General features: G+C 39.5%; 2 protein-coding genes across 2 annotated transcripts; both read left to right on the plus strand.

The window, feature by feature from the left end:
- The first annotated feature begins 4,633 nt into the window (after positions 1-4,633).
- TMEFF1 (transmembrane protein with EGF like and two follistatin like domains 1) lies at positions 4,634-84,384 on the plus strand. Its single transcript, XM_047067033.1, has 10 exons — positions 4,634-4,829; positions 26,424-26,533; positions 33,627-33,756; positions 38,255-38,281; positions 40,547-40,643; positions 56,620-56,768; positions 59,105-59,170; positions 71,165-71,288; positions 80,600-80,758; positions 84,300-84,384. Exons 1-10 carry the CDS (start codon positions 4,634-4,636, stop codon positions 84,382-84,384), a joined length of 1,143 nt encoding a protein of 380 aa, XP_046922989.1.
- A 1,546-nt stretch (positions 84,385-85,930) lies between these two features.
- On the plus strand, positions 85,931-94,566 carry CAVIN4 (caveolae associated protein 4). The gene is made up of 2 exons (XM_047100298.1): positions 85,931-86,338; positions 93,889-94,566. Exons 1-2 carry the CDS (start codon positions 85,931-85,933, stop codon positions 94,564-94,566), a joined length of 1,086 nt encoding a protein of 361 aa, XP_046956254.1.
- Positions 94,567-144,179: the final 49,613 nt, after the last annotated feature.

Raw genomic sequence — 144,179 nt, forward strand, 5'->3', positions numbered from 1 at the left:
TTTTAAATGTTTTATTTATTTTTGAGACAGAGAGAGACAGAGCATGAGCAGGGGAGGGGCAGAAAGAGAAGGAAACACAGAATCTGAAGCAGGCTCTAGGCTCTGAGCTGTCAGCACAGAGCCCGACGCGGGGCTCGAACTCACAAACCACAAGATCATGACCTGAGCCAAAGTCGGATGCTTAACCGACTGAGCCACCCAGGCACCCCTACTTTTTTTTTTTAAAAAGGGTTGCTTTCTCTAGGAAGGGGAGTCCAATTTCTCAAGAAGGCCAGAGGTCAGCCCCAGGCTTGTGTCAGTGCTGTACCATAAATCATTTCAGTGTTTCTGGACTGAGCTCAAGTGCTGGGACTCTCTCCTACTAGGGCCAATTTGTCAGTCCCAAATTGTCTCATTACCATTTATCAGGCCTTCATTATGCAGCTAGACCCTGCAGCGGGAGGTCCAGAAAAGCCCAAATTTTGGCCAGGCTGGGAGTGTGGAGTAGGATTTGCCATTTACTCCTACCCCCGCCCTCATGCTCCATTTCAATCTAGTGTTTATCACACTGAGTTGTAATTGCTAATTTTCAGATGTCCTCCCCTCCTCCTCCTGAGACAGTGAGGCAGAATTATCTCTCACCCCTCAAGGCTACTGTGGTGCCTAGCACACAGCAGATGCTCACAAAGAATTCTTGAAGGAATGCGATGTTTTCCATGAGTGAAGCCTTATTGAGGACAAAGCCAACTCATAGGAGAGGGCACTACTTTTTGCCTTTTTTTTTTTTTTTTAATTTGAGCCCATAAATCCTTTTTTAAGTTAATTTGGGTTGGTTTTTCTGTTACTGGGAGCTGAAAATATTCTGACAGATCATAAATAATGACATTCAAGTACAGGATTTCTGATAGATTTTTTTTCAAAAATATTCACCCCGTATTCACTCCCTCTCACTCACCTCCACAGAGTAGAGTTCCTTACTTGTTGTCTTTGGGTTCAGCTAGGAGACTCAACTGAGCCAGTGGAATTTTAATAGACAAGTGTAAGCAGGGGTGTGAAAAAAGCTTGCACAGTTGGGCTTCCCCTCCTGCACCACTGCCAACTCCATAAGAGTTCCTCCGGGTAGCTGCTTGCTGCTCCTTCAGCTGGGACCCCCAAAAGAGTAATATTGGAGAAGATCAGAGTCAAGTTCAGCTAGACCTGCAGCTTGAAGCAGAGCCATTCAGCCAAGCCCAGTCTAGATTAATCAACCCCCAGATTTATGAGAAATGAATGTTTATTGTGGCACACTGCTAAGGTTTTATGGTTGTTTGTTTTGGAGCCATAACTGATCAAGGTTAGATCAGGGGTTTCCAAACTGGCAGTGCATGTGAGGTTCTAGAGAACTTTAATATAAATAAGGGATACTTGAATACCCCCCCACCCCCTGACTCCCAGCATGTCTGGAGTGGTGTTCAGAAATCTACTTTCTTTTAAAACTCTCTGGGTGGTTTTCATGTAGTGAGTCCCATACTCTTTTGTTACCTGACATTTTGGGGTCACCAATACTAAAGCACGTGACGTTTGTATTAGATGACCACTAAGATCTTTTTTTCCTGAGATTGGATAATTAAGGTCAGAGAAATCCTATTTCTGAAGTAGAGTCCTTTTCAATTTGACAACTTTTGAGAAATCTATGCTTAATTTTTCCTACCTAATTTGGAGGAAGGTGCAGATGTAAATTAATTTGTGATTTATGGCCACAGTGTTTTTGCTTTTTATTTAAGGGTTGTCTCCTCTTAGTTTTTATGCCTGAGCTATGGTTAGCAGTCAAATGAAAATTAAAGGCAGAATACAGGGGGTGAAAGAGCCAAGACAGAGGGCAAAAAAGAAGCATAGAAGAGGTCAAGATTAGCAGAGAAGCTATTGAGGGAATGGTCTGAGAAGGAGCCTTTAGCTAGCTGTGGCTTAGCAGTCAGGAACCTGGGATCATACCTGAACTGGAAGCCAGAAGCTGAATTTTCATTGTAACAATTGCTATGCCACTGCTAACAGTTCAGAGGTTTGAGGCAAGTCTTAACAAAATGTTAACAATATGAATTTATATAAAAAGTATGTTGAAAATACAATTTGAAAGAAAAGAGAGTTTTAAATTATAACAAAAATTTTCATTGAAAAAAAATTCAGACAAAACAGAAAAATATAAAAGACAAGGGCCACTCATAAGCCCAATAGTCACAGTTAATATATAGCTGTATATTCTTCTTGACTTCTTTCTTATGGATATGCGCACACACACGTATATTTTAGAAATACAGGATTTTATTATACTCATCAGTAGCCTGCTGTTTTCCATGTCAGTAAACTATGATGTCAGTTAATCATCATAGTTAAAACTGCAAAATACTCCTGTGTACAAAGAGGCAGGATACTTTGTTTTCCAGATGGACATTTAGATTATATTTACTATTATAAAAAAGCTCTGATGAACATCCATATGCACATTTTTGGGTGCTTGTACAATTATTTCTTTAAAAAAATGTTTATTTTGAGAGAGAGAACATGTGTGTGCGAGTGGGGGAGGGGCAGAGGGAGAGGAGAGAGAGAATTCCAAGCAGGGTTCATTCACACTGTCAGTGCAGAGCCCCGCTCGGGCTTGATGTCATGAACCATGAGATCATGACCTGAGTGGAAATCAAGAGTGGGGTGCTTAACCTACTGAGCCACCTAGGTGCCCCATGTACAATTATTTCTTTTGGATAAATTCCAATACACAGAATTCCTAGGTTTAAAGGGTACACATATTTTAAAGGTTTTTGATATATATAGTCTAATTGTCCTCCCCAAATGTATAAATTAATAATGCTAGGTTTTGTCAATTTTTTTTTAATATTTTCTATTTTTTTTTCCAACGTTTATTTATTTTTGGGACAGAGAGAGACAGAGCATGAACGGGGGAGGGGCAGAGAGAGAGGGAGACACAGAATCGGAAACAGGCTCCAGGCTCTGAGCCATCAGCCCAGAGCCTGACGCGGGGCTCCAACTCCCGGACCGCGAGATCGTGACCTGGCTGAAGTCGGACGCTTAACCGACTGCGCCACCCAGGCGCCCCTGTCAATTCTTTTAACTATTGTTAATCATCTTCAGGAAAAAAATCTTGTGGTTTTAATCTGCCTTTCATTACTAGTGGGTTTAAATATCTTTTCATATATTTACTGTATTTTATGTGAATAAGACAAGTCAGCTCCTCTTCTCATTTTTCTGTTGTGTCAACTGTTTCTTCTTGATTTATGTTCTTTCTATTAAGTACATTGTCTCCTATTCACATTGAAAACATTTCCCCTGATGTGTTTTTGCTTGTGGTGGCTTGTCCCACACGCTAAAATTTTTGAGTCATATTTATCAGTTTTTCAGTGAGACTAAGAAATTTCTTCTTAGGGGAGAAGCAGCATAGTCTATGAAAAAAGTCAGACACCTTCGAACAATTCACTCCATAATCTTACTACCTGAGGCTAAATCTCATCTATCATGATGTGATAGGGAGAGCACTGGATTGGGAGTCAGATCACTTTACCTCTCTGGGTCCCAACTTCCTCATCTGTGGAATGGGGATGAGAATGAAAACTCCCTTGTAGGGCTGTAAAAAAGAATTGGAGAGAATGCTCTGCTCGTAAAGGGCTTCGTCCAGGTCTTGAATATGGCATATCTGCTCTCTACGTTGGCTACTATGAGTGGGAGAGGGCAAAACAGATTTTTAAATTCAGTTGGTGTCTGTGGGAAAGGGTGGGGGTGAGGAGCCTAGAAATTTAGCCCATCTCTAGGAACTGCAGAGTTGGGGGTCGGAACTTGGGTTCCAATTCGCGTCCTGGCCATTTCTTGGTTTGTGACCTTGGACAAGTCACCTTCACCTCCCTGTGGCTCAGTTGCTTCACCTAGAAAATAGATGTATAATAGACCACCTGCCCTTCTTTCCCAGCCTGGCTGCTGAGCGAAGGAAATGCTTCAAAACCACTTGCAAAGGGCGGCAAAAATGTCTGTCAGGGTAATGCCTACGGAGCATCCCCGCGCCCGCCAGCTCCCCGCGGCCGGGCGGAGGAGCGCCTACGACCCCCGCCCTCGGCGCTCCCGCCCCGCCGCAGGAACAATAGCTCCCCCGGAGGCGGCGCCGGCCGCGGGCGGGGGCGGAGCTGCCGACGCGAGCGCTGGGGGTGTGCGCGGGGCGGGGTCGCAGCCACCCCTCCCGCCCGCGGCTCTGTCACGCGCCCCTCACCGGGCGGGCCGGGGTCTTTGTGACGCGGTGGCGACGGCCGCGGACACAAAGGGAAGGCGAGCGGCGAGTGAGGGGCTGGGTCTGCCCCCGCCCCGCGACCCCCGCCCGCCGCGCGCGCGCCCGTTCACGCCCCCAGCCTCGGTCTCCCCAACGCGGGCTCGCACCCTCGCGCGCACCCTCGCGCGCCCGCGACCCTCGCACGCGCCCGGACCCTCTGACTCCGTCCCGAGCGCGGCGGGCCGGGGCCTGGCGGGCGCTGCGGGTGGGACCGGGATGCTGAGGGGCTGCTCCCAGGCGCAGCGGCGCGGCTGCTAGGAGGCGCCGAGGCAGCGGCGGGGCTCCCGGTGCGCGGCTGGATGCCCCGGGCCTGCGGCTCCCTGCGCTTCCCGCCGTCCAGGGGCGCCAGTCATGGGCGCCGCGGCCGCTGAGGCGCCGCTCCGGCTGCCTGCCGCGCCCCCGCTCGCCTTCTGCTGCTACACGTCGGTGCTTCTGCTCTTCGCCTTCTCTCTGCCCGGGAGCCGCGCGTCCAACCAGCCCCCGGGTGGCGGCAGCGGCGGCGGCGGGGACTGTCCCGGCGGCAAAGGCAAGAGCATCAACTGCTCAGGTAGGAGCGGCCGGAGCCCGCCTCTGCGGCCCCTCCCTCCCTCGCCGCCGCTGCTGCCCTCCCCGTCCCGGCGGCCGCGCTGGGAAAGGCCCGGGCCCGGGCTTCCCGGAGAGTGTGGCCGGAGGGTGAGCGAGGGCGGAGGGCAGGGCGCGAGCGTGAGGCGCGGGCTCGGGGCCCGGCGTTGGGCATGGGGAGTGGCCGTGAGTGCGACCATGTGTGTCGAGTGTCTGGGAGAGAGCGGCCCGGCCCGGCGTGCTCTGAGGTGGTGGGGACGGGACCCGGCGAGGCGGGGGAAGCCGGCCGCGGTTCCTGGTGTGACTGTAGGTGTGCACGCGGGAGCGCGTGTCTGTGTTGTGAAGGCACAGGGGAGGCAACGAGCGTGTGTGTGTGTGTGTGTGTGTGTGTGTGTGTGTGTGTGTGTGAGAGAGAGAGAGAGAGACAGAGACAGAGACAGTGAAGGACTGGGGGTGCCGAGCCTGAGGGCCAGGGGAGTGACCATGTGCTTTGGAGGTTCTTAGGACACTGGGGAGTGGTCGTGTGGGTAAAGGTAACGGGTGTCCCAGAGGACGTGGTTTGTAGAAGTGACTGTGTGTGTGTGTGTATGTGTGTGTGTGTGCGCGCGCGCGCGCGTATGTCCTTTGGGTTTAGAGGTGGGCTCTGGGGGCCAGGAGTGACGGCGGGTCTGTGGATGTGAGCAGGGAAAAGTCCTGGGGCCCAGGAAGTGACCCTATGTTTTTATGCGTCTTGCGTGGGGCTCAGGGGTATACCCTGGGGTATGCATTGAGGAGAAAGGATGGGAGTCCCGGATTGAACCCCGTTAGTATCCTTCCAGAGGGAGGGAGCTAGGGAGTCATCCTGTGCAGGGTTTGGGTATTGAAAGAGGTAATTAGATCTCAGGAAGTGCCTCTGTGTGACCCTGGGTTTTTAAGGTGGTGTGGAAAGAGGGAACCGGCATGGTCCTGTGCGAGTGTTTGTGTTCTGCTGGAGGGCCTGGAGATTGGCAGCTACGGGAGCAAGGGAGTGACCTCTCCCCTTCTCCAAGGCCGCCTGTCCCGACCCTCCCCCCCTCCCCCCCCCAGCTCTTGGAAACAAAGAGCTTGCTGGGGCTCTAATGGATAAGAATGGGGAGGAGGTATCTGAGCAGTAAAGTTCCTTCTTCCTTTCAAAAGGGGTCCCAGAGGAGCCCTGGGGCAAGGAGAAGCTTCCAGGTCTCATTTAGGAGTGGGTGGGTCTTCCTGGAGCTGGGCTAGCAGATGGTAGTGGTCCTCAGCCATGCCTTTCTAACTTACCCTTTTATCAATTCTCAATTCTCCACTTGTCTTCTTTAAACCACGGGGGCGGAAGAGGAGGCGTGGTGGGGGTGGGGAAGGGGGAGGAGGGGAAAGGAGGAAGGACTTCAGGCCACCTGGGATCTACTGGTCTGTCTGCCTGACAACCTTTGTACCTTTGGGCAATGGAAGGGGCATTGTTTCTGGGGGAGTGAGGAGGGAGTAAGAGGGCCTCAGCACAGATGCTGCCCTCGATGAAGAAAACCTTTGGCTTGCTGTTTAGATTTCAGGGTCTAAAATCTTTCAGTAATTTTCATAATGGTGTGTTTTATGTTGGGGATGGGATTTTGAGCACAGTAAACAATGGCATGTCCGTTAAAAGCCTTTCCATCGTGTAATAACTTTAACTTTATTCTTCTAATGTTAAGTGGGATATGGGATAATGTTTAATAAATAATCACGCATTCATGGTTAAGAATAAAAACCATTTGTATATTAGAGTGCCTTTTTGTAGTAAATATTTGTTATCAAACTTGTAAGTGATCACACCATGTCAAAATATTTCACTGGCTAATGTGCAGTGATTATTTGTTCTTGCTAAGCTAATTTGTCCTTAGCAAAATAGTGTGTTGACGGATGTTTTTGTGTATGTATGTTTTCTAACTCTTTAGTGCAAAGTACAACTTTTAAGAAAGGAAGCAGAGGGCTGAAAACCCACATGGTGTAGGAAAAGGAGACAGATTTGGAGATCCTGACCCTTGCTAAGCAGCTGTGCTATTTGGAGCCAAGTTACTTAATTTTTAAAAATTTCCTCTTCTATTAAAAGACGGACTTGGATTTAATATCTAGCCTTCTTTCAAGGATTTATTGATATGTCAATAAATTAGGCTTATCAAATGAAATGTTTTCTAATGCTAAGATGCATTTGAATGACTCTGGGTCTAAAGCTAGAGTTTTAACTAAGTGATATTTGTAGATTCTTGTTATAACTATTTCTAGGATGAAAATCTGGGAGTGATTCATATGGAAAAAGATAATTTTTTTAAGGAGTATAGAAATCCAGTGTGGTTTTCTGCATCTATTAATGAATGAATGCATCTTGAGATTTTACATAGTTTTTTTTCCTAGTTGCTTTTGTTACCCAGGTATTTCCCCACATAAACCGAAGTTTAGTCCTTCATAGATTTGAGTTTCAAAATCTAAATGCTGGTCTTGACTCCCTGTTAATTTTCATTTTGAATTTTGGATCATTTCAGCCTACTCTGACCTTTTGGAGCCTGATTCTGTCAGGTTGTTTGTCTTTTGGGTCACTCAGCATCGTGGCCCTTGCACGTCTGAAGACCAGGTCTGTGCTTTATTAAATTAATAGAAGATGTCTAGATCATGGGAAAAGATACCACTCTGCGATTTTTTACTCGAGACTTCCTTTCAAATGGGTTGATGTTGATACATTAATCAACCAGATGTTCAATCGGCTATGCACGCTCCTGGTAGGGTTGAACAGATTTTTGAACTTCTGCTGTTCAACATTTTCTCATTTTGTTCACTAGCCTATTATTTAAAGATTCTGTCAGATCATCTTGTTAGAATCAGTTATGTATATGTATCATCCTCTGTTTTTCCCATTTTAGTGATCCTATCAAAAAGCAAATGTTGTATAGCCTGCCTTAATAAAGAGCCCATAGTGGCTTTTTACTTTTTATTGTGTTCAAAAACTTACCTACACATTCTAGACTTTTTCAGGGGATACATGGCAAGTTTACCCACTGATGTTTTCCTAGATCGGCATTTCTCTTTTTTTGAAAACTGAGAGTTTTCTTCGTTTCTGGTCTTCTGGCATCTTGTCATCTAAAAGTTTTTCAGTGTCGTAGAGTGTAATTTGTTTATGTCAGGATGCAAATTCTTTTGAACTAGCTCCATATTCTGTTACTGTCCTTTCTTCATTGCACTTACCTGAGATGTTAGCTTCCTTTTATCAGAGTTCTGCCCTTCCCAGTTTGAAGATCATGGTCCTTGATGAAGATTACCAAAGCAAAGAAGAAACTGAATGGGTCTGTATTTGTCCTTGTCATCTCTTGACTATTACAACATCTTTCCAAAGCAGTGGGCCTTTTGTTTATTTCTTCTTGTTCTAAACACACCTTTTTTTATTGTTCTCATGCCTCGAGTCTTCAATCATTCTGGACTTTATAATTGTTGCTTTGGTCTTCTATTTTTTTATTTGTACTTATTCTTTGAAAATTTAACTTAATCAGAAATTTCCCTGTTCATCCAAAGAGAAGAAAGTTGGGAAATACATGATTTATGTGAAGAAAGATGAATTTTGAACTTGAGAGACCAGGTGACCTTAGACATGGCATTCTTTTCTTATTTGCAACATGAAGATAATGATGGTTCTTTTTGACTCTAGGGTGTTTGAGAAGAACAGATGAGGCTAAATATGAGCATTTTTGTCTTAAGGAACGTGGTTAAAGGAGTGGAAAAACATACTGAGAGACCAATAAGTGGCATTTGGTGATAGATATAAGGTAGAGAATTTGGATTGGATTTAAAAAATGTCACAGAAGTTAGAAGTGGGTCCTCTGGATTGTGATATGGTGGTAAGGATGGTATGAATGGATGGTGTAAACTTCATATTAAGAGACATGCCTTGTTAGTGGCAATTCAGGATTTTGGGGCCAAAAAGTGAGTTTTTTCAATCTGTTTGGAATCTTCTAGATCTCTGGTATGTAATATGTGGGTATTTAATAATTTATTTATTGAACTTGATTGAATACCAGCTTAAGGTACTCTACTATGCTAGATGTTAAGGGAAATAAATGAGAGGCCATCTCTGCCTTCAGGGGCTTTATATTCTAACAGAGGTAGTTAGTTAGCCTCTTATAAATCTATGTGAAGAAATTTCTATTTAATACATCCGGGCTTTCTCTCCTACCCCAGTTAATCAGCTGTTTATTGAACACTGACAGCAATGGGATTTTTTAAAAGATACACAATTAAATATATTCACAAAGTTGTACAACCATCATGATTATCTAATGACAGAACATATTCATCACCTCAAAAAGAAAACCTTTACTCCATGTTCCTTTCTTTCCACAACCCCTGACGAATGCTAATTTACTCCGTCTCTATGGATTTGCCTGTTTTGGACATTGCATTTAAATGGAATTATATAATATATGGCCTTTTGTGATTGTCTTCTTTCACTTAGGATAATATTTTCAAGGTTCATCCGTGTTGTAGCATGTATCAGAACTTCAGTGCTTTTTTTTTCTTTTTTTTACAAAATCTTTGAGTCTTTCATAGCATTTTTTTTTTTTTAATTTACATCCTAGTTAGTTAGCATATAGTGCAACAATTATTTCAGGAGTAGATTCCTTAATGCCCCTTACCCGTTGAGCCCATTCCCTCCCTGACAACCCCTCCAGTAACCCTCTGTTTGTTCTCTGTACTTAAGAGTCTTTTATGTTTTGTCCCCTTCTGTGTTTTTTTTTTTTTTTAATTTTTTTTTTCAACGTTTATTTATTTTTGGGACAGAGAGAGACAGAGCATGAACGGGGGAGGGGCAGAGAGAGAGGGAGACACAGAATCGGAAACAGGCTCCAGGCTCCGAGCCATCAGCCCAGAGCCTGACGCGGGGCTCGAACTCACGGACCGCGAGATCGTGACCTGGCTGAAGTCGGACGCTTAACCGACTGCGCCACCCAGGCGCCCCCCCTTCTGTGTTTTTATATTATTTTTGCTTCCCTTCCCATGTGTTCATCTGTTTTGTATCTTAAAGTCCTCACATGAGTGAAGTCATATGATATTTGTCTTTCGGAACTTAAATGCTTTTTATGGTTGAGTAATATTCCATTGTATGGATACATACCACATTTTGTTTATCCGTTCATCAGTTGAGGGACACTTGAGCTGTTACCACTTTTCATCAATTATGGACAATGCTGCTATGAACATTCATGTAGAAGTTTTTGTGTGGACATATGTTTTCAACTCTCTTGAGTGTATACTTAGAAATAGAATTTCTGAATCACCTGATAACTCCATGTTTAACATTTTGAGGAACTCCCAACCTGTTTTCTAAAGCAGCTGTACCATTTTACATTTTCACCAGCAATGTGTGAATGTACCAGTTTGCCCATATCCTGGCCAACATTTGTTACTGTCTTTTTGATTATAGTCAACCTTGTGGGTGTGAAGTTGTATATCAACGTGGTTTTGATTTACATTTCCCTAACAACTAATGACGTTGAGCACATTTTCATGTACTTATTGGCTATTTATATATCTTGTTTGGAGAAATGTCTATTCAGATACTTTGCCGGTCTTGATTTTAACTTTCTGGATTAGACATTCCCTTAGTAAACCATTCTAATCGATTCCCACAGCACACAGATGCTCAGGCTGGTAGATTAACTCTAGTTTGCCCATGTATCATTTATTTCTTTGCTTACCAAGAAAGAGTCAGTTGTGTTTGTTTTCAAATTTATTTATACCAGTGGTCCTTTGAGTATAAATTAATAAAAATCGCTCAGATTGGTGCAATATAAATGTAAAATGTTGTTTTTTATGAAATACTTCAGAAAGAGTTGATAAAGGTGAGAGGCTGAGAGAATTGCCTTTCAGTGAATTTGACTGTGGTCAAGACAACTGAAACAGATTGGGGAAATCTTACAAATCTCTGGAAGGATTCTGCTCCTACAAAATTTTGCAGGTATTTTTAAGTCTCCCTTTTACTTTAAAGGAAGGGAAAGTGGACATTGTAGATAGTAGATTATGGGTGTGGCTTATCCAAGAAAGGAGGGAACAGCATTTTGTAGACCCAAAGGTTTTGGTGCTACATAGGAAAATGAATATATGTTTATATGTGTGAAGTTAAAAACAGTTAAAATGTTTAATTTTTAACAAAGTATGTCTTATTTTTAAATGATTTTCTCCTTTACAAGACTTTTGATTAATTGATCAGCAACCACTCATATATGTTTGAAAGGAGTTTTCACTGTACAAGTGTTCTAAGAAAGATAGTAGTACAGTGTTGAGGGCGTGAATAATTCTGATTTGAAGGAATCAAAAAACAGTCTTCCCAAGTACATGGCACGCAGTTGGGCCCTATAGTCCCAAGCTGAGTAGAATGTCAGCTTGAAACACTAGGCACCCTTTTGCCTGAGGCCTTTGCTGTTGATATTCTTTGCTTGGAAACTTCTTGTCCCAATTATTTATCCCCTCAGCTCCTTCAGGTTTTTAATGTCACTTTCAAAATGATGCGTTAAAATTGAATCTTTTTCCACCTTCCCTCCCCTCTGCCCCTTTCCCACCTTAATCTTTCTTAATGTTTTTTTCTTGTGCCAAGGCACCCTTTCCTGTGTGACTTAACTATACATGTTATTATCTGTCTGCTCTGTGTAGCTCCATGAGGGCAGGGGTTTTTCTTTGTTTTGTTCACTGTTATATTGACCGTACCTAGTTAAGGGCCCCTTATATATTTACTTGTAGAATGAATTAATAACTGAATAACACAGAAACTGAGGAAATCTGGGAAGGGTAGGTGTTCTAGGCCGTGGGAATGGTGATAGAAAAGATGGGGAAGCAAAGGGAATATTTTGAGATACTGAAGTGTGGGGATTAAGGCAGGAGATGAGTTGCACATTGCCACATTAGTGGAAGGCCTTGAAGGCTGAGCTGAAGGTTTGGCACTTGCCTTGAAGACAGAGGGAAACTTACAGGATTTGAGCGACATCGTGGTTTTACTTTATTTATTTTTTAAAGTTTATTTATTTATTTTGAGAGAGCGTGAGCACGTGTGAGTGGGGGAGGGGCTGAGAGAGAGGGAGAGAGAGAGAGAATCCATGCAGGCTTCAAGCTATCAGTGTAGAGCCCGACTCCGGGCTGGAACTCACAAACCTTAAGATCATGTCCTTAGCTGAAACCAAGAGTCTGAAGCTTAATCAACTGAACCACCGAGGTGCCCCTGGACTATTTGTTTTTATAAATATTCACCCACTTAAATGGGTGTAATTAAATGAAGTAATTATGATATTTGTGTTACCCTCCATCATCATCATATAGCCTTCTTTTTGGCTATTATGAATACTGTGAACATTCATATACAGATTTATGTGTGGACATATGTTTTCAGTTCTCTTGGGTTTATAACTAGGAGTAGAATTGCTGAGTCATTTGGTAAACCCTATGTTGAACATTTGAGGACCTGACAAATTGTTTTCCAAAGTGGCTGTGCCGTTTTACATTTTCTCCAGCAATGTGTGAGGGTTCCAGTTTCTCCATATCCTGCTCAACACTTGTTACTGTCTGTTTTTATTATACCCTACCATTTTCTTTTTAGTTCATTTCTTTAATCCCTCATTTCCCCTGTATATGTAGTTTCTTTAATGGAATTTTAAATTCTCAGTTTCTTTTAAGCTGGATTGGGAGATAATGTCAACCCATTTATCCTCTTCCTCCCCCTCCTCCCCCTCCTCCCCCTTTTTTTCCTTGTTGGAAACATTGTTTTAACAGAGCTATTTTCGTTATTCCTACAATTAGTTCCATTATTAGCTTCTCTCATGGGATAAATGAGGCATTTAGGAGTTGGCATACATTCTCTTCTCATGCACTTTGAAATTCTGTTTGAATCTTAAAATTCCCTCAGTATTTGCTTTTAGTTTATTAGATGCTTTACTGTTAATCCTTTGTTACTATTTGAATATATTTCTTTTTTACAGGTGTCATGTATTTTTCATGGCTCAGCTGTTTCATCATTTTTTGAAAAGTCATTTCAGGTTCTGAAGTTCTTAATACATTCTTCTGCCTTCAGAAACTTTGACAGGTATTATGTTTTCAACCATAGCTCCATTTCTCTTATTTTTGTGCAGATATTCTGAGTTTTCTTTTCCATGGTTAAAAAGAAAGAAAAACCCATCTTTTTGTTGCTGTTGTTGTTACAAAGGCAGCATTTATTGGATGTTAAACACATGAGGAATACGGAAAGATATAAAGGAGAAATCTGTGATGATTGCCATTCTCCTGTATAATATTTTAATGTTTATACTGAAATTGTTTCATTTTATACCAGAAAAAATTTGAACTTTCATCTTGATTTCCCCTATTTGCTTTGCCATTTTTATGTTAACCTGGAGATCTTGTTCACAGGTCGGATCACCTTTTCGAATTTTTAAGTTCAGTTTATTTTGCATGGTCAGCTTTCATCTAATACTGCTTTGCAAGTATTATCTAAATAGATATCTATCCATGTCTAAACTGCTGATATTTCTTTATCAGTTCGGTTTATAGCCTAAATGATACGTTTAGATTCCCCATTGTTCACAAGACACTTTAGTCTGTGTTTAGTGTCCTGTGTTTGGTTTTTCATACTTTTTTTCTTTGAAGTGGTTTAAGGTATTTTTTTAGGTGGTGCTGTTGTTTACCATTATTGTTCCCTTCTTCAGGTTCAGATCATAAGCATTTCCTAATTACAATTAGACCTAGTTGTGTGTGTGTGTTTTTTAATTTTGTAAATTATTTATTTATTTTTTAAATTGTTATCATTTTTTTTTAAAATATATTTATTTTTAATTTACTTTTGAAAGAGAGAGTGCAGGGATAGGGGGACAGAGGATCCAAAGCGGGCTCTGTGCTGACCACCCAATGCAGGGCTCAAACTCATGAACTCGTGAGATCATGATTTGAGCCGAAGTTGGACACTTAACCGACTGAGCCTCCCACGTGCCCCTGTGTGTGTGTGTGTGTGTGTGTGTGTGTGTTTAATTCTTCACTATTTTACAACAGTTTTTTGAATTTTAAGGTTGTGATTGTGTCGTTTTAAAGTTTTGGTTCAGCACTTGGGTATCTCAGTCTGTTGAGCATCTGACTCGTGATTTTGACTCAGGTCGTGATCCCAGGGTGATGCTGAGCGCAGAGCCTGCTTAAGATTCTTTCCCTCTGCCCCTCTCCCCCCCGCCCCCCCCACTCTCTTTCTCTAAAATAAAAGCTAAAAAAATGTTTAAAAAAAAAAGTTTTGGTTTTGGTTGTTTCACCTAAAGAGGAAAAGTATCCTGTATAGTTTCCATTTCTCTTTTGTAAAGATCTCATTTACTCCTTGCAATCCAATGAGGGATTGTTAATACCCATTTTTACTTAAGGGAACCGAGATTTGTGAGCGAGATTTATTTAGTGCTAGGCCAATATCATACAGTTATTTTATCAAATAATTGGAACTCCAAGTCTGGAACTCTTCTTAATGCAGCAGAGTTTTGTGAAGTCTTTTTTAAATGCACTTTTAAAATAATGTCAGATTCCCAAGTGCCAACTTTTAGCTTGTTTTATAGATTTTTGTCTTTGTGGGTGACTTCCCTGGATTCTGGCTACTGCCTATTCCACTTAGTGTTGTAGACACTAAGGAATAGTGGTTGAAAATTGAGCCAGAGGGGGATATTGTTGTGTTTAGATTTATTTATTGATATTTATTGGTAAAAAAACTTTGATGCAGGAAATGTGTTAATTGTACCTACAAAAATCTTAAAATACATATGTAAACATGTACATGTTGTAAAATCTAAATTGGATTATAGCTCTGTATAGTTTTACAACCTGCTTTTCTTCACTTCACAGTGGATCTTGGTCTTTGGATATCAGTGTATATGTTTCTAGTATCTACCTTAATGGCCACGTAGTATTTCATTAATAGTTTATTTAACTAATTTCCAACAGATGGATGCTTAGGCGGTTTTCTACTTTGCTGTTATAAAAAATGCTGCTGTTAACAATCACCTATGCGTTCATTTTTGTATGTTTTTCTTCTATCCCTGTTATAATTTCCTAGAAATAGAATTGTTTAGTTAAAGGGTAAAGATTATTAAAACTTCATTGTTTATTGCCGCATTATTCTGTGAGAGGTTCTACCAATTCACACTTAAAAAAAATTTTTTTTTTAACGTTTACCTTTGAGAGAGAGAGAGAGAGAGAGAGCGCACACAAGCAGGGCAGGGGGAGAGAGAGGGAGACACAGAATCTGTAGCAGGCTCCAGGCTCTGAGCTGTCAGCACAGAGCCCCACGCGGGCCTCGAACCCATGAACCATGAGATCATGACCTGAGCCAAAGTCGGACGCTCAACCAACTGAGCCACCCAGGTGCCCCCAATTTATACTCTTATAGTTGGTTTGAGCGCTCATTTTCCATACCTTCTCCAGCAATGGTGTAAAAAATTAAAAAACAAACAAAAAAAAGCTAACAGTATAGCACTTATGATGTGTCATGCACTGCTTTGGGTGCTTTCCATATCTTTATTTAATTCTTTGCCAACATTATGAGATAGGTACTTTTATTATCCCCATTTTACAGATGAGAGAATAGAGGTAGAGAGTGGTAAATTACTAAGGTTACAGAGCTGATAAGTGTAGAGCCAGGGTACTGATCTTGGCGGTGGGTCCTAGGGTCCGTTTCTTAAACATCAAATTATAATCCCTGTTCATTTCTGTTTGTTTCATTTTTTTTTCACAATTTAATAAGATTGTTTCATCTGATTATAAAAATTATTTTTGTTTTTTATTGAAATATAGTTCACAAAACTTAAAGTTTTGAAGTATACAATTCAGTGGTTTTTTTTTTTTTTTTTTTTTTTGAGAGAGAGAGAGAGACAGATTGAATGAGGGAGAGGTGGAGAGAGAGGGAGACACAGAATCCGAAGCAGGCTCCAGGTTCCATGCCGTCAGCACAGAGCCCGACATGGGGCTTGAACCCATGAACCGTGGGATCATGACCTGAGCCGAAGTCGGAGGCTTAACTGACTGAGCCACCCAGGTGCCCCAATTCAGTGGTTTTTAACATATTTAATATGTTGTGTAACCATCACTACTATCTACTCTGTAATTATAGAACATTTCCATCACCCCAAAAAGAATTTCCATGCCTATTAACAGTCAACCCTAACACCTCTCTGCCCCCATCCTCTGCAACCATGTAGAGACTTCGTGTCTGTATGGATTTACTTATTCTGGACATTTCATATAAATGGAATCATACAACATGTGGCCCTATGTGCCTGGCTTTGTTCACTTAACATAATTTTTCAAGAGTCTTACATGCACATATTTGTTTTATCTGATTAATTTTTTTAAAGTTTATTTTGAGAGAGAGAGAGTGAGCGCTCAAGCACACATGAGTACGAGTGGGGGAGGGGCAGAGAGAAAGGAGACAGAGAATCCTAAGCAGGCTCCACACTGTCGCTCCATGCTGTCAGCGCAGAGCCCGATGTGAGGCTCAAACTCACCAACAGTGAGATCATGACCTGAGCCGACGTCAAGAGTGGGACGCTTAACCAACTGTGCCACCCAGATGCCCCTCTTTTGTCTGATTTAAAAAGTAATACAAGTTCATTCTGAAACTCAGACAATTCAGAAAAATACAGAATAAAGAAGAAAGTTCAAATTCCACCAAGTGATAACTGTGGCTTGTATTTACATGTATATACCTTTAGATTTTTGTATGTAGGCATTATAAATTAGTTTGTGACATACATTTAAAAAAGTCTGCCTTTAAGAAAAATTTACTGTGTTATGTCAGGAAATAGGGAGATTCTTCATCATTCTTTTTAATAACTACAATGTAATAGTTTTTAGATCCACAAGAGGGAAAACTCACACAAGTTTGCCAAGCTAGTCAGAAAAAGGAATAGGGGAGAGTATTGCAGTTTGGGATCTGTGGTTAGTACTGGGTAGGGCTGGGAAGACCCTGAGTATCTAATACCCAGCTTGAGATCTGGATTTTTTGTTCTTTCTGATCCTGCAATAGACAGTCCTTCCCATCATTGCCAGAAGCAGAGGCATTTAGAATTGAGGCAGCAGGGAATGATTTTAGGTGTTGGGTGGAGGATTGACACTTTCAAAGTGGTGCTTAACAAAGGGTAGTTTGGCAGTAGTATGTAGAACGGGATGAAAAATATCAGAGTCAATTAATTGGGTGGCATATGTAAAATTTTTTTTGTTAAATATAGCTTAGAAAAGTTTTAGTCATCTCTACCGTTAGTGCTTTTTAATATTAATGTAAACTACTTTTGGATTTGTATCATGAAATACTAAGTTTATTTTCCCTCTTATATCTTTATCATAGGGGATAACTAATATAATATGGTTAATTTAATAAACAAATTGAAGAGAGTTTAATTCCTAGTTCATCTTATTTGCTTGGACAAAAGCCATCATTTACTAAACTTACTGTTTGATTTTCACCCTGAAATGTATTTTCAGTGATTTGTGTCATTAAAGGTGTTCCTTAGATTGGTCTGGAGAAAGAAAGACACAACATTTTTTGTTGTTTACCTACTTGTTCTAGGCATTGTTGCTTTTTAGTACATATCTATCATTATAATATCTAGGAAAGAGAAGGTGTTATTATTCTAAGAGGTGAAGAGCTAGCATGTGAACCTGGCCCTTGTTGACATATAAACTAGTGCTTTGTCCATTATATAGGCAACCTCTCTTTGGGGCTGTGTTTGGAATCACATTGAGTTTTTTCCCCTATTAAGTATAACCAATATAGAAACTTAAAAAGAAGGGAAAATAATCTATTGCTCAACTGGTATAAAGACAGTACCTTTACCATTTTGTTTTTTTCTGGCTGGGTTTTCCTATATGTGTTTTTTACACAATTATGGTCCACGTGTTGTCTTCTGCTTTTTCACTTGACATTTATAAGCATATTTCCATAGTGCCACATAATATATGCAGCCTTTTAAATAGCTCTATAATATTCCATGGCTGTACCACACCACTTCCTGGTGTAGGGTGTTTTAAATATTTAAATATTTCAAATATTTCTGCTGTTTTCAGTGTGGATATTGTGGACTTTGTCAGAGACTTTCTCATCAACAGTTGGGTACAGGGTCAGGAACATGCCTGCCTTGTTTTGGGAGTGAAACCATCCAGCAGGATGTCTAGTCAGATTGGATTGGTGTGTTTTTCTAAAAAAAAAAAAAAGGGGGGGGAAGGTTTTCTCGAACACTGTTAACATATAGACATGTGTATAAACCCCTTGAAATGAGGTTATTCTTAAGAAGAACAAGGTAAAGGGGCGCCTGGGTGGCGCAGTCGGTTAAGCGTCCGACTTCAGCCAGGTCACGATCTCGCGGTCCGTGAGTTCGAGCCCCGCGTCAGGCTCTGGGCTGATGGCTCAGAGCCTGGAGCCTGTTTCCGATTCTGTGTCTCCCTCTCTCTCTGCCCCTCCCCCGTTCATGCTCTGTCTCTCTCTGTCCCAAAAATAAGTAAAAAAAAAACGTTGAAAAAAAAATTAAAAAAAAAAGAAGAACAAGGTAAAGAGTTTCAGCATGTCCTGTAGGGAGTCAATAAGAAATTAACTGGAGATGAACTAAAGATTCCCACATGTTGATGAGTACTTTGCATTCATTATAGGACGTTCCCCCTGCAGTGCTCTGAGGACTGGCAGTGACAGGTGAGATGACTTTAATAAGGTTGGGGAAAAGCAGGTTTGAAGACTTGAAGTGGTGTAAGTGAGATGAGAATGCTCAGAGAAAAGAAGCAAGACAGGACACAGTGGGATGGCTAAGGGCAGGACATTTTTATACATAGTAGGAATCCTCTTGTCCTGGTGCCTTAAGATTCTTGTAAGTTAGTTGGTTAATCAAGAAAGTCATTTAAGGGGCGCCTGGGTGGCCCAGTTGGTTAAGTGTCCGACTTCAGCTCAGGTCATGATCTCACAGTTCGTGGGTTCGAGCCCTGCGTTGGGCTGTGTGCTGACAGCTCAGAGCCTGGAGCCTGCTTCAGATTCTGTGTCTCCCTCTCTCTCTGCCCCTCCCATGCTCATGCTCATGCTCTGTCTCTCAATAATAAATCAAAGTTAAAAAAAAAAAAAAAGAAAGTCATTTAAGATGGGAGTCACAAAAATGATTTATAAATGTGTGTAGCATTTTATGTGAACCTAAAAATATACATACATTTATCACTTTTTAAATTTTAATTTTATTAATGTTTTATTTATTTTTGAGAGAGTGTATGCAGCAGGGGAGGGGCCAAGGGAGAGTGGGATAAGAGGATCTGAAGCGGGCTTTGCATTGACAGCATAGAGCTGGATGCGGGGCTTGAATCCACGAATCATGATATCATGACCTGAGCCAAAGTTGGACGCTAAACTGACTGAGCCACCCGGTGTCCCTGGAGGCAATATATTTAGGTCCCTCTATTGAAATGAAAAATAGCCATGGTCAATGAGAAAGAATGAAATCTGACCATTTGCAGCAGCGTGGATGGAACTGGAGGGTATTCAGCTAAGTGAAATAAGTCAGGCAGAGAAAGACAGATAACCATATGTTTTCACTCATATGTAGATCCTGAGAAATATAACAGAAGACTATGGGGGGAGGGGAAGGGGGAAAAAGTTACAGAGAGGGAGGGAGGCAAACCATAAGAGACTGTTAAGTACTGAGAACAAACTGAGGGTTGGTGGGAGTGGGGGAGAGCGGAAAGTGGGTGATAGGCACTGAGGAGGACACTTGTTGGGATGAGCACTGAATGTTGTATGGAAACCAATTTGACAATATATTTAATATAAAAAAAATACCCATGGTAATGTGCAGAGGTCTTGGAGATTGCTGCTTATTTGACTTAATTTTCTTTATAGTGAAGAGAATGAAACATAAAGCCTTTAATCAAGGCTTTGGTCATCTTTGATAGTGGTTCTCAGTGGATGGTAATTTTCTCCCCAGTGGACATTTGATAATGTCTGAAGACATTTTTGGTTGTTACAGCTGGGATAGTCCTGCTGGTATCTAGTGGGTAGAGGGCAGAAATGTTGCTAAACATCCTCCAGTGAACAGGATAGCCCCATGCATCAAAGAATTATCTTCCCCAAGATGTCAGTAGTGCTGAGGTTGAGAAGCCCTGAATTCTATTGTAACATCTTGCAAGGTTTGTTCACTTTTGGCTCTCCATTGGTGTTAGCTATCTTATAAGATTCCCTTCTGTTTAATGGAGTGGTGGTAGAAAAGTCCTATCATTCTGGAGGGCTAAGGGGGTCCATTTTTTAATTAAAAAAATTTTTTTTACATTTATTTATTTTTGAGAGACAGAGAGAGATAGAGCATGAGTAGGGGAGGGGCAGAGAGAGGGGGAGACACAGAATCTGAAGCAGGCTCCAGGCTCTGAGCTGTCAGCACAGAGCCTGACAGGGAGCCCACGAGCTGTGAGATCATGACCTGAGCTGAAGTTGGATGCTCAACCAACTGAGCTACCCAGGTGCCCTCTAAGGGGTCCATTTTGAACTGTAACCTGAACCTAGTTAGCGCTGCCAAAAGTTGGGGATTTGGGCTGCTCAGGTTCAGAGTGAGTAGGGTTCCTTTTTCTAGTGTTTATGGTTTCCCAGCTTTGAGATCTTAATGAAAATTGAGACAGACTTTTTGTTTCTTTCTTTGTTTTTCTGAGAGAAGTTTTACATTTAGAGAATTGTGTGATGGGCACATTTGCAACCAGAGCAAAATATTTTTGTTTTGAGCCACTTTTCTGAGTGCTTCTTTGTGTAAAATATTTCTGTTTGGAGAATTGATTTTTGAGGGCCTTAGTAATGGCTCATCTATTTTGCTGAATTTCCATTTTGGGTTCAGGAAGGCAGCTATGTAATCATCATCATCATTGACAGGTAGTAGAGTGCCCTCTTGATGCCTGGTATTGTACAGAATACTTGAAAAGAAGTAACATTCAGAAGATGATCCCAAAATAGAATTCCTTCTGTACTGAGTTTGAGCTAAGGCATTGGTTCTCAAATTTGTGATAGAAATTGGAATAGCAGGAAGTCATGTTCATGATAAATTAATTTTATCATGTGGACTGGAATGTACCACCAAATTATTTAAGGTTTTGGCTTAGAAATATCTATCTTAATTAAATTTATATGCAGTCATTATGTCAGGATTATGTTTTACTACATGTATCAGTGACCTGACCAATGGTGGCTTAAATGATAAGGGCTTTATTTATTTATGTGTTTATTTCCTATGACAGTAAGTCTGGATGGGTGAAATCCAGGGGAGGTGTGGTGATTTTATAATTCTCTCTTTCCACACTCTTGCTCCTGTCCTTCTGGTCTACCATCTTTAGCTTGTAGCTTTCATCATCATATATGTAAGATGGCTGCTACAATCTTAGGCAAGGGTTTTACTCTCCAGGCAGGACAAAGAATGGAAGAATGAAGGAGGAAGGGACAGTGCTTACATATGGAACTATGGTACATTGCAAGGGGGTCTGGGATATACAGATTATTTAGCTGAGCATCTTGCTTCCTTGAACAAAGGAAGCTTCCTTGGGGTTCTTTTACAAAGTAAGTGTAGATCCAGGGTAGGCAATTAGCTGTGACTGCCACAATAACAAAACAACTTAAAATGTACATTCATGAGCTTGTGTTCTCATAAAACACTGTTGGAGTTTTGTTTATTAATATTCTTTATTTGAGGAACATTGGTTTTGTTGACAAGTATCAAGGAAGTAATCTCAGATATTGAAGGTTTAAGAAATATGTGAAAAACTTAAAATGAGAAAATTCTTTCCATTGACTTTTTTCCCCTTGCAAATGAGAAAATGAAACTCTTACTTGATTTTAATGTACATTAAATGTATATTTAAGGTACAATGTAATCTAAGAGAGCAGTTTTCATAAGGACCATGGTTTGGGAACCACTGGTATTCATATTTATGTGTACGGTTTATTTATTTGTGTCTCTACTTTCACTTATATTGTTTTCCTAGATAAGAACATTCTCTTTCAGTATTGTATGGTGTGGGCAATTAAGACATTATTTATTAAAAACATTTTTTTTTAAATGTTTATTTTTGAGATGGAGAGAGACACACACAGAGTGCAAGTGGGGGAAGGGCAGAGAGAGAGAGGGAGACACAGAATCCACAGGAGGCTCCAGGCTCCGAGCTGTCAGCACAGAGCCTGACATGGGGCTCGAACTCACAAACTGCAAGATCATGACCTGAGCCTAAGTCAGATGCTCAATCAGATGCTCAAATTGACTGAGCCACCTAGGCGCCCCGAAAACATTCTTTATTTTTAAATGTTGTTTCTAAATTCTGTGTAATGATCCTGTATTTTTTTTTTTTAAGTTTATTTATTTATCTTGAGAGAGAGAGTGCACACACTAGTGGGGGAGGGACAGAAAGAAAGGGGGGGGGAGAGAGAGAGAGAGAGAGAGAGAGAAAGAAAGACAGAGAGAATATCCCAAGCAGGCTCTGCACTGTCAGCACAGAGCCCAATGCGGGGCTCAAACTCATGAACCACAAGCTCATGACCTGAACTGAAATCAGATGCTTAACTGACTGAGCCACGCAGGTACCCCTGTTTTTTTTTTTTTTTAAATCCTGTGGTTTTTTTTTTTTTTTAATTTTTTTTTTAACGTTTATTTATTTTTGAGACAGAGAGAGACAGAGCATGAATGGGGGAGGGTCAGAGAGAAAGGGAGACACAGAATCTGAAACAGGCTCCAGGCTCTGAGCAGTCAGCACAGAGCCCGACGTGGGGCTCGAACTCACGGACCGCGAGATTGTGACCTGAGCCGAAGTCGGACGCCTAACCAACTGAGCCACCCAGGCGCCCCTAAATCCTGTGTTTTATAATCAGCAAAAAAGTCTTACTAATTTTTCAAAGTCAGTGCAAGTCTTGACATCTTTGACCCTGCATCCTCTGCCTCAAATCCATTTTTATCCACTTCTTTTTGTAGAAGTTTATTTTTTATATTTTTATTTAAGTGATCTCTATACCCCATGTGAAGCTTGAACTCAAAACCCCGATATCAAGAGTTAGATGCTCTTCTGACTGAGCCAGTCAGGCAGCCCTTTATCTCCTATTTCTTGAAACTCCTAGAGCAATTATAGCTTGTACAACAGCATTTTCTCCTTATAGACTATATTGAATGCATTAGTAATTGTTCCATATGTTAGCAAGATCACAGGCTCCCTGTTAATATTTTTCTGTGTGCCCCAATTTCTTAGCATAGTAATAGATATATAGTAGATACTTGTTTCCTGGATCAACTAAATAATCACATTTAACGCATTAATACACACAAAAATATCATGAATTTAATAACAGGGTAGGCATAAAATGAAACATGACTAATAGCCAGTGTAATCAGAATTTCATGACTTTTGCCCTCACCTATTAATGTGGAACCTCTAGCTTCCCCAGATTGCTCTCCCTCCAGGTTTATTCTTGGAATCACCAAAGGGTGTTTCATGTGGGCTCACTAATGTATTCTGGCCACTGCCACATGGCACATCTTTTTCCTCCTGCCATGTTTGCTGCCCCTAGATATCAGAGGTGTATCTGTACGCCTGATTATCTCCTTGGCTTTGTGCCATTCTGCCAGGTGTGGTGCTGATGCTGGGGCTTTTGAGGTGTCCCAGCCTTTTTTCTCCCCCGCTATTCTGTCTTGTTGTGTGGACATCAAAGCAGAACTCTTTATACCTTGTTGTTTCAGAGCTTTTAGCGAAAGCTGCTATTTAGTTTCTCACTGTAGCTCCTCTGTTATGTTGAGTTCTTGGGGCTGGGCTGGGGGAGTAGTCCAAGTGATAGACACCATCTTGTGCACAGGACCACTCCTCCTGTTCAAGCTCTGTTTATTGAACCAAGCTTTTCTGCCTGTCTTTAGTAAGGATGATTATTGTCCTAAAATGTTTCTTAGTCCTTCATGCAAATAGATGCTTTGAAAAAAAATTTTTTTAATGTTTATTTATTTTTTTTGAGAGAAAGAGACAGAGCATGAGAGGGGGAGGAGCAGAAAGAGAGGAAGACACAGAATCTGAAGCAGGCTCCAGGCTCCAGCTGTCTGCACAGAGCCGGTCGTGGGGCTCAAACTCACTAACTGTGAGAGCATGACCTGAGTCGAAGTCGGGCACTAAACCGACTGAGCCACCCAGGTGCCCAAACAAATATATGCTTTGAACAATCCTCAGTCTCCAGAGATGTGTGAATCTTAGTATCAGGGATTGTTTAGGTTCTAGATTTCAAGGCCATTGTATAATTTTATTTATTTATTTGTGGGGTGGGTGGGGAGAGGGGCAGAGTAAAAGAGAAAGAGAATCTCACGCAGGCTCCATGCTCAGTGTAGAACCTGGTGCGGGGCTGCATCCCACAACCCTGGGATCATGACCTGAGCTGAAATCAAGAGGTGGATGCTCAACTGACTGAGCCACCCAGGCACCCCACTGCCATTGTACTTTTAAAATACAATAAGTAAAACATACCTCAAAGATTCTCAAGCCCAAGTAGCAAGTCAGAGCTACTCAACCATGATCTTGATCCCCCCCCCCCCCAAAAAAAAATTTATCCCTGTTTTATATGTCTGATTGTATTGGAACCCAGTGTGAACTTTAAGGCTACAAAGAAAAGGAGGAGAAATGCACTCAATTTTATTTCTCAAATTGTACAATTCTTTTTATTTCTATGGCCCGTAAAATTGACTAAGCATGTAGTTGAACAAAAATATTATGCATTGTTATCCTCTTCTCCAAAGCGGTTCTTTATTAATATTTAGTTAATCTTCCTTGGGTTTCAAGATGTACATTAGAGTGTATTTGGAGCGGCACCTTGTGCAAATTCCCAGTAGGAATGAGGGTATATAGAAAAAAAGCAAGCCCCACACTTAGGATTGAGTCTCAAGTACTAATGCAAGTCATCAAGGAGGAGAAGGATGAGTAAGCAAAAATTGGGAGATGAGGGGAACCAAGAACATAGAGCCTCCATAGCCAGATAGCCAAGGTGAAAGGAGTTAAAAGATGATCATCTGTGCCTGAAATAGTTTGTGAAACAGTGAGAACAACAAAATAGCTCTAGTAGTTTCCTGTTGTTTTAAGTTTCAGCTCATGTCTTTTTTAAAATGTGAGTTTCATTTAAGGAAAAGAAAAAAGTTTTGTAACCTATAGTTACATAGATGTATAGTTAACCTAGTGTGCAGTGCTTGGTTGAGAGTGGTTATTCAGATAAGTACTGTGGACTCCTTGGGTATTTAGGTACTTGACTGCCAGTTCCTTGGAGGGTCAGTTCTGAGGAGTAGGACGCCCAAGACACCATTGCAGAGCAGTGAGAACAAACGGGGCAGAGAGATCCAATGAAATGTCACCAGGACAGATGCCATTAGATACAGAGACACTGGACTCTGTGTCTCTGAGTCCACTGAGTCCTGCTTTGAAATCTAGAATAGAAAACAATGGAGGAAGGGGGAATGCTGAAGAAATGCTCCCTGCGATCTGTTTGCCAAGACTTCATCATGATCTAGAGGTTCAGGAGACCTTGTGCCCTTCCCAGGGTCCCTCAGTTACTGAGTGACAGAGTCAGAAGCTACTTTAGGCCATCCTGCTCCCAGACTTCTTTCTTTACCTGTACAATGGAATGGGTTTTCAAAATAATCATTTATTTATTATTTGTTATTGTTGCTGTAATTTTATTGTTTGTTGTTTGTTGTTGTATGTCTCATTCCTAATAGAATATAAAAATTGCATTATAATGGTTTTTACTTACTTCCATATGATTCTAGGTAGCTTAATTTGATAGTTCCAGAGCAAGACCGATGGTCTTGGAGCAGGAGCAAAATGGCCACAGAATGCTAGTATTGTTGATTGGAGCTACTTCCTGTGGTAGAGTGAAATTAAGTCATTAAAAAATTTTAAGAGTGAGATTTTTAGTCTTTTTAATTCTGTGCACATAAATGCTCCATATATATCAATTGTATGATATTCAGGTTTACTTTAGAATTCTTTTCTAATTAAATTAGTTGGTCTAGAATGAATTATGTTCACCTGAAATTTATTTAGGTACCAAAAGAATTAAGATTTCTTCTAATTATTCTTATTCTCCTTAAAAGTAACTTAATCACTAGAAAAATGATCTAAGGGAGTGCCTGGCTGGCTTAGCCGTTAGGGCATGCTACTCTTGATCTGGGGGTCATGAGTTTAAGCCCCACATTGGGTGTAGAGATTAGTTTTTAAAAACCTATTAAAAAATAATCTAAGATATTAAGACAGTGGTAAGAAAACTGTCTTAAGCTGTTGGTAGCCAACTAGAAAAATTCTGAGATTTACCTTTGGGAATTCTGTGAAATCCTGAAATTTTGAGTTTTATTTTGGTTTGGGTTGCTTATTAGGCATATTATTATGCAAGGTTCTCTTTGGGGAATTTTGAACATTTTGTGTCCTTGCTTTTCGTATGTTATATCTTGTTACACTGTGAATGAGAAGATGAACACATTTTAAGGTTTTTTTTTTCTTTTATATATGGACATTTGGATACAAAAAGACATATGAAACATTTTTTTCTCTTTTTCAGAATTAAATGTGAGGGAGTCTGATGTAAGAGTTTGTGATGAATCGTCATGTAAATATGGAGGAGTCTGTAAAGAAGATGGAGATGGTTTGAAATGTGCATGTCAGTTTCAGGTGAGGAAACCAATCCTATTTTGAAGAATTTTACATTTTTAACATTTTATCATTCTACATTTTTCAAATTAAAAAGCTTAAAGCACCTTGAATCCCATAAAGAAGTTGGACTTCCCAGCCCACTGATTTTTTTTGTCAGATGAAATACTATTATTTGTACATTCTTTGCTTCTTTCTTTGAGTTAAGAGGGCAGACTGGCAATAATAGATGTGAAGATGCTTTGAAAAAATATTAAAAGTTCTATTCAAATGTAAGTTCTACTTGTCACTGAAAAGAAATGAGTTTCTTATTTAAAACGTTGGCAATTTTCCCCCTTTCCTTCTCTTTCTAGTTTTTTTGCTTTCCATTAATTTTTTTTTTTAATTTGAGTGTAGTTGACCCACAGTGTTAACGTTAGTTTCAGGTGTACAACATAGTGATTCAGCTTCTTTATATGGTATGCTCTTCCCTTCCATTTTTATTTGCTACTGTCTCATCTCTTTATGCCAAAGAACATGGCTGACTCAGTGCCTCAGGGTAGGTCAGGGTTAGAGGTAAACTAGACAGAGGAACCTCAGACTAACATCTTTGCTTTTCAGATGCTCTTTTAGGTTGTGATTGTGTTGTCTAAAAAAAAGCTAAAAAGAAGGAATGCAAAGGCTGTTACATTCAATTCTTTTTATTTGCTGGGATTAAATTATAATCTGGCTTCAAAAAGTTGCTCAGAAGATGGTCCCTGATTTAGGATTTGAGATGAAACAAAGACAAAACTGGAATTTTTTTCACTTATCATTTTATTCTAATTGGACCCATCATTTTGGATTTTAAAGGAAGGAAAGGGTACAGAGATTAGAGACAAAAGCATAGGACAGTCAGTATTTCCAGTAACCCTATAACCTCAACAAGTTCCTATATGTTCCATCTGAAAAGAGATGTTTTCTACCTTTTTTTCTACCCTTTTTTATGTTTTCTACCCTTTTTTATGATACTGTAATGAGAATCAAAATCAGAGAGGCTGCATATGAAATCTCTGAAAACTTTAAACTATTGGAGGAAGAGTAGGGAGGGAGATATACTATTGTCCAGCTACACAGACCCTTCATAGTCAAAAGGGACTTTATAATGCACTATTTATTCACAGTAGCTATCTTTTTTTTTTTTTTTTTTTTAATTTTTTTTTTCAACGTTTATTTATTTTTGGGACAGAGAGAGACAGAGCATGAACGGGGGAGGGGCAGAGAGAGAGGGAGACACAGAATCGGAAACAGGCTCCAGGCTCCGAGCCATCAGCCCAGAGCCTGACGCGGGGCTCGAACTCACGGACCGCGAGATCGTGACCTGGCTGAAGTCGGACGCTTAACCGACTGCGCCACCCAGGCGCCCCACAGTAGCTATCTTTGATGTGGTTTAGCTGACCTTGTGCCCGCACCTACCTGGTTACTTATGCAATGAATGTTCTCTTCAATGTGTTATGTTTGGCTTCCCTGCCTGCTCCCTAAACACTCTTGAAAGGGATAGCAACTAAAGTGGGCTTCTTTCCTTAAAAGAAGGTATTGGTGTATATAGTGTTACTAAGCCCTCATGAACTTTTACCTCTTTCTGTTCTTCACCTTAGATAGTTTTTTATGATCTGCCTTCAGATTCCCTAATCTTTTCTTCTCTTCTCCATTCATTACATCCAGTGAGTTTTTATTTTCAGATATTTTATTTCTAGAATTTATAGTTTTGATTTCTTGACTGAGATTTCCTGTCTTTTCATTCATCACAAGCATATTTTCCTCTAGCTTAGATCCTATTGCTGCTTCAAAGTCTTTGCTAATTTCAGCATCTGGGACATCTCAGGGATCATCTCTGTTGATTGTCTTTTTATTTGAAAATGGATTGTGTTTTCCTTTTTCTTTGTATTAGAGTAATTTTGAATTTATTGTACACAGTGTGAATGATATGTTTTAGAGTGTTTGAATTTTGTTATGTTCCTCTGAAGAGTACTGTCACTTGGAAGCAATTAAGTTGGCTGAACTCAAACTGCACATTCTCTTCCCTGTTGTGGGAAGCAACACAAATATCAGTTCATTTCTTTTAGTCTTTGCCTGGGCTACTTAGAATCTGCCTCATGAGTGGTTTGGGAATCAGCCAGAAATTTGATCTGAGTTTATATACAGAATCTGGAAGGCCCTTCTGACTCTTTCCTTTCTGAGTTTCTCTCTTTTTAGTGGCTCTGATTGCCCTGAACGCTATTCTTTGGTTCATTGAGCCAGAAAGATTGGAGGTTTCTTACTGGTGTTTTAGCCACTCCTGTATTGGGAAGACTGAAGCTGTTCCCTCTTCCAGCTGTCTTATATTTCTTTAGGTTACATTCCTTGATGTGGAAATGTTGAGCCAGTGGATGCTTATGTACAGATAACATTCTCATCAATAACAGTACATTTGAGTGCTGATTTCCTCTTAGCCTCTTGGTAATGGGTTTTGTCAATCCTTTAAAAATTTTTTTTATTTTACTGTTTACTTATTTTGAGAGAGAGTGATCATGAGAGGAGAAGTAGAGAGAAAGGGAGAGAGGGAATTCCAAGCAGGTTCTGCGCTGAAAGTACAGATCTCATGAACTGCAAGATCATGACCTGAGCTAAAGCCAAGAGTTGGACTCTCAACTAACTGAGCCACCAGTCACCCTTCAGTCCTTTTAAATTGTAAATCTGTATGGCCAAAAAAAATTTTTTTTTTAAATTTTCATTTGATTGTTAGAGAAATTGAAAATTTGCCATGTGTTTATTGACCATTTTTTTGTGAATTCATATTTCATATTCTTTGCCCATTTTTTGGAGTATTTTCTTTTCTCCTTGTGTTGATATGTGAAGACATATGCATACTCTATATATAGTATACTATTTGAGTACTTATATATTGCTTACTATGCTGAGCATTATCCATTAATAGTTCTAAATGTGTATATACATATGGACATATATATACACATGTGTGTGTGTATATATATATATATATATATATATATATCCATATATATAAAAGCCTCTATAACTCATAAACTCCCATGAGAACCTGTGATATAGGTACCGTTTTTATGTTTTTTAAAAGAGTAATGTATGCCCATTTACATACATTGAAGGATTGACAACAACTTGAACATTATATAAGAAGATGTATATGGGGCACCTGGGTGGCTCAGTCGGTTAAGCGTCCGACTTCAGCTCAGGTCACGATCTCGCGGTCCGTGAGTTCGAGCCCCGCGTTGGGCTCTGGGCTGATGGCTCAGAGCCTGGAGGCTGCTTCTGATTCTGTGTCTCCCTCTCTCTCTGACCCTCCCCATTCATGCTCTGTCTCTCTCTGTCTCAAAAATAAATAAACTTAAAAAAAATTAAAAAAAAATAAACATTTAAAAAAAAAAAGATGTATAATACAATGAAAAATGTCTTTCACTCCAGACTACCAATTGCTCTTCTTTTTTTTTTTTTTTTTAATGTTTTTATTTATTTTTGAGACAGAGAGAGACAGAGCATGAGCAGGGAAGGGGCAGAGAGAGAGAGGGAGATACAGAATCGGAAGCAGGCTCCAGGCTCTGAGCCATCAGCACAGAGCCCGATGCAGGGCTCGAACTCAGAGACTGTGAGATCATGACCTGAGCCGAAGTTGGATGCTCAACCGACTGAGCCACCCAGGTGCCCCTCAATTGCTCTTCTTAAAGGCAACATCTGTTACTTGTATTTCCTTCTAGAAATATTGTACATTCTATAGGCATATGCGATTGACCCTTGAACAACACAGGCTTGACCTGTGTGGATCCACTTATACATGGATTTTTTATAGTACAGTCCTGTAAATGTATTTTCTCTTTTATGTGATTTTTTTCATAGCATTTTCTTTTCTCTAGCCTACTTCATTGTAAAAGTACAATATATAATACATGTAACATACCAAATATGTGTTAATTGTTTATGTTATTGGTAAGGCTTCTTGTCAATAGCAGGTTATTAGTAGCTAAGATTTTGGGGTGTCAAAAGTTATGCATGGGTTTTTGATGTGCGGGGGATTGGTACCCCTAACACCCATGTTGTTTAAGGGTCAATTGTAGGTATTTTAGTTTCTCTTTTAAGTTTTAAACCACTCAGTAGTATTTACCTTAGAGTGTTCCTTTTTATTTTTTATTTTTATTTTTATTTAAAAAAAAATTTTTTTTTTCAACGTTTATTTATTTTTGGGACAGAGAGAGACAGAGCATGAATGGGGGAGGGGCAGAGAGAGAGGGAGACACAGAATTGGAAACAGGCTTCAGGCTCTGAGCCATCAGCCCAGAGCCTGACGCGGGGCTTGAACTCACGGACCGCGAGATCGTGACCTGGCTGAAGTCGGACGCTTAACCGACTGCGCCACCCAGGCGCCCCGAGAGTGTTCCTTTTTAATTGAGAGTACAAAAGTTTTGAAGAAGTTATTCTAGTGTCATTTTCATTTTGTTTATAATTTTTAATATAAATAATTTTTTTAATTTAAATTCATGTTAATATATATGTTATATGTGTGTGATATAAAGAAGTTTAAATTTTTGTATCATATTTATTTTATTTTTGTCTTTATGATTCTGCTTTTCATTAATTGAAAGTCTTTCCTTGCAACTTTAAGATTACAAAGAAATAGCCTCTTTGACCTTTGTCACATATTTGGACAGCTAGAAAATCCTTGTATGATCTGTCTGAATCCTTTGCATTCTTACCTGGTGGCAAAGCAAGAAAGAGAAATAAAAGTTAGGAGTTGAGATCACTAGATATTTATCCAAGCCTTTATCCAAGGCTTGCTTTGTGCTTGGTGCCAGATGCTGAGGATATAAAGATGTTTAAAGACAAGTTGCTTGCCCTGTAGGAGCAAACTGCCTCAGGGCTTACAGCATGATTTGATCCTGCTGCTGAACAAACCTTCCTTTGACTATTCTGCCTTCTTATAATTTATAAATCCGTTCAATTTAGACCTAGGTGATTGCCAGTTGAAGAAAAATCACCTCCTATGTCCATTAAACACTTATTTGCTGGTTTCTTTAGCAGTATCTTTCAATTAATTTAAAAAACTTGCTTATGATTCAGCATGCTTTTAGTGTTAATATTGTTTATTAACCATATTATAATTTCTGGCTTATAATTTAAATACATTTTAACAGATAATAACAGGAGTTTAAATAAAGTCTAAAATTGTTTTTTTCAGTCTGCTAGTAAGAGCTATTATATCTTGTGACATTATATACACAAAGCTACTTTTATTTTGTACCAAGAAAAATGATCAGTATTGCATCTTTCTGTGAATACTTGGATTATATCCAAAGAGGAGTGCCTACGACTTTCCTCCTATTTTCTTTTTTCCTCTTTGTCCTTCTCCTTCTCCCTGGAATACTCCAGACTGTGTTTTTTTTTTTTTCCTGAATTTATCAATGTCTGCTATTGCTAGGTGTTGCATGCCCTCTTATTAGACCTTTGTATTAGAGTTCTCCAGAGAAACAGAACCAATAGGAAATACACACACACAGAATGAGGGGAAAAGGGAGGGGACGATATATTTTAAGGAATTGGTTTGCTTGATTATGGAGGCTGACAAGTCTCGTGATCTGTTGTCTGCAAGCTGGATGTCCAGGAAAGCTGATAGTGTAGTTCCAGTCCAAGTCTGAATGCCTGAGAATCCGGGGAGATGAAGGTGTAAGTCCCAGTCTAAGACTGAAGTCCTGAAAACCAGGAGAATAGCCTTGTCCCAAATCCAGCAGTCAGGCAGGGAGACCCAGTTCTCCTTTCCTCTACTTTTTTGTTCTATTCAGGCCCTCAGATCGATTGGATGATCCCACCAACATTGGGGAGGGCACTTAGTCAGTTGATTCTAATGGAAATTCAATCAGAAACACCCTCAGAGAGCATCCAGAGATAATGTTTAATCTGGGCACCCTGGGGCCTAGTCAGGTTGACACATAATATTGACCATCACAATCTTGTTGCTATTTTCTTACTTATTATATTCAGCAAAGTTCTTGACATACAGTAGGCACACAATACATGCTTGAATGGATGTGGCTCAGAATTGTACACTCCGCACCTTTCTAAACTACTTCAAATTACATTCTTCTAGCTAAATAGAAGGTATAGGGAGAATTGTTTCCCCCAGCAAGGGTGGCAGTATGGAGGAGGCGGACCTTAGGTTAGAGTCAGTGCCCACGTCAGAAGTTGCATGTTGTTAAAATCGCCAAATCCTTTCATTTGCCTAGAGCATAATGAGAGGCTCCTAAGAGAGACCCCTGGAAACAGACTGACCAAAGAACAGCAGGTCTTCTCCTTCCATCTCATGCTCACTCCTGGGTATGTGCTTGTTAGGTTGAATTTCAGGCATGATTTTAAGCTCCCTGTTCACTACCACCAAATGACACATGGTAACACCCTGCTGAATAACTCAACTGTGTAGTGGTTAGAATACATCACTTGTGAGAAATTGTGGGTCTCCCACTTACTAGCTATGACCGTGGGCAACTACGTAAGACTCAGAAGTGATGATAGCATAGCAAAACCAGCTAATATTTACTGAGAATTTACCATGGCCAGATATAAATGCTAAAGATGGATTTCTCTTATTTAATCTTCACAACAACTTTATTAGGTAGATGCATTAGGTGGAGGAAATGGCAATGATGCTAGCCTATAGTTACGTGGATGGTAGACCCAGAGATCATGTATTTCTTTGTGTTTTCTATAGCATTTATCTTGGGACTTTGCATTCCAGTGGTATTGAATAAATGAATTTTGATTTTAATAAAATGACATTATATAATTAGTGCTTATTAGCTTATTATAAACATAGCCAAGAATTTCTCTCTTACCTCATTGGATTTTTATAGCAAGCAAATGCACTAGATAGCACAGGGATTTTCTTATCTTTATGGATAGTTGATAGTTATTTTCATTATAAATGTGAAAAAAGGTGTGAGAAAATGGTATAACTCTCTTATTTAAACCAAACAAAAGAACAAACTATTCTGTAGAAGTATGTCACAGTACTATGGTATTACATTCATAAATATGAAGTGAACTATTAATATTCCTGCTTAGTTTTGAAAGTTTATTTTTGTTTCTTTTGCAGTGCCATACAAATTACATTCCTGTCTGTGGATCAAATGGGGACACTTATCAAAATGAATGCTTTCTCAGAAGGGCTGCTTGTAAGCACCAGAAAGAGATAACAGTAGTAGCAAGAGGACCATGCTACTCTGGTATGTGTGATACTCTTCTGAATAAATGTTAGAGATGATTCCATCATAGTTTCTAAAAGGCAATTTCCAGTCAGAGATGTATTCCCAGAACTGCTCTATGGATTAGTTGTTTGGGGAGTGGAGGGGCTCTTTTTTGTCTGCATTTCATGTCGTTGCTTTAAATTTGTTTTTTAATGTTTGTTTATTTTTGCAAGAGATAGAGATAGAGAGAGATAATGTGAGCAGGGGAGGGGGAGAGAGAGAGGGAGACACAGAATCTGAAGCAGGCTCCGGGCTCTGAACTGTCAGCACAGAGCCTGATGCAGGGCTCAAACTAATGAACTGTGAGATCATGACCTGAGCCGAAGTCAGATGCTTAACCGACTGAGCCACCCAAGCACCCCTTGTGTTGTTGCTTTCGTGGGGTCTTTGCCTGTCTTTTGCCTTATGGTTTGAATATTAGAACGAGATTTGGGGTGGAAATTACATGGGATCCATTTTGTTGGGTTTTATTTTCATGGCAGGGGAAAGAGGTGGAGCATATTTATAGAAAGTCATTAGTGGCATCCCAGGATGTGTCTCTTTCCAAGCTTGTCTCTTTTTATATCTTCTCTATTCTGTCTGCCAGTCCTTGTCACCTATCTTCCCCCAGGTTTTTTGTATTTATTTCTCTTTTCCTTCCTGAATCAGTAGTAGTTAATTTTGGAAGGCACTAATGTAAGTTTCTTACTTGCATTTGTATTTGGGGACAGGGATGCAAGTGAAGTGTTGTAATTAGAATTATCGTATGAAGGTTAGCAGTATAGGTGTAGACACTTCCTATATGATATACTTTATTTATTTATTTATTTTCCTATGTATTATAGTGCCTGTGTCCACAATTTTTACTGGGGCTCCATTTCATAAGCATGAATGATCCATTGTCCATGTGGTTGATCTCAAACTCCAGGTCCACTAATACCATATGATTGAAAGCCCCCACTCTAAATTAGGTGGCTGGTCTTTGTGGTTGGCCAACCCTCTACCCTAAGACTGTAGAGTGTGGCCAGCCCCACCCTAACATCTGATGTGGTTAGCACCCTCCTGAAACGAGACACTTCTGGCAGGTATGATGTAGATTACCTTAAAGGAGCTGAGGGCAGGGGTGCCTGCGTGGCTCAGTCGGTTAAACCTCTGACTTTGGCTCAGGTCATGATCTCATTCATGGCTCTCGGGGCTCTGTGCTGACAGCTCAGCTTTGGATTCTGTGTCTCTCTCTCTTTCTCCCTCTCCCTGGCTTGCGCTCTGTCTCTCTCTCAAAAATAAGTAAACATTTAAAAAAATTAAAAAGAAAATACAAAAAAGCTGTGGGCAAAGACCAGGCCTTTCTTTGGACAATACCAAATTCTTTTCCCTACATCAAATAATTATGTGCTTCGTGAAACGATTATGTTCTCAGGCCAATAGACTATCATTTGTTGTGATTCTTGTATACTTCTCTAAGTACATTGTATTTCACAGACTTGGTTTAGAAACTAAAAAAGAGGGGCACCTGGGTGGCTCAGTCGGTTAAGTGTTCGACTTCGGCTCAGGTCATGATCCAACGGTTTGTGAGTTTGAGCCCCATGTCGAGCTCTGTGTTGACAGCTCAGAGCCTGGAGCCTGCTTCGGATTCTGTGTCTCCCATACTCTCTGTTCCTCCCCCTCTCGCACTCTGTCTCTCTCTCTCTCTCTCTCTCAAAAATAAATAAAATGTAAAAAAAAAAAAAAGTAAAAAAGAATATGGAGCTCTTTACAATCCCAAATTAATTATGTGTCTCTTATGAGGAGCGTGTGTTTAAGACACAAAGTGCTTTGATAGGCAGTGAATGGTAAACATTAGAATCAGGGTGGTAGATTGGAAAGAGCCCTGCACTGGGGTTGAAAGACCTAATTTTAACTCCAGCTCTTATTTATTTTTTATTAAAAATTTTTTTTATGTTTATATTTGAGAGAGAGAGAGAAAGAGAGAGAGTGTGCATGGGCGGGGGAGGGGCACAGAGAGACAGAGACAGAATCTGAAGCAAGCTCCAGGCTCTGAGCTGTCACTCAGAGCCCAATGTTGGGCTTGAACTCACAAACTAGGAGATCATGACCTGAGCTGAAGTCAGATGCTTAACTGACTGAGCCACCCAGGACGCCCCCCTCCAGCTCTTGTTTACTTATTTACTATATGACCTTGGACAAGTCACTTAGTTACTCTGAGCCCCAGTTATTTAAAGTGTTAAATGGATACCATCTCTTGGGATTGTTAAGTGAGGATTGAATAAGCTAAGCTGTAAGGTGCTATATTGATCTTGTTAGATGCTTGGTGGGACATTGCTAGAAATAAGTCTTTTGTTTACTTGCAAAATGCTTACTTAGAGCTTTAGCCTTTTTTCCTCTGTGAAATTTTTCTCCTGTGGCATCTCCTGACAGAGTTTTTTTCACACTTTGTGCGTATCTCTATGTATATATCATACTGTATTTCATTTATCTGACACATCTGTCTTCAGCTGGATCAGTTGCTTCTCAACAGGAGGGCAGGATGCCCTATCTGGGGAGGTATATTATAGTCCCAGGGTTTGGGTGGAGTTGTGTGGATGGGGAAAGGCATATGAACAATGAAAATACAATCTACAAGAAGAACTCAACTCATTATCAGAGTAGTCACAATATTTCAGAATTTTTATCTTACTTTATTTTATTTATTTTATTTTTTAATGTTTATTTATTTTTGAGGGAGCGCAAGCAGGGAGGGGCAGAGAGAGGGATACAGAGGATCCAAGGTGGACTCTGTGCTGACAGCAGTGAGCCCGATATAGAGCTCGAATTTACGTACCGCCAGGTTAGGACCTGAGCCGAAGTCGGACGCTCAACTGACTGAGCCACCCAGGTGCTCCTATTTCAGATTTCTAAAGGACACTAAAGGAAAGTTTGAGGTATTATATTCATTAAAATTTAGCATGGGTTGAAAACAGATTGAGAGCATTTCATGCACTGGGGCTATCTTATTCAATTTATTCCTACCATTTACTATGTTGCCTACCACATGATATGTACCTAGTCAATGTATGTAGAATGGAAGGAAAAAAGGAGTGTTTTCCTTTTTTTTTTTTAATTTTTTCAAAAAAGAATTTTTTTGTTGTTAACATTTATTCATTTTTGAGAGTGAAACAGAGCATGAGCGGGAGAGGGGCAGAGAGAGAGGGAGACACAGAATCTAAAGCAGGCTCCAGGTTCTGAGCTGTCAGCACAGAGCCTAATGTGGGTCTCTGACTCACGGACCATAAGATCATGACCTGAGCCGAAGTCGGATGCTTAACCGACTGAGCCCCCCAGGCGCCCCAAAAAGGAGTGTTTTTCTAAAAAAAGTTTGGTCATAGAACAATTTTTTAATTGAGTTCCCTTCTTTGTCTTTTTTGTGCTCTTCTACTCTTTCTTTTTCTTTTCCTTTGTGTACTCAGATCTAATTATTTGTGGTTGGTTAATCAGAATCGAGCACAGTTTTAGACTTTATAAAATCCCTTGAAGATTTTGCAGTGGATATTACAAAAAACATGTATTGTTCCGGTTCCTCCTATTTCCACTATGTTTGAGAATTTGATTATTGTCTGAAGGAGATTAAAGGGAAAGGGACAATATTGTGAAGGCTGTTATCTCCCACTCTGGGGAACCATTTGAAGAACTGGAGCAGGTTCCTGAGGATGTGTCTCCCCCCCAACCCTTGAAAGTGCTGGATAAAGTGTGTCAAGCTCTTTTGCCATCTCTGCTTTTTTACTGCATCATGCTGATATTATAGCACTACCCTCTCTTCAACATGCTCTGCATCATATGTTGGCCTTTTGGGATTTATAAAATAAACATTTTATATTAATTACATTTTAGGCCGACTTTTTGCTGGTAACTTTGAGGGAGGCTTTTTAATTTCACTAGTAACAAGTGTCCCACCTACACCTTGGTGTGAGTCCTTCTGGTGAGGTTTCCTAGAGGAAGCTAATTTCATCAGTAATATGAAAACCTCAGCTCAGAAGTTCTTTCCTTTTAAGCCTTGAGGCTTTTTCTTACCTTTTGGCTTTTGGCCTTTATCCACAGATTTCATTAAGATTTTTGGAGCAAGACCCAAAGCTCTTTTCCTCCCTTTCTAATAAAAGCAACTTATTCATTATTCCTCTTAAGCTTTTACAAAATTAAATTTTTTCTTTTTTTACCTTTTAAGTGAGTTAATTAAAATTATTTTTATATAGCCATTTATTTTACAGTATTTATTCGTCTTTACTCGGTGCAGGGCACCTGGATACTTCCTGAATATGCTACAGAGATGTGTGAGTTATAGATGATTGTGTGTCCAGGGAATTAACATTTGGGGAAAAACATGGAATAGGTACATAAGAATAAATGGTTTGATGTCAAAAAATGAGAATTGTTATTGCAGTTTGATTTTTGATGAGAAATTTGACTATTGGATAAGATGACATTTCCAGCAAAAGTATTTCTAGTCACTGTTTGTTTTTCTTCTTAGATAATGGCTCTGGATCTGGAGAAGGAGGTAAGTTTCAAGTACCCCTTAAAGGACATTTGTTTTCTGTCATTTTCTGATTTTTACAGCTTTATTGAGTTAAAATTCACACAGTGTACAATTTGCTCATTTAAAGTGTGCCTTTTAGTATAGTACAGAGTTGTGCATTCATCACCACAGTCCATTTTAGAACATTTTCGTTACTCCAGAAAGAAGCCTTTAGCCATTACACCCAACCCTTCTGTCCCTTTTAGCCCTAGGCATTTTGTTTCATACAATTATGTCTCACTAAAGCTTTGTTGACAAACAAAGCAGAAATGTAGCTCCTGTTAAATTGAGATTGCACCAAAGTGCCTTCTCCTTGGGATCATCCACACAAGTGATTTTGGGTTGGACCAGAGTATTTGTAACTCTCCCACCCCTTGCTTACAAATTTTTGCTCCTAAGGAATTTTCAAGGTGCTGGGTTGTAAAACTCTGGAGTGAATTGTGCATGGCAAAGAGAAGGCTTACAGAATAATTGTAGTGGAATCTAGACTTTATGCCATTAAAATTCTCCTGTGTATGTTTTTGATTTTATTTTACAAATATATAAATTATTTCTGCTGTTTAAAAAAGTAGTATCTGGTAATAGTGTATAGCAAGAGTTTAAATTGTCAGAATTAAGAATGACTCATTTATTTCATAGTCTAATGAAGCTGTAGGACTTAGTGAGTATCTACTGTATACAAAGTAATGCTGGAGGTACTGTGGGGATACCTACACTGAAAGAAAACTTACTCTAGTAAAATTCACACTCATACAAATGAAAACTACAGTTATGATCCTTTCAATACTATCTGAAACCTTATTCCAGATTTCCACATTTCGTAGAATCCTAAAATATCAGAGTTGGAAGGCACTTCAAAGGTCACTTAGAGAATAGAAGAACCATCCTGAGGAAGAAGTTTGGGGATGAAAGTTTCAGGGGAAAAAAAAAAGATTAAAGTTATCCTACAATAGAATGTGATTTAAAGGGACATGTTCAAGCAGAAGCTTCATGATCACATGTGAAGGATCAGACCATCAATTCTAGATCTTAGAGCTGGAAAGGATTTTAAGAGAGATCATGTAGTCTAGTCTTTGTGGTCAGATATTCAGTAAGGAAACAGTCATGTTTCCATACTAAAGAAGTAGAAGTTGATGTCATGATTTTTTTTATGTCATGTAAATACTGGATGTCTTGCTCTGAGAATGTAGGTTGACTATTTCTTTTCAGGGAGTATGAGTTTAGAAAGGCTAAGTCGTTTGCTCAGATTAGCGTACAAACTTAAGTGAGCTTGTGGTGGCCATACGATTTCCTGATGTTTCTGAAGCCTCGGAAATAATAGGATTATGATCCCTGGAATCTGGGAGTGTTCATGAGAATTTGGGAAAGATTTCTACTTAAAGTGCATGCAGACACTAAAAATGGAAAGTTTGGAAGTATTACCAAATAGGTATATTAGGTTTTTGGACTTGCCTTGTAATGTCTTCTTTACTGATAGACACCCCCTGAAGAAGGTGTTATTTCCTAAACCAGAATGAGAGATCCTTTGAGTAAACTGTAATCCCTAAATTGGCTTCAGAACAGATCTCCCTGCCCAGTTTGAGATTATCAGGGTAGGATTCATTCTAGTTGAGCCCAGAAATGTAGAATCCCTTGAATGTGGGATATGAGTTGGAGACTTACTGGTAACCACTGGTTTTTTGTGCCAGATCATAGGAGATCCACACACTTCTGCATTCTGGGTATTTTTGGTGTGCTAAGTGGGCAAACAGAAAAGGAGGCAAGTCCTTTGTAAAGAGACCCCTTTCCTTTTACAAATTTAATAAGAAAGGCAGGTATGAAACTGATGTGAGGAACAAGTGGTTATACTCTATTGCATTTAATCATTTATTTGTTAACTGGCATTGCATAGGGTAAGGTAATCACTGTACCAAATTTATTGCTCATGTTTTATTTTCTCTCTCTCTTATTTAATGTTATATGGTAATTCTTTTAAAGGCAATTAATTATCAAAACCTGTAGTGTTCTTTCGTACATAGATTAAGGGATTATTTTGCTAGCACCAATACTTGTTTTCCTCATACAGTATGTTGTACTCAGTATTGGCAACACTTTTGGATGCAAGCATTGATAGATTTTGGAACTGATTGTTTTCAAGAGCGCAGGTACATTTTCCGCAGAAATGGGATAATGGCTGCTGAAAACATGAAGCTTATCTGGAAAGGAAACCAACTTTTGGTTGAAAATTTAATTTTTCTTTTTAAGCAGAAGAGGAAGGGTCAGGGGCAGAAGTTCACAGAAAACACTCCAAGTGTGGACCTTGCAAATATAAAGCTGAGTGTGATGAAGATGCAGAAAATGTTGGGTGAGTTGATTGAGGGAAAGGGATGCACTTATGTGGAGGTTAATCAGTACTGTTCTATTGTAGAGAGGTATCTTTTAACCTGGTTCTAGACATTTCGTGTGTGCCTTCTTTATTTTTTTGTTTACTGCTGGTCTGTTGACTTTCTTATGTTGATATAATATCATAGCTCTTTAAATTAAAGTGTTATATTTTAGAATGAGACTCCACATATAATATTTTCAGTTTTACCTGTCTTTATTTTTGATCGTTTTATATATTTTATGCTGTGCTAATTTTATTCATCAAAAATACCCTTATTCTGAATTATCCTACCATTATACTTTCTAACAGTATCAATAAGTTTTTCTTTTGCTTAACTTGCATTTTTACACAGAATTTTTCATATATTTCAATGTGTTAAGAAAAATCCAAAATTGCTTCAAAATTTTAGATACAGTAATTATTATACATAAGTAAAAAATATTTTTATAAATCCTAGTTGTACAGACTGACATTATATTGTTTTATTTTCTCACTAATGTTCAGCCTTCAGGATTGTGGGTTTGGTAGTTGGACAGCATTGTCTATCCAATTTCCACATGGGTTTGGTCGAATAGTAATGATACTGACATCATCAACATAGCCATGTTTGTTTCTTCTTTTCATCAGATTCCTGTTTGTTTATTCCAGTCTCAGACTTTCATTTCCCTGTGGTGTTTGCTTTTTGCATAGTTTTTTTTTTTTTTTAAGTATATTTGTTTTGAGAGGGAGGGGGAGAGAGAGCATGAGTGTGCAGAGGAGGGGCAGAGAGAGCATCTCAAGCAGGCTCCATGATGATGCAGGGCTCAATCCCAGGGCTCAGTCCCACCACCACAAGGTTATGACCTGACCCAATACCAAGAATATGATGCTCAACTGACTGAGCCACCCAGGCGCCCCTGCTTTTTCCATAGTTGATTCTAAAAGCTTTAATGCTGACTTCAGGACCTTATAGCACAAATTGATCTTCACTTCCCCAATTACTCCTTAGCGCATGTTTTAAAACATTTATTTTGTAGAGATTTGCACTTTCTTCCTTACACATATTTTCACTGTGTGTTTTCTGGTCCCATGTTTTATTCAGCCCTAAACATATTCAGGTCTCTCACTGAATAGGAGTAATATGGTTTAATTAACAACCCAAAGTGAGTTTTATAAGTCAAGATGACACCATTTTCAGGATTATGGTTCAAAATCAGCTATTTGGGTATGTGGTAAAATTAAAGTGTGATAATTTACTTGATATATCAGAGTTGGTGAAAATTGGCACAAGTTCAGTAAAAAATTCTGTATAACTTCAATTTGCTCTGTTTCTACATGTTGGTCACTTGGATTGACATGTGTCCATTCATTTCAGTAAGAGTGATTTGATTAGGAAGAACATGTTTTGCAAAGTAGATGTGGGTCTATAGAGCAATGAGAGATATGGACTTAGAGAAGAGATAATAGATGTTATGTTCTCTTCTTCTCACTTTGTGCTAATGATATGGCACGATGAAACACTGTTGGGTGTGTGTGTGTGTTTGTAGAGATTTAGTTCTTTTTAGTGTTTTCTCTCAGGACTGTTACATAAAAGTATTCAGAGTGAAAATAGTTGTTAGTGATTGATTGGCTTGGTCCATTGATCTGTTTCTATTCCTTTGATGGTACCTCTGTTCAGTCAGTCCTGCTTTAGTCATTTATCTGCTCTGATTTTTCATCCCTTAATTGAAAGAGATAGAGATCTTTTGCTTAGAAGTAGAACAGATTCCATTTAGTCTCAGAGGCAGCCCCAAATATGACATCTATGGTAAAATACACATCTTTCTATGTACACCACCTCATGATATGACATATACCCTATGCCCAATTAGGGCAACTCCCTTGTATGTACTAAATTCATTTTGTGTGTCTATTTGAGAGCTTGGAACCACTGTTTTTGCAGATACAGGCTATAAGCATAAGAAAGTGGGTACAGACCACGGAAGAGCTTACCAGTAGAAAGGAGCATGCAATCCGAGGAGACAGCCAAGGAGCACATAGACTGGGACAGGCAGCCAAGTCCAGGCCAGGAAATCAATGCAAAGAATAGGAAAACATTAAGGAAGCAATTGAAAGCTTTACCTAGAAAAGTCATTAAACTAAAATGGTTGATCCTACTAGGAAAGGAGACAGAAGGAAATTTTAGGAACATTAATCTTTGAGTGTATAAAATACTTCTTACTGATTGCAGTTGAGCTTAACAATTTAGATGTATCTCAATGGTTATTGTAATTTTTTTTTTTTTTTAAATTTTTTTTTTTTAACGTTTATTTATTTTTGGGACAGAGAGAGACAGAGCATGAACGGGGGAGGGGCAGAGAGAGAGGGAGACACAGAATCGGAAACAGGCTCCAGGCTCCGAGCCATCAGCCCAGAGCCTGACGCGGGGCTCGAACTCACGGACCGCGAGATCGTGACCTGGCTGAAGTCGGACGCTTAACCGACTGCGCCACCCAGGCGCCCCAATTGTAATTTTTTTAAAAAAACTGTTAAATGGGCATGGTATCAAGAAAGTTATACGGAGGTTATTTAACTCCTTCAGAGCACCTTCTGTGTCTTTTCGTGGTTACTTCCAGGTGAATACTGACATGTTTGCCTAAGGGTAGTTTTGGCCTAGCCAACCAGACCTTTTCAGTAAGGAAATTTGAGAGATGCCCAGATGTGGTAGTAGCCATCAAGCCTTGATTAGGAAGATGTAATATAATTTTTAAATTAAAAGATAATATTGTAGTTATTAAATACAAAAGGTCTTACTTACAGAACAAGTACTCATGTCATGTTTTAATTATTATAAACTCTACCAGAATCAGAGAATGTTGAGTAGGATCTTAAAATTTTTTTTTAAGTTTATTTATTTATTTTTGAGAGAAATAGAGAGAGTGTGAGCAGGGGAGGGACAGAGAGAGAGAGAGAGGGAGAGAGAGATCCCAAGCAGGCTTCATGCTGTTCGTGAAGAGCCCGACTTGGGGCTCATTCTCATGAACCATGAAATCATGAGCTGAGCAGAAATCAGGGTCAGACACTTAACCGACTGAGCCATCCAGGTGCCCCTAGGATCTTAAAATTTATCTTCTATTCTAGTCCTCTCATTTTACAGTTGTGAAAATTAAGGATTAAATTCAGAGAGTTTTAGGGGGCAGATTCTCCTAAGTTCCAGTAGAGTGTTTTTTCTGTATTGGCCTTTTTTATTCCTAGAAGGAATGCTGTTATCTTTTTCTTTTTTTTTTTTCAATACATGAAATTTATTGTCAAATTGGTTTCCATACAACACCCAGTGTTCATCCCAAAAGGTGCCCCCCTCAATACCCATCACCCACCCTCCTCTCCCTCCCACCCCCCATCAACCTTCAGTTTGTTCTCAGTTTTTAAGAGTCTCTTATGCTTTGGATCTCTCCCACTCTAACCTCTTTTTTTTTTTTTTTTTTTTTCCTTCCCCTCCCTACTTCAAGGACTGCTGCTTGATGACTTAAACAAAACAAAACAAAACAAAACAAAACAAAACAAAACAAAACACTGCCCTCTTCAGTCTGGTCCCACATGACATTTCTTTACTTTCCTTGTCTTCTCCTAGTTACTCTGAGTACTAGCTGCTTTTACATTCCTTATTTATGCCTTAGCTGCCATCTAGAATGCCCCATACCTATCTGTCTGTTTTGTATTAGTGACTTTCAGACTTTTTTTAAACTCAACTCCATATAAGAAATAGATATACACTGTGACCCAGCACTGTGTATGTGTATACATTATGATAATACATATTAAGTATAACAAAAGTCTATGAAATATATACCTACCTTTATTAAATGTAAGGTACTCAAATATTTTCTGTCCTATTTTCTTAAAAAATGCTGGAATTGGCTTCAATATCCACTGGTGATTATGACCTACAGTTTGAAAAATATTCCTTTATAATATATCTGTAATGGATATTGTATTTTATGTTATATTTTTAGGTATGGGTATTCATTTAAAAATATTTTATCTTTTCTCATTTTGAAATGTCATTTCGTTACAAGAAATGCTTATAAGCTATCTGGTTTCCAAAGGGCAGCTAAAATCTTTCTCTTGCTTTAAAGCTCTCTTTCTTGTTAATAGTTTTTTTTTTTTTTTTTAACATTTATTTATTTTTGAGACAGAGACAGAGCATGAGCAGGGGAGGGTCAGAGAGAGAGGGAGACACAGAATCCGAAACAGGCTCCAGGCTCTGAGCTGTCAGCCCAGAGCCTGATGCGGGGCTTGAACTCACAGACCACGAGATCATGACCTGAGCCGAAGTTGGACGCCCAACCGACTGAGCCACCCAGGCGCCCCTCTTGTTAATAGTTTTTAAAAAACCCTGGCATTTTGGGGGAGGGGATCAGCACTATCATGTAATTTATTTTTTTGCTATTAAGAAAACTACTAATTTTTTATTTAGCCATTTAAATGGGAATTTATTTAAATATATTATGTTCATGTTATATATTGTATAGTATGTTACATATCGTATAGTGTGTTATGTTTTTCAGATAATGTTACATGAACTATTTTTTTAGCTCTTTATGGCAGTTTTGTCTGGTAGCAAGGAAGTATTATCCTGATTTTACAGGTGAAGCTGAGCTCAGAAGAGGCTGAATGGCTTGCAGTTAAGCAGCAGAACCAGAACACAGGTCTAATAATAATGGATTTATCTATTGTGTTGTGCATACACATGTGTAATACCATGATGTTCTCAGTGGTGGTGGTTTTATCCCTAAGCTGAAAGCTCCATTCTGTCTTGTGTTTTGGATTCTTTAAAAATAAGTTTTACTTCTCTCAGGCTCTTAGCTGTTGCTTCTGGGTTTTGTCAGTGTGCCTTGACAATGAGCCTGGGTGTAGATAACCCCAGCTTTTAAATTTGCTTCTCTTCTTTTCTGGAATAGGAGATAATACAATTACAGAATAAATAATTTAGAATAAATTCTAAACATAAACCAGAGTAATTAGGTTCTTTTTGTTTTTTAAGGTTTATTTATTTTGAGAGAGAGAGAGAGAGAGAGAGAGAGAGAGAGAGAGAGAGAGAATGAATCCCAAGCAGGCTCTGTGTTGTTAGCACAGAGCCTGATGCAGGCCTGGAACCCGCGCACCTTGAGATCATGACTTGAGCTGAAGCCAAAAGTTGGACACTTAACTGATTGAGCCACCCAGGTGCCCGGTAAATAGGTTCTCCTGAGTGAAGTGTGTGAACTGTATTTATTACATATGTTTTCTCTCTTGTCTGCTCAGTGGCTAATTTATTTATAATTTAAATTATTTTTAGCTTTTGAAAGGTTTTTCCCCCTTTTCTTCCTGATGTATAGTATGCCTCTCCAATGACACTCTGGTGTTTGCATGGGTTAGTGATGGCTATTTTCATTGATGCTTACCTTTTAATTTATACCTAGAGCTAGGTAGTGAGGTTCTAAGAAATTTAACTTCCACCTAGGTGAGATAGATTTCAGTATTTCATTGTGACCATTGTGAAGTACAGTGGATAGACCTTGTGCTTAGTCTTTTTAAAATTTTTATTTATTTATTTATGTGTTTAAGTAGTCTCTACACCCAACGTGGGGCTCAAACTCACAACCCCCGAGATCAAGAGTTGCATACTCCTCTAAGCCAGCCAGGCACCCCTTCTGCTTAGTCTTAAAACTCAGAAACGGCACCTGCTTTACAGCACGTTATATTTCTTAAACCATAGGGATCTTAGAAACCACACCCCCTCTTTTTCTAAATGGTATTTCTAATCTGACCAAAGCTGAAGTTATTGTTGCAAGATAGCCATCAGCTGTTTGTCTGGACATTGGGGCTGAATAATCCTAGAACTCCTTTACATTAGTACCTTTTATATTCCTGACCTAAATCTTGGCCCACAAATGGTTTGTGGAATCTGTAGAGTCATCAGGCATAATGTCAATACAGGTAAGTTATAAAAATCCTTTAATTATTTCTTTTGAACTTTGTGTATGGTGCAGTTTATGGAAATAGCTCCTGTTCTGCCTCTTTGATGTCAGTCTCTTTGGAGATGCTCTTTCCTTGAATGATAGGAGATCTTAGAGTTGCTCAGAGAATCATTGTAGGTATGCAGTATGACAGACAACATTGATAAAGTTAATCTACCTGCTGGACATCTTTGTCATTTGTGGGACCATTTTCTGTTTGACACAGCTGGTCAGTGTCACAATCTGATGAGTCTCCCCCTTAGAAGGTATGATGAAATCTTTTTTCTTGTTTAAGCAAAGAGAATGATGCTTATATATGTGTGTCCTCTGTCATGTTCTCCTTTCTGGAGGCCACATATACTTCTTAGTAAAGAACCAAAGAAGTACCTTTCCTACCATTATCTTCTACTCTTATTTCCTCTAATCAGACAATATTTTTTGTCATTTAACATTGCCTTACTCTGGATACATAGAATATAGACTTAAAACTATTTAGGTTTAGTACATTCCTATGATGATTCCTTAGATTATAATGGAAAAATAATTGTATGCTGTTCTTTTTCTTCTGATAACAGGAAACAACACTATTAAACATAATTTTGTACAAAGTACAAATTGGATATTAGCAATGACAGGCTCCTTTGTCCAGAAGTATCTTCCTGTAGTGCTACACAGCTGCCAGTAAAGTTTTCCTATGAGAGGTTTGTTTTTAAAATGCAGAACAGGGGCGCCCGTGTGGTTCAGTTTGTTGAGCATCTGACTCTTGATCTCGGCTCAGGTCCTGGGATTGACCCTGCATTGGGCTCTGCACTAAGTGTGGAGCTCTTTCTCTCTCTCTCTGCCCCTCTCTTCCATTTGTGTGCTCCCTGCCATCAAATAAAAAAAAATTAAAGTGCAGAACACCGTATCTCCATGACCTTTGGCAGTTTTTTGAATGCTCTGTTACTCTTTGATAGTTTGTCTGTTATTCCCTCTTCTGGACTCGCATCCCTATTTATGTACTTGTTTAATACCTACTCTTCCTTCTTGACTTGAATGAAATTTAACTCAGATCACAGGATAACACCTCTTCTGGAAGACTCCCTTGCTGTCTTCCATAGTCCCTATGAGTTAGGTGACTTTATTCCCTGTTACTCCTTGTTCTTGAGAAATAACCTCTTCTCTTGGGATCACTAGCAGAATGTGGGCTCCCTAAGAGCAGGGACTTTGTCTTGCGGATTTCTATACTGGATGAACTTGCCATAAGGTTGGGTTGTAGGGTCCCTCTATAGGTCTTTGTTGAACTCATGGCTGTTCACATTAGATCTTTATTATTCACTTAGAGCTGCACATGGGGTTGTTGTAAGGATTTAATATATGTGAAAAAGACTGGTATTAAACTTGTTGAAGGCTTCATAGGTGTTTGTTAAATCTAAATATAAATAACTTCACATGAATTAGTTTAAAGCCAGTGTTTTCTTAACTGCTAAATAAACTTACCATATCAAGAAGGAATAACACTTTCTGTGTAAAGTAAGGAGAAAGAAGGAAAAGGATAGATTTTTTTCAATAAAAATACTACTACTTTCAGATGTATATAGTATTTGATTTCAAAGCGTTTTTTTTACAAAAGCTTATTTGGTTCTTTCATCAGTATTAGGAGGTATCATCCCTATTTTAAAGACTTAAGAGTTGTGATTTGCAGAAATCATAGAAGTCATTGAATTCATTTATTTATGTATGTATGCATTCATGCCTTTGAAATTTGCAGTGTTAGAAATGCAAAAGCTTTAAAAGACTTTACTGTAAAAAGTCTTTTTCCTACCTCTGTTCCCCAGCCACTCAGTTGTCTTCACTAGAGGCAGTCACTGTGATGTTTATTTAATCTCTCAGCGATTATTTTATGCATGTACAAGCAAATATATACACATATTCTCTTTCTTTCCTTTTTTAAAAAACTAATGGCAGCACACTATACATACTGGTCTATGCTTTATTTAAGACTTTTATTGTAAAATGAATATTTACATACAGAAGTGCTTAAAACATATGCATGCAATTTAAGGAATACTACATCTGTGTACCTAACATCTAGGGTACAAAATAAAATATTGCCATATTACCAATATGGAGCATTAATCCAGCCATGGATGGAAGGGGCAATAGTGCCACTATTACGTGAAACCTTCCAGAAGAAGATACATTGAACAGTCTCTGAATCAGAGTCTGGCTTTTAGTTTCCCAGAGAGTTTACAAGATTCCCTTCTGGGGACGTCAGTGGGCAAGAACATGAGTGAGTCATGGGGAACATAGGGCTCACCACAGTTGAGACATCTGGCAGGATTCTAGTGTTGCCAGGTACAGATGACTGGCAGGAATGTGGTCAGGGAAGGGCCTGCCCTGTGTTTTCTACTTCTCCTCCTGCCATAGCTGACCTCCAGCTCTCAGGAGTCAAAGGAGTATGCTCATTTGAGTCAGGCAGTAGGACATTGGAGGGGAGAGTGGGAAATTCACCACCATACAGTTAAGCCAAGTATGAACCAGAATCTGGATCAGGCTTACCTGGGCATTCTGTCCCCTGGCTAAAAAGGGCACAGCGGCACTGGGCCTCTTAATAATTGCAGCCATCAACAGAACTGTCTACAGAGTGAAACTTTGAATGTGGACTGGTTGCCCTGTACATCTTGTATATAGCTATCACCCTGGGATCTTCCTTTAGTGTTGTATCTTTTTCAACAACAACCAATTCTTCAGTTTCCTACACCAACCAGGTGTCTTACGATTTAATTCAGTTCTGACACTCTGCTTGGAGTTTGCATAGAGCCCACAGATTGAAGGCACAAACCCACAAGACACCACCTGCAAGTGAGGTTCCCTGCATTTTGGCCGAGCATACTACTAATTTGAAGATCTCCTGCAACCTTCCCTCAGGTTTGGTAGTTTGCTAATATGGCTCACAGAATTTAGGAAAGTGCTGTGCTTACTGTTTATTATAAAGGATGTAAATAGGCAGGCAGATGAAGAAGTACATAGGATGAAGTCTGGAAGGGTCTTGAGCACTGGAGTTTCTGTTTTCTTTCCATGATGTCAGGTATACCACCTTCCCAGCACGTGAATGTGTTCACCAACCTAGAATGTTTCTGTTTGAAGTTTTCTACTGAGGTTTCATTATTGGTTAAATTATTGGCATTGGTGATAAACTCCATCTCCAACCCTTCTCTCCTTCTCCCCTTCCCAGAGGTCAGGTGGGTTGGTGGGGTGGGGAAATGGAAGTTCTGATTCTCTAATTACCATGGTTGGTTTTTCTGGTGTCTAAGTGGCCCCTCTCTCCCCTCACCCAATGATGCATTTCCTTAGCATTTCCTTAGACTCTCCTTAGACAGTTTTGAGGGTTTTTAGGAGCTCGGTGTCAGGAACAGGGCGTTATACCATGAGTATCCTAGAAATTCATTTACCTCTCTCCTATATAGGATAGTCTGTTTCTTGCATTTTTTTGCCTTTAATTTCTTGGTTTTAGTCTCCCATTTTAGCATATTTTTCAGTACCTTCTTGAAAAAGGGTACAAGATGTTAAAAAAAAAAAAAAGCCAAAAAACTTTTTAGACCTAATGTTTGAAAGTGTTTTATCCTACGCCTAATACCTGACTTATAACTTGTCAAGTACATAATTCTAGGTGGGAAATAATTTTCCCTTGAGAAAGCATTGCTCTACTGTCTTCTAGCTTTCAGTATTGCTGTTGAAGCCTGAAGCCATTCTGATTCTAGAACCTTTGCGTATGATTTTTTTTCTCTGTATTGAGGCATGTAGGATCTTTTGGTCCCCAGTGTAGTGAAATTTCACAATGTTGCACCCCTTCTTAGAAAGTTACTTCCTTTTTTTTTTCTTTTTAAGTTTATTTATTTATTTTGAGTTAGAGAGCGAGCAGGGGAGAGGGAGAGAGAGAGAATCTCTAGCAGGCTCCACACCACCAGCACAGAGCCCGATGTGGGGCTTGAACTCACGAACCATGAGACCATGATCTGAGTTGAAGTTGGATGCTTAACTGATTGAGCCACTCAGGCACCCCAAAAGTTACTTATTTCTGACTTGAGAAATTTTCTTCAATTAGTTCTCTGATGATTTCCTTTCCTCTCTTTTCTCTCTAGTATTTCTGTTATTTGGTTGTTGGGCAGCCTGGACTAGTCCTTTAATTTTCTTTTCTCCCATTTTCTATGTTTTAAAATTTTTGCTGTACCTTCTGAGAGGTTTCTTCAGCTTTATCTTTCGGTCCTCTTTTGAGTTTTTTGTTTCTGTTTGCTGTAATTTTGATTTCTAAGAGCTTACCTTTATTGTCATGGTGCTCCTTTTTCATTGCATCCTATTGTTGTTTTATGATTGCAGTATCTTTTTGTGCCTGTGCGTTATTGGTTGGTATTCTGTCTGCTGTAAGGATAGATTTTCTTTTATTCATTTTTACTCAGTGAGTGCTATTCTGTTAACTTTTGTGTATTTTTTAAAGTTTATATGGCCTTGGTGAGTTAGGGAGTGTTCCTTCTATTCTCTGGACAACTTTGTGCAAGAATAGAATGACCTATTTATTGAATGATTGGAGTGAATGTGTTCATGAATTTTCTTTTTAAAAGACACCTGGCTCTGAAGCTGTCTTTGAAGGACACATTTTTTCAAACAGATGATTTAATTTATTTAATGATTATAATACCATTTAGCTTCTGTTTCTTTTTTGGTTAAATTCAATAGTTAACATTTTTAAAAAGTTACTCATTTCACATGTTTTCAAACTTGCTATCTTAAAGTGCTTTATAGTAACTTTTCATTATTGATTAAACCATAATCCCCATTGAATCTAGTCTTTTTCACTGCTGATATGTTTTTCTCTTGTTCTTTTTCTTTCTTTCTGGATTAATCCTCCTTTGTTGATTTGAAAGTTTTTTCGAAGGATCAGTTTTGGCTTTATTGATCTTTTCTGTTGTAACCATGTCTTCTATTTCTGCTGAGATATATTTGTATATCCATATCTCTATCTCCATGTATCTATATCCATATCATCTGTTTTTCCCTTCTTTTTTGTTTTCATTGGATTTATTTTATTGTTTTTTTTCCCTAGCTTCTTAAATGGATGCTTAGTGATTTAATTTTCAGCCATTTTTTTAAGACTTGAGAAAAAACTTGAAGGAAGTGATGGATTGAACCTGGTGGGTGTCTGAGGGAAAAGTGTTCAGGGAGAGGGAAAGCCCTGAGGCAAGAGTGTCGCTGGTGTGTTTGAGGGAAAAGCAAGGCCAGTTTAGTGAAAGATTTTTCATGATAAATCATGAAAATCATGTGGAAAATACTTACCTCCTTTCATTTGTTACTTTCCATACTGAGATATCTATTTTACATAACAGCTATGAGTAGAGAGAACACCGTCCCAGCCGCTTATTACTGATCTTGGGCTTTTTAACTTTGTTCATATTCATCTTCCCTTTTCATAATTATTTGTTGTCGGGATTAATAAGGCAAATGTGAGTATTCCTGCACAGTAGGTACAGAGTAAATGGTTGTTAGATGTCTTGAATTTGGCATATTTACTGAAGTGATTTCTTTCCCCGTTAGTGCACACTCCTAAGCTTTGGGCATCCTGCCCTCTGCTATGGTTGCCGTGTGCAAACAGCTGTAATCACTGTAATCAGTAGTATCAGCAGCCTTTGGAGTCTAATATTTTCCTCCTCTGCTCATTGTTTCCCTGGACTTTCCTTGACATGGTAATTTGATTTTCTTTCTGCCTGTGCCATTGAGAAGAGCAGCCTGGTGTGTTCTCACAGTTTGCAGTCTGACAAGCAGTGGTGCCATCCCACCGAGGAGCGCTGACTTTCTCCTACACTTAGTCACAGTTGTGCTCAGTGCCCCCTGCTCCATCGCTTGTTTCTCCTCACTGGATTGGTGTGGTATCTTGCCTTTGTTGTTGAGCTGTTTCTGATTCCTAGAACAGTACTTTAATCTTTCATCAGCCCACCTTTCTCTTTTATTGCCATTCTACTTTTGCCCACTCGTATCCTGTCAACCTGAGGTCCGCAAGGATGTTCTGTAAAGGGCCAGCTGATAAATATTTTACAGTTTGCAGACCAGATATGCTCTCTGTCCCGTTCTTTTTGCCCCCTCTCTCCCCCCTAAAATGTAAAAGCCATTTTTGATTTTAGTAAATAGGAATTCTTAATTTTTTTTCTGGTGCCTTGATTTTTAAATTGTGAAATAGCATATATATTTAAAAGTGCATGAAAACTTACATACTTGGTTTAGTGCATAAAAATGAAACAAAATTTTGTGAATCCTACCTCCCAAGCCAGGAATAGAATATTACCAAAACCTCAGAGCTGCCCTCCCATGTTCCTCCCTGAATACATCTGGTATACTGCATTTTGTGGAAATCATTTCTTTGGTTTTTAAAATAGCTTCACCACAGATGGTAAATCACTTAATATATGATTTGGCTTTTGATTGATACTTAGTTTTGTATAAATGGAATCATCACTATATGTACCTTCTTTTGCTCAGCAGTTATGTTTTTGGGATTCATTCATGTTAATGCACATAGCCATAGTTCATTCAATTTCAGTGTTTATTGAATTTAATTAAAAAAAATTTTTTAATGTTTATTTTTGAGGGAGAGAGAGTGTGTGTTCGAGCGGGGGAGGAGCAGAGAGAGAGAGAGAGAGGAAGACACAGAATCCGAAGCAAGCTCCAGGCTCTGAGCCAGCAGCACAGAGCCCAACGCGGGGCTTGAATTCACGAATTGTGAGATCATGACCTGAGCTGAAGTCAGACGCGTAACTGACTGAGCCACCCAGGCGCCCCTATTGAATTTTTTGACTATACCACATCCTTTTGCAGTCCATTTTACTGTTGATGGACATTTGGATTGTTTCCAGTCTTTTGTTCTCATGAATAATGCTGCTGTGAACATTCTTTCTTATGTCTCCTGATGCGCAAGGAGCTTACCTACCAAAGGCCTTACCTACTAGTGAAATTGTCAGGTCCTTGCAAGGCTAGCTTTGGTAACATTATGTACAGATTTACACTTTTGTTCTTCATTTGCATTTCAGATTTTCTTTATAAGATTGGTTTTCAACTGCCTTTATGATTACCTTTACTGACAGCCAGCGGGTAACAAACTCTAAGTTTTAACTTCTTCCAAATTTCTTTTATTTTACTTTCATTCATGAAAGTTATTTCTCTTCATATACATTTCTTTTAATTTCAGCACATTGCAGGTATTATTTCACTGTCTTTTGCTATAAATAAACAATTTGGCTTCAGTATTGCTTTTGAAAACACTTGTCCCCCTTATTTTTGCCTCTGTCTTCTTTCTGGCTGCTTTTAAAATACTCTTTTTTGATGTTTTTATAAAATTCCACTGTGACATCTCCGTGTCTACATTCCTTTTTAATAATCCTGTTTGGAATATATTAGTCTTCTTGGGCATTTAGATGAGTATCTTTTTTAGTTTTAGAAAGTTTGACAAGAAATTGCTGAGAATATTGCCCTTGCCTCATTCCTTTTACTCCTTTTTGAGGTCCAATCAGATTTTTTCTAGATTCTGTTGCTCTTGTCTTCCATATCTCTCTCTCTATTTTTTTTTGAAGGCCTTTTACCATTTTTAAACATGTTTTTTATTTTTAAGAGAGGGTGAATGAGTGTGGGAGAGGCAGAGAGGGAGAGAGAGGATCTGAAGCAGTATCTGCACTGTCAACGGAGAGCCTGATACGGGGCTCAAACTCATGAAACTGTGAGATTGTGACACGAACTGAGGTCAGACGCTTAACTGACTGAGCCACCCATGCGCCCCAGTCTTCCGTGTCTCTTAATCTTTTTTTCATGTTCCATCTCTCTTTGCTGTGGTCTGGGTAATTTCCTTTAACCTGTCTTCTGCTTCCCTAACTCACGTTTAGTTTATCTAATCTGCTGTCAAATCTAAATAGTTTTTTATTTCTAATCATACATTTTTTATCTATTAAAAATGCAATTTGGTTCATTTCCTCTCCTTTCCCTCTTCCTCTCCGCTCCCCTCATTTTTTTTTTTTTAATGTTTATTTATTTTTGAAAAAGAAATAGTGTGAGCGGGGCAGGGGCAGAGAGAGGGAGACACAGAATCTGAAGCAGGCTCCAGGCTCCAAGCTGTCGGCACAGAGCCCAACACAGGGCTCACACCCACAAACTGTGAGATCATGACCTGAGCTGAAGTCAGAGCTTGACTAACTGAGCCACCCAGGCACCCCTCTCCTCCTTTTTTTTTAAAGTGAGCTCTACTCTGTTGTGGGGCTCAAATTTAGGATGCCAGGATCAAGAGTCTCATGTTCCACTGGTTGAGCCAGCAAGATGCCCTGCTTGGTTCATTTTCAGATCAGCTTGTTCCACTCATGGTGTTTTATTTCCTTATTTCTTGTAGATATATGACTGAGTGAGTGTGTGTGATCTACTTATTTTTCTCACAACTGTATCTTGGAAAATGTGTGAGGCTGAAGGTAATAAAGTTGGGTTTCTCCAGAGAAGATTGCATTTGCTTCTGTCAGTTGCCTAGGGCCCCTTCTAGTCCTTGGCTCTTAAAATAAACTCTGGGTTTGAGGTTTTTCAGAACACCCAAGTAGTATTTTAAGTTGTAATTACCCATGTGAGGGCTGGCTTATGGTTTTTAATTCTCAGGGGAGATGTTTTTCTTCCCTCTCTTCAATGCCATGGCTCAGGACAGCATTTCCCCCCCTTTAAATAGTCCCTGTGGAACATGACAACTCATTTCTAGTTTACCCTCATGCTGAGAGTTGTTACTTTTTGACATACCCACTTATCTAGGGTCTTCAGGCTCCCCATTTAGGTAGGTCAGTATTCTTTGTCTTTTGTTCCCAGAGGCCTGCAAAGCCACAAAAGTTGATAATTGAGTTTACACAATTTGGCAACCACTTTCAAGGTGAAAATCAGCTTTAGCAAACTCAATTGACCTTTCTCTCTTCCTGTCTTCATTTAACTTTTGTCAGAATATTCCCTGATTTCTTGTCAACTTATGAATGCATTTGAGAGGATATTTTAAAATACCTTTCCTATATTTTTTGTTGTTTTCATCAGGAATATTAGTTTAGCTTCTAAGACTACAGCGATGCTAGAAGGAGAAATCTGTTTTTTTTTTACTTTTATATTCCCAGTTAAATTTTATTGTTCTTGAGAGGAGTGGCCATGTCTTAGATTTCCTTATGCAATCTTAGTATTGAGTGGACACTCAGTGGTATAGGTAGATATGCAGCTCGTAACACTTTTGAGGGCTTTCAAATTACATGTTTTATATCAATTAGGTTTTTTAATCTTTCCAGTTATTTGGCGATATAGGTATATTATTATAACCTCTATTTTGCAGGTAAGTAAACTAAAACTTAGGGGAAGAATCTGGACAAAAATTTGGTAATTAGTTGGGCTAGGATTTAGATTCATGACTTTTGATTCATAATTCTGTGTTCTTTCCACTACACCATGTTGCTTTTTAATTAATGTTGACGTTTGACATCTTTTGATTATTATATCTAGATATGAAAATTTCAGGGAAACCACCGGATTAACAATATCTAGATGAAATTATCCCTAAACTCTCACTTGAAAGAAATTGTTAGGGGTACCTGGGTGCCTCAGTCGGTTAAGTGTCTGACTTTGGCCCAGGTCATGATCTCACGGTTTACCAGTTTAAACCCTGTGTCAGGCTCTGTGCTGGCATCTCAGAACCTGGAGCCTACTTCAGATTCTGTGTCTGTCTGTCTGTCTGTCTGTCTCTGCCTCTCCCCCACTCATGCTCTGTCTCTTACTCTCTCAAAAATAAATAAAAACATTAAAAAAAAGAAATTGTTAGCTTGTTATTGTTAAACTTTTGTTTTACAGTTGTTAAACTTTTATTACTTAGAATAATATATTGACTTCTGTTAACAGAAAGCAGAAAAGAAAATGAAATGCAGCATTGTGAAATTTTGTTGTGTTAAAATATAGGTAATTTATATCTTTTCCAACAGGTGTGTATGTAATATAGATTGCAGTGGATACAGTTTTAATCCTGTGTGTGCTTCTGATGGGAGTTCCTACAACAATCCTTGTTTTGTTCGAGAAGCATCTTGTATAAAGCAAGAACAAATTGATATAAGGCATCTTGGTCATTGCACAGGTAACAGCTATTCTACTCACCCAGAGACCTGTCTTTATTATATTGTGTGTCTGAATTCTTATTTGTCATTTTGGTAGTGTTCCATACTTGTAAAATGAGAAATCTTTGCTTTATTTATTTTTTTAATTACTTTATGTTTTAGAATTTCTTTGTTCTGTTACTAATTTAGAATTTTTTCCATTTATTTTCATCTTAAAATTCAAACCATGCTTTTTTGTTGTTCATATAGTTACTAAGCTATTCCTTACATGGACTTATAGATACATTTATCGTTCTTAAAGGTTGTCTCGAATTTATAGTAACAAATATAGCTGTTTAAGAATTAGTCAACTTATTTCAATTATAATAAAACTATAAGCATTGCCATGTATTTCTTCATCTTTTTTTCTACAGCAGAAAAGTTTTCACATTCTATGTTCACATTCACATTTCACATACTATGTTTTCACATTCTCTCTGCAGTTTTTGCCCCTACATATTATATACTGTTAAGAGATTTTGGTGTGAAGTTACAGAATATAAGGAAAAATTATCACCTTCAGTTTAAAATTCTTTTTTCTCTTTTTGCTTTATGTCATAGTTTGGAAGCCATGATACCAGCTAAGAATTTATTTTTGTTTTTTATTACAACTAGAAATATCCAGTCACTAAAGGCAGAGGTTCTCAATCTTCTTTCCCTAGTAATACACGTATGGGTGAGGATAATGTATCATTCCTAGTAACATACAAGAGCCAGGCACATTGTCATGGACTAGGATTGTGGTCCTAGTAGTCCTGCTTAGGAAGTCCATCCCTCCTACCTGTTTTGGATTTATTAAAGGGATATATTTTTTATCTAAGCTAAGAGAAAAAAGTGGTAAGGCAAAGTTTGGTACTTTATGTTGGTAACAAATTATTTGTGGAATACTGCACCAGGGATTGCAATACCTCTGGTCTAAGCTACGAGAGAATGCCCAAGGAGCTCATAAGAGGATTTCCAGTTGGGGGTCAAAAATGGGCAGGAGAGTGGCCCCTGGGTGGCTCAGTCGGTTAAGTGTCTGACTTAAGCTCAGGTCATGATTTCATGGTTCGTGGGTTCGAGCCCCGCGTCAGGCTCTGTGCTCACAGCTCAGAGCCTGGAGCCTGCTTCAGATTCTGTGTCTCCCTCTCTCTCTGTCCCTCTCCCATTCTCTCTCTCTCTCTCTCTTTCTCTCTCTCAAAAATAAACAAACATTAAAAAAAATTTTTTTTTAATGGGCAGGAGAGCAAACCATTTGCTGGTAGAGGCCCTTCTTAGGTCCCTTGATCTTAAAGAAGTATTATGGTTTGTTTTTCTGTTTGTTTTTTTAATTTTTATTTTTTTAATGTTTGTTTATTTTTTGAGAGAGAGAGGGAGACAGAGCGCGGGCAGGGAGGGGCAGAGAGAGAGAGAGGGAGACATAGAATCCAAAGCAGGATCCAGATTCTGAGCTGTCAGCCTGACACAGAGCTCCAACTCACAAACTGTGAGATCATGACCTGAGCCCAAGTCAGACACTTAACCGACTGAGCCACCCAGGTGCCCGGGTTTGTTTTTCTTTCCTAGAATGGTGTTTAGAGCCTAAGTTGAAACAGTAGCTTAGAGAAATAATATCTTTTATGAGGAACTGGCTCATGATTGAATGGTACTACCAGAATTTCAAACTTCAAATTGGTCAAACTTGAGAATTTTGATAATTGAAGTTCATGCAGATTTAGAATCCTTTGGAGTAGTTGGTCCTTAATTTTTATCTTGGTCCTCTTGATAATATTTCCATTCATCCCTAATGATACTTTCCCTTTCCTCCCTCACTATGTACTGGGAAGCTGAAGCTTGTGTTTCCAACAGGCATTTGTGGCTCATTTATAGTCTTCCCAGTCCAAATACAATTCGCCAGTCTGAGGTCATTTCTATCATAAATTTTGTCTGATAACATAACTGAGATTCCACATTTATCTTAATCTGATATGTTTCTAGGGAAACAGTGGTAGGAGAAGGTAAAACTTGAGACCATTGTCCCTTGGAGACAGGGTTAATCTTTTCATGTCAGGGTATCTGTTATTTTAGTTTGCACAGGAAAGACTTTTTCAGTAGAGGACATTTGAGCCGAAGTCTAGATGAAATTAGGCTGTTCATCATGCAGAGCAGAGCGTGTATATATTTGGGATGTCTTGAAGCCTAAGATAGAAATGGCACAATAGTCAAGAGATTGGAGGGAAATGTAAGCAGGATAAGTGGATGAAGTTGGGAAGGACCTGGAGCATTTGGAATATTTGGAAGTTTCATGGTATGAGTTAAATATCATATGTGTCTTAATTTGAAAACTTTTCTTTTATAGACACAGATGACACTAGTTTGTTGGGAAAAAAAGATGATGGACTACAGTATCGACCGGATGTGAAAGGTATTGAATCACGATTTTCCAAATTTTGGCCAACTATTGAAATATGGTCAGTATCTGTCTGTAGTAGTTCTATTTCCATTATAATGACCCTTCCAACTTTGCTGTCTGTAGCAGTATGTTGTAGAATGTATTATTAGTAATAATATGAACTGAAATGGCTAAGGCACTTATTCTGAATTTGCAGAGTACTCTCACATATGCTGTGTTTTTGCAATTGAAATTTTTATTGAGATAATTGCAGATTCACATGTAGTTGTAACAAATTACACAGATTCCTTCATATTTGCTTTTTAAATCCTCTTTACTTCTCTAGAATCTACTATTAATGCTTGCCCTCTGTGTACAGGTCTTGTTCCCTCTGCCTGGAACTTTTCTCTAATTAATATTCATCCTTTCAGTCTTAGCTTAGAAGTCATTTCCTCTTAGGAAATACTCCTTGACCCATAAGTCTAGATTAGGTGCCTCTCTATTATACTCTCCTACTTGATCACTTAACCAACTTTAATTATAGTTGTCTCTTTTATTCATCTGTATCCCCTTGTAGGCTCTGAGTTTTGTAGGGACAGAAGACTGTATCTATCATGTTCACTTTTGTATTCCTAATTCCTGGCAAAATGTTTGGCACATATGTAGGTGCTTTGTACTTGCAGAGAATGGATGCAGCTCAAAGAAACTGTAGGATTTGTTTGTACAGAGTCTTAGATATAGTAAAGGTCAGAGCTGCAGAGACTGGATTCCTTGACCTTAAGTCCAGTGCTCTTTGATTTAATTTGATTCTTCAACTACTCTGAGGGCTGCTAAGGATCAAGGGGAATGTTGAGACTCCATGAGGTTCTGTCTAGTGAACTGAAATAGGTCTAGATCTTGGGACTCCTAGTTTGGCACTAAGTGCTCTTTCACACATGCATCTTCTATCCATTTATTAGGTTATACTAATGAACAATTGTTTTTAGATGTGTGATCTACCTTTTATGCCTAATTTCCAAAAAATATGTAAAATGAGAATAGTAATCGTACCTATCTCATAGCTTTATAAAAATTAAATAATATATGTCAAGTGCTGAGAATAGTATCTGACATACTCATAAGTGCTCAATAAATGATAGCTGTTATTATCACTGAATTTGTTATTCCCTCAATAGAATCATATCATACCTGAATCATTTATATTCCATGAGCTCCTGAAATACTAGTTTGCTATGTTGATACAAGTGCTGTATTTAAAATAGAAAATCTCCTGTATTCCCATAGGAGACATAATAGATCAGCCCCAGTTTTATTTCTTTATACTGTTAGTACATGACCTGAATAGGAAGGCTATTTTTCAGTAGCTAGAGGCTCATACTTAAGGTAATTTGGGGAATTATGTATGCCCCAAATACTTGCCTGCCTTTGATAAAACTACAGGGATAATTTAGTGCCTAGGCCACTTTTGAGATACTGAAAATTCTTTACACATAAGAACTGGTCTATAACTCAAATGAAATTACCATAATCAGTAGATATAAGTTATTATGTGCCTATTCTATACTGGTTGTTTTATCAGACATTGTTGGTGGATAGAAAGATAACTAACACATGACCTCCTTCTTTAAAGAGTTTCTTCATAATAAGAAATGAATATAACCTACTCCTAACAAAGTAGAAATTGGCTATTGTTATACATGTAGTGTGGTTGAAAAGTGCAATGGACATTCAGAAAAGAAAAGATTGCTATTTGGTGGAGTATAGTGAGGATCTGAGAAGCTTAATGGAAGAGGTGAAATTAGGGCTGAACCTTGAAGGATGGTTAGGATTTTAACAGAGATCAAAAAGATATTTAAGGAGAATGCAAGGGCATGAGCAGAGGTGTGGATGCAAACGTTATGATAGAATGTATTGGACAGTGGTAAGGAGTCCTCTTTTGGCTGGAGAGTAGGGGCTTAAGAGGTAGAAAATGAAAGAAGAGACTAGAAAGGTTGGGGCCAGACTATGTAGTGTCTTAAATGCTGTATTATCCTAAGACATTTAAACTTTATTTGTAGAATTATTAATATATTTGAAAAAGACAAGGCTGCAGAGTTAACCAGTTGAATGAATGGTATGTGGTAGGTACCTTGTGCTTATTATTATATATATTGGACTAGAGGCAGGGAGATCAGTTAGGTTGACTCAAAGGGGATAGACTTCTGCTTAGATCAGAGGGATAGAGTTGAGATGACTTGGACGATAGATTCTATTTACACAACTAAGGATGTTGGAAGAGGCAAGGTGTTTAAGGTAAGGGAGGAGTTGATTGTGGAGGTGATTAATTTTGGAGTTTGAGTTTCTTGTGGGACTAAATAAGTCCATGTTACTTGTTTAGCATAAATTTGCAAGTCAGTCCTTTGAGACAGAGGTGATAGATAACTGAAGTCATGAGAAGAGTAAGAGATTAAAGAGCTGCATTGTGTAGACTATTGCACACTTGAAATAGGGCTAGCATGATTGAGAAACAAAACCTTTAATTTCATTTCATTTTAATTCATTTAAATTTAAACAGCCACATGTGGCCAGTGGCTATCGTTTTGGACAGCACACACATAGAACATATCGAGAGTTGTAAAAAGTTCCATTAGATGGCACAGTTATCCAGATCCAGAGAAAACCAAGAAAACTACAGTGGCACAGAAGCCAAAAGGGAGAAGCTGCATAAACATTTGAGAGGATGAGTATTGAATTTGAAGACAAGGGAGTCATTGGTAATCTTGGACCAAAGAGTTTCTCTAGAGTTATAAATGTGAAATCAAATTGTTGAAAGAGTTAAGAAATGTTCTAGTAGGGAGGAGTAGAGGCCAAAAGGTACTATTTTGTATTTTTCCATTTGCTTCTATTTTTTGTCCTCACAGGCGTTTATAGGAGGACCTTAGTAAATATTTGTGTCCCCAGGACACAAGACTCGCTAGGTAGATAGGGCTCTAGGGATGGAGGCTACAAAGTGAAAAGCAGCAACACAGCATCGGCAGGTAGCTGGACAGATTGGAAGGTAGTGCTCAGTAGGGAAGATTTTTTTAAAGTTGAGCTCTTAGAAAGTAGTGCTCATGAAATGGAACATTTCAGTGTCCAGCACGGTGGCTGAATTAGTGCTTGTCTTGGGCTGTTAGAAAACCTGTGGTAAATGCTGAGATTGTAGTGTTGGAAGCATTGTTGTAGATGTTTATGCCGTACAGGGTATGATGGTTGAACATGAGGTATGGCAGATGGGTATGTGACATTTTAAAAGCTTGATTATAGAAAATTTCAAACGTATGTAAACAGAATTGTATAATGAACCCTCCTTTCCCCAGTACCCACCTTCAACAGTTTACAGCATCCTGTCATTTTTATTTTGCCTGTATACCTCTACCCTCTTGATTATCATTATTCTTATTTTACAGGTGTTTCTTTGAGGTATAATTTACATACAGTGAGATACATGAATGTTAAGCTATCAGTTTTCAAAAATGAATGCACCCCAATATACCCACGTATACCCACAGTCTCTAATATTTCCATCTATCCAGGAAGTTCCTTTGTGGCATATGACATTTCAACGTGACCATTTTTGTCCAAAGATATTTTCGTACAGCCTACAATCTAACTGTAACACCTTCTTTATTTCTAAGACATTCTCGCTTGTCTTAGTTCCTGAGCTTCACCACCCCATCCCTCATCCCATCTTTGACCTCCTTCTCTCAATATTCTCTCTTCCTGCTAACCAGTGATGATACCAGAGATACTGAGATATTGGTACTATTTTTTCCATTACTTGGCGACTGTCACTTACATATTTTAATACAGCTCTTTTGATATGCTCCATTTTTAAAGTCTTGATAAATTCCCCTCATTGAAAGGTAAGACTGAGACAGTTGCTAAAATCTTTGAGAGAAGTCTGAGTGTGTGTGCTGTGGAGTGTGGGAGAGAGTCCTGATGAGTTTTAGAAGGCTGTCTGGGTGGATGGCACAGACCCCTAAGAGATGAAGGTCACTGGGAGATGAGAGTGGAATACTGATCTGGAGGTGATGGGTAGGAAGCACAGCAGGGGAAGGTGGAAGGAAAGGGGATGTAGGAAGTAACGTGATCTTGGTATGTCAGGGAGATGAAAGGAATACTTTCTAAGGGAACGGCTGAGGAAGTGGATGAGTTTGTTCACATTAGAAAATGTGTTTTGTTGGGAAGAGTGGAAAGGCTAGGAAAGGAAGAGTTAGGGTTAGTATGGAAAATGGGATTTAGAAATGTGAGAGTTAGAGGTGTTGGAGAGTAGGTAGCTTTTTATACCTACGTATTCTTTGATGGGGTATGAGGAGACTGGTGTAGGGAAAGTATGTATGGAGGGATATTTAGTAATGAAGATGAGGTGCAGGATAGTATAGGGGAAACAAGAAAGAATATATTAAATTTTTTAAGTGTAGGGATTTGTAGAAATGAGCCAGAGTTACTGAGGCAGTGTTGATGTGTTGTTGTGGCCTCAGCAGATGACCTACCAGGTGCGTGTCTTGGTTGTTAATAGCAACTCCTTATGCTTTATTTGGGTTGTATGTTGATGGACCAGGACAGCCAGCCAGTGGAAGATGCCTTTGCAGATAGGCCATCTGGTACTGGATTTTCTTATAACATCATCGCTTAGAACCATACTCTCCTTTGTATTTGAAAACACTGCCGCTGGTGGTAGATTTGTTTCTGAATGCCTCTGTGGGTGGAAGGAGCCACTGAGTGACCAAGTATACTTTTTATATCGCACACACACCAACATTGTTCAGAGACTAACAGTTGCAGCTGTTGTTCGTGGAGCCTGTCACCACTTGCCTGAGGGCATTGTTTGGAGAGGACCATTCTGTGCCCAGTTCTTGCTGTGCGAGGCTGCATCTCTGCTGTGGTTTCTGAAACTGTGCTTTATTCCATCTTTAAAGCCTTTTTATATTTCCTTTTTGAAGTTAATCTAATTTACTTGGCCCAGAGAGCAGGTGCTTGGACATTCTGCTTTTGTCTATTCCCTTCACATCTCCCAGAGTGGCTGGTGAAATAATAGTGTGATGGTTAAGAGCTTGCTCTGTGGAATCAGACTTGGTCTACACTTAAAGGCTGTGTGGCCTCCTTTTTCTGATCCTTAATGATATTATCTATATAGTGGGGATACTACTATCTACAGCCTAGGATTACTCTGATTATTAAATGCTGTATCACTAAATTCCTTATGGAGGTTATTAGGGTGATTGTTAATACTTGTGTTTTCTGTTTTCATTGTTGGTACTTGACTGCGGTCAAAGGTCTCACCATTGGTGAGTCTACCTATCTGCATCATGTTTAATGTGGTTCATGAGTGACATCAGTGTGATATTCATTCATTCAACAATTATTCTTGTGTGCCCTTCTGTGTGTCGGGTGCTTTCACATATTTGTGTTATTATTCGATCCTTATCACAACCAAGTTATCCTCATTTTGTGGACAAAGAAGCTGAAACAGTGAATTGGTGGCTCATGTAGAATAGCAAAGACTGGAATTTAGGCTTTCTGACCCTAAGCCCTGGTGCTCTTTTTTTTTGTATCACAACTATTCCAGAGTTCTCTACTGCTGCTTTGCTTTCTTTCTTAATTTGCTTCAGAACTTTAATATACTTTCAGCCATCACCTTGGTGAACATTTGTTCTCTAGCTTTAATTAAGAGCTTAATCTTTTTTTTTTAAGTTTATTTATTTTGAGAAAGAAAGAGGGAGAGAGAGTGTGCAAGAGGGAGAGGGGCAGAGAGAGAGGGAGAAAGAGAATCCCAAGCAGGCTCCGTGCTGTCAATGCAGAGCCCGATGTAGCGCTTGGTCTCATGAACTGTGAGGTCATGACCCGAACTGAGATCAAGAGTTGGCCGCTTAACTGACTGAGCCACCCAGATGCCCTTAGAGCTTAATCTTAAGCTCCAGTTTCATATATTCATATGTAGAGCCTGGAACATAATAGGTGCTCAGTAAATACTTTTGGATACCTAGAGGTCTAAATTTGAACTTCATTTACTATGTTCATTCTACTGAACCTCCTGTCATTAGGTTCACATTTAGAGTCTTTTTTTCCCTAATTTTTTAATTATGGTGAAATGCATATAACAAAATTTACCATTTTAATCATTCTTAAATGCACAGTTCAGTGGTATTAAATATATTCATGAAGTTGTGCAATCACCACTACTATCCATTTCTAAAAGTCTTGCAGCTTGTAAAACTGGAACTATACCCAATAAACAATAACTTCCCACTTCTTCACTCAGCCCTGGCAACTATCATTCTTTTTGTTTCTATAATTTTGTCCACTCTAAGTGCCCCATACAAATGGAAACCTACAGTGTTTGTCTTTTTATGACTGGCTTATTTCGGTGCACATAATGTCCTCAAGGTTAATCTGTGTTGTAGCATAAGTCAGAATTTCCTTCCTTTTTGAGGCTGAATAGTGTTCCATTGTATATACGTACCGTGTTTTGTTTATCCATTCATTCAATGATGGACACTTGTATTGCTTCCACATTTGAGCTATTATGAATGTTGCTTTGAATATGGGTTTATAGCTGTCTCTTTGAGACCCTGCTTTCAGTTCTTCTGAATATATCCCCAAAAGTGGAATTGCTAGGGGCACCTGGGTGGCTCAGTTGTTTGGGCGTCTGACTTCGGCTCAGGTCATAATCTTGCAGTTTGTGAGTTCAAGCCCCGCGTGGGGCTCTGTGCTTACAGCTCGGAGCCTGGAGCCTGCTTCGGATTCTGTGTCTCCCCGTCTCTCTGCCTCTCCCATGCTCTGTCTCTCTGTCTCTCAGTAATAAATAAACATTTAAAAAAAATTTAAAAAAAAAGAAGTGGACTTGCTAGATCAAATAGTAATTATGTGTTTAATTTTTTGAGAAATCACCGTACTGTTTTCCACAGTGGCTATATCATACATTCTCATCAGCAGTGCACAGGGTTCTAATTTCTCCACATGCATGCCAACACTTAACTATTTTCTTTTTTTTCTTTCTTGGATAGTAGTCATCCTAATGGGTGTGGGATGCTGTCTTGTAGTTTTGATTTGCATTGCCCTAATGATTAGTGATGTTGAACATTTTTCATGTGTTTATTGATCATAGTTTTTTTGAATTCATGCATATTTTCTTTGGAGCATAATTCTGTATTGAAAGCATCTTTAATAAAGACAGTTCTGTTCTACCAAATGCTTAAGGTACATTTAATGGGTTAGTGCTGGGCACTACTTGTGAAGATGGTTGTTACAAGTTATCTAAAGGGTGGGACTGGGGAAGTTTGACCTTAAGAAAAAAAATTGTTGGACAGTGGGCTATGGGGTAAACAGACATGGAGAAATCAATAAAGAGATTTCGTTCGACATAAGGAACATTTGATAATACTGGAATTAACTGGGTTGATTTTTTTTTTTTTCTTTTTTAAACTTCTAGAAGTGGTCAAGTAGAAACAGGACCTTGGGGTTGTAACTTTATAAAGAGATTCCTTCATCAGACCAGACAGGCCCCAAAGACCCTTTCAGCTCTGAGTTTCTGAGAGCTTATCCCACAGCAACTTCAAGCTGTATGTATTTTTTTCTGTATCTCTAATATTTATTCCTACTGCTAAGCCCTAGCTTAGTTTTTCATTGCCACAAGTTTGGATTATGTAGTGAATTCCTAATTGGTCACCTGGTCTTCCTACTTCCCCTGCCCCTTTATCTTGCATGCTGTTATCCAATTGAAAATTTTAACAACTTTTTGGCGTACAATTTACATACCACTAAGTTCACCTCTTTAAAGTATGCAATTCAATGTTTTAAAATAAAAAACCAAAAAACATTTTTAAAGTAATCTCTATACCCAACATGGGGCTTGAACTCAAACCCCGAGATCAAGAGTTGCATGTTCTACCGACTGAGCCAGCGAGGCACCTTCAGTTCAATTTTTTAAAAAATATATTTAGGATTGTACAACTATCACATCAAAATCAAATTTTAGGCCATTTTACTTAGCCGAAAAAGAAACTTCACATGCATTAGCATTCACTCCCCATTCTCCCTAACCACCAGCTCTAGGCAATCACTCTTAATTATGCAAAACATGGCTTTCATTGGGCTGTTCTTTAGCTAGAAGACTGTCAGTGTCTTCCTTGTCCATATGATTAAGAAAGCATTTCTCACCTGGGTGGTCCATATTTTTCCATAATCTGATTTCAGCTTATTTTTCCAATTTTGACTTAAACCCTTCCCTGGTTTGAATATACAACTCTTGCTAAGGCTCATCTACTTCTCGTTCTTAAGAATGCTGTGTGCATTATACCTTCCTTTTGGTTTCCACTCTTCCTCTAAATAAATCTGGATATGCTTTGAGACCTAACTTGAGTCCTGCCCTTTCCATGAATACTTCCCTGAGTAATATCACCTACAATGAGTTCTCCTTTAAACTTGAACTTCCTTGGGCACTTGGTCGAAGTGTGTAATGATCTTGTGGTTCCTGCGTTTAAGCCTCGCCTCAGGCTCTGTGCTGACAGCTCAGAGCCTGGAGCCTGCTTCGGATTCTGTGTCTCCCTCTCTCTCTGCCCCTCCCCTGCTCGTGCTTTATCTCTATTTCTCAAGAATAAATAAACATAAAAAAAAAAAAAAAAGCTTGAACTTCCCTTAGCACCCAGTATTGTACAACTTTTTTTTTTTTTGGCATTTAATTGTAAACTGTCATGTGGAAACCCTTCTCTTGTGTTATTCAGCTTTTCATGTGTATACCTTAATTCCCTAAGTTGATTATAAGCTTCTCAAGGGCAGGGACCATGTATACTTTTTCTTTATATCTTCTGTAGCTTAGCTGAGTATATGGCTATGCACAGAAATAGTGTGTTTATGTATAATGGAATGAATAGAGCTGGCACTGAGCAGAATGCGAAATTTGGGCTCTGTGACAGCCACAGATTTCAAAGTCTTACTGGACATGTCTGTGTTTTTAGATGGCTTTGCCTTGTCTACAGCCTGATACCACATTCTTTCATTAATTCATTCAGTAAATGCCACTGGTGCTATGCTTTGTTTACTAATTTCTCAAAACCCTGTTCTTGATTTAGTTAACTTTTTCTTATTGCTGTGATGTAGCTGAATTCTCTGATAGCATTCAGTTCTGCATTATTCTTGAGACTTCCTGCTGTTGATAGGACTTTTCTTATGGTAGATTAGTACATTACCACAGCCTCTGTAGACCTATAGAGTACCATTATGATACACATTACAAGATCTTATTATTATAGGTTGGTACATAACCGTAGTCTCTGTAGTCCCATTATTATATACTTCATGGTGTAACACACCATGACAGTATCATGTTCTGAGAAGTTGCAGGGTGATGAGTGCTACGGGAGACAGTTGTATTGCTCAAGTCACTTATGGTTTGATTGCAAATGTGGAATAGCACTTTTAATTTGAAACCATAGCAAGAAAAGTACTATATTCTAAGTGTTAGGAGTTATACAGAAATAAATAATACAAATGTCTAGATTCTTAAGGAGCTCACAGTCTCATAGTAGAGACTGAGTTAAAAAACCCAAATGGTTGTAAGACAATATCATGAGTATTGTAGTGGAGAAGTGGGTGCTTAGGATTATAGCAGCCCCAAGGGATTTCTTCTGTCATGGCAAAATTATGGTTTGGGACCTGGAGGAGACCATATAAGCCCTTTGAGGACAGGATATTTTTCTGTCCCCAGCACCTACAGAGTACCTGGCATATGAAAGATGATCAATAAATGATAAATGAATAGTCATCTATACTGTGCTATCTTATATGGTGGGTATTAGCAGTATGTGGTTATTGAGTACTTGAAACAAGATTAGTCAGAATTGAGATGTGCTGTGAGTGAGTGTTAAGTGGTCACCAGATTTTAAAGATGTATTTAAGAAAATGTGTGTAAAAAAAAAATCACAATTTTGTAATACTGATTATATGTTGAAGTGATACTTATTTGATAGATTAAATAAATATAGGATTAAAATTAATTTTCCTATTTCTTTTTACTTAAAAAATATGGCTACTAGAAAACTAAAAATTACACGTCTCATATTATGTTGGACAATGCTGATCTTATTCAGCTGCTTTAGAGAGACAGTGTGATTTGACCAAGGTCACAAAATAGGAGAGGGGCGCCTGGGTAACTCAGTTGGTTAAGTATCTGACTCTTGGTTTTGGCTCAGGTCGTGATCTCACAGTTCATAAGTTCAAGCTCTACTTCAGGCTCTGAGCTGTCGGTATGGAGCCTGCTTGGGATTCTCTCCCTCTCTCTTTCTCTCTGCCCCTCCACTGCTCATGCGCGCTCTCTCTCTCAAAATAAATAAATACTTAAACAGAGCAAAACAGCAGAGATACCTTGAGAATTTCCATGTTGGATTTCTTGATTTCTGGTTCAGTTTTCTTTACAGGCATAAGTTAGTACAATGTAAATACATAAATTTTGAGGTAAAATAGCATCAGTTTCATCTTGTGAGGGATGACATGATTTCTCTGCTTTTAGGTATCCTATTATTGAGCCTAATAATCATTACGCATTTTTCCTTTTGTATGTGAATTTCAGTCTCCAGAAAATCTGCATTTTTAGTACTCAGGTTTCTTTTCCTACTTAGTACCTCCATTCCTTTTTCTCCCTTGCTCTTCCCCTTTCCTACACATACATATTTATACACACAGTCTTCTATTTTATTCCTTCTTAATTTGGTTCCATTAATAATTTCCACATTATAGCAATACCTTTATTTGTATTTGGGGGAGATAGCCTTTGCTGTAACATGGTGTGGTATATAGATTGAGAGCTGGTTGTTCTAGTGGTCTTGTGCATACATCAATTATCTCACATAATCCTCTCAGAACTACATGAAGTATAGATCCTGTTAAGATCCTGACTTTACAGTTATGAAATCTCAGTCTTAGAGAGGATGGTACTCTCAAGGTCACACAGCTGATCACAGAATTTGTAAGCTAGAAATGTGAGAAACTGACAGGAAGCCTGGGAATTTTTCCTACATAAGCACAGGCCTGTGTAGGAACTCTTGAGTCCATAGACTAAGGATGAATATATTAATGTATACGCCAGGAAAAAAAGTTTAAAAGTCCATTGCAGAATGTGTGGGTATTAGGTATATGCTTATGTAAGTACATGAGAGAGGGGATAGGGAGAAATAGAGAGGGATAGAGAGAATGAATGGATGAAATGATATATTTTGAAGACCGAGTCCTTATGCCTCCCTCCCTCCTGCTCCTTTCTGTCCTTCTTTCCTGATTCTCTTCCTATTTATGACATTGAAATTACTCACCATACTCTCATTTTCTTCACTTCAGCTCAGGTCAGTTCAAATCAATATACCTAATTGAACAGATGTTCATCAACATGTTTTCAATGGTTCTGTTTGGTTAGAGGGGTTTCGGGTGATTAAAAATTTTTTTTATTTGTTCTCTATGTTATTGAATTTTTTATACAATAACATATACTAAGAACAGCCAGATAAAAAATCAGCATTTGGAAGAAAAAATCAACATGCATAATAGTTTTCATTCCCAAAATATTTCACCCTAAAATTTCAAAGTGCCATACCTTGCTCTCTGCCATTCCAGGTTTTTTTACTTCAATTTCATAGTCCCCAGGTTAATGACTAGACTAAGTCAGTTTTTCAAAACCCAGAGCTGTAGTACACCATCTCTGGTTCATAGAGATGAGCTTTCTTATCGAGCTAGTATTTATTTCTTTAACCAAGATGTTTATGTTTTGGGGGCAGATTGTTTGTAAACAACAGTAACTCATAGTGGTCATGTTTTGCAAATATTTTTAAATGCTTTGAATCTAAACAGCCTACTTATTGTGTTTATGTCATAATGAGACCTTGGTTCTTATCCAGCCCCCTATCTGATAATTTTCTTTTCCAAATTACCAGCCAATTTATTTGTTGTTAGAATCTTTGAAAAGTCCATATTTTTCAATTGCTTTTCACTGTTTATTGCCCTGGTTTATGTTCTTTTAAGATGCTAGTGATCAAAGAGAAGATGTTTATATTGGAAACCACATGCCTTGCCCTGAAAACCTCAATGGTTACTGCATCCATGGGAAATGTGAATTCATCTATTCCACTCAGAAGGCTTCTTGTAGGTAAGTCAGCATCTCCAGATCAGAGGTGAGGAACTTTTTCCTGCAGTCACTGCTCTATAGAAAGTTATAGTGAAATATAGATTAAATATTACCAAAAAGTATTATTTATTTGCAGTTGAGTCAAAAATAAATTAGCAGTGGGGCACCTGGGTGGCGCAGTCGGTTAAGCGTCCGACTTCAGCCAGGTCACGATCTCGCGGTCCGGGAGTTCGAGCCCCGCGTCAGGCTCTGGGCTGATGGCTCAGAGCCTGGAGCCTGTTTCTGATTCTGTGTCTCCCTCTCTCTCTGCCCCTCCCCCGTTCATGCTCTGTCTCTCTCTGTCCCAAAAATAAATAAACGTTGAAAAAAAAAATTAAAAAAAAAAAAAATAAATAAATAAATTAGCAGTATCATTTGGAAAAAGCTGACATGTATAATATGCAAAACCAAAAACAGATGTCATATTAGGATTTTAAGAGTATGGGCTTAACATTTTTAATATGATGTCCATTTTTTATATAAGAAATAAATATGCCATATTTCAGCACTATTTTGGTTTTCAGGCAATCTGTCACAAGGTGATTTAGGGACTAAAGAATGTGTTAAGAACAGAGAATTTGTAACTCAAAACATATACTGAAATAGATTTCTAAAAATAAGGGAATGGGGATGTAGAACCAGGTGTGAAGAGAGAAGTAGAAATGGGAAAGGTGTAAATCTTCTACTGTCTGAAGCAGGAGAGGTTATGAAACTTGTTCAAGGTCAGCAGCAGCAAAACTAGATCTCGGATTTCCTGACACTCAGCCTAATGATCGTGATGCGTTTTGCTGTTCTGTGTCTGTTTACCAGTAACACTTCTTGCTGGTGCTGGGAGCTCATCCTCTATCTCAGACTGGTCTGGTTAGCCAGGGTACAGTATTTCCTTAGACAAGGGGAGATTGCTGTCATTCTGCACGTTCCTGCCTCTTGCAGTTTGGCCAGAGTCCTTTTTTTCCTTTCTTAGTCAAAACATCAAAAGATGGAGAAATACTACACTTTTCCTTTGTTCTGTCAGCCTAGTAGGCCAGTGAATCTTTCTCTCCAGAAAGTAAAAGAAAGCTGTTTGAAAGCAGGTATCCTGGTCCCTCTACCCTTAGCTCCCTTCTCCAGGCTCTCTTTTTCCTCTTCTCCTTCTGCTTTAAAAACAGAACAAAACACTATAAACTGTTAATGATTAAATAATTCTTTGTTAAGCTTTTGGCTTTTTCCCGTTCGAAAGTGCTATCGCTCCTTTCCCACCCCTCTTTCCTAAATGTTAAAAAAATACAGCTGTGCAAAGGGGAACAAGCCAGTTTAAAATTTTTTTATCTTTATTTTTGAGAGAGGGTGGGGGAGGGGCACAGAGAGAGGGAGACACAGAATCCGTAGCAGGCTCCAGGCTCTGATCTGTCAGCACAGAGCCTGACGCGGGGCTCAAACCCACAAGCTGTGAGATCATGACCTGAGCTGAAGTCGGATGCCCAACCAACTGAGCCACCCAGGCGCCCCAACAAGGCAGTTTTAAAACAAAATCATTCAATGGATTCCTCCTATTTGTCCCAAGTGGCATACATAATCTTGATAGAAATTCAGATTATGTTGTTCTTAGGATAGGGCATCTTTCAAGATATCTAAAAGTGAGGGATGAGAGAGGACGGTGTCCTGATAATCAAGTGATACCAAGTCACTTTACAGTATTTACTGTGAGTAATTGACAGTGAGAGGATTCAGTGGTATAGTGGTTAAAGGCTTTGGAAGCAGGTACGCCAGACTGGCCAGTTACTGACTGTGCTCTTCTGAAGTTACTTAAATTTCTAAGCCTCATTTTCTCATTTCAAAAATTAAAATAATAATGGTACCTATCTCCTAAAACTTACTAAATTTAAATTTAAATTGTTGCTAAAATTAAATGAGATAATATATGCAAAGTGCTTAGCACAATACCTGGTACTTAGTATGTATTTAATCAATAGGAGTTGACATTATTAGATTATAATTGCCTTTAGGTTTGAGACTGTTTTGCTAAACCTGTCTTCCCATTGCCTCGCAGGGGGCCTATTCCAGTAGCTACTTAGGTAACTTTAAAAAAATGTTTATTCATTTATTTTGAGAGAGAGAGAGGGAGAGAGAGAGGAGGAGGGGCGGGCAGAGAGAGAAGGAGAGAATCCCAAGCAGGCCCTGCACTGTCAACGCAGGGCCCCATGTGGGGCTCAAACTCATGAACTGTGAGATCATGACCTGAGCTGAAACCAAGAGTCGGATGCTTAACCAACTGAGCAACCCAGGTGCCCCAGTTAACTATCTTTTGAATGCCATGTGATGATGATCAACTCCACCTTCTTCTCCAGACCAGAGTTGTTTCTTAAATGCCAGAGAATCTCTTTTCTGCATACGTATAATCCTAAAAAGCAGCAGATCTTTTTCTTTTGTCTAAGCATTTACAAAGTCTATAAGAATCAGGCCATAATATCACATGCACTTCAACTAATAGGTGGGTATGTTTGGGTAACAGTAAGCAGGCAGGGATGAACAATCGCTAGCCACAGTCCTATTATTAGGTTAAAATCTTTTAGTATTATCCCACCGTTAATTTGTTTGTTTGTTTATTACTTACTTTGTACCAAATTCTGCCTGCCCCTGGCGTCTCAAATTCAGGTATGACAGGGATCCAGGCATCTTGCCTTCCAAAAAACCTACCGTCTATAGGTTCCAAAAAACCTAATGTCTGGTTGAAGACAATAATAATAAACAATTAAAATATAATATGAAAAATGCTGCCACACAGAGATAGATATACTCAAGATGATTTGGGACTTCAGACAAGGCACTTCACCTTGATGAGGATGAGGGACATTGTGGGAAGAGGGGCAGGTCTTACAGGAGCATTTGTGTCACTCCAGGAACTTGCCCTTTATTTTAAAGGATGCTTGAGAAGCCACTGAAGGATTTAAGTTAAGAAAGTTATGATCAGATCTGAAAGCCGCTGGTTTTGTGGAAAATGGATCAGGAGACTGAATGTTAGGAGACTGTGCGTTAGTAAGAAATTAGAGCCTGAACTAAGTAAAGGAGTTGTAGTGACACTGAGATCAGCAGATGAATTGCAGAGAGAAGATAAGGTAGTTCAACCCCTAGGTTTTGGTGACCAGTTGTTTGAAGATGGAATGTGGGAGTTGGTAGAGGGTGGTGGGAAGGAAGAGTCAAGAGAGTCTCCCGGGTTTCTGGGTAAGGCAGAAGTGAGTGGGGACAGGGAACGGGAAGACGGAGGAGGTTTGGGTGGAAATGATGTATTCAGTGTAATATGCTTGGTCTCAGGTGCCTGTGGGGGATCCACCTATGGAAGTCTAGCAGGCTGATGGATGTATGTTGGTTTGAGAACTCAGGAGACAGATGCAGGTTGGAGGCATACGTTTGGGAATCGTTCTACTCTAGCATATCCCTTGTAGTTCCTACCCAGCCCTGCTTCTGTCCCTCTAGGCCTCCAGTTTGTCCATCCTTTCACCTTTTTTCCGTGTCCCTAGCCCCTTGAATGTCTTCATCCCCTCCTTATCCAGCTTAAATTCATGGTCAGTCATGGTCGTCCCTCTCGTTTCATCATACTCACTTGACAAAACTATAATCCTGGTTCATTCCTTCCTGCCTAATGTGTACCTATACAGCTATTCTGTATACCCATCCAGCTGAACATGACTGTTGATGAAAAGCACACCACCAGGCTAATGCATCTCACCGATGTTTGTACTCAAAATGGGCCCTACGAGCTGCCAGGTTGTCTTTCTGAGCTTCAGTCCATTCATCCTCCTCTTGTCCCAGATGCTGGCTTTCTGTTGTCACCCTTCTCTTCAGATTGTCCGTACCTCCTTCTCCTCCTTAGCTGATCATCTTGTTTCTGAGTTCACTGAGAACATTGAAGCATTATGAGGAGGACTCTCACAGATTTTTCACCCGCACCAACCAGAAATTCTCCCTGCTTTTCTGTGTTTCATATGTTCTTGTATAGATATGTTTATATATATATATATATATATATATATATATATATATATATATAATTTAAATATATTTTCATTTCTTCTGTCTTTGAAAAAAATTCTCACTCTCTCATCAGCTGCTGTCCCATTTATTTCCTTTGTAGAAGAACGCAAAAGAGTTGTCTGTGCTCTCTCCAGCTTCTCACTTCCTGTATCTCATGAACCCACCCCAATGAGCTTTTGCTCCAACACTTCCCTGAGGCTGTTCTTGTTGCTAAATTCAGTGATCAATTCTTAGTCTTAAATTACTTTTGAACAGTCAGTAGCATTTGACTCCTGTGCAATATGCATAATAATACAGTTGGCTTTAGGGATTGCATTCTCTCTCTCTTTTCTGCTGCCTCACTGGCCATTCCTTTACATCTTCTTGGCTGGTTCACCTTTTGCTCCTGACCTCTCATTGTTGGAATGTCCAAGGGTCCAGTCCTGGTCCTCTTCCTTAGTGATGCCACCCAGCCTTAGAGCTTTCCATGACATATGCTGATGACTCCTACTTTGCATAAATCCCAGACCCCTCTCCTCAACTTGAGACTCATAGATCCCTCTCCCTCCTTGATATTTTCCTGTGGATGTCTTGACTCCTCCATTTCAATAGGATCTAAGCCTATCTCCTGATCTGCCTTCCCTCCTCTAAACCTGTTCCATCTGCTGCCTTCTTCATCTTAGTTGATGCCAACTCCATGTTTTCCTTTGCTCAGAGAAAACACCTCTGATACATCTTCGAGTTCCCTCGTAATCCATACCCAGTCAGTTGAGAAATCCTATTACCTCTGTTTCAGAATATGTCCAGAATCGGAGTTCTTCTCCCCATTGCCACTGCTATTCCTGGTTCAGATCACCGTTTCTTCTCTCTGGCATTATTGCAACAGCCTCCCTGTATCCTACAGTCCATATTCAACTTAGAAGCCAGATAGAGACTTTTCATTTTTTTTTTTTTTAATGTTTATTTTTGAGAGGGCGAGGGAGAGAGTGAGCATGCTTGCAAGTTGGGGAGGGGCAGAGAGAGGGAGATAGAAGATCCAAAGTAGGCTCTGTGCTGACAGCAGAGAGCCTGATGTGGGGCTTGAACTCATGAAACATGAGTTGGCTGTTCATGACCTGAGCTGAAGTTGGGCACTTAACTAACTGAGCCACCCTTGCACCCCGAGATGGAGACTTCAAATGAAAGTTCATGTCATTTCTCTGCTAAAACCCTCCCAGTGGCTCCTCTATCTCATCGAGTGCAGAAACCCTACACAGTTGACCCCTTCACCTCTCTGTCTTAATTCTCTGTATCCCTTCTGCTTGCCCACTCCACTCCAGCCATGCTTGCTATTCTTGGACATGGCCATGTGCTAATAATGCTCCCTCCTCAGGGTCTTTGCACTGACTCTTCCTTTATCTGATATGTTCTCCTTCCTGTTGTCCACATGGCAGATTCCCTCACCTCCTTCACATCCTCACTTACATGTCAGCTTCTTAGTGAAGCCTACCCTGACCATCTTGTTTAAAGTTGCAACCCTCTCTTCCTGACCTGTAATTTCCTTTAACTAACTCTTTTCTTTCTCTTCGTGTAGTGCATATCACCTTCTAACATAACCATTTAATTCATGTTTATTGACCCTCCCTCCTCCAGCTAGAGGTTAACCAGACCAGCGATCTTTATTTGTTTTGCTCACTGATGTATCCCAAATATCCACAGTACTTGACACATGTCAGATGTTTAGTAAATGGACAAATGGAAGAATCAGCACATGAGGGCATGGTAGTGAACGAGATTACTATGGACGTGTGTAGGATGAAAGAATGGAGAGTGTAGAAGACCAAATGCCTGGATCTGCCTTTAATCAAAAACAGCAGAAGTAGTAATAACCTAGAAGTTATTATCCAGATATTTGGAGAGTGTAACCCAAAAGTCAGTTGCAGAAAATAATATCCAAGGAGGATTGCCTGAATGATATATGGCCTATACATTCTTTTTGATACTCTGATTTTAATCTTTGGATTAAGCTAAACTGTCGGAGAGCTGCATATCTAGGACACTGTTATAGCTCCCTATGGACCTGTTTTTATTTTACTGAGCTTTGACTTTTTGCCATTAGCTTACCACAAAAGACATTATTTTAAAAATCCTATAAGATTTCATTATATTGTTGAATTTATTACAACTATATTATTGAGGATGATGTTCTCTGCATCAAAAAGTGCCCTCTTTAAATCAGGACCAATGAGGTAAAATCCCCTTGAATCTAATATTAGTAGTAACTGTGGTTCTTTTGAGCAACTGGTTTGATTTTATTTTATGGAGATTGCATTTTATGTTAATAATCTTACCATTTTTATCCCACTTATTCTTTTTTTTTAAACCAGTGATTTTTAGTATTTAGTATTTTTTTTTCACAGTTTTGTAGTACCACAATCAATTTTAGAACGTTTCATCGCCCCCAGAAGAAACTCTGTGTTCTTTAGCTGTTACTCTCAAATCTCGCTGCCCACCGCCCTTAGTCTTAGACAATCACTGGTCTGTTTTGTCTCTATAGATCTACCTGTTTTGGACATTTCATTTAAGTGGGCTTGTATAACGTGGTCTTCTGTGTCTGGTTTCTTTCACTTAGCATAATGTTTTCAAGGTTTATCCATGTTGTAGCATATGTCAGTACTTTGCTCCTTATAATACCACATTTTGAATCTGCTTACCAATTGATGAATATTTGGATTGTTCCCACTTTTTGGCTATTAATGAATAATGCTGCCCTAAATAATTGTTGGCAGGTTTTTGTGTGGACTTGTGTTAATTTCAGTTGGGTAAGTGTCCGGAGTGGAATTGCTAGGCCAAATGGTAACTCTTGTGTTTAACTTTTGAGGAACTGCCAGACTGTTTTCAAAAGTGGCTTTGCCATTTTTCATTCCCTACAGCATCTTCATCAACAGTTATTATCTGACTTTTTGATTCTGGCCATTCCAGTGGGTATGAAGTGATCTCTTATTGTTGTTTTCATTTGCATTTCCGTGATGACTAATGATATTGGTATCGTTTCATGTGCTTATTTGCCATTTGTTTATCTTGTTTGGAAAAATGTCTATTCAGATCTTTTTGCCCATTTTGTAATTTTTTTTTCTTTTGGTTGGAGTTTGTAATAGTTTTTTAAATATATTCTAGATACAAGTCTCTTATCAAAAATATAATTTGCAAAAATATTCTATTCTTTTGGTTATCTTTTTACTTTCTTGATAGTGCCTTTAAACACAAAAGGTTTTAATTTTGATTTAATCCAGTTTAACTTTTTTGTTGTTGTTTATGCTTTTAGTATCATATCTAAGGAAATCTTTGCCTAATCCAGATCATGAAGATTCACTTTTTTTTCTAAGAGTTTTATAGTTTTAGCTGTTACCTTTAATGTTTATTTTTTGAGAGAAAGAGAGAGAGAGAAAGAGAGAAAGACAGAGTGTGAGTTGGGGAGGGGCAGAGAGAAAAGGAGACACAGAATCTGAAGTAGGCTCCAGGCTCTGAGCTGTCAGCATAGAGCCTGATGCGGGCCTGGAACTCCCTGACTGCAAGATCATGACCTGAGCCTAAGTCCGACGACTGACTGACTGAGCCACCCAGGCGCCCCTATAGTTTTAGCTGTTACCTTTAGATCTGTGATCCATTTTGAATTATTTTTTGTGTATGTTGTAAAGAAGAGGTTCAACTTCATTCTTTTGCATGTGGACATCTACTCGCAGCAGCTTTGTTGAAGAGGTTATTTTTTCTTATTGAATTGTCTTAGCACCCTTGTCAAAGATCAGTTGGACCATAGATGTATGGGCGTATTTCAGGGCTCTCAGGTTCTATTCCATGATCTATAAATCTGCCTTACTACTTTGTTTTTTTTTTTTTGTTTTTTTTTTGTCTGCTAGTAGACTTAGACCCAGTGTGAAATTTTCTGATAGGTGTATAGGAACCTCAGGGATGGGAGGAGTGGACTCACATCACCCCTGGCTTCCTATTTCCCTATTCCTATTTCTTCTTATTCTTTATGTGTGCTCTATTAAAAAATCTTTTTTTCTAATGAAGTGTGGGATGTTAATAACTCAACTATCCTCACACTTCAGAGGTTTTATTAATGAGTTCTAACTGAAGGCTGGCTAATTATACATTTTACTTCTGTCAGCTACAAAGTGTGAAATTTGTTAAATATCTTAAATGTTTCCCCCTGTCAAATTATTATCATCAGCTGATGTTGCCTTTTTATTTACTTGGAATTCAGATAATTTCTAAGATTAGCTCCTGTCTGCTTGACTCTGCTTTTGTCAATAACTTATTTTACTTTTCCCCCTGCATCTTAAATGATTATATTTATGTATACTAAAGTGTGTTGGATATAATATAAAAAGTGCAATTTTCAGAGAACTGTAAATGTTTATATCTATTTATTTAGTCATCCCATTTCCAAGTACCTAGCCTTTTGAATAACACTAAATATAGAAATGTGCACACTCACCAATATTTGTTACACCTAATTCATAGTTGTGAAAAATGGAAAATAGGGGCGCTTAGATGACTCAGTCAGTTAAGCATCCAACTCTTGGTATCAGCTCAGGTCATGATCTCAAGATCATGGGATTGAGTTCCTTATGGGGCTCCATGCAGAGCATGGAACCTGTTTGGGATTCTTTCTCTCTCTCTCTCTCTCTCTCTCTCTCTCTCTCTCTCCCCCCCCCCCTCAAAATAATTAAATAAACTTAAAAAAAAAAAGGAAATAGCTGGGATGTCTCTTAGGCTGAGGAATAGATGTTAGCTATATGATAGCCAGTGAAGGTACTATTATGTACCTTTTTTTTTTTGAGAGAGAGAGAGCATGTACTTGTTTGAGTGGGAGAGGGGCAGAGAGAGAGAGAGAGAGAGAGAGAGAGAGAGAGAAACCCAAGTGGGCTCCACACCCAGCGCAGAGCCTGACGTGGGGTTTAATCCCACGACTCTGAGGTCATGACCTGAGCTAAAGTCAAGAATTAGACTCTTAACTGACTGAACCACCAGGCGCCCCTTATGTATCTGTTTTTTTAAAGGAGGTGTAATAAAGACCATTTAGCAACTGTAAAATTAATGTCCTATAATGATAGGTGAAAGATGCACTGTGAAATAGACATTGAGTAGCGTTTAAGGAAATACACAGATGGAAGTTTTGGGGTTTTTTTTCAGATAGTGGGAAAGCACCTGATTTGCTATTTTTGTATAAATTTATTATTCTTTTGTATGTTCTTCTAAAACCTAGAATTATTAGAATCTGTAATTCTCATAGGAATCTTTTTTCCTCCCCTTTTCAGATGTGAATCTGGTTACACTGGACAGCACTGTGAAAAGACGGACTTTAGTATTCTCTATGTTGTGCCAAGTAGGCAAAAGCTCACTCATGTTCTTATTGCAGCAATTATTGGAGCTGTACAGATTGCCATTATAGTAGCGATTGTCATGTGCATAACGAGGTAGGTAATGGCCTAAGAAATACCAACCTTAAATTAGAGTTGGATAGCTGTTAAAGTAAAGAAGAACCTTGAAGCACACTCAAAATGATAGGGGCTTTAAGTCTTCCTGTCTATTAGGAAAAAATCATAGGATCAGTTCCTAAGATTTCTAAGTAGGTCTGACCTGTCCTTATCTTGCTTCCTTAGAGTATTGACAAGAACTCATTCTCAGGGTTACAGGTGTAGCTGGGCAGCTGGCAAAGGGAGCATGGATAATATTCAGTGGCATAAAGAATGTAGGGATCTTAGAACTGCATTCTGGAATGATGATTGTAGTAGCAGAATGGCCTGCACATGCACAGAAGGGCCTGCCCCAATTTTTAAGGCTCTGATGAACTGCAAGGTGTTTTTTGCCCTAAGGATATACTTTATCCATAGTAAATATAATAAGAAAGGAAGAAATCAGAGCTCAAAGAAAATGGCTTTTCTTTGTATATCATTGTCTTAACATTTCATTACTTCATTTTCTGGAACACAGTTATAAGTAATCTTTAAAATTCTCCATCATAACTAAAACCATTGGCATTTATCGTAATTAAACTCAAAATTAAGGGACATTCTTGGATTGCAACAGGGAAAAAATAGGTATTTTCCAAACTTAGTGGAAATGTAGAAGTCAGAAATGAAGTGGACCCAAGAAAAGTCCAGCTAAATCCAGTTCATATTGTCTTTCTGCTTCCCAGTGTCCTGTTTTCTTTTTTTCTTTTTTTTTTTTTTTTTGTCTTGCTTGGCTATTCCTGTCTCCTTTAAGATTTGGTTCAGAAGTCCCATAAACATCATTTCTGTACTTGTCTGCATTATTCTGGGCAGAGGATCGGAGCATATCAAGTACAGATATTGGCAGGCCATAATGGATTTATAGCTCTTCTATCCAAGGTCTGGATAGAAGCCAGACCTTCACTAGTCTCAGCCATCTGGAGCTGAAATGATAAATCTAGAAATGATAAAAAATGTTCTCTGAATAACAGGTATTTTTCATAAAATTCAAGTGCTAAAATCAGTGGACTTTATTCCACTGAACAGATGATCTGCCCTTAGGCAAGACTACTGAGTATAAAATTGGGCAGTAGGAAAAAAAAAATGGGCAGTAGATTAAAATTGGGATAATAATATAAAAAATGACAGCAGAAAGGGAAAATAGAGAAAAAAAAAACCCACGTAACAGCAGAGCTGCCTGTGGCCATTTAATATCGGCTTAGAGGTTAAGTAGTTTGCCTGTGGTCATCCCACTAGTAAGTGGAAGTGCTGGATTTGGATTCAGTGCTGCCTGGTTTCCAAACCATTCCTCTTTCCACTGAACCATCAAGAGGAGGGTCTATGTTGAGTCACCTCAGGAAATACATTTGCCAAGTATGACCATTGCTTGCTAGCAAGGTTCAAACTTAATTTTGTTAGAGGGACAGGGCTTTTGAATAGAGTTGGGGGGAACGACTTGGTATGAATCATTTCTTCAGAGCATTAATCTGGGTGTCATCTGCAAAATTTCACTGGAGGAGAGAAAATGTGAGGTCAGGGGAACTATTTAGGACGTTATTCGAGTAAAGCAGGAGCGGAGTAATGAATTATTTGGAGGGTGAAAGAAAGAAGGTAAAGATGAGGGAAGCTTTTGAGGCCTGGTGACGATGTCATGTTTAAGAAGATCAAAGGATGTTAGAGTTAGCAGGAAGCAGCTTTGAGTCAATGCCTTCTATTCTAGAGAGGTGAGGAGACTGAAGGCTTAGATGGGGGAATACCTTACTCAAGATACTTAAGCCCTTTACAAATCCCAATCCAGCCTTTTATCTTGTTCTACACTTCTGTTTTCAGTGTGCTACAATCTTCAAAATTCTAATTCTACTAAATTAAAATTACCTGACAAGTAGTTTTCAAGTTTGTGCCCTCAAATTTATATCCCAAATCCATGTGCTGCCTTCACAGACTTTAGACATCACAGTGTTTTTATAACTGTGTTGCAGCCGTCTTTTGCTGCCCACTGTCTCCGTGACTGAAGGCTCATCTCATTGAATTTATCTTACATGTCTCCTTATTGAGGCCTGTCTTTTTATTGTGGTGTTGTCTCCCCTCAAATGTTTTGCTCTCTTGAATTTAGAATATTATAATTATGGACTTGGACTTAGCTCCACTGAATTTTTAAGGAGTGCCTCTCCCACACGGTCCATTATGGGACAGCTGTTCACTTATCCCATGGTGGCTGTTACATGTGAGGAATCTTCCATTAAAAGGATGTTCCCACTGACTCACTGAGCAAGACTGCATGAGTAAAATTTTCTTCTTCTATACTTGGAATCTTCTTTTATGTTTTGAGACCCCTAGAATGACAATAGCAGGGACCTCAAACATCATCTTAGCCAAACACCTTTATTTTATAGATGACAAAACCATGGCCCCAGGAAGTTGGAATTTTTCCAAGGTCATGGTGAGTTGGTGACAGTTAAAGAGGTTTGCTTGGCTTCTTAACCATGAAATGGACGTGATTTCATCACTGTCTACCTCAAAGTGTTTTTATGAGGATTAGTGAGATAAAATTTGCAAAAAACAGCATATAAGATGAAAGTGTTAACACCAAGGCTTTTAAGTCAAGGCAAAGCAGTGCTCTTTGAAACTGAACTAGAAACAGAGAACTTTAGGAATATTCCTTGTCACAAGACTTTCTTTCCATTAGATTATAAATACCTTGCTGGCAGAGATTTTAGAGGTTGGCACAACTTTTAATATTTCATATGTAGGAAAAGGAGATTGCACAGCTAGTTTTTAGCAGAGTCCAAACTCAGAATTCCCAGAATTCATCCCAGTGCCTTTGTTCCACACTGCATACCACAGCACTTTGTGCATAGTAAGAGCTCGTATGTTTGCATTCTGGTGGGCAGGCACAAGAGCAATTACAGCACAATGAGATTGATACCACCACGGAGAAACATGTACACTAAAGGGAAAGCAGAGTCCAAGACTATCCCTTATCCCCAGGATGACAGTTCTTTATTGGGTTCTGTGATTTGCCCAAGCAGGGTGCAGAAAAACTTCTTTCGACTCCTTGTCTAAAATCGCTAAGCATTTCCTGTCTATTCATATCTGAGGTTAATAAGCACACTTCTTCCCGATTACTCCCTCGTCCAAGCTGTTCTTGTCACTTTGAGGGTGTCATAATGCTCAGAGGAAGTACATGGATTAGGATCCTTTCTACTATCCTAGGTTTATATGTTATTGGTCACCGCAGCTAGGGAGTTGTCAGGCCAGAAGAAGGGCGGGGAAGTGCATCTGCAGCAGTAGAGACCCAGGAGTGAGTTTTGCTTGTGCTTAGACCTGCATTCAGTACCTAACCTCTAGTCCCCAGCTGTGTAGGGAAGATAGCAGTCTGACACGTTGGTCCTCAGCTTGACTTGCATCAAACAGCATCCTGTTTCTCATTAAGGCTTTATGGGTGAAATGTGTATTACTTTGGAAACATTTGAAATATCTTAAACAAAATGACCTTTTTCTTTTCTTTATTTTTTTAATTCAACAGAAAATGCCCTAAAAACAACAGAGGACGGCGACAGAAGCAAAACCTAGGTCATTTTACTTCAGATACATCATCCAGAATGGTTTAAACTGATGACTTTTATATGTACACTGACCATGTGATGTACATTTATTATGTCTTTTTTTAAAGAATGGAAATATTTATTTCAGAGGCCTTATTTTTGGACATTTTTAGTGTAGTACTGTTGGCTCGTATTTAGAATATTCAGCTACAACAGTTTTGGACTGTTTCGTAGTCTTTGTTTTATGTTTTTAAATACAGAAATTGATTTCACAAATTTATACCACATGGTAATTCTAAGACTTGTTCTTTACCCATGGAATGTAATATTTTTGCAAAGATGGACCACTTCACAAATGGTTACAAAGTCATACCCACTTCTTCCACAGTGACCACAACAAATGACCAAGCATGAACTAAAGGTAAAGATGTTTACAGATTACTTTTCTTACAAAAAAAGATAAAAAATCTAGAAGACACTGTGTTTAAATAGACATTTAAATGTTTTTTGAGATTTAGTAACTGATTTTTTAGACCCTGCCTATCGCATGAACTGTAGAGCTGTGTGTTAGATGTAAAATATTTATAAGCTGTATGGATTGGAATTTGATTATTCCTCTCTTTGAAAAAATAATTCTGATAATTCGGAAAGATATCTGGTAGCCAAGATGGAACAGATCACTGAAAAGTAGGTTTAGGTATCGTGAAAATGGTCTGTTTAACAAACAGATTGGAATAAAGCCTTCTCTATTAGTTAAACTACTTTAATACACATTCATTTTTAAAAAAATATTTGTTTTAACATAAATAAATTGTATCAGTGTTTGTGAATAAAATGCAAAAATGATTGTTAATGATGGGTGCTCTTAAAGTGAGCTTAAAAATTATCTAAGACCTCTATCCAAATTTGTCCTGTAGTAATAGTTATATTAATAGATTGTTGGTGTTTAAAGATCTGAAGTGTGAGTAGAATGTATCCAGCTGTTTAACATGTAGTTTAGATAATCAGAAGTATGCATGTAGAATTTAAGAATATGTTAAAAATTAAATATTAATTTTAATATTTGGTTTGGAAAAGCATGTTATAATATAATGTTTTCACTATATGGCCTCTGTTTTGGTGTGTTTATTTTACTACACTCTTTGATATTGATAAATCGGTACATTTAATGTGTGAAGTAAGTACAAAAAGATTTCAGTTCAGAATTCCCCTTTGCTTTTTCAAATACTGCTTCAAATTATTTAAAGGCAAAAGCTTCCCCCAATATTTAGTGTTTGCTTTTTTTGATCATTTGGTTTCTAGGCTTAATATTAGTAACATGGTGGCTTCAGGGAACTTTTTTTTTTAAAGCTTTCCTCTTCTCTCCACACAGTCTTATTTGAGTCCATTAGTCAGTCACCAAGCATGTTTGGAACAGTACCCAGTGCTCTGCAAGGATTCATATTGCAGACCAGTCACGTGTGGGTATTTGTAGTTATAAATACTTGACCAGTCTCCAGGGGTGGGGTTTCCAACCCTTTATACAACCCTGTTGCCTGTTATCAAGCTAACTTTTTGCTCTTAGTGCCAGAATTGATTGTGGTGGGACATCTTTCACTGAGAAATAAGTAAAATGGAACATAATGGGTCTGCTTCAAATGCTGATAAAACCCATCAGAATCGCCTGTCAAGTGTTATAGAAGATGAAGACCAAGACGCTGCTCTTACCATTGTGACTGTGCTGGACAAAGTAGCCACCATCGTGGACAGTGTGCAGGCAAGCCAGAAGAGACTAGAGGAGAGACACAGGGAAATGGAAAATGCCATAAAATCTGTCCAGATTGACCTGTTGAAGCTTTCACAGTCACACAGCAATACAGGCTACGTCATTAACAAGTTGTTTGAGAAAACTCGAAAAGTCAGTGCTCACATTAAAGATGTGAAGGCCCGGGTGGAGAGGCAGCAAACTCACGTGAGAAAAGTTGAATCCAAGCAAGAGGAAATAATGAAGAAAAACAAATTCCGTGTGGTAATATTCCAGGTAAGATTGCCACTTGTGTTTTGCTTGATTACTGAAAAATCTTAACATCCTTGAATTGCCAACCAGTCCTATCAGAAGTTTCCAGCATCTCGTCATTACTATTGTATTTATTCACGGAGTGGCATTCTGTATCAGCAAGAATCTCAGGATAAAGCCATTACTGTGTTGACTAATGTACTATCCTATCAGTATTTTGAGCCTCTCAACCATTTTGTGTAATATGAACTGTGGATCAGAGCTGAGGCTATTTCTTGCCTTTGAAACTTAATATTGGTAAGACTCCTCCAGCATATTAGCCATATCAGCATGATGCCCTTTCATACATTGAGAGTGTTAGTTCTAGAAGAGATCTAAGAAGCCTGTAGTTTAAAACACCTAAAAAGAGAAATGGAGGATAGTAATCCCACAATGTGGTTTTCCCCCTTCTATGGAGACCCTGGAAAGTTCTAAACAGTAAAATGTAAACTTTTCAGAATGTTGTTTCTCTGTTGGAATTTTTACATGTGAGAATATGTAAAATAATTACAATAAGCAAAACTATTACTTAACAATCAGGCAGTTGTTTTTATGTTTCTTATAATATAGTTTTGTTACAGTTTTACAAGCATAGGAGTCAATTATATAAGTAATTGCTTATAAATGCTTATAGTCTTTTGACTTAGCCTATTTAATATAGTAGTTTTTGTGTGGCATTGTGTATTGTGCTAAGTTCTTATATTACTCTGCACTTGGCACTCATATTTTTTGAAATAGGAACACATCCATGGCAAGATGCATAATATTTATAATATGTTTTATAACTCTTACAAATCAAAAGGAAAAAGTTGAACTCTCATCCTGTGGTAGGAAAACTGAGAGTCATTATCAGACTGTTCACAAAAGATAAATGAGAAGAATTCCATTTTCACCCATTTAAATATTTTCAGTTATTAAAACATATACCCAGAGTTTAAGGGTACTTTCATATTCTGCTGGTTAGGAGTATTAACTGGTACAACATTTCTGGAGGGAAGTTTTTGTAGTATGTTATTAAGAACCTTCACAAACCTTCGGGCACCAAAATTTTACATCAAAGAATTTTTCTAAGCATAAAATCAGGAATGTGTGTAGGGATGTTCACCAGTGTATATATAACATACAGTGTTATCGCAGTGTATTTTAAAAATAGATGGCTATCCCTATGCATAGGAAAAAACCCTAGAAGAGCAAAACCAAAATGAAATAAGAACACAGTTGGATTATGTTTGTAGGCAGATATTTGTAAGACACTAAGGATGTGGGCCACAACTCTCCACAGCATTCTTTACACATTAGGCAGTTCTCCATAGCACTCTATTGACTGATACAGTTACACTGGCATGAAAGAGTAGTATTTTGGGTCTGTTTTTAAGAACGTGTTTTATTTAAGAAGAGACCAGTCCCAGTGTTAGTGCATGTAATAGGGATCTAGATTTGGTACTAGAGAATGTAGGATCCATTCTTCAGTTCACCTTCCAAGGGCATCAGCAGGAAGGGGTTGTGTTGCACCCTTCACTTGCATGGGGCATGCCCGGCAACATTCTTGGCATCTAGCATTTCTCCTGAGAACCTTTATGGAGAGTGGGCCATGTACCAATCAAGATCTACAAAAGCTAGAGGAAAGAAGTTTCTGAAAAGTTCTAATTGAACTTTTGTCAGTTGGTCTGTTGACCTAATTTGTTTATTATAGTTAAGATTATTTTCTTTATTCACCTATTTATTACCTGACGCTTGCTATTTTTTTCTCTTTGAACTCCTATAGTTACTTGAACAAGTCAAAGATTAGTATGTAAAAAACAACTGAGAGGCACTAATTTAAGTCAGATCTTAGTCCTGGTAAGATATAATGCTGTGAAGGTTCTATGAAATTAAGTTGCTCAGGGTCAGCAATGGTTTGTCAGTAAGCAGTTGCTCTTTTATGATGGCAGAGCTTCTAGAGAAAAGATAAAGGCAATTAAGAATGGATTTGATGATTCTTTAGCTGTTAGAACACTATATAGTATTCACATGGTTATTCTTAGTTAAAATTAGTTTCTACACTTCATTCTCATAGTTAATATGTGTAAGTGGTTATTTTGAGATCACCTGTCCTTCTAAAATGAACTTAAAGCTGGAGTAATTCAGCTGTAGTATACTTTCATTTCCATTTGGGTTTTTCCTCAAAAAGTTTTCCCTAGTTACATCTTTTGGTGGCAATCTTTTTTTTTTAATGTTTTATTTATTTATTTTTGAGAGAGAGTGTGAGTGGGGGAGGGGGCAGAGAGGCGCGGACAGAGGAGCCGAAGTGGGCTGCGTGCTGACAGCAGCAAGCCTGATGCGGGGCTCGAGCTCACGGACTGCAAGATAATGACCTGAGCTGAAGTTGGACGCTCAACCGACTGAGCCACCCAAGCGCCCCTTGGTGGCAATCTTTATTGGCATTTTATTTCCCACAGTTGTGTATGGCTGAGCTTTCACCTAATCCTGGACATTTGCATTTAAAAAACTATCTGCTAGTTTTCATTAATTATCATTTCTCCTTAACATACGTCCACTTTGATGACCTTCTCATGAAAGCCGGCAGTCTTACCATCTCTTTTAACAATTTTGCTTACAAACCACATGTCTACAGTTACCAAATGAGATATTTGGTTATTCCCTAGTGACAAATCCCAGACTTCTGTGTATTCGGAAGTCCCCTGGCTATGTTACTTTGATAGGGCCCACTTTACTCTTATCATAGTACTCGTTTTGTTACAAAAATCATCGTTTTATCTGGTCTTTTACATAAAAAGGGATAATAATTATTTGGAAATCAACCGTAACCCAGCCTATAATCTTTAATTATTATTACAGCGTATTCATCATTAACTCATGGTATCTCTGACTCATAGGAATTGCAACAAATAGATCCGTGTAACAAGTACTTTCTCTTACTCTACCTCTGTTTTGTTTTTTAAGCCTGATTTTGTATAATTTGTGCATTGAAGAGAAGGGTGTGTGATTCCTGAGTTAAGCTATATCTGATTCCTTCACAGCAAGACTGTGAGGGTTTTTCCCCCTACTAAGCAGTAATTATTCTTTGGCTCCTTCCTATTCTAATTATACCTTCTCAGGCCATACCAACCCACTTGGTGTTGCTGAAGCTACTCCCTGTAGCAGGTGTCAGGAAAGGAGAGGAATAATTTTGCCGCTTTCACTGATTCATCTGAGAGCTATGACACGCCCACCTGCCTTTTCTTCTTTTTTTCAAAGCTGCTAGATAGACTCTCCAATCCTGTAGCCAAAGAATTTAATTTTAGGCAAGTGTCCAAAGAAATCAGGTTCCAAGGACCTTCTTGACTATCAGGCTGATAGGTTTTTGGAATAAACCTGTTTCTTACATATTTATTTATTTTATTGAACAGATTAAAAAATGTTTTTATGTTTATTTATTTTTGAGAGAGAGAGAGAGAGAGAGAGACAGTGTGAGTGGGGGAGAGGTAGAGAGAGAGAGGGAGACACAGAATGCAAAGCAGGCCCCAGGTTCTGAGCTGTTAGCACAGAGCCCAACATGGGGCTCGGACCCACGAACCTCAAGATCATGACTTGAGCCGAAGTCAGATGCTCAACCAACTGAGCCACCCAGGTGGCCCTTATTGAACAGATTTAATTTAGATCTCAAGTAGGAGCACAGTTTCTTTTAGAAATTGTAACTCATGAGGGGTGCCTATGTGACTCAATTGGTTAAGTGTCTAACTTTGGCTCAGGTCATGATCTAGTGGTTTCTAGAACCCCGTGTCAGGCTCTGTACTGACAGCTCCAGAGCCTGAGGCCTGCTTTGGATTCTGTGTTTCTCTTTTTCTCTACCCTTCCCCCATTCGTGCTCTCTCTGTGCCCCTCATCTCTTTGTACTCTCTCTCTCTCTCAAAAAATAGTAAACATTAAGAAAATGATATATGCAAAGGCATTATACTGGAAATTCAAAATAGAAATTTTAACTCATGGATTCCCTTAAGAGTCTCATGATCCTTAAAGTCTTGCCTGTTTAGTTTTGGAAATAATCCCTAAATAGTAAGTTGGGATTCTTTAGCAGCTGTGTTTCTGGGCTGGTTCTCAAGGGTCCCCAGTGTCTGCTTTGTTCCCAAACCCAATCTTCATCCTTATCCTTTGACACATATGACATAGTTGGTCCCTCCCTCTCATCTTGAAACTTGTTTTCCCTTGGCTTCTGAGGGTGCTACTCTCTTGGATTTCTTCGTGCCTCAATAGCTGATACTTCTCCTTTTTTGGTTCTTTCTCATCTTTTCCTTCTACAGTTTCGAAATCTATCTTAGAAATCCAAAATCCAAAAATTTCTAAAAATTAAAATTTTCTCATAACATACTGGGTAGCTTGCTACCTAGGGTTGACCTGAACCCATTTGGTGGCAAAACCTGACCTGAAATAGCACAAGGATGTTTACATACTCTTTTTTCTTTCCTTTTTTTTTTTATTTTTAAAAAAAAAATTTTTTTTTTTCAACGTTTATTTATTTTTGGGACAGAGAAAGACAGAGCATGAACGGGGGAGGGGCAGAGAGAGAGGGAGACACAGAATCGGAAACAGGCTCCAGGCTCTGAGCCATCAGCCCAGAGCCTGACGCGGGGCTCGAACTCACAGACCGCGAGATCGTGACCTGGCTGAAGTCGGACGCTTAACCGACTGCGCCACCCAGGCGCCCCATCTTTCCTTTTTTTTTTAAAGGCAACTGCCACCTTCTTCTTCTCCTTCCTCCTCTTCTTCTTCTTCTTCTTCTTCTTCTTCCTCCTCCTCCTCCTCCTCCTCCTCCTCCTCCTCCTCCTCCTCTTCGGATGTTTATTTATTTTTGAGAGAGAGAGAAACAGAGTATGAGCAGGGGAGGGGCAGAGACAGAGGGAAACACAGAATCCAAAGCAGGCTCCAGGCTCTGAGCTGTCAGCACAGAGCCCGACGTGGGGCTTGAATCCATGAACCATGAGATCATGACCTGAGCCGAAGTCGGATGCTTAACTGACAGAGCCACCCAAGTGCCCCCTACTCTTTCTTTTCCTTTTTTTTTATGTTTATTTATTTATTTATTTAGAGAGTGTGTGCATGAGTGGGGGAGGGGCAGAGAGAGGGAGAAGGAATCCCAAGCAGGTGCCACACTGTCAGCACAGAGCCTGATGCAGGGTTCTATCCCCAAAACTGTGAGATCATGACCTGAGCTGAAATCAAGAGTTGGATGCTTAATTGACTGAACCACCCAGGGTGCCCCTGTTTATACTCTTTATTGTACCTTATAGTGAACATTCATTCATATTCATGTCACAAAATTGTTTCTTCACAAGATCTGACTGGAGAGGTAATGTAAAAGTTATTTTCCTCAAATCTGAAATGTTCTGAATTCTGAAATGTACCTTGGCCCCAAGGAGTTAGAATAACATTAAGTGTTGTCCCATTCAGTCAGTCTCTTAATAGTCTCCTCCATCTGGTCTCATGATTTTTAATTCTTGACATTAATGACTCCAGAATTTATATCTATCTCCAGTCCAGACCTGTTTCCTGAATTCCAAGTTTGTATACTCAGCTGCCTACTTGACATCTCAGATCTCATCTTTCCCTTCCAGTTTCTTCCACCTGCTTTCTTCCCCATGTCAGTTAATGGGAAATCTAACCTTGTGCTTGAAAATCATCCTTGACACTAACACTCCACATCCAAATCTAGCAGTAAGTCCTGTCAGCATCTACCTTCCCAGTAGATCTGGAATCAGACTGCTTCTTACCACCGCCTCTGCCAACACCCTCATTCATCTCTCACCTGACTTACCTCAGTGGTCTCCAACTGGTCTTCTTGCTTCTTATCTCGCCCCCTAGAGCCTGTTTTCAGTAGAGCAATACTCTTACCGCATGGGTCAAATCATGTTGCTGTTCTCAAAACTTTTTAAAAGGCTTCCTATCAGACTCAGAATAAGAGCCATGGTCCTTATTATTAGATATAGAACCCCTACATAAGCTGGCCCTCTCGCTACCTCTCTTACCCTCTTTCCTCTTTTTGCCCCTTGATCTCTCTGCTCCTGCCATGCTGCCTTCTTGCTGTTTTGGTTTTCCTCTCAGATATATGCATTACCTTCAGGTCTAGGCTAGGATGTCATCTTATCAGTGAAGCCTTTCCAAGCATCCTCCTCAGTCACTGTATATCTCCCTTCCCTACCTTATTTTTCACTTTAGCATTTACCACCATCCAACAGACTACATATTTAACTTGTTTATTTCTCTCTCTACAAGAATATAAGCTCTTTTACTCTGCTTTCTCCACAGGAGTTTCTCAGTTCCTAGAACATTGACTGGTGCATGGTAGGTGCTTAGAAACTATTTGTTGAATGAAGGTCTGTGCCCTTTTTGATTGAATAGTTATTTATTGAGTATAACTACTATGCACAAGGCTCTCTGATACTGGGCATAAAACATAAATAAGACACATCTCTGCTTTCATCGAACCTATTATTTAGTGAAGGCCTCAGTATATAAATGAGCAGAGTTCCAATTCATTCAAACAGTGGTATTAGTGGTATTATAAGTAGAGGTATGCACATGTCATTCTGGTATAAATTGGGGAAAGAATTAGCTTCTTGAGGAAAGTTGGGGACTTTTTAATTGATTCTTGAAGATTTTGTTGACAGAGCTGAAAAGAGGTGAAAGGGATTAAAGTGAGCAAAAAAAAAAAAAAAGAATAATGAAAAAGAAAGATACACACAGGCATGAAGGGATGAAAACACTGTTTGAGGAGTAGAGAGTGGTTGTGTGTTGCTGGGCTGGAAAGTAGGTTTAGCTCAAACTGAAGAGCCTTCTGATCATACTAAAGAACTAAACTCTCTCCTTTGAGTATTTATGAGTTCCCAAAAGTTTTAAAGTAGAGAAAGGATGTGATAAGAGCTATGCTTTAGAAATATTTCCTGGGAAATACTTAGGTGATGCTTTGGAGGTAGACATATTATTGTACAAGCTCAGGTCTGAGGTGACAGGGGCCTGAATTAGGACATTGGTAGTGGTAAGGAGGAGGGGACAGGAGTTACTAAGCAGTGTTCTTGAGAGTGCTTGGTGACCTGTTGGACATGGGATGACAAGGAGGGGAAATATTGGGGTTGAAAATTCTCAGATTTCTATTTGGGTGGCACCTGGATGGGTGCTGGTGCTGAGAAACCCAGGAAAAGAAGATGTGGAGAGGATGCTGGGTCGACCTTAATTTTTGGACATGTTAAGTTTGAGGTGTGTCCCTGTTACATCCAGGTGAAGTCTATCATTTAGAATTGCATCTTCATCTTAGGAGAAGAGGAGAGGTGAAGATAAAATATTTGTGAGTTTGCTTACAATTGGATCTGAATACAGAAGAGTGGATCAGTTTGCTCTGATTGAACTTGGGAGATAAAACAGGACACAGAGAGAGAAACCCTGAGAAATATTAATAGTTAAGGAGCAGGCAGAAGGTGAACAACCCATGGAGGAGATTGAAAAGGCATGGCCAGAAGGTAAAAGAGCTGATGTCTAACATGCTTTCTTTTTCTCTCCTTCAGGAGGAGGTTCGGTGCCCGACATCCCTGTCTATTGTTAAAGACAGAAACCTAACTGAGAATCAAGAGGCTGAAGACGATGTCTTTGACCCTCCAATAGATCTGTCTTCGGATGAAGAGTATTATGTTGAAGAAAGCAGATCTGCCAGACTTAGAAAGTCAGGCAAGGAGCGCATTGATAATATCAAAAAGGCATTTTCCAAAGAAAACATGCAGAAGACACGGCAGAATTTTGACAAGAAAGTGAACAGAATTAGAACTAGAATAGTGACCCCGGAGAGGAGAGAAAGGCTAAGGCAGTCGGGAGAAAGGTTAAGGCAGTCGGGAGAGAGGCTGAAACAGTCAGGGGAAAGGTTTAAGAAATCCATTTCTAACGCAGCTCCCTCAAAGGAAGCTTTTAAGATGCGTAGCCTTCGGAAAGCTAAAGACCAAACTGTGGCTGAAGATGCAGAAGAGGTCAGGGAGATGGGTGTGGACATCATTGCCAGGAGCGAGTCTCTGGGCCCCATCACTGAGCTCTACACTGATGAGCTCAGTGAAACAGACCATGAGGAGGCCAGGGCTGTATATCCTCCCACAGAAGGAGGGGAAATCTCAACCCCCGAGGCTTTAAAAGTTACTTTTAAACCCCAGGTGAAAGTGGAAGATGATGAATCTCTTTTGTTAGATTTAAAGCAGTAATCATGAAGAAGAACTAAGTATATTATAGGTATAAAAGTCTTTAATCACAAGGTTCTAGTTTAATAGCATAGTCACTTACATTGATAGTATAGTCATTTAAATTTATAAAATAGTGAAGTCATTTACATTTATTTATGGGAAAACATGAGTGATATAGCTGGATTCATTTCTGATGTTTAAAATCTTAAAAAGTAACATGAGTATTGTATACATTTCCTTATAACTTCCTTGGGAATTCTTTTTTTCTCCCCTGGGCTAACAACTTTCCCTTTTATGTCATTCTCATGGCAGCTGTGGATTTTTAAGTTCCTTTCTATTGCCCAACAGAAAAGTAGTCTCCTAGTGAGGGCCAATTAGGTATTTGGTGTCTAAAACAAATGAAGGTAAATTTCTGGCCATCATTTGCAAGTAAACTCTCAGTTTTGGCCTAGATTGATGTTGTGGCCAAGCTCCAAGGGGAATAACCCATGTGTGGATTATATCATCCATATGTTCAAATAGAGTCATTAGTAAATTAGTAGTCATACCTCTTTTTGATGTTTTTGCATAAAAAATGAAGTTCTGGACTTGAGCATTTGGTTCTGGCATTTTAGCTTTGCTTACAGCAAGTTATTTGGCAAGTCATTAGTAAAATGGAGAGAGTTTGTCTATCCTATCTCAGAGGACTGTTGTGTGAAGATCAGAGGAAATGTGACACATTCTGGGGGAACAGGGAGCACATCCATAGAAAACAAACCCTACTGGTTCCTTAGGAATAGAATTGAAATAATTACACCTTATGAAAAAGACTTGAGCTCTAAGCATTGAGGACCTAGGTTGGACGGAAGCTAAAGTTGGTCTTCAGAAGCCTTTTCACAGAATCAGGAATGAAAAATAAATGTTTGAGTGACATCTTTTCGTCAAAGACTAAAATCAGATCTTGGGTTTCAGTAGGGTCTTAAAATGTTTCCTGGAAACTCCTTTTTTTAATGTTTATTTACTTTTGAGAGGGAGAGACACAGAGCATGAGTGGGGGAGGGGCGGAGAGAGAGGGAGACACAGAATCTGAAGTAGGCTCCAGGCTCTGAGCTGTCAGCACAGAGCCCGACGCGGGGCTTGAACTCATGAACTGTGAGATCATGACTTGAGCTGAAGTCGGAAGCTTAACTGACTGAGGCACCCAGGCGCCCCTGGAAATTCCTTTCCTAATTTTCTTTTTATTTAAATCTATGGTAGACTAGAGCTATCTTTGAGCAGCATGAAGCATAAAACTATGGCTGTGTCTTCAAGAGGTTTTTCTAAATTCTTCCCTGATGCAGTGGATTTGGAAATGACCTCGTGTTTCTGTTTTCCAGAGTGAACCCCTCAAGGGCTGTCTGTCCAAAACGGTGTTCAAAGGAATTCATCATAGCTGGTTTGGGAGGATTCCAGATTCCATTTAACCATTAGCCTTAGATCTAGCCAATCCCAAAGTAGATATTATTGCTATCGAGAGGAATGGTCATACTGGTCCTGCACTTCTGCTATGTTTAAATCTTCTGGTTTTTTAATGAGGAAGAAATGATGAAATTGTTGAATTTGAAAAGTTTAGACAAGCAGCTTTCAGATCGATTTTGGATGCTCCTATGGTAGTTAAAAATTGTTATAAATGTACACACACACACACACACACACACACACACACACACACACCAGCTTTAAAGTATTTGACTATGTTACCCAGATATTTGGGTTTGGGAGTTTGATTTAATATCATTTCCTCTTCACTCTGTATGATTATATAAAATCACGAATTGTTCATCCCAAGTATCTTTTTATATTGAAAACTAAAGTGTTTACAACATTCTTTGAAAAGAATAATTTAAAAAAATGTTATAGTTTAGAAAGAGCTTAGATGCCTATATTTCCTTAAAGCCATAATAAAATTGAATTTTAAAAAGATACTATTACAGAGTTTGATGTTGGTATCCTATTTGTAAATATTTTTACTAATAACGAAGACAGATAATATGGCATGAATTTGATATAGTAACCCTTTTATTTATTTTTTTTAATATTTGTTTATTTTTAAGAGAGAGAGCATGAGGGGGGCAGGGGAGGACAGAGGGGAGAGGGAGTCAGAGGATCTGAAGTGGGCTCTGTGCTGACCAGAGAGCCCAGTGTGGGGCTCAATCTTATGAACTGTGAGATCCGTGATCTGAGCCAAAGTTGGACGCTCAACCAACTAAGCCACCCAGGCACCCCTGATACAGTAAGCCTTCTTATAATAGATATGTTTCTAAGTTAACACGAATATAGAAAGTTAGAATCTCTTTGTTTTTTTCTAGCCCTACACAGAATAAATATCAATTGGGCTAAAATATTTTTCTGCAAATATTGCTGTCAAGGAATTTTTGTAAAGATTGCTTACTGACCCATTGTATAACCAGACCTGACATTATGGAACATTTCCCATATAGATACATTTGAATTTTGATGTGGAAGGCATTATAATCTGATAGGCTGTTCATCATGGTAGACTTTGTACAATGCTAGAAACACAATTTTATGTTGCCAGAGGATCACTGAAATCTTATACTGCTTTCTTGGTACTAGGATTTTCCCCTCCATGTCGCTTATGTCTCTTAACATTTTCCACCATATTTAGGGTATTTCTCAATTCCACATTCCTAATTTTTTCTCTTTTCACCCTGTTTTCTTAATGTAAAGAATGTCATTTAAAAAAAAAAATTTTTTTTTAAGTTTATTTTGAGAGACAGAGCAGAGGAGGGGCAGAGAGAGAGGGAGAGAATCCCAGGCAGGCTCCATGCTGTCAGAGCAGAGCCCGATGTGGGGCTCGAACTCACGAACCGCGAGATCATGACCTGAGCTGAAACCAAGAGTCAGACGCTCAACCAACTGAGCCACCCAGGCGCCCCAAGAATGTCATTTTTTATAGGCTGCAAAACCACACACTGCCATTTAATGCAGAGTATTCTAGTCAACATTCCTTATTTCAAAAGTTTCAGACAACACAAAATAGATTTTCTGTTTATTTTACTCTTCTGTGTGTTAAAAAAAATTTTTTTAATGTTGATTTGTGTTGAGAGAGAGAGCACAAGCAGGGGAGGGGCAGAGAGAAGGATAGACAGAATCCCAAGCAGGCTCCGCACCATCAGCGCAGAGCCCGATGCGGAGCTTGAACTTGTGAACCACCAGATAATGATGAGCTGAGATCAGGAGCCAGACACTTAGCCAACTGAGGCACCCAGGTGCCCCATTCTTCTGCGTTTTTGAAATTATACATGTTAGATTCTAAATAATGTATTCAATAAAACCATGAGTGGGATTTATCCTTTTTTTTTCCTTTTACGAGGCAAAACCATGCAACATCTATAGGCACTGAGGCCATGGAGCCTCGTAAGTACAGCTCTGTCTTATACGCATGATGGATTTAGGGGCTTTCCTCTAAGAGTTTATGGTGGTCTGGTTCTGGCTCATTCGTTAAAAAACAGGCCAAATGTGAAATAGTGATGAGGAGCATGGAAATTTAGAGAGTGTATTGGTGTGTGTGTGAACTTCCTTCAACAAGTTTTCATAAATTAAAAATATAAACCGGAATACAGTATTTTCATTTTGACTTCATTCTTTGCCATTGATGCACATTTAAGGGTTTGGTTTAGAACAAAGCCTGAAGTTCACTGTCACTCCGCCAGCTAAAGAGCATGGGTTATGTTACATAAAATAATTTCACAGAATCATTGTTAACTGTTCATGTAACTGTCCATTACGTGAAATTACTAGGCCTTTTTCTCTTTTGATACATGTTTTCTATAGCTCCTTTTATTGAACCCTACTAAAAAGTTACAGCTTACATTACCAAAATAAGTTGTTTTGGCATATTTGAGACAAGACTATGGGGAATGACAACTATGGTCTCAGTTCTATTTGAATTTTGGGCATGCTAGTACTTGGTCTGTAGTGAATGAAAAATGCTGAATTTTGTGTGCCATTCTTGTGACTGACTACCTCTGAGTTATGTGATGTGAGGTCAGAATTCTTCAGTGTATTTCATAAGTGAATAGGGGACCTAGGATAAGTACCTCTTCACTGTGAGTCTCTTAGGACATCCAAGAATCCCTGAGAGGATGGAGCAGAGTGGCAGAATATACTCAGGCTTTGAATTTACTTTGGGCATCTTCCTAAAATCAGCTGTGCTTGTTTCCCCGCCCCCCCCTCCCCCCACCCCCGGCTCTGCCTCTTGATGCCTTTGCTCATGTCATTTGTCTTCCTTTCATTCTGGGAGATGACTTTCAGGTTCAATGATAGTGTCGATTTTCTCATTTTAGCTTGCTTTGGTCACCTCCCACCCCCTAGGAAAGGTATGATTAATTTCTCCGTATATTCAGTATATACAGCACCTTTATATGCCAGCTTCTTCTGTGTGAGGCACTGAGGATTCAAAGATGAATAGGATACAGTCTGTGTCTCTCCTTCCCCTCCCCTTTCCCAACCCTTATCTTGGGCTTACAGCATTCTGGGAGACAGTCAAGCAAAATTTCAGCAGTGTGACTAGTGGTATGTATAAGATGATGGCACTGTAGGGATGGAAGTTGCTTATATAGAATTTTGATGATACATCTGTCATAGCACTTACATTGTTCTAGTTAATTTGTTCTAGTTTATTTGTTTAACTGCCTTCTAGGCTAGACTATGCTTCTCAAGGGCAGGAGATGTATTTTATTCATCTTTGGGTCACTAGCACTTGGAGAGCCTCCCATGTGCTAGCAGCTATCATTAGATATCATGAAAGACATGGTTCCTCCACTTACCGAGCTTTTCCCTGGGTGGAGGAGCTAGGTAACCCAACATTATTGTGATAGGATCCACAGATGTAAAAAAAAAAAAAAAAGGATGGGAGCATAGAGGAAGAGCATCTAACAAGCTGGTGAGGAGCTGCCAGAGAAAGCTAAAGAAGATATTTCAGTTGCCATTTGAAGACTAATGAAGAGTCAGCTAAATAACAATTCAAAGCAAGATTCAGCTAGAGAGGTTGTGTGAAGTGTTTTGGGTTTTATGTCAAAGGCCATTAGAGACCCACTGATCAATCTTAAGCCATGGAGTGCATGATTTATGTTTATGAAAGGATGCTGTTGTTAGCATACCAGAGGCAGAGACACACAAGTTTCTAGCGCCCTTGAATATTTCTAGATGGGAGAGTAGCACCTAACCTACAGTATCAACAGAATTATGAATGGGATAAACTTGGATGTGGGTTGTGATGGAGAGCAAATGATAGCTAGAGCTTGGGCAAGCTATGCCATTCATTGAGATAGGAAACATGATATTCTGTCCAGGGATTCTAAGACTCCATTCGCCTGCTGCTCCTTTTACTCTCTGCTCTGATAGCCTTGGTTGCTAGTCCCTTGACATATCCTGTATACCAAAGGAGAGCCATGCCCATACTCCATAAGTTCCCACACTAGAGGTCTGCCTAATCTAGCCATTACGGTTCTCATCCATGCTTGAAGAAGAAAAGCCTGATTTGAAGGGATCCTTTCTTGGCTCTAGCAAGCATGTTGTCCTATCTACTGGGACTCCAAAGTCCTTGAGAGGTAGCATTGCCTTTTAGTTTTAAGGACACACAGTTTCTCTCCCACCTGTATCTGCTTAAGGCCAGATTTCTGCTTGCTCATTGTATGCTACAAAGAAAAACTACTCCTGATTCTTAGAATGTATTTTTTTTTCTGCAATCGTTTGGCACCTGAAGATTCCAGCTAGAGCTGTGATTGACACTCCAGTGTCAAAGCAGCTGACATTACAGTGAAAGCTGCTATAACTTGGTACACTGACCAAGGCCAATTGCCCAGTTTTATGTAGCTACTCCTATCAGCTGCCATGGTTGTGGCATGAGCCTCAATCTCATTGTGGGTACTTTGGTTCTAATTCCCTGGTGTCTGTAAGTGTTAGATCTGAGTTAGGGCATCACAAATGTAATAGGGGTTTGAAGATGAGGTTTGATGGCAACCCATTTTCTTTTCTCCAAGGTTCTGGCTGATAGAGTTTATATAAGAACTGCCAGCAAAATGGAGACCATCTTTATTACTGGCTGGGCAGAGGTCCAGTAAATCTCCCAAATGTAGAACATCTGGTAAATTCTGTTGGAAAATAGGCTTAGACCTAAGACAGGAGATAGGCTCTCCTGTCTCCCTGCCTGCTCTAGAGTGGCAGTGGGAGAGAGCAGCAAGGTTTGTGGAGTAGAAGCAGAGTTCATTGTATCAGCTAGTAGTGAAGCCCACAGGCCTGCCTCACATGCTTACCCAGAGGGAGCAGTGGAAATGGAAGACCTCTCCTCAGGTGAGCAGATAGCAAGGAGACTGGAGGCAGAGAAATTGGAGCTCCTGGGCTAGGAGCCACACAGCCTGGTTTGTGCTATTGGGGCCTAATGTGCAGAGTTACTACACTTGATCTTAGCCAAAAGACCGAGAAGCGATCCCAGTGTGCAGAGTTAAACAGCCCAGTGAAGGTAGTTACTACTCCTTGGAGGCCTAATTTGGACACACTGAATTGAGGTGCTCATCTCCTTGGTAGAACCAAGTGGAGGGTAGGAGGGTAGGATATTATAGAACCCAGCCCAGAGGAGGAGAGGGCTGGAGGAACACAATTGTCAGATAAAGTACAGATAAGTGAAATTGTGTATTTTTATGAGAAAATTGGGGCAGTTGGACTTTGAAGGAAGGGGTGGGTAAAGAAGTTGGCTGACTTCTAAATTAAGCTATTTTTCCGAACAATTCTTGGACTCTCGTCTCAAGAACAATTTGTTCTGATCAGTCTGACCATTACCTTTGTGAGAGCAGAAATTCCCTACCCTCAAACATTGGCTAGTTTCCAAACCTACCTGATATAATTCACTTTAAAATAGGAGAGACAATAAATATTGTCCTAAGCTTAGATTTAGAACTACAATGAGCACCACAGTCTGGGGAGTTTGGTTCAATTTCTTGCTGTGAGTCCAACTCCTGGCTGAAGTTTGTCTACAGCATAATGTTATAAAGCAGCCAAATTATCCTTAAAATCTTAAGGGCTAGTAATATTCATAACTTAGCAGAGTCTCATTAGGCCTTTTATCTAAATAAGCTTTAAATTCTCAACAAACTGGTGATGTAAATATCTTGTTTTAAAGTAAAATAAAATCCATTGAAATGAGTTTGTCATTTTAATTGTATTAGCACCTTTCAAGTGGCCACATTTATTTGGAATGTTTCCATAAGGAGAAGAAATAAATTAACAGGATTATGCATGGGATATGTTTGGCTGTACTTCAAAGCAACGGAAAAGATTTCAGAGGGAAACAGTCATATGCTTCTCTACTTTAAAGAAATAGGAGCAAATTTTCTTTAAAAGGAGAGAAAATATCCAAATAGATCATAGGTTGTAGATCCAAGGAAAGTGCACCAAAATGTTCTCTATTGGAACTCATACATGTTCTTATATTAAACATCAGCAGCATTACAGACAAATCTGTGTTGGAGAGTAAAGCTGTTTAAAATTTACTAGTCATTCTTCCATATTCTTAAAAAATAATCTTCGAGTGATAATCTGCTCAAACATCTCCCTCCCCCCTCCCTTATTTATTTCCTTCCTTCCTTCCTTCCTTCCTTCCTTCCTTCCTTCCTTCCTTCCATTAGAATGACAGTGTCTGTGAGGGTGGAGGGGTTGGAAAGAGGCTAAATATTGATTTCGGTCCAGAGGAGCCTGAATTTACTCCTAGTAGTTTGGTGGAACCCAGGCCATATGCATATGGTGGATTATTTTTCTTGACTTTCACTTTTTGTTTTTCTTTCGCAGAAAGGACAATGGTTATTTTTTCCCCAGGGGCATGAGGTATAGGAATGGGAGAATGGACATGGAGATAATGAAACTTAATTGAGTCTTCTGGGCAAAAATACAACTCAGCTTCGAATTAAAGATCAAAGCAAAGAACACCTTTAAATAGTGCATATTGAATAATCTGGAGAAAGGTAACTGGGTGGTTTTCATTTGCATTGAGGACAAACCAAAATAAATGGGTTTCAAATGCAGGGGACGGGAATGGGTTACCACGAAGAAAGGCTCCTACTCTGCAGAAAACATCTTCCAAGGAGGGTTTAAGAATTGAACAATCTTCTATTTGGAGGCAGGGTAGTAAATAGGCCTAGAGGTGAATGCATGCATCACGTTTTTGTTGTTCCCATAGTTTTCCACAGTGGGCAGCCATGATTGTCAAATAGTTCTTTTTGTAAAACCTTTTAAAATATTGTGCATGCATTCTCTCTGAGATGTTATATGAGTTAAGAGCAAGAGACTGTGCTTCTCATCAATAAGATAATGTCTCTCATACTTCCCATAATTCAGTGCCTTCTTTATATTAGGTTTTTTTTTTTTTAATTTTTTTTTTCAACGTTTATTTATTTTTGGGACAGAGAGAGACAGAGCATGAACGGGGGAGGGGCAGAGAGAGAGGGAGACGCAGAATCAGAAACAGGCTCCAGGCTCTGAGCCATCAGCCCAGAGCCCGACGCGGGGCTCGAACTCACGGACCGCGAGATCGTGACCTGGCCGAAGTCGGACGCTTAACCGACTGCGCCACCCAGGCTCCCCTATATTAGGTTTTTAATAAGCATTCACTGAATGAAAACAAATGACTCTTGGAAGTCTATCCCAGAGAGACACTGACAGTAAGTAAATGTAGTGTGTCAGGTGGTGATAAGTATTAGACAAAAAATAAGTCGCTATGGGTGGTGTGGTGCAGGCTGGGTGCCATTTTACAAAAGGTGTCCACGAGGACCTCTCCTGAGAAGATGGCCACAGTGTCCAGGTGTGTTCAGGGGAGAGTGTGGCTGAAGTGGGTGAGAATGGGGATGGTAGAGTGGGGTATTAATAGGCTGTGGTAAGGAGTTCAGTTTTTACTCTGAATGAGAAGGGAACATATTGGAGATTGTTGAGCAGAGAAGTGACATCATCTAATGTATTGGCCCAATTATACTTGTTGAGAAATCAAACTACTGTGTTGGTACAAAGAGCTAACTACAATTCCAGTCTTAGTTTAGAGTACAAAAGAAATCCCCCAAACTCTAAACCTTTTTTTTCCATTTCTTGCTCTCTCCATAACAGCTTACCTCCCTGGCCACGTCCCAGTAAACCCCATTGCAGCTCAAGGCTGACATCTAGTGGGTACTTTCCTAACTTTATAAACCTACAATTTGGAACATCCTAGCTCTTGATTAGGAATAGAGGGTAGAAAATCAAAAGCAGGATAATAAAACAATTATTAGGAGAAGACTGATTTGCCTCCTTGTTTCTCTTTGGCTCATATTCAGGTAAGTTTGTATTTTTCTAGCAAATATTTTTTAAAAACTGTTGGGTTTAGCTACCAGATGACTGGGACATCAAAATCTTGGGCTGGTGAGGAGAGAATGAGCCAGAACCAATGGAATCAATGCTCTGGTTCTAGGGGTGGCCTGTGGTTTATTGTATGGAGTTTGGTTGACAATCAATTTACAAAACAGGTGTGATCTCATGAGTTGGGCACGATGGGAGAAAGTCCAAAACAGTGTGAAAAAACCCAAGTCAGGTGAGATTGGGTGTTTCTGAAGCTTAGGCGGGATGTTTCGGTGTATTAGTTCAAGCTTTAGCTTTATAATTGGACGTCTGGCTTCATGTCTTATTCTGCCATTTACTGCCTGCGAGAACTTTTACAGGTTGCACTCTGTATCTCAGTGTCGAAATAGTGCCCACTTTGCAAAGATGTTTTATTAAGTCATTTAATTTATGCAAAGCACTTAACACACTAGCATTTAGTATACAGTCAATAAGAGCTAAGTGTTACTGTTCACAGGAACCACAGGTAGGCATCAGAGGTAGAGAAGCAGGTTGTTGTAGTAATACCACCTGCTTTGAATATATAGATATATTTTGCCCCCAGCACTTAGCATTAACAGAATTTAGGTTTTAGCCATTTTGTATATTTATATGATCCATTTTATCTACATCGATTGGGGTAGTTGAATATTCTGTTGAGGTATATCATTTATGCCTGACAGATTAAAACTGTTTAGTGGCTTTCATTACTTTTAGGAAAAAAGACCCAAATATTTAGCTCTGCATCACCTGGCTCCTGCTTGCCTCTTCATTTTCGTCTCTTACTGCTCCTCCCTCTCAGTTTCTGCATTTCAGATTTGCTGGCCTTTTGGGTCCTCCAGCTCCTTGTTCCATCTGTCACAAGACTTTGCAATTTCGTTACCTTGTCCACACTGTTCCACTCCCACCCCAGCCTCACAACCAAGCTCATACCTAGTTAATGCCCACTCATCTTTGACACTTAAAAATTTTTTTTTAATTTTAATGTTTATTTATTTTTGAGAGACAGAGAGAGACAGAGGGTGAGTGGGGAGGGGCAGAGAGAGAAGGAGACACAGAATCTGAAGCAGGCTCCAGGCTCTGAGCTGTTGGCACAGAGCCCAATGCAGGGCTTGAATTCACAAACTGTGAAATCATGACCTGAGCTGAAGTCAGACGCTTAACAGACTGAGCCACCGAGGCGCCCCTTGTCTCTGACACTTCTGTGGGGAAACTTTCCCTGCCTCCACCCCCACCCCACCCCCACCCTCACTCTGCTGGGCAAGCCTCCCTTCTTGGTAAGATCTCATAGCATTCTGCACTTTTAATTTTCCTTCAGAACACTTACCATAGTTTTAAAGTATATATTTGGATGATTATTCACTTCCCAACTAGACTGTAAGTATCTTGGAAGCAAGAACGATGTCTATTTCACCCATTACTTTGTTCCTGCCACAGTGCTTGGTGCATTTAGATTCCTATTTTTGGGGGGAGCCTGGGTGGTTCAGTTGGTCAAGCATCCAACTTTGGCTCAGGTCATGATCTCACAGTCTGTGAGTTCAAGCCCCGTGATGGGCTCTGTGCCGACAGCTTAGAGCCTGGAGCCTGCTTCGGATTCTGTGTCTCCCTTTCTGCTCCTCCCTTGCTCAACGCTGTGTCTCTCAAAATTAAACGTTAAAAAATTTTTTTAATTAAAAAAATTTAGACTCATATTTTTTGAATAGTGAAGAAACTAGTCTGAAGGATGAGGGATCTTATTTTATTTATTTATTTATTTTTTTTTCAACGTTTATTTATTTTTGGGACAGAGAGAGACAGAGCATGAACGGGGGAGGGGCAGAGAGAGAAGGAGACACAGAATCGGAAACAGGCTCCAGGCTCTGAGCCATCAGCCCAGAGCCTGACGCGGGGCTCGAACTCACAGACCGCGAGATCGTGACCTGGCTGAAGTTGGACGCTTAACCGACTGCGCCACCCAGGCGCCCCGAGGGATCTTATTTTAAATTAAAATATAGAAATCAGTAAAACACTTGGTAACTAATGGAGTATGGGGATGTAGTGGGTACTGTGGTGTGATGCCCAGTTTTCCTCTTGTAGACTACTCATCCCTCCAGATGCTGAGAATTTTTTAAAAAATGTTTACTTTTGAGAGAGAGAAAGCACACTCATGTGCATGTGAGTGAGGGAGGGTCTGAGAGAGGGAGAGAGACAGAATCCCAAGCAGGCTCCATGCTGTCAGTGCAGAGCCCAGCGCGGGGCTCAATCCCATGAATGGTGAGATCATGACTTGAACCAAAACCAAGAGTCAAACACTTGACTGAACCACCCAGGTGCCCCACATGCTAGGAGTTTTGATGGCCAATGCTTCTCACCCTAGACCCTCTATAGGAATTGCCCACAGGAAAGAGAGCCACCTTACCTAAGGTCACGCCCCTTCCTGAAAGGTCACTTGCAGTGACAGGTTAATTGGGGGGCATGTGCTCCACTCATTGCCTCAGTGAAGGGCCATTCCAGGTCGTGGTAGGATTGACTGAGGCCACTGTTTGAACTGCATCAACTGTTCAACCCCCTCCCACTTCACCTTTCCTCCCTCAGGCCTCACATGCTGTTCCTGAGAGCTTGTCTCCTCCCTCTCCCCCCAATAAACCACCTGCACACAAGTCTCAAGAGTCTGTTTCCCAGGGAACAGACTGAGAACTGTGGGCGAGGGAGAGGGAGGATCCTAAGGTAGCTCCTCAATTTCTGTTTTGAGACAGCACATGATGCCATGCACTGAGATGAGCACAGGAAGGTGATAATGTACAGGAACTGAAGCAGGTTTGCTGGAAAAGGTAAGTTTTAGAGGTGTTAAGTCTGACGTTCCTGTGGGATAACCAAGAGTCTGAAGCTCAGAAGAAAGGTCTAGGCTAGAGGTGGATGTAGACTTGGGGTCACTGGCACTCCAAAACGACATGAAAAAGCTTGCCTATGAACGGAGAGTGAAAGAAACAGTACTAGGGTGGCCTGGGAGCCAACAGAGGGAGACAGGACAAATGAGACAAACTTGTGGCAGATAAAGAGTGATCAGAGAGGTAGGAAAATGAGTGTGAGCATTAGGAATACCAGTGGGTGTGCAGAGGGGTTTACAGGGATTACAGGCATAGATGTGTCAGGTGTAGATAGTATAGCATGTAAGTGTTCGTTCACTAGATCTAATGTCACTTGCTGGGGATAGTTTTAGTGGAGCCAGATTCCAGTGAAGTAAATGGGGTGGGGGGGGGATGAAGAAATGGATGTGGTAACCTTTTTACAGTTTTCATGAGTTAGGAAGAACGAGATAGCATTGAGGATCCAAGACAACAGGAGGATATTTGTGTATAAATGATTCCGGAGATGGGCTGAAGGAGAAAGTCCAGTTAGAAAAGTATAAAGTGGAGGCCATAGGAGTGAGAACTAATAAGTTCTTGAGAAAGTGATACATGATCGAACACACAAGATTAATCTTGGCGAAGTGAAGCCAAATTACTACTAACACCGGAAGGAAAATAAGTAGACATGGAGGCAGTTAATAGTAGCTACAAATTATCTATGCTCTTTAAGCATCAGAAGTTTTAATAATTTAACCCTCACAACAAATCTTCAAGAATACCACCCTACCAGTCTGGAGCAGGTGGTGCGAAGGGGGCGGGGCCTCGGTTCTGATAGGCTTCCTGCCTCCTTGGAGCCCTGCCCAGTCCCCCAAGCAGGCCGGTAAGCACACGCTTTGGGGCAGGTGATTCGTGGAGGGGCGTGCTCTCTAGGATGGAGTTTATTCTGGAAGCCACCCTTAGCTATCTTGAGGCAACTTCCACAAGGAGGAAAGACTGTATTTTCCGAAGAGGGCAACACGACCCAGAAAGATGGTTGCGGAAAACGGGACTGAGTGACGCATGCGCGTTGCGGGAGCGACGGAGAGTGCGCAGTGCCGAGGCCGCAGGGACCTGGCGTTTGTCTCCGGAGAGTCAGAATCTGGGTGGTGCGCCTGGCTGGAGCCCCACGTGACCCCGCAGTTTGATTTGTAGGAATTGTGTTAATAAAAAAATTGATGGCGATCTAACCGTCTACCAATAGGCAATTCATCATTTAAAATATAGTTATGTACATGTGGTGGAATATTTTGCGGTCCCACCCATGCAACCCAGAAATTTAGAGTGTGTGTGTTGGTCTGTTTATAGTCTAAGTACTAATATTTTTTTCTTGAACCGTTAATTATGGCTGGCAGCCAGGCTGTTACTTCAAAGCTTTGGAGGTGGAGCAAATGCGTTACTTTCCCATGGGTAGAATTAGATTTAGGAACCAGTTGCACTTATGAGAGGAGGGCAATAATGAATGAGTTCTGTCTGTGCGAGGTGGGTCTGTGGTAGGGAGCTGGTGTGGTGGTCACTTGGAGAGGAACTCTCCTAAAGGGCCTTTCTCCAAGGTGAGGGGACCTCAGCAGAGGGGGCTGGAGTTGTACTGCTAGATGCAGATGTTGAGTGGCTTGCTGGAGGAGAGGCTTTGCAGGAGGAATCTCTGAAAGTGCTCCACAAATAAAAGAATCAGCCCTGATAAATTGCCACACCTGGAAGGCACCATTATTCTCCATATTTCCTAGATGGGAGTCAGACGGCAGTCCACTGTGGCTCCTCACTGCAGGCTCGCTGGCGGATCCTGGGGAGGTCTAACCTTGAAGTTAGAGGCAGGCCTCTCATACCCACCATCTTTGGTTGGAAGATCAGCAGCGTTCTCCAAAGACATCCTCCAACTCCTCTTCCAAACTGTATCCTTACCCTTTTATATCTTCTTTATGGGCATGATGATGGATTCAAGGTTTTCAGCCAAGTCCTCCTTTGCAAACTCAACCACCAGGATGATCTGTTTCACTACTGATTCGTGCCTCCAGAGATTTTTATATATTGATTAATGCCACCAAAACAAGAGTTTTGTTTTGATGAGACAGCATTATCACACTCCGTCTGCAGGAAGCAAGGAAAACTTTCATGGAATAAAGGAGCTTGTTCAACTCTATCTCAGAAACCAAGCCTAGATTCAGACTTGTCCAAATCTTAGTTCCACTGAACAAGCAGAGCTCAATTATTTCTTTTTTTTTTCTCCCAAGTTTTAATTTAAATTCTGGTTAACATACAGCATAATACTCGTTTTAGTTTCATGTGTAGAATTTAGTGATTCGTTATCACTTAAATACAACACCCCGTGCTGATCACAAGTGCCCTCCTTAATAGCAGAGCTCAATTCTAAACAGTTCTTTTTTTGGCGCACTTGCTGTGGATGCCCTTATATTGAGAGAGCTGAGATCAAAGAAGTGCTAGCAGAGGGACACTGTGTTCTTTCCCCACAGACCATCTCAGCCATGTCCTATATCTTTTTCAGCCACTCTCAGATAATAAAAAGTCCTTGAATCACTTTCAGACCCAAGAGTAATCTTTGAGTAATTAAAATTCCAGTCCAGTGTTGTAATGATATAATGACTTTACTCATTTGAATGCTTCTCTCCACCTTTATTTCAGGGCTGGTTAAAAGAATATCAAACCACATAAAAGGGTGTATTTAAAAAATCACTGCCCCCCTCCTCTCCCCACCCTTAGTTCCACTACTCAGAAGGAGCCATTATAACTTCTGTTTGTTTTTGTGTTTAGTAAATTTTGGTTGTTGACAAATTTACTTCAAACCCTGGCTTCTCAGGCAGTATTCAAGATCTACCAGCTGGTGATATTAATGCTTTGGAGGAATGAGGGATGACTCCTTACAGATAAGCTATGGCACTTTACCCCCTTCACCTGGACCCTGCCCCCCTGATGATCTTGAGACATTGGGTGAATTGAAAGCCTGTATGAAGGCCAGACGTACTGGCTGTTAAAAAAAAAAAAAAAAAAAAGGTCATTCATTTAAAAGCTTTTTAAAAATAGGAATGATGTTTTGTTACAAATTGTGCTCATTTTTCTCTAGTAACTTTTTAGACCCAAAGGCCTACTTTTGCAAGCCTGACTGTGGTAGTGTTTGCATGGATTAGATGTAGTTTTGATTGCACCTGGTGTGTAGGGTAATGTCTCTTGGGAGCAATACCACTCCTGTGCCTTATGAAGCTCTCCTGTGCTTCAGTGCAGCTGATGCTATCAATTTCTTATCTAAGGACCCATGACAGCTGACCCTCTTTGCTTTCTTAGCTACGCCTTCCAAGGCAGCATGTATGCAAATCCAGTGAGCACAGCAACATAAACCACGCTATTTGGTGTCTTTTCTGTAATCCACGGTGGAACTTATTAATGTATACTGTCCAGCACCTTATAGGTTAATATCATGTTCTCCTCTCTCTCCTGGACTACTTAGTACCTCCTAACTGGTCTATTTGCTCCTCTCTCAGGAGGCTCTCCACATAGAGACCAATCTCAGTTTCAAATCCATTGTACATGTGAAACTGAACCAAATGAGAGTTTGTCAGCTCCATGAACAGCGAGCCAATAAAAGACTGACACTGAGCTTTTGGAGTGAAGAAAGATAGGCTATTTATTGGTGTGGAGAATGCGGAATTAATGATCAAAGTCCTGAACTCCCCAGTGGCTTACAAGTGAGGGTTTTTTTTTTCCTTCTTTTAAAAAAATATTTTTTGGTAGAAAGGGGGGCAGAGGATCTGAAGCAGGCTCCACCCTGATAGCAGAGAGCCCAACATGGGGCTCAAACTCACAATCTGTGAGATCAGTGCCTGAGCCAAAGTCAGAAGCTCAACTGACTGAGCCACCCAGGTGCCCCAGAAGTGAGGATTTTTAAGGGCAAAATTTGAGGCAGGGGTCTCCTGAGAAGGTGGATGTTGTTGATTGAAGGTCCCGTAGAGTCATGTTAATAGATGTTACTTAGTTACTTCCAGTCCCACGGAGGCCTGTTCTGTCTCAAGAGACTTGGACTCTGAAAAATATTCTGTTTGAGATTTCATTAGGTGCATCTGGTGCTTATGTGTTCAGGATAGTGCTGATTAGCTGCCTGTCAGCACTCTACCAACTACTTCTATGTCTCTTGGGCCTGGGTCTGTGTCCTTTCTGTCCCTGCCTGGGGACGATATAACCTCTTGTGTTTTTTCATCCAAACTAACAAGATGGGTGCTGGCTTCAAACTGCCTGCTCTGCTGGGGCCTTTAAATAATTTTCCTTTGCCAGAAGGCACGATGCTAACCTTTGTCAGTAGAGGGCACTGGAGAGACACTGGAGGAGGAAGGGGTTTTCTTTCCTATTTGGGACGTACTGCTCCATGCAGGCTCCTGCAGTGTGCACGGATTTTCAGTGCCCAGCTTCTCCAGAACTAGGTTCCTGAGCCCAGCTTCTGCAGTGCACTGTGGCCAGCAGCACCCAGCAGTCAGAAACTTCTTGTGGATGCTCCCCTTACGTGGTTTCCTAGTGGAGTGCCTCCAGAGGGTTACCTCCCTTTGAAGGGCTTCCCCTGGCACCCTAGAGGGGACATTTGCAGCAAGTTGCAACACTGTGACGTCTCTGCCAACCAGGGGGCCATGGAAGTTTCCTCTCCAATAAGGTCTGGGTCTCAGCCCTGGGAGTGGGAGGCCCTTTCTTGGGGAGTGGCTGCTCCTTATATGTGATATGTGTATATTTTTTAGAATTTTGCTTCTATCTTGTAGACCAGTCCCTCATTACTTCAATCTCCTGTTAAAGAGTTAGTAATTCTTGATTTAAACTTTCCCTGTTCAAATTACTGTGTAGTTTCTGTGTCGTGACTGGACCCTGACTGGTACACAGTTCAGTCTTTTTGAAATGCAGATCTGATTTTGTCTCTCCTCCTTGCTTTAAACCATGTTATGGTTTCACTCTGCTTATACGATAAAGAAAACTCCCTTATTTTCCTGGTTTCTGAGGCTCTGCACAATCCTGTCTTTACCTCCCTGGCCTTATCTCATACCAGAGCCCCCCCTTGCTTTCCTCCTGCTGCAGAGTTTTTATGGCCACTGTTCCCTTTCTCTGAAATCAACTTCCCTCAGTTTCTCCCCTGAAACATCCCTGCCCATATCCAGGCCTCATGTTAATCATCTCATCTTCAGGGAAGCTTTCTCCACCTTCCGTGTCCAGGTTGAGTCCCTTATATTCATTTTCAGATCATGTAAGCTCCTTCAGACCACTTTACATGTGTTTGTGCGAATTTTTTTTGATTAATACCTCCTGTCCTATAGATTTTAAGCTCCTTGAGGACAACGGATTGTGGCTTTTTGGCTGCCTATATAGCTCCTGCATCCAGCGCGTGAACAGAGTAGAGTGCCTGTTACAAAGTAGGCATTCCACCTGTGCAACCATTTCCCTTTCCATACTCCAATCTGCCACAAGATGGCAGGATAAGACCCTCTGGTACTTGATTTCCTTTGGGATAAGAAGTGGTGCTTCAGTTTAAAATGACTTTCTGGGCCAGAAGAGGATCCCTTTGAAGTGAGATTGAGTCACATATTGCAGCAGATTTCTCTGAAAATGTCCTCTGCATCTTCACTTCTTCTGCTGAGTCTGTGGAACAATCAGGAATACGAACAAGGAAGACAAAGGAGAGAATCTTGTCTGCTTGCCTGAGGTGCTATTTAGAAAGCAGTTCTTGAAAACAAGAAGGCTGAACTCTGATTCGCGTGGGAAAATAGGGTCGGAGATGTTTCCTGCCCCTCTCACACTTTATTTTGCAGTAACTGAGTTCTAGAGGAAAGGCCAGCAAATTATGGCCTATGGCTAAATCTGGCTCTCTGCCTGTTTTTGTAAATACATTTAATTGGACCCCAGCCATATCCATTTGTTGACATATTGGCAGCCTTTTGCACAACTATGAATAGTTGTGACAGAGACCATATTTTTGCAAGGCAAAAATATTTACTATCTGCCCCTTTAAGACAAAAATGGGGGAACATTTGGTCTAGAAGGATGTAAACATTTAGAAGCCTTAATATCTGGTTAGCATTTAGCTGACTTTTCATAAAAAATAGTAATTTGGTCTTTTGGGGGAAAGATCTATCTTTCTTTCCAAAAAGCAAATATTCTGGTTGAGGATGATATATTCCCTGAGGTTTCTTAGAAGTTGTACCCATGTGGAGCACCTGGGTGGCTCAGTCGGTTAAGTATCTGACTTTTGATTTTGTCTTGGGTCATGATCTCACAGTTGGTGAATTCCAGCCCTGCATTGGGCTCTGCACTGACAGTGCAGAGCCTGCCTGGGATTCTCTCTCTCTGCCCCTCCCCCACTCACTCTTTCTGTCTCTCAAAGTAAATAAATAAACTGAAAAAAAAAAAGTTGTACTCATGTAAGTCAGAATTATATTTATTAATTCTTTTCAGGAATTATACATTTAAGTGTGCTATATCTTTTTTTAAGTAGAAAATATTGGCATATGTGATGTAAATTTTTTGTAGTTTCTTAGCACACTTTCCTGTAGGAGGACTAATAAGTCACTGTTATACTAATTATTTCATTTGTCAAGATATCAACAAAAGGCTCTGTGGCTATTTACCTTTCATTCAATAAATATTCTTGTGATTACCTTTCATTCAACAAATAGTCTTGTGACGGATGGTGTGGCTTATGTTGGAGGGGAAAATTTTTCTACTGCACTTCAAGTTCTTTTAGCTGGTCTAAGAATTAAATTGACATGAGATAGTTTAATAGGAAAAATGAAATTTAATTACATATATATGGGGGAAACCACATAAAAATGAGATTACAAAGAAAGGAGAAATGAGGTATATATGTCATTATGGATTAAGGAGAAGAGGGTAGGGGCCTGAGGCTTGAAGGGAAGGAATGCAATTCACAAAAAGAATAGAAAGAGTAAATGTTGGGTAAATATGTTTGTTGGGCCATACAGAAACAATGGGACATAGAGACAATTTAGGTCAAGGGGGTATTGCTAGTTTCCTCCCTGTCTAGCATACCTACGTCATGTTACACTATAGGTATCTATAGTGATATCTCCCTTCCTGGAATAGGTCCTCTATCTAAATTCTTTTAGGTGGTTACAAGGGAGGCAAAAAAGAAAAACTCCTTGAGTCTTCTGTTTTTTAAAAATAACCAACCTAGGTGGCACCTGGGTGGCTCAGTCAGTTAAGCATTGAACTTTGGCTCAGGTCACGATCTCACCACGTGTGGGTTCGAGCCACACGTGGGACTCTGTGCTGACAGCTCAGAGCATGGAGCCTGCTTCAGATTCTGTGTCTCCCTCTTTCTCTCTCTGCTCCTCCCCCACTTGTGCTCTGTCTCTCTCAAAAATAAATAAACATTAAAAAAAAATTTTAAATAATAAAACTAAAATAATCCACATGCCAAAGAGGCATATGTTGGGATAGCAAATTTTGGCCCCTACACTTATTTATGAGTTTGTAAGTGCTCAGCTATTGCTAAGTCAGAATCATGGTAATTCATTTTGAATTACAAGTTTTGAATAGTAAAATACACTTTCTACAGATCCTCTTCCTAACAAAACATTTTGGGTAAAGATAGTGGTAGTCCTTACAGTTTCTTAGTGTTGTTATACTTACAAAAACTGGCAAATCAGAGCAAAGGTAATTAGTTTTAAGTGTACATAGACACGAGATTATCTGTCCCCTTTTAGATCCCTTTACATAGGCAGATCATTGATGTGGCCCAGTGGGAGGGTCTGCAGAAAGGAGCTGCCAGAAGGGAAAATTCTGTTTATGAGTATTGGGGGAGAACACGACAGGTAGGCTCTCCACCCTCCTCAGCACTGCACTTTATTTGCAGAAACTTTTTCAGGTATGTAGGGGAAACCCTTCAGTATGGCAAGGTGGTTATGGAATAGGATTTCCTCATCTACTTAAGGGAATTGGGGGTGGGGTAGAGTGCCTGGCTGGCTCAGTTGGTAGAGCAAATGACCCTTGATCTTGGAGTTGTGGGTTCGAGCCCCACGTTGGGTGTAGAGATTACTTAAAAAAAATCTTAAAAAATAAAAGAAGGGAATTGGGCATGGGAGGGTGTCAGAATGTTATATTTTCACCACATTTCCCCAGAATCCTCCCTAGATTATTGTAGTTTAATTTATTTTAAAACTATTGTGTTGTTTTCAAACCATGTTTTTCCTATTTCTGTAACCTCTTAATGTTGATTTATGTTTCAGTATGCTGATTTCTTCAAGCACTTTTTTAAATGAAGGTGTGTGTGTTCTATATTTTATATGTATACCTGTGCCCTTGCATGTGTGAGAATACCTTTGTGTTTTTTTCTTATATAAAAGAAAGTGGGCACAATATTTTTGACTCACAAGAGTTTTTTTTAAACACTATAATTATAGTGTTAAAAGATACTTTAAAATGGGGAATTTTGACTCACATACATACAATGAACATGTATCAAAGATTTTATTTAACTCATTAGTTAGAGAACCAGTAAGATGCTATGGTTGTTTCCAATGGAAATTTGAAGAACCACATATTATACAGGCAAATAAGGAATGCTGGAATAGATTTACCAATAGAATCAAGATAGGTCTATCTATGAGGCAATAATCAATTATATTCCACTAGATACAATTATTTTGCATTTTTATGGACAAGGATAATTTACATTATTCCCCATTTTCTACAGAGTTGTGAAGTAGCTCAATGACAATGAAAGGTTGATATAACCTGGATGGGCGTGCTATATGGGATTACACTCGGTAATTGGTCCATTTCAATGTCTTTCTCAATTTTTCCCTAAAATAATAACATTTGGTAATGTTCATTATGCTTGGCGTAGTTATAAATACATTATTATACCCGACTCAATAAACTCTTACAAAATTAGCTTTATTTTACAGATAAAGAAACTGAGGCATGCAACTCTGGTCAGCTGGTGGGCCTCACCCACATGTTTGGTGGTTGGCAGGTGATAAGCCAGAGAGCCATGATTTTCTCTGTCTGGCTTTTCATCTTCTAGTCGGTTAGCTCGGGTTCATTTACATGCTATCTCAAGGTTTTAGGATCAGCAAGAAGCAAACCACAGAGAAGAAGTGTTTCTCAGGTCTCTGCTTATATTACATCTGCCAATGTCCGTTGGCTCAATGAACGTCTGTGGCCAAGCCCAGATACAAGGTGATGAAAAAGCAGACCTCTTTCTCCCCTCCCCCAGCTTAATTGAGATATGATTGATATGTAGCATTTTGTAAGTTTAAGGTGACGATGTGATGATTTAATATATGTGTATATTCAGGAATGATGACCACAGTTAGGTTAGTTAACATGTCTATTATCTTATACAGTTACCATTTGTGTGTGTGTGTGTGTGTGATAAGAACTTTTAAGATCCACTCTTTTAGCAACTTTCAAGTGTAGAATATAGTATTGTTAACTGTACTCACCATGCTGTGCATTAGATTCCCACAATCTCCAGGTCTTGATGGGAAGAGCAATGTCCCATTGCAAAGCACTATGGATACTGGGGTAGAAAAATTTGTGGCCAGTTTTGCAATTCACCACATTCTGTTCATCCCATATTTCTCTCTTGTAGTGTCAGGAGGTATTTTCTGTCATGGGAGGGTTTTCCTGACATTTTTTCCATGTTAACAGTCACGTTTTCTACCTCATAGTCCTTTTCATTCTTAGGGAACACATTTTCATGAACATCAAGCAAAAATGCTTCCCAGAAGTCACTTTTTTCTTTCACTTAATCTGAGCAAAATCTCATATTAATATTTAGAGGATTTTCTAAGAAGGAAGATCCTTATTTAAAATATATATTTATGGGGGCGCCTGGGTGGCTCAGTCGGTTGAGCGTCTGACTTTGGCTCCGATCATGATCTCGCAGTTTGTGAGTTTGAGCCCCACATCGGGCTCTGTGGTAACACCTCAGAGCCTGGAGCCTGCTTCAGATTCTGTCTCTCTCTCTCTCTCTCTCTTGCTCGCTCTCTCTCTCTCTCTCATTCTGCCTCTCCTCCACTCACGCTCTGTCTCTCTCCTTTGGAAATAAATAAACATTAAAAATATTAATATATTTATGGATTTTAAAAATAAAGATGTGAGTAATACATGTTAACTCACAAAATCTAGAACATAGATTGAGTGCAAAGGAAAAAAAATATTCAACCACAAACATACTAGTGAATGTCTGTCTGGTTGTTTTCCCTTAGAGAGAGAGAGGGAGAGAGAGGCACAAGCAGTGGTATAGAAAAGATGTAAAGAGCATAGACTTTGGAGTCAGATTGCCTGGGTTAGAATTCCAGATCTTCTGCTCACTAGCTGGAGAGGGCAAATTAGAGAACCTTGTTGTCCTTTGGTTTCTGCATTTCTATATAACAATACCTCTTCACAGTTGTTCAGAGGATGAAATGAGTATACATAAAGAACAGTACACAGCTCAAGGTAAGTGCTTTGTGTCAGCGTTTCTGTGTGTGTGTGTGTGTGTGTGTGTGTGTGTGTGTGTGTGTGTTCTCTGCTCCCCAGTTGTCCAGCCTCAAGGCATGGCTTTTCCCTTTGAAGCCCAAATATTGAGTCTGTGCACTTATTCTGCTGAACACTGCAACTGCAGTCATTTATCAGGTTCACCTCCCCAAGTCCTTTCTGGGGCTTGGAAGGAATTGTTGCAAGTTCCACAAATCCATCTTGGCTGTTGTTTATCACCTTTGTCTGCCTCTCCAGGGTTGCAGGGCTTCTGGCTGGTGCCCAAAGTTCCACCAGGGACTGCTGTGTTACTGGCCACCTTCTATGGTACCCAGACCATTGTCTCCTGAGAAATGAGGCTGCATAATATCTCTTCCCAGTTAAGAATTCACTCTCTTAATTTCTTGAATGCTAATTAAAACAAAGCGAAACATTTTGTAAAAATGTACTAAAGGCTTTGAGACAGAGGAAACAAAATATCTCCGTGTCTCTCCTCAGCCCACTGCAATTTGGCCTCTGTCTGCTTTCCCTCAGTTTTAAAGAATATACCAAAGTTAAGAGAAAAGTGTAATGAATTCCTATGTACCTATTTCCTAGACTCAACATTTACTAATCTGTCGTGTTTTTTAAAAATATAATTTATTGTCGAATTGGCTTCTATACAACATCCAGTGCTCATCCCAACAAATGCCCTCCTCAATGCCCATCACCCGCTTTCCCCTCTCCCCCACTCCCATAAACCCTCAGTTTGTTCTCTGCATTTAAGAATCTCTTATGGTTTGCCTCCCTCCCTCTCTGTAACTTACTCATCTTTTGTCAACCACATTTCATTTATCTTATTCCCTTTCTAGATCATTAAAAAGCAAGTCCTAGACATCATGTCATTTTACTCAAAAATGCTTCATTATACATCACTAATAAATAATGGCATTTAAATATATCTTTTACATGCCACTATCGCATCATCACACAAAATGTCCCCATGTTATCTGATGCACAGTCCTTATTCCCCACTAGACTTGAATGATCTGCTTAAAGTCATTGGTTCAACGAGGACCAGACAAGTTCACATGGGTAGGAGATAACGTCTCATCTTTTCCCTTCACCTGTTCCTGCTTCTCCTCCTTTTTTCTCTCTCCTTCATCCCTTACACTTTTGGAACACAACTTTTACCATGTATTTAAAAATCTGCAAACAGGAAAAAGTGAGGGGAGCATCCACAGCAAAGAGCTAGATGTTTTATATCATGAGTTTTCTGGGTTACCTATAATTACTGAGTATAACTTAAGGTTCCCTGCCACCTCCTTCATTTTCAGAAGTTGTTTTGGGACCCACAGAGGAGGCAGTCTTTGTATTCATAAGAATACTTATATCACACATTCAAAAAGTGACTGAAGCAGACGTTGCACAATTAGGAGAGTAATGACAAGATGAAGTATACATTTGCATGGAGACACAAATGTACCTCTTGAAAAATAAGAGAAGTCATAGTAAAGAAGATTAAATGTGCCTCTGAAAGGAAATTCAGATATATATTTGGAATGAAAAGAAGTCACAGTATTCCCATGGTTTATAAATTTTAGAATAAGTGATACGAAGCTCTTTTGTTTTGCTGATCTTATTATTCTTCCCTCTGTGTAAGGTCTAATCCACACACTTAGAGCTATATATTTGCTAGGCTGTAATTATACTGTAGGAGACACTTGAGGGAGGTTATGATAATTTGACTGTTCTCCCCACATTGATTTTGACCACCCCCTTCCACCGTGGCTGCACTGTAGCCAGGGTGACTTTTTAAGGCAAATAATCTAATCATCCCCCATTAGTGGTTTCCCGTTGCACTCAGAGTAAAACCAACATTTTGTAGCTTGGCTTACAAGGCCTTGGATGGTTCACCCCCTGCCTGACTCTCAAGTTTTATTTTGGACCACTTGTCTTTCTTTTGATTTGGGCACAATGTCCTTCTTACAGTTTCTACAGAATGTCATGCTTCCTCCTGCTATCAGGCTTTGTCCAGGCCATGTTTTCTGATTGGAATATTCTCCTCATCCCCTACCTTCCATCTAAGTTGGGTGACTTCCTTAAAAATTTTATTTATGTATATATATTTTTAAATATTTACTTTTGAGAGAGAGAGCACGAGCAGGGCAGGGGCAGAGAAAGAGAGAGGGAGAGAATCTCAAGCAGGATTGGCACAGTCAGCGCACAGCCCAACATGGGGCTCGAATTCGCGAACAGTGAGATCATTCCCTGAGCTGAAATCAAGAGTCGGATGCTTAACCTAAGTGAGCCACCCAGGCACTCCATGAGTGACTTCTTTGTTAGAGAACCATATTCTTCTCTCATAGAGCACTTAGCTAAGTCTGTGATTATTAATTCATTAATGTGATTGTTTGGTTACATTTGTATTTTCTAGTCAGGTTGTGCATCATATAACATATATGAATGGTGGCCCTTCCCTGCTAGACCACAAATGTCTAGAAAGTCATGGCAATGTCCATATTTGTGCACCACTTTTATCTCCAATATTCATTCATTGAAAAAATGAATAGCTATCAGACATGGATCTTATTCAGGCTCATTTCTCTAGCTTAAAGGATTAAAGTTCCAGGAGCACCTGGGTGGCTCAGTTGTTTAAGTGTCTGACTTCGGCTCAGGTCTTGATATCACGGTTTATGAGTTCAAGCCCCATGTGGGGCTATGTGCTAACAGCTCAGAGCCTGGAGCCTGCTTTGGATTCCGTGTCTCCCTCTCTCTCTCTGCCCCTCCCCTGCTTGTGCTCTGTCTCTCTCTAAAATAAACATTTTAAAAAATTTCCTAAAGTTTGTTATCTAGGTATGTATGTATGTATCTATATCATTCTTGTTATCTGCTGGTAGTTATATTCTATAAACTTGCTTTGAACAGAATACTGCATCATTGCCCCTAGGGCAGATTCAGGGTTAGGTTCCTATGAGCCTCTGGTCACATTTTTTTGTCAACTGATCAATATATAACCTTGTTTTATATGTGTTTCTATTTAGAGACACTAATATCATTGCTGGTTTATTAATATTGAACTCATAGCTAGCAGCATTATAACTAATGCCTGAATGAAGCTTGTTTAATACATGCTTTTCTGCATCAGGCACATCACAGCCTTCTTGCACTTAGGAACACTAGACAGCACTTTAGCCCTATGTCTGGGATCCATGTAAAATCACCAACAAAAATGTGAAAAATGTGAAAAGCACAGAAATGTGAAAAAGATGGCACTAAGTAAACCATGATCGCCTGTTTAACCTCAATTGACAACATAAATGTTGGGCAACTCAAGATTTTCCTCCCTTTTTGAAGGTCAGTGAATGACTGCAAGATTTCCCTTAGTATTAATTTTGGTGTTACACGTACATTTTGGCAAATAGACAAATTTGCATATATGGAATCTAAGAATAATGAAGAAATTATGTATGTGTGTATAACAAAATATATACTATATATCTTACATATATTTAGATATATAAATAATTAGATAAATAATGTATCAATATATAATAACACAATTGTTACTATCTTATACATAGTGTTGGACTACTTGGAAATGTATGCATGTCAATAAACATTCTTCTATAAAATATATACCAAATGGTGTTTTCCGGGCCAATGTTAAATGTGCACTGGGTTATAAGGATTCTTTGGGAAGTCAGTTTGGAAAATGCTGATGTTAAGAAATTCTTGGGGCTCCTGGGTGGCTCAGTTGGTTGAAAATCCGACTTCAGCTCAGGGCATGATCTCACGGTACGTGAGTTCAAGTCCCGCATCAGGCTCTGTGCTGACAGCTCAGGGCCTGGAGCCTGCTTCGGATTCTGTGTCTCCCTCTCTCTCTGCCCCTTCCCTGCTCGTGCTCTGTCTCTGTCTCTGTCTCTCTCAAAAATAAATAAACAAACAAAGAAACGTTAAAAAATAAAAAAAAAAAAAATTCTCTGTGGCATTTGAAAAAAAAACCAGTGACTCAGACTCTTCTAGTGATGCTTTTGATGGGAACAGGGTCACTTGTGCCAAAACAGAGGCTAGAATCAATCTCCCTTTTGCAGCTGTGTATTTTGTCTGTTGTTTGGTGCTTTGCTTTGCCAAGCTCTTACAGCTGCACTCTACAGTGGTCCCCCTTATCCATGGTTTCGCCTTCCAAGGTTTTCCGCTCGGTTTGGCCCTCCTCCCTGGTCTGGAAGCAGATGCTCCTCCTTCTGACGTAGCGTCAAGTGACGTCACAATTACGGCGTCACTCACGGCATTTCAGCGCTTCGTCTCGTCACTCGGGCTTTTTATCATCTCCACGTCATCGCAAGAAGGGTGAGTAAAGTACAATAAGGTATTTTGAGAGAGAGAGAGAGAAAGAGAGACCACATTCACATAACTTTTATTGTTTTAAGTGTATATTTTAAGCGTATAGTGTAACAGGATATTGGTTTTTTTTAAATGTTTATTTTGTGTGTGTGTGAGAGAGGGGGAGGAGCGGAGAGAGAGAGAGAGAGAGAGAGAGAGAGAGAGAGAGAGAGAGAGAGAATCCCAAGCAGTCTCGGTGCTCTCAGTGCAGAGCCCGATGTGGGGCTCCAGTTCAGGAAACGTGAGATGGTGAGTGACGTGAGCGGAAATGGAGAGTCTGACATTTAACCGACTGAGCCACCCAGGAGACCCAACAGTATGTTGTTATGGGTGTTATATTTTGTCGTTAGTTATTGTTAGTCTCTGACTATGCCTAATTTGTAAATTTAACTCTATCATAGGTATGTTTGTATAGGAAAAAACACAATATATATAGGATTTGGTACTATTGGGGGTTTCAAGAATCCAGTGGGGGTCTCAGAACGTATCCGCCACGGAAAAGAAAGAATACTGTACCCCCTTGGGTGGGGCATAACTTCAATCTTTTTTTTTTTTAAATTTTTTTTCTTTTTTAACATTTTTATTTATTTTTGAGACAGAGAGAGACAGAACATGAATGGGGGAGGGGCAGAGAGAGAAGGAGACACAGAATCGGAAGCAGGCTCCAGGCTCTGAGCCATCAGCCCAGAGCCTGATGTGGGGCTCCAACCCACAGACCATGAGATCGTGACCTGAGCTGAAGTCGGACGCTTAACCGACTGAGCCACCCAGGCGCCCCATAACTTCAATCTTTTTGATAAACATTGACAAATATGATTGAGCAAAATCAGGGTTGCCTGTTTTTCTCATATTTTGCACAGATTTTATATGCAGCTTTCACCTGAAAATGTTTAATGTAAAATTCCAATAAGTACCTTGGTTCAGTCAGTGCCTCAGCATCAGTTCAGTAAGTTTTGCATCCTTACAAGCCTTGTTTTGGGTTTTCTTGTATTTAATAGGAGCTTCATTTGACAAGAAGCCATGGGCTGTCCTCAATTCAAATGATTTCAAAATCTCTTCTTAGATGGCTCTTTTGGAAATGTCAATAATTTCTAAACTGTCAATGCTACAGTATAAACAATGCTGCATATACTGTTAATAATGAAGGTAATTTCTGGTCCTAGTAAAACAGACCTCAGGGAAGTTTGTTGTGGTGATACGTTTTTTGCCTGCAATCGCGGACGACTCAAGTACAAGCTGTGTGTTTGCAGCCTGGCATCTCATTTCCTGAGACCTGTGTGTTATGGATTACATCTGGCATGTTAAAGCATTATCTGATCATGGGTGCAATATCATTTCAACTACATACCCCTTCTGACAGTGAATATGTATAATCTTTGCCTTGTAGAATCTGTATACCCTCCCTGCTCCCTTATTTTTTCTTTAACCTTTGAATTGGAAAAAACTCAGTTATTCTAGTTGAGAATATCCTTGTGGTATGGTTTTTATGTTCTTTGTTTAATATTCTATAATTAATCCAAGAAACAAAACCTAACAGATAATGTGAGTTGGTAATTGTGCTGTCCTGATTTTGTTTTCTCTTCTATATTTATGTACTAAATCCAGATACTAAGAAAAATACATTGCAGATGCAAAAAAATTGACAGTGAAAAAACTCCCTGTAAGAACCCACAGGATATGACCAAAACTGCCGAGACAAATCCATGGCCTTATTACTTTCCTTATTAAATGACAATGAAAGTAAATAAACCTAAACAGAATTAAAAGGTGAGCAACAAACTCTTGTAATGTCAGTCTGAAATACTACAAATATCCCAGAGGAAAAATGGAAGAAAGAAGGGCTGTCAAGAAGGCGACCTACGTGCAAAAACTTTTAGGGTCCCTAGAAAGGAAACACTATCTAAAATATTTTGGATGGTATTGTTGGAGAAGGTCATCATGACTGCTGGCTGACCCTGGAGCTGGATGTGGGCTATCTTAGGCTCCTCACTCCTTCCCTCCCCTTTCCCTGGCATGTACATTCTGCCCGTACTTCCCACAGCAGGAGCCCTTTTCAAGGCTGCAGGCTTGAGAGAGTAAGGTGCTGTTGGGAACATCAAGTGTTATACGGGACAGAACCCCATTAAAACCTCTATGTAAATTTAAGAATCTGGTGGGCAGGTGTGGAGCTCTCTCTGTCTTGCAGCTAGCCAAGACAAGCCTCCTAAGTAAGTTCCCTTGCTTTTTAAACATGCCATCTGCCAAGCTGCAGTGGCCTGTCTCTCCTGTCTCTCCTTACCCTCCGTGTGAAAACCAACAGGTATTTGCTTTGGAACCGCTTGACAGCCATTACTGTGTGATGTGCCCCAGTTTTCCTTTTTTCCTTCTGCCTTGGTAAAAGGTATGAAATGGCCATTTATGCAGGGACAGTTTCAGATGTCAATAGATCTAATAAGTGTTCATCCTTACTAAATAATAAATATAATCCAAAATGAATCTAATACTGATCAGCCACTTTGTCCTACCAAATTGGCAAAAGTAAAAAAGGATAATATCCACGTGGCCAAGGGTGTAGGAAAATGAGTACTTTTTTTTTTTTTTTTTTTACTGTTTATGGAAGTGTAAGCGGATTCAGCTTTTCTGAAGGACAGTTGGACCCTATGTGTCATGAATCTCTTGATCCATTAATTTCATGTCCAGGATTTTACTCTAAGGAAATTAGGGATGTGTGTAAAAGTAGATAAGGATTTCTTGCAACATTTGTAAGAGGGAAAAAAAGGCTACCATGCAGTCATTAAACATATTCATTGCTATCATTATCAAACATTTACTAGATTCAAGACATTGTACTAAGTAAATGTAATGTCTCACCTATTAGGTCATAGTTTTAAAAATTGTTGGGGCGCCTGGGTGGCGCAGTCGGTTAAGCGTCCGACTTCAACCAGGTCACGATCTCGTGGTCCATGAGTTCGAGCCCCGCGTCAGGCTCTGGGCTGATGGCTCGGAGCCTGGAGCCTGTTTCCGATTCTGTGTCTCCCTCTCTCTCTGCCCCTCCCCTGTTCATGCTCTGTCTCTCTCTGTCCCAAAAATAAATAAACGTTGAAAAAAAAAATTTAAAAAAGAAAATTGTAGTATAAAGAGGTTAAATAACTTATCAAAGGTCACATGGTTAAGAATTAATAAAGCTTAAATGAAACCCCAATCTTATAACTATATTGTAATAAATGTCCTCTGTCACTGAACAAGGATACTTAATGACATAAGGAAATGTTTATAATATATTGCTGTATGGAAAAAATACCAAGCTGTATTCAGTTTCTCTAATAGTTATAGGACTTACCAGATTTTCTGATACTTTTGCTAAGTTATATTTTTCTAGGAATTAGTCCACTTAATTTATTATGTCAAATTTTTTGGCATAAAGTTGTTAATATTTCCTTATGTTTTAATGTCTGTAGGCACTGTAGTTGATGTCCTTTTTCTTCCTCTTCCTCTTCCTCTTCTTTTAGCCTTTCTCAATTTTCCTATATGCACATAAGGCCGTAAATGTCCTTCTAAGTGTGACATTAATTCTTCATCTGGAAAAAATGAATATGCAATTAAAAAAATTGTCATTCATCTCAAATAGTTCTCATTTTAATTATCTTCTTTAACCCATGAACTATTTAGAACAGCATTGGTTAATGTCCAAACATATGGGGATTTTTTAGTTATCTTTTTGGTATTAATTATTAGTTTTAATTCCACTGTGGTTAGTCAGGACATGACATGTGTTACTTAAATCTTCTAAAATTGGTTGGAACTTGATTTTTGACCCAGATCTGAGATTATTTGGTAAATATCCTGTGGTATTTGAGAAGAATGTGTAGTTGACACTAGTTGGTGCTCTGTTGTCTGTCTGTCCACTAAGTCCTTTGTTAATCTTGCTCTGTATCCTTACTGATGATATATTTGCTTTTTCTCTCAGTAACTGAGAAGAATGTGTTAAAGTCTCTAACCATGATGTGGATTTTTCTATTCTTCTATTTCTGCCAGTTTTTGGCTTTACGTAGTATTTTTAGATTCATCATACAAATTTAGGCATTGTATTTTCCCTTTAGATCTATGCTTTTGCCATCATAAAACATCCAAAAAAATTGATGATAAAATTTGTAATATGAAGAGTAATGTTTCTTGCCTTTAAATCTGCTGTATCTTACAGTAGTGAAGATATACCAGCCTTCTTTTAGTGAGTGTTTGCATGGCATATATGATTTTCCATCCTTTTGTTCCCAACCTCACCTATTGATGGTGTATCTTTTCTATGTAATTGAGTTGCTTATTTGTGATGATAGTTTGACAGTTTTTCTAAAATTATGTGTTTGATCTATTCACATTCAGTGTATTAATTATATATTTGGTATAAAGCTATCTTAATACTTATTTGTCCTACTAGTCTATGTTCTTTTATCTTACCATCTTTCTGTTGATAAAATATTTATTCAAGTATTGTATGTAGTACTACCTTTACTAGTTCTGGGAAATGCAAAGAGGGCAGAGTAACCCCCTCATGTCTTATGTGCTACTAATGTCAAGGTTATTAATGATATCTTTTAAACTCCAGATGATATTGTTCCTGTTATTTTCTAGTCAGTATTTACTTAAATGTGCTGACATACTTTACCCTTTCCATTGTTCTGCATTCTGTTCTGTATCTTAGTTCTTCTTTCTGGGATGATTTTTCTTTCTCTTGAAGCACTCCCTTTTGTATTTCCATGAGTGCATTTGTGCCAGTCACACATCCTCTCAGTTTTTGTATTAAATGTATTTGTCTTAAACTTTGAAGGATATTTTTGGTGGATAAATAATTCTGTGTAGGCAGGTGTTTTGTTGTTTTGTTTTTAGCACTTTGAGGATATCATTACATTGTCTTCTTGTTTTTTTTTCCCTTGTTGAACAATCAGCTGATGGTTTTAGTGTTGTTCTTTTATTTATTTATTTTTTTTTTGAGAGAGAGAGCACGAGCAGGGGAGAGAGAGAGGGAGAGAGAGAATCCCAAGCAGTCTCCACACTGTCAGCACAGAGTTAGATGCGGTGCTTGAACTCACAAACCATGAGATCATAACCTGAGCTGAAATCAAGAGTTCAACGCCATCCAGGTGCCTCAGTTGTTCTTCTAAAGGTAATACATCTCTTTTCCTCCAATGGATTTGAAGCTTTTTCTCTTTCTCTTTGTTTTTCAGTAGTCTGACGATGGTGTGCTCAGGTGTGTTTTTTTTTGTGTTTACTCTTCTTGGAGTTTGTAGCACTTATTGGTGTTTTGACATTTTTGGGGGGAAAAGTTTTACCATTATTTCTTCAAATATCCTTTCTGCTTTATTTTCTCTTATGCTCGGACACTTTCTCCTTATCCCTTACGTCTTTTAGGATCATTTCTCAATTCTTTCATTTTGATTTTCCATGCTTCAGGGTATATATTCCCCTCTGATGACCTCTTCACTAATTGTTTTTTCAGTTGCATGTAATTTCCTGTTGTCAATTTACCATGTTTTATTTTCTAATTTTAGACTCTGTTTGATTTATTTTCTGGTTTCCAGTTCTCTGAAATTCTCCATCTTTATCCATCAGTTATTGATTGAACATAATAATAGTTTATCTGATCTTTGATACTTCAATATTTGTATCACTTGTGAGTTTATTTCCATTGTGTTTTTTTGTTGATTTGCAGATAAATCGTACCCTCTTACGTGCTTTCTTCCTTTTTTAAAAATTTTTTTTTTCAACGTTTATTTATTTTTGGGACAGAGAGAGACAGAGCATGAACAGGGGAGGGGCAGAGAGAGAGGGAGACACAGAATCGGAAACAGGCTCCAGGCTCTGAGCCATCAGCCCAGAGCCTGACGCGGGGCTCGAACTCACGGACCGCGAGATCGTGACCTGGCTGAAGTCGGACGCCTAACTGACTGCGCCACCCAGGCGCCCCACATGCTTTCTTCCTTTTTAAAAAATGTTTATTCATTTTTGAGAGAGAGAGAGACAAGCAGGGGAGTGGCAGAGAGAGAGGGAGACAGAGAATCTGAAACAGTCTCCGGGCTCTGAGCTGTCAGCACAGAGCCCAACCAACGTGGAGTTTGAACCCATGAACCGTGAGATCATGACCCGAGCCAAAACCAAGAGTTTGGATGCTTAACTGACTGACCCACCCAAGTGCCCCGTGCTTGCTTGCTCTTTCTTTCTTTCTTTCTTTCTTTCTTTCTTTCTTTCTTTCTTTCTTTCTCTCTCTCTCTCTCTCTCTCTTTCTTTCTTTCTTTCTTTCTCTTTCTTTCTACTGAAGGCCAGGCATTGTTTATGAAAAATTATAGATAAAGAAATTGTGGTTTATATACACAATGGAGTACTACGTGGCAATGAGAAAGAATGAAATATGGCCCTTTGTAGCAACGTGGATGGAACTGGAGAGTGTTATGCTAAGTGAAATAAGCCATACAGAGAAAGACAGATAACATATGTTTTCACTCATATGTGGATACTGAGAAACTTAACAGAAACCCATGGGGGAGGGGAAGGAAAGAAAAAAAAAAGAGGTTAGAGTGGGAGAGAGCCAAAGCATAAGAGACTGTTAAAAACTGAGAACGAACTGAGGGTTGATGGGGGGTGGGAGGGAGGGGAGGGTGGGTGATGGGTATTGAGGAGGGCACCTTATGGGATGAGCACTGGGTGTTGTATGGAAACCAATTTGACAATAAATTTCATATATTGGGAAAAAAAAAGAAAAATTTTAGAGATAATTTTGGGCTCTAGGTAATGTTTTTTGTCCTGGGAAGATTTCCTCCGGCTCTTGTATACAGTTCATTTGAACAGAATCAATTTCATCCCATCAGAAACTGAGACCAGATTCAAATCTGAGCTTCAGTTCTTGTGAGGGCTGTTCTGTTCCTAATTCCTCTTAAGCCCTTTCAGAATCTCACTGAAAGTACAGGGTATTTACTAAGTCCCTCCTTGTTCTGATGCTGTGTACTCAAGTTTTTATTTTATTGTGCTCACTTTCTTAGCCTCTCATTTGTTGTTTTCATTTTCAGAACTGGCATTTTGCCTCAAGGGGAAAAGTGCCCTAAGTTCTGGATTACCCCTCTTGGTTTCCCTCTTCTCTTAAATCTTGTCTCACCTCTTCTCACTGTCTTGGTAGTTCTTTGAGGCCAACATATTTGTCACATATATATTTTATTTTTTTTAGAGTTTATTTATTTATTTTGAGAGGGAGAGAGCAAGGGAGAGAAAGAGGTGAGCATTAGTGGGGGAGAAGTAGAGAGAGAGGGAGAGAGAAAGAATCCCAAGCAGGCTCCTCAATGTCAGCATAGAGCCTGACACGGGGCTCAAACTCACGAACTGTGAGATTATGATCTGAGCTGAAAACAAGAGTCAGATGGACGCTCAGCCGACTGAGTCATTCAGGTGCCCCTCAAGTATATATTTTAAAACACTGTCCATCTTTTAGCTGTTCTCAACAGGATGGGTGTTCTGACACTATGCATCATTCTTTCCTTGAAGTGGAACTCTTGTTTCTTTCTTCTATTCATATAAATGTGCACAGACACAAAAGACTCAAAGAATTTAGAATTTTTGTAGGATTATGGATGCTTTTTGTTTTCTTTTTTATTTCCTTGTGATGTATATGTTTTCTGAAAAAAGCATGGATTGCTTAGATTTACTAAAATTAACATATATAGATAGGATATTAAAATTAACATATAATAAGATTCTAGTAGCAGCATTTATTTGTAACTGTTTAAAAATATTATTATAAAAATAAAAGGTAAATAAACCAAATCACCCATAATCCCCTTACCTAAACTTACCTCTTTTATTTTCTAGTCTGTGCCTTTATTTTATATGCAGATATAACAGTGCATGAGTGTTCATAGTGAATTTTAGTAAGGTACTTTGGGAAAAAAATAGCCTTCATATATTTTTTCTAATATTGTGTTTCTAATTTTCACCCAACATCTTATTCTTTGCCTAGAACTAAAAAGATTGACACGTTTATAGATATATTTTTTATCCAACAGGCATCTAGTTAAAATGTTGAATAAAAATGGTTAAAAATATTAACATCACTAGAGGATGTATATGGTATCTCTCTACAATTTTTTTTTCAAATCAGAAGAGGCATAGGAAAATTTTGTTTTAGAATAGACTTTGCCAGCCTTTAAAAGCTTTCTTTTAGCCTGGATAAATTATTTCCGCTGTTTGTTTGAAGTCCATTTATCAAACTCTGGATATATATCCTTTCCCAGAACAGTGCCTGTGTCTCATTAATGGTGATGGTATTGATCTTTAATAATACTAGACTCTGATGACTTGAAATCTTTTGGTGATATCTCGATTATCACTTACAAACTTTTGGCACAGATAAACTATTGGTGAGATTCACATTATTATCATTATGTTTATAGGCATCTTAATGAAATTGATGGCAGTATAAAAGGAAGCTAAAATTTAAGTGGAGATGGCCCTTAAAAATGAAAGAATCTAATATTTTTGGTAGTTAGGTAACAAGTAGGTGAATATAGGAAATAAAAATGGGTTTGAAATAAAAAGTTTCAAACATTAGTGAACTGGATTTTCTCTGAAAATCATGCTAATAATTGGTGGTACATTAAAACATCAGTCATATGAAAAAAACATAGGGATTAATCTTGGCCAGATATCTACTCTCTTGAAATGTAGTGACTGTAAATTATGTAGTGAATCTTACTTTTCTGAATGGCTTCAGTAAGCAACTCATAATAGAATGCCAGCTCTGGAAACTTACTTAGAGGTCACAGATGAGACCCAAGAGGTTTTTCTGGGCATCTGGTTGGTGGATAATTTTGCGAAACTCCTAGAACATTAGTTGGCCTTGAACAAAGTTTCCATAAATGTTCATTTCTTTTTTCTTTTTGTAGAACACAGAAACCTAGTCTCCCCATTCTTGGGATAAACACATCATGATTTGTTTGTTGTATTAATCATCTGTTCTGTGATGAAAAGCAACCCCCAAATCTCAGTGGCAAATAACATGCATGTCCTCCGTGCACAGGTTGAAGCTTGCCCCTGTTGTTGTTGGTTGCCTGCAGCTGCAGCTGTGGCCAAGGCTAGGTTCCATATGGCTCTTTTCCATGAGTCTTCCTTTTGGAATCCAGGCTAATGGAGCATTCCATCAAGGATATGCTATTCTTTAGGTAGAGATTAAAAAGCAAGAGCAGGCCTCTTAAACAAGCTCCTGCATGGAGTAAGCACACTGTCATTTCTGCTGATGTTCACTGGCCAATCAAGTCCATGGCCAAGTCTGACTATGGGCAGTGAGATTTGCTCCGTCTTACAGGAATCAGGGCAAACAACAAAGATGTGTAATTCTCTCACAGGGTAGGGAGCAAATAGTTGCCAACAATTACATGAGCTACAACACAATTGAGAAATATTTTAATGTGGCGCCCTAATTTGACCTGCTATTCTTTCTCAATTCCAGTTCTGCAGAAATGTAAGATCTTGGCTCTTGCTACATTTTTCTATGACAAAACTGAATTCTAATTTTTTCACATTAGACTAGTCATTTTGGTTACTTGGGAAGAATGTTTCCAAAGCTGCAACAGAATTTGAGGACCATCTGCAGAAATCAATTCTCCTTTGAATCAAATTGTTTCTACTAAACTTGAGGATGTTAATGTTCTTATAAAAAATGCTTGATGGAAGAGGGACATTATATGAAGGAGACTGTTGTCTTTTATCTTCTAAAAGAAGACTTTCAAGGCTTCAACTTAATCCTCAGAGAAGGTTTAAACTTTAGATGGTTAAGTATTACTGGTCATACTCATATGAAGATGAAAAGCCATGAGAACAAAGGGTATGTGTCCACATAGTCTTTAAAAAATGTTTCAAGGTCAATTTAGCAATCAGTAGGGTATTACACATCCCTCAAGGGCATTCTTCAAAATTTGTTTTCAAGGAGAGGAGAACTCTGGGTAAAGTGGGGGTAAGTTGGGGGAAAGGAATAGGGGGGAAATGGGAATTAGTTATCTAGGGTCTATTATATTTCTTTTATACTTTAAAAATACATTTAAACATCACAGCAAACCTTAAATGGATGGATGCATGAAGACATGAGTTACAGTGATAGAAAGGGAGAAGGGTCATCTTTCTCATGCCTGAGAATTGGATGATCTCTTCAGATTCTTCATATTAAAATTTGTCTATTTCACATGTATCCATCTGTATCTATTAAGTGATAAGCACATTCACATTTTTAGGGGCTGAGAGAGGAAAGAATAGAACTTCAAGTGATATAAAGGGACTGTAGGGAAGGGGCTCTTAGAGGCATAGAGTGCAGATGGAGGCAGAGGAATGAATGATGAGACAGAACCAGGGCCAGAGATCTGTGTGGTCCCCTAGAACACTCGCCTTTTCTTTCCTTATCCTTCACAAGAGCCATATTGGTGGAAAGAGAATTTGCTGTCATTTTGAATGTAAATGGGAAATCTGCATCTGTTCAGTGTGCTATTAAAAGAAGAATCATACCAAATTACAGGGTATGAAGTGGTAAGTCATTTGAGTGAATTACCTACTAAATGTCAGCCATGACCTAATAATATGTTTTCCTTTATATGGAAAAGCTGTGCCACTCACTGCTATCACTAGGACCGTTTCTCCTCTGTCTTGCTTTGTCCCCCTTGCCACCAGCTGGAGTGAGGGGTCAGGTGGCTGTCACGAAACACAGTGATCCTGAATAGCCTTCATAAGAACTGACCCTTGGCCATGGCTTCATTTACACCTTGTCTGGTGTTCTGAGATTAATCAGTCTCAGGCAATAATACAATAGTTTTATAATTACATAATGCTTATTCTCATAATACACAAGACCATGAGTTATTATTAAAGAATGTGTACAGTTTTTTTTCTCTTAGTTTTTCTAGATTGAATTTTTTATAGATGGCAAACAGTGATATAAACAGCTAAAATGAGGATCTGTAACGATCTATTCGGATGGAAGAATTTTACTATATCCCATTTAGTCTGAGTTTTTAAAAAATACCTTTTATTGGGGCACCTGGGTGGCTCAGTCGGTTAATTGTCCAACTTCAGCTCAGGTCGTGATCCCACAGTTTGTGAGTTTGAGCCCTGTGTCGGGCTCTGTGCTGACAGCTCGGAGCCTGGAGCCTGCTTCAGATTCTGTGTCTCTCTCCCTCTCTGACCCTCCCCTGCTCGCTCGCTCTCTCTCTCTCTCTCTCTCTCTCTCTCTCAAAAATAAACATAAAAAATACCTTTCTTTAGGAGAGGTTGCATCTGCTAGTCAGTGGGCACAAGCATTCTCGATGTTTGTTGGCACTGATCATCTGTCTACCTAACGACTTGAAAGTACCACTCGGGAGCTCACTCCTCAAACCCTTTACCCTTAGCTTTTCATGCTTTCAACTCGACAAATCCTCTTCTGAACTTGTCTTCTGTTTAAAGTCCAGAAAATATAAATTGTACAGAGCTGTGTCTTCCAGACCCATGCAGTGGCATTTTCAGATACCATAGCACATTGTGAAAATCCTGATTTCTTCATCCTAATAGAGTATTTACTAAATGGTGGGCTTTCTTCAACATATCAGTGAACTTTGGCATAACCATGCTGGCTTCTGTGCTTTTATGCCTGTCTGTACCCTAGAGTCCCCTACTTTATTTTCTCCCTCAAATGCCTGCAGCCGGACTTCCCAAATCTCAGGACTGTTGCAGCAGGAGCTGTTCCAATGCTGGCAAGGGGAGCAGCAGCCTCAGCCTCCATATTTCATCCAAGTTAGAATTAAACTTTGCTTCAGACCAGACCTTGGATACGTCGTTCCCTGAGGTGTTTGCAGTAGGTTATTTACCCTCAGCCCATATTTTATGTCCACGTGAATGAGAACCCCCTGGATCTCAGTGTAGTCCCTCTCCTGTTGGCCTCACATGGTTACCTTTGCTTCATACCTGAGCCAGAGTGCTTTGAAACTTATGTGTGACTATAGTATAGCCTAGGGGGTAAGAGTTTGGATTCTGGAGTCAGGATGACGTGATTTTAAATTCTTGTTCTACAATTTACTAGTGGCATGACCATGGGAAAGTTATCTACCTCTCTGCAAGCTTCAACTTTTCTCCTCCATAAAATGGATAGGGGCGCCTGGGCAGCTTAGTTGGTTGAGTGTCTGGCTCTTGATTTCTGCTCAGATTGTGATCTCATGGTCATGGGATTGAGCCTTGAGTTGGGCTCTGCGCTGACAACACAGAGTCTGATTGGGATTCTCTCCCTCTCTCTCCCTCTGTCCGTCATCCTCCACTTATGTGTGCGTGTGTGCATGCACATACACTCTCTCTCTCAAAAAAAAAAAAAATGAGGATAAGAATAGTAACTCCCTTAGAGAAATGTTGAAGGTTTCAGTGAAGTAATACATGTCAGATCCAATGGTTCAATAAGTGTTAGCTATTATTATTATTATTATGACTGAGATGTTGACTATTTGACTCAACCAGTAGAGGTGGATATAACTCTAAAGCTCCTTATGGGTAAAGACTGGCATATTAATTAATGTTCATTAAATGAGTAAATGATGGGAATGCCCTTGTTATATAGTTTTCAAGATAGAGATTGAAAATAGGACCAGAGTCGTTTGTTCTCTAGAAATATTTTTAATTGCTTTCTGTATGTAAGATCTCATTAGTGATACAATAAGGTAAAGTTTTCTCCCTCTAGGGAAGTCATATTCTTCATCACATTCTTCTATATGACAGCATAGCCATAGACAAAATAAACACAGAAGGAATAAGGCAGATCTAGTAGGATTATGATTTTCTAAATCATAAAGTGATTACAAACTGAGTATGTTTTCTTAAAAATGAAAACAGCATCATTGTTTGTCAGATTATTGAAACAAATTCAGAAAAGATTGTAACTTGAGTATCTGTAGATAACTACTACTTAAAAAAATACGGTCGTCTAGAAACTTGCCATTCAGTGTCTTAACAGTATTGGCCTCACCTGGGAGCTTGTTAGAAAGGCATACCCTTCAACCCTATCCAAGAGCTAGAAGCAGAATATGTCTTTTATCAAGATCCTTAGCTGATTTTATGTAAATGAAAGTCTGGGAAGCATTGATCTGGTGGACTGTATAATATATACCAAATTGAATTAATTCTCTACATACTGCATTTCTCTTTTGGCAATTTAGAGATTAGATAACCTGAAAACTTTCCTGCCGCAGAATGTCTGGGAAACTAGGTGAAATCTAACAGATATCTCTTTGAAGGATAACAGAGTGCAAGAGAAAGAGAAATTGTTCAGGAGCAAAACAAAAACTAAAGACAGGAACAAGTGGATGCTGAAGTATGAGTTACCCTGAGTGGGTTTGCTGGTAGTCAGGGAGCTTAGGTTTGAGTGGCTCTGGGGATGGGGATGAGAGCTTGTGCTGAAGATGTGGGACCCATAGAATGGAGCCCCAGTCTAAGGCCATGGTTCTCAAAGGCCAAATGGCCAGGAAAGGGCAAACTAGAAAAAAATCAACCCACATACAGAGGGAGATGAAGTTGTAATTTGTGTGTCTCAGTCTGAGCTCTGGGCAGGAAAAAGGTATTCTCTGAGAATGTGTAATCACAGTGCTTCTTTTACTCACATTGGGCATTTGAATTCATATCAAAGTAATCCTCAAGCCAAGAAGTTAATATGAAAGTCCTAATTTGGAAAGAGCCCCAAGGTGTCTGAAAGAAGCAAATGCACATCCTCAACTCAGCCCCAAAGGATGCCCATAGCTCTACTAAACATGAGCTCTTAATCTAAAAGTACAAAGCACATAAAAAAAAGTGATCCCCCTTGAGTTAGACTCACTAGACACAAGTAACAGAATTAGAATTTCAAGAATTTTGAATGATACAGTTATTGGGTGCAAAATAAGTATGTTAAGATGCTTTAAAAAAAAAGAATCGTAGGTGGGGGGGCGTGCTCCTAGGTAGCTCAGCCGATTAAACATCCACTCCTGGTTTCAGCTCAGGTCATGGTCTTGCAGTGGGTGAGGTTGAGCCCCATGTTGGGCTCTGCGTGGCATTGAGAAGAAGCCTGCTTGGGATTCTCTCTCTCTTCCTCTCTCTCTGTCCCTCCCCCACTTGCACTGTCTCTGTCTCTCTCAAAATAAATAAATAAAAACTTAAATAAAAAACACCAGAAACAAAATCTTATATACTCTATTTCTTGTAACCTCCTTTTGTTCTTCTTAACATCCCTTGAGAATAATTTTATTGTCCTAAGACAGCACATATCCAGGACATGGATCAACTCTCACTTCAGCAGTAAACAATCAAGAGAAAGAAAAAAGCACCATTATATGCTGACCTTTTCTGCATGGTGGCTCCACCCACTAGCTTATGTTGTATGATCTGTGCCCTGGAATATGATTTATAATTAGGATTTTCCCTCCTTGGAGAAGAGAATGGGGTGAGGGTGGGGTTCAGAGCAGGGGTGTAAAGTGGGCAGGGGAGGTTAGAAAGGAGCCCAAAAAAGTGTGTCTTTTCATAGAAGACTATAATATCAGAGGATATATTTAAGGGAAAAAATGATTCCATTGAATTCCTTAATTGTAATGAATTTACTCCTGCTGTTTATGTTGTAATTATGTTAATTAAAAAACCATTCAGGGGTGCCTGGGTGGCTCAGTCGGTTAAGCGTCTGACTTCAGCTCAGGTCATGATCTCATGGTCCTTGAGTTCAAGCCCCACGTTGGGCTCTGTGCTGTCAGTTCGGAGCCTGGAGCTTGCTTCGGATTCTTGTCTCCCTCTCTCTCTCTGCCTCTATCCTACTCATGCTCGGTCTCTCTCTATTAAAAAATGAATAAATGTTAAAAAAAAAACATTCAAAGTGCATGTCAGCAGTGAAGACCCTGACCTATTTAGGTGATGATTAAAAATGAAATGATGTACAAGCCACTGTTTTCCAAAGTCCCTCAGGATTGCTCAGTTTGAGAACCAATAATGATTGCTTGCCATCTTGAGGCAACACAAGAAAGTTCCACATGTGAACATTAATACTGCATTTGCTGCTATGTGTTCTTTACCCACAGAGGGTTTCTGCTCCTCTTCCCCCATGTTGCTGACCTTGGTAATTGATCCCTCAGAAGAGAAAAGGCACCATTCCATTGACGTGGACATTTCTCCTCTGAATGGAGGTCTAGGAAAGCTTCCTCATCCCATAGGAACTCAGCAGTATCCTAGTTTCTTCCCACTGAGCTCTTTCTGTCCCTCCAGGGACTCTTTTGGACAAGATCTAAGAAGACCCATGCTAGCTCTCTTGCGCGTGGTCTCCACCTGGTCTACAGCAAATACTCACATATCTTTTGTTCCACAAGCTCCAGGAATGCAGGCTGCCCCAAGAAGCTGCATCTTATTTGCTTTTCTGTTAAAGCCTCTAGCTAACTGGTTTCTTGCCTTTTAGATTTTTCAGGTGGGAGTCAGTCTATAGGGGCCTCATCTTTAGGGGCCGTATATCAAAGTCTCTAAGCGGTCTTCTTAATTTGATTTGCACGTCGTCTTCTATTATTTGCAGGGATGGGGAAACAGCCCCTTAGTTCACTACCTTGGGAGGGAGGTTGGGTCTCTTGGTACACTGTTAACTTTCTCCAACATCCTAATCTCTGACTTCTGACCCTTTTATATCCTGATATAGCTGAGGGAGTAGGAGACATGTAACTGGTTTTCTTTTTTAATTACATTTTTGATTTTGACATAGTTATAAACTCACATGCAGTTGTAAGAAATTCAGACAGATCTTGTGTACCCTTTACTCAGTTTCCCTCAGTGGTAACATCTTGCAAAACTAAAGTTCAGTATCACAGCCAGGACACTGGTTTCAGTCTAGTCAAGATACAGAATGGTTCCATCCTCACAACGTCCTTTGGCTAGAGAATGCAGACTTTTGGGGGGGCTTTTTCATCACCTCCATTGGTGTTTCTTGGTTGTTGGCTTCTTCATATCTACTCTGGGATTTATGAGGCAAGAAATATAAGCCAGGAAACTCACCAGCATGTTATTCTCTGGCTAGTCTGTCTCATCTCCCTGCCTTTCAGAGTCTTTTATTTGTTTAATGTATAATGTCCAGGGTTTTTAGTTGTACTTAGTGGGAGAGACAGGGGAAAATATGTCAGCTCCATCTTCCGAGAAGTAGAATTCTACGTAACTGTTTTTTAATCACCTCTTTTGTAGGTTCTCAGCAAAGCATTGCTCTTCCTTGGAGTATGGCTTTTATGTCTTGGTGCCTCAGCCAAAATTTCCTACTAGCATTTAGTTATGTACATGTGATGAAGAAAGGGTTACAAAATGCATTGTTAGCAATCATGATTATGAAAAGTACCTGTGTTTTCACTGCTTTAGTAACAACACATACACATGTTCCTAGATTTTTCTTTCTTCTGGCTTCAGGGAGATTATTCTAGAAAGATAGGTCTTAGGAAAATGATGAAGGAAGTGACCAAATTCCATTGGTGAAAAAAAAGAATGTTGTTATTTTGTGTTCTCTTCCCCTGTTACAACTTGAGGACTGTTTATGACTTCTTATAACATGGCAGCTGCAGTATATAGTATAGATAGTGGTGGAATGGGGTCAGTTTGTACTGGCTTGTAAAAGGCAATTGTTTTCAGGAATTCTACAAGGCAATAAACATAGTCATTATTAACAATTAAATTAGGGGTGCCTGGGTGGCTCAGTTGGTTAAGCATCCGACTCTTTGTATAGGCTCAGCTCGTGATCTCTGAATCGTGGGGTCGAGCCCCGCATCAGTTTCCATGCTGAGCATAGAGCCTGCTTGGGATTCTCTTCTCTCTCTCTCTCTCTGTCTCTCTCTGTCTCAAAATAAATAAATAAACGTTAAAAAATAAAATTATGTAAAATTTCAGTAAATTACATGAAAAACAAAGGTAACAAATATTCAAAATTTGCCACTTCCTAGTTTTTTAAAATCTACATTCTTGAGATTGTGTCCATATTATTTTACTAACTATGTTCTTGTGTGTGCGGGATAAATACTGTGTGTTGGCATCCTCCTGTGCATCTCCTTCCAATTCTGTGTTCAGTGGTGTCACCTTAGTAGCCTGACCTCATCCACAGTGAGGGTATTTACAGAGATTGGAAATGTTACAAGTTGGGACTTTCTTCCTTTTTTTTTTTTTTTAATTTTTAAACAATATTTATTTTTGAGAGAGAGAGAGAGACAGAGCGCGAGTGGGGTGGGGCAGAGAGAGAGGGGGAGACACAGAATCCGAAGCAGGCTCCAGGCTCTGTCAGCACAGAGCCCAATGTGGGCTCAAACCCACAAACTGCAAGATCATGACCTGAGCCAAAGTCGGAAGCTTTACCACTGAACACCCAGGCTGGGGCTTTCCTCCTAATCAGCCTATTGTTAAACACTTTCCAGGACACCAGTGAGTTTAGGTTATTTCCCCAGATTCTCTCTATTCCTGCGAATAATTTTTCTCATTCTCCAAAAACTTGCCGTATCTCAGGAGCTTTTGAATTTCCAGACTTAAATTACTTGCATTTAATATAATGTAATAGCAAGATAAGAGCAAGTATTTCTTCAATCTTCACAATCCACAGTGGGAAACAGATAGATGTTTCCTATTATTCTGCCTTTTGAAGAAGCCTTGACGATGGAGCTGATGTTATGTTCAGATTAGCTATGTGAGCAGAAGGGGTGGGGGAAGGGGAAGACAAATGAATTGTTTTTTCAATACAGCTGCTCTGGCTATTGTCTTTAATTACACTCCTGCTGGACTGATAAGAAAACTGGCTTCTGACAGCTGTGAGGAACTACCATGCCGCAAAGCCCTATCTCTTTTTGGGTGTAAGCAGTCTCGTGCACTGAGCAACATAGACATGAATTATTTTTGGTGACTGTAATTGGCTATGTTTCTACTATGTTTAGGGCCTTCATTTTCTTAAAGCTACATGACTCCCATTTGGAAGTTTACCTATTGCATTTAGTGAGGCAGGAGATGTTACTGGTTACAACGTAGATGCATTTATTTCAGCTTTTCGACATACTCCTTATATTATTCAGCATTTAAAAATGTGCTGATACCTGCTTGAAAACATGACTGATAACTATACTCGTGCCTTTTCCTTTTCGGTTTGGCCAGAATATTCCCAGGCTCTTCTAAATATCCTCATGCTATGAACCCAAAGCAAAGACACATGATATAGAGAGCATGTGCCTTAATTTTTTTTTTTGTGGGAAAAATAGGTAACAGAACTACACACTTCTGTCTTTTATCGCGGTCATCTTCACTTCTTTTGTGGCAAATGACCAAATGCCAACACAAAAAAGAATTATAGAAAGACAGACACATTATCGTATGTCCCAAGTGCCAAGGGAATATCATTTGGAGAAAAGGTCCACCTGACACTCTTGTTGTGCGCTGCAGGGTGGAAATGCTGTAGAAATCAAAGTCCCTGGAGGTTTTGTTTATTAATGAGTTTTCAATTTAGAATCTACCAAAATGTGATTAAAAAGTCCTGCTCCCTGCTAGAGTATTTTAGAATAACCTATATAAAATTGGGCATGAAATAATTAAACATTTAATGTGGAGTTGTCAAATGGTATTTCATAAGGAATGTCGTTCCCTCCAGGTTTCTGTCTGATGAGGAAGTCATTTTAACTTTCTACTTCAAGCAGATACATACACCACGTCAGAGGGACTTTGAGATATACTAATCCTGCTGCCAGTGCTCAGCTATGCAGCAGGGAACACTGGGGCCAAGAGAGCCAGCTGTAGAGCACTCAAGTTGGAGAGCCGGGAGCTCTAGCACCAAGCAGACATTATAACATTATCCAGAATCTGTGGGAGGGAAGCAAATCCAGATGGGTAGGGATTAGGAAATGATTAAATCACTTCTTTGAATAAGTACTTAAGCAGAGATTCAAGACTTTATAACAAGAGTCCTGAAACAAACATAAGACCTCCAGGCATCCCAGCAGAGGACTAAGTGGGATGGGAGGCACATATGCTGAGCTAATCAGAAAAAGACCCAGAGAGAACCATCTTAGAAAGTCTGACTAGTCTCTCTGACCCTGCTGGTTAATTGAGGCTAGGGCTATGGTTAAGTGTGTGGGCTCAGGAGTTAGGTCACCAGGTTGATAGTCTGAATCTGCCATGAAATAACTATGTGACCTTGTGTTTCTCAAACTCAGTCATGTTATCTGTGAAATAAGAATAATTATAGCACACCTCATGGAGAGCTCTTAGCAAAGTTTCTGGATCCAAGTAAATTCTCTACAAACGTTAGCTGTACAAATACCAATGCAATTATATTATTATTAGTTCCATAGTGAAATGAGACATATCAGAATCCCCTCGGCATTTTTTATGGCTTTTAGTGTGTTAGTGTACTTAGTGAACTGTGTTTTGTTCCCATTATAAAATAAGGGTTGGGGCGCCTGGGTGGCGCAGTCGGTTAAGCGTCCGACTTCAGCCAGGTCACGATCTCGCGGTCCGGGAGTTCGAGCCCCGCGTCAGGCTCTGGGCTGATGGCTCAGAGCCTGGAGCCTGTTTCTGATTCTGTGTCTCCCTCTCTCTCTGCCCCTCCCCCGTTCATGCTCTGTCTCTCTCTGTCCCAAAAATAAATAAACGTTGAAAAAAAAAATTAAAAAAAAAAATAAAATAAGGGTTTAGGAATCCCCCATCAATCCTTTTATATTCTTCATAGAGTTTTTTTAAATACATATTTTTTTGATGTTTATTTACTTTTGAGAGAGAGACACACACACAATCTGAAGCAGGCTCCAGGCTCTGAGCAGTCAGCACAGAGCCCGATGTGGGGCTCGAACTCTTGAACCATGAGATCATGACCTGAGCCAAAGTCAGTGGCTCCACCGACTGAGCCACCCAGATACCCCTCTTCATAGTGTTTCAAAGCAGAGAATCCTTAGGGTGTTATTCTACATTGACACTAGTTCGGGTGGACCCCACCTGACTATTGGACCGATGAGAGTGAACACTAGTCATATAAGCAGCCCCCTTACAGAATGTGGGCTTAACTGAGTCTATATTTATCTGAATTTGCTACCAGTTAATTTAGTTTGTACCTTGTATATGCCTCTCATGTGTGGTGGGGCAACATCTGAGGATACAGTGATGCTACTGTCCTCTTTTACCATTCAAGCCAGGTATGGGACAAGGTCAAGAGTTAGGAAGCAGGAAGAAAGTCTTTGAAAGCCAGGTTGACTTTTATTCTAAGAGCAACAAGGTATCATTGATGGGTTTTAAATAGGGGGATGATGTGGTCTAATTTACATTTAAAAAGTGTACTTCTGGCTGCTGTGTGGGGACTAGATTGTTGGAGGTGGTTGCAGTATTCCACATGAAGGAGGGCAGTGGCTTGGATTGCAAGGCAAACAGTCTAGAGAGGGGAGATGTCAATGCATTTGGGTGTGTTTTGAAGGTAGAGCTGACAGGATTTGCTTATAGGTTGGATGTGTGGAGTGAGGGAAGAGGAATAGGTGCAAGGTAAGCTCTTAGGTTTTTGGCATGAGCAACTGGGTGAATGAAGGTGCATTTTACTGAGATGAGGAAGTTTGGGAAAGGAGCAGAGTGTGTTTTGATGGGGATGGGGGGAAGCAAGTAGAGGGTAGCCTACTCTGTCACTACATCTGCACTCTTGTCAGGTGCTGCCTCATCATCACATGTGGGAGCACAGAAAGACTAATTCAAAAAGTAACACATTCAGACAAAATTAGGCTTAGATAAGTCTGCATTTGTAAAGGACTACTATTTGTTTTTGTTCCCCACAAGTATTAATTTGAATATACAAATCTGAAATCCTGGGGTGAGGTGAGATTTGCTGAGAAGGATTTGGAAATTGTGGAATATAGATGTTTTTTTAAAACCACAGGATTGGCTTGAGGTCTCTTAAGAAGAACATTATCAATAGAGAAAGGAATGGGATCTGTATTAGTGCCCAGTTGAGGCTATAACAAATTACTACAAAAGTAGTAGCTTAAAGCAACAACACAGATTTATTATTCTATTAAAAAAATTTTTTTTAAAAATATTTTTTCTTTTTTTTTTTTGAAAGAGAGTACATGTTTGCAAGTGGGGAAGGGGTAGAGGGAGACAGAGAGAGTCTCAGGCAGGCTCCATGCCCAGTGCAGAGCCTGACACAGGGCTCGATATCACAAGCGTGAGACCATGACCTGAGCTGAAATCAAGAGTTGGATGCTTAATTGACTGAGCCAGTCACGCACCCCACAAATTTATTATTTTACAGTTCTAAAGGTCAGAAGTCCAACATGGGTCTCACTGGGCTGAAATCAAGGTGTTGGCAGGGCTGAATTCTCTTTGGAGACTCCAGGGCAGGATCTGTTTTTTCACCTTCTCTACCTTCTAGAGGCTACCTGTGTTCATTGGTTTGTGGCCCCATCTTCAGTGTTTATAGTGTATCACTCAATCCCTGTTTCCATTCTCATAGCATTTTCTGACTCTGACTTTCCCGCCTCCCTCTTTCCCTTATAAAGATCCTTGTGATTTCATTGGGCCCACCTGGATAATCTGGGATAATTTCCTCATGTCAGGATCCTTAATTATACCTGCAAAGACCCTTTTGCCATGTAAAGTAGAATATTCACATAATCTGAGGATTAGGATGTGAGCAACTTTGGAGACCGTTATTTTGCCTACCAAAGAGCCCAAACTGATCCCTGGAGTGGTCTGAGGGGGCTGAAAAGAGAAGATGCAGCAAAGAGGAAAAGGAGGAATGGATAGTGAGAGAGGAATAAAACCAGGAAAATGTAGTGTTGCAGAAGCCAAGGGTAGGCAGTTTTAAGAAAGGGAATGTTGGGGCGCCTGGGTGGTTCTGTCGGTTAAGTGTTGGACTTTGGCTCAGGTCATGATTTAGTGGTTCATGAGTCAAGCCCTGTGTCAGGCTCTGTGCTGACAGCTCAGAGCCTGGAGCCTGATTCAGATTTTGTGTCTCTCTTTCTCTCTGCCCCTCACCTACTCCTGCTCTGTCTTGCTCTCAAAAAATGAATAATCATTAAAAAAAAAAAGAGGAATGTAATTGTATCAGTTAGCTTTGGGTTTGGCTGTAGATAATAGGAAACCCTATTACAGTGGTTTAACCAAAGAAGGGCTTTACTTTTGTCCTGTAACAGTAAGTCTAGAAGGAGCTATCTTTGGATGGGGTAGTAGTGCAAGGTACCTATGTCTTCCTCCTTTGCTGTGTTTAGTGAGTGACTTCCTTTTTATCACATTTCCAAGATGGTGGCTACATCTCTAGAGTCAGAAGAATGGGAAAGGGTAAAGAGCAAAGGGCAAAGGGTAAAAGGAAGATGACTGCTGAGTCTGGTTCCTTTCTGTAAATCTTCCTTAGAAGTTCTTTCCCAATCACTTCAGCATACATTTCATTAGCCAGGTTACATGGCCATCTCTAGAAGCATAAGAGGAGTCTGTTGGTCAGGAAGAGGGAAGCGTGGATATTGGGCAGGCAAATATCATCTGCTGCTGTACTACAGTATTTGTTAATCATAGAATTTTTGTGAAGGATAAGGCATCAAGAAGTCTTTCATTCAGGATCACTTC

Source organism: Lynx rufus, unplaced genomic scaffold (genome assembly GCF_022079265.1).
Source record: "Lynx rufus isolate CCGP_SWC_20201006 ecotype Redwood Valley unplaced genomic scaffold, mLynRuf1.p SCAF_10, whole genome shotgun sequence".
In the NCBI taxonomy this organism is placed as follows: Eukaryota; Metazoa; Chordata; class Mammalia; order Carnivora; family Felidae; genus Lynx; species Lynx rufus.

Coding starts and splice junctions, on each gene's coding strand:
- TMEFF1 (XM_047067033.1), top strand. CDS start 4,634: ATGGGCGCCGCGGCCGCTGAGGCGCCGCTCCGGCTGCCTGCCGCGCCC. Junction 33,757..38,254: donor AAGAGGACCATGCTACTCTG/GTATGTGTGATA, acceptor TTTTCTTCTTAG/ATAATGGCTCTGGATCTGGA. Junction 59,171..71,164: donor GTATCGACCGGATGTGAAAG/GTATTGAATCAC, acceptor TGTTCTTTTAAG/ATGCTAGTGATCAAAGAGAA.
- CAVIN4 (XM_047100298.1), top strand. CDS start 85,931: ATGGAACATAATGGGTCTGCTTCAAATGCTGATAAAACCCATCAGAAT. Junction 86,339..93,888: donor TCCGTGTGGTAATATTCCAG/GTAAGATTGCCA, acceptor TCTCTCCTTCAG/GAGGAGGTTCGGTGCCCGAC.